At 37.3% G+C, this 137,371-nt stretch overlaps 16 protein-coding genes, 1 long non-coding RNA gene and 2 pseudogenes across 23 annotated transcripts in view; 14 read left to right on the top strand and 5 right to left on the bottom strand.

Annotated features, from left to right (window-relative positions):
- The window catches only part of LOC149036006 (synaptonemal complex protein 2-like), a 7,548-nt gene extending 2,411 nt beyond the window's left edge, over window positions 1–5,137 (top strand). The window contains exons 5-14 of the mRNA XM_089189464.1: window positions 143–167; window positions 763–848; window positions 1,236–1,324; window positions 1,745–1,782; window positions 2,260–2,402; window positions 2,927–2,979; window positions 3,311–3,356; window positions 3,797–3,907; window positions 4,244–4,307; window positions 4,798–5,137. Coding sequence (XP_089045590.1) covers window positions 143–167; window positions 763–848; window positions 1,236–1,324; window positions 1,745–1,782; window positions 2,260–2,402; window positions 2,927–2,979; window positions 3,311–3,356; window positions 3,797–3,907; window positions 4,244–4,307; window positions 4,798–5,024 — 882 coding nt within the window. The 3' untranslated portion in view covers window positions 5,025–5,137. The remainder of the gene's footprint in view (window positions 1–142; window positions 168–762; window positions 849–1,235; window positions 1,325–1,744; window positions 1,783–2,259; window positions 2,403–2,926; window positions 2,980–3,310; window positions 3,357–3,796; window positions 3,908–4,243; window positions 4,308–4,797) is intronic.
- Window positions 5,138–5,181: 44 nt separating this feature from the next.
- On the top strand, window positions 5,182–16,457 carry LOC113680131 (uncharacterized). Of its 2 annotated transcripts, XM_089189462.1 has the most exons (25): window positions 5,183–5,370; window positions 5,707–5,904; window positions 6,095–6,298; window positions 6,515–6,581; window positions 6,714–6,814; window positions 7,848–8,028; window positions 8,539–8,661; window positions 9,172–9,327; window positions 9,466–9,716; window positions 9,993–10,079; window positions 10,438–10,614; window positions 10,907–10,982; window positions 11,223–11,342; window positions 11,690–11,715; window positions 12,327–12,374; window positions 12,582–12,657; window positions 13,107–13,178; window positions 13,535–13,649; window positions 13,859–13,916; window positions 14,332–14,426; window positions 15,037–15,145; window positions 15,346–15,404; window positions 15,497–15,575; window positions 15,842–15,907; window positions 16,005–16,457. In XM_089189462.1, exons 1-25 carry the CDS (start codon window positions 5,209–5,211, stop codon window positions 16,059–16,061), a joined length of 2,763 nt encoding a protein of 920 aa, XP_089045588.1. In that variant the 5' UTR covers window positions 5,183–5,208; the 3' UTR covers window positions 16,062–16,457. The 2 variants fall into 2 exon arrangements, 1 of the variants encoding a protein (XP_089045588.1); XR_016181692.1 differs by lacking the exons at window positions 15,842–15,907; window positions 16,005–16,457 and having other exon boundaries at window positions 5,182–5,370; window positions 15,298–15,404; window positions 15,497–15,523.
- A 3,583-nt stretch (window positions 16,458–20,040) lies between these two features.
- Window positions 20,041–21,800, top strand: LOC113680130 (QRFP-like peptide receptor). The gene is made up of 2 exons (XM_027197123.2): window positions 20,041–20,173; window positions 20,311–21,800. Exon 2 carries the CDS (start codon window positions 20,389–20,391, stop codon window positions 21,505–21,507), a length of 1,119 nt encoding a protein of 372 aa, XP_027052924.2. The 5' UTR covers window positions 20,041–20,173; window positions 20,311–20,388; the 3' UTR covers window positions 21,508–21,800.
- A 2,410-nt stretch (window positions 21,801–24,210) lies between these two features.
- Window positions 24,211–34,388, top strand: LOC113680135 (splicing factor, suppressor of white-apricot homolog). Of its 2 annotated transcripts, none has more exons than XM_027197129.2 (12): window positions 24,211–25,004; window positions 25,779–25,942; window positions 26,387–26,530; window positions 27,436–27,599; window positions 29,260–29,779; window positions 30,175–30,297; window positions 30,572–30,940; window positions 31,743–32,054; window positions 32,612–32,732; window positions 33,002–33,070; window positions 33,634–33,745; window positions 34,021–34,388. In XM_027197129.2, exons 1-12 carry the CDS (start codon window positions 24,796–24,798, stop codon window positions 34,060–34,062), a joined length of 2,349 nt encoding a protein of 782 aa, XP_027052930.2. In that variant the 5' UTR covers window positions 24,211–24,795; the 3' UTR covers window positions 34,063–34,388. The 2 variants fall into 2 exon arrangements, with proteins under 2 accessions (XP_027052930.2, XP_027052929.2); XM_027197128.2 differs by having other exon boundaries at window positions 30,172–30,297.
- Window positions 34,389–34,989: 601 nt separating this feature from the next.
- On the top strand, window positions 34,990–41,339 carry LOC113680171 (uncharacterized). The gene is made up of 5 exons (XM_089190290.1): window positions 34,990–35,211; window positions 36,209–36,639; window positions 38,989–39,181; window positions 39,502–39,714; window positions 40,220–41,339. Exons 2-5 carry the CDS (start codon window positions 36,224–36,226, stop codon window positions 40,631–40,633), a joined length of 1,236 nt encoding a protein of 411 aa, XP_089046416.1. The 5' UTR covers window positions 34,990–35,211; window positions 36,209–36,223; the 3' UTR covers window positions 40,634–41,339.
- LOC113680170 (serine beta-lactamase-like protein LACTB, mitochondrial) lies at window positions 40,898–46,093 on the bottom strand. Its single transcript, XM_089190289.1, has 8 exons — window positions 45,740–46,093; window positions 44,712–44,967; window positions 44,256–44,453; window positions 44,012–44,079; window positions 43,178–43,410; window positions 42,678–42,847; window positions 42,070–42,243; window positions 40,898–41,554 (listed from the first exon to the last, which is right to left on the bottom strand). The coding sequence occupies exons 1-8, from the start codon at window positions 46,022–46,024 to the stop codon at window positions 41,391–41,393; spliced, it is 1,548 nt and encodes a 515-aa protein (XP_089046415.1). The 5' UTR covers window positions 46,025–46,093; the 3' UTR covers window positions 40,898–41,390.
- Window positions 46,094–46,145: 52 nt separating this feature from the next.
- On the top strand, window positions 46,146–77,069 carry LOC113680166 (bridge-like lipid transfer protein family member 2). Its single transcript, XM_089190287.1, has 70 exons — window positions 46,146–46,318; window positions 46,748–46,871; window positions 47,501–47,550; window positions 47,742–47,863; window positions 48,365–48,414; window positions 48,849–48,970; window positions 49,096–49,165; window positions 49,362–49,463; window positions 49,857–49,902; window positions 50,369–50,496; window positions 50,674–50,729; window positions 50,808–50,917; window positions 51,033–51,100; window positions 51,418–51,590; window positions 51,692–51,864; window positions 52,408–52,441; window positions 52,933–53,110; window positions 53,356–53,539; window positions 53,902–53,961; window positions 54,573–54,697; window positions 54,922–55,008; window positions 55,382–55,490; window positions 55,729–55,855; window positions 55,988–56,099; window positions 56,598–56,689; window positions 56,906–56,975; window positions 57,434–57,532; window positions 57,695–57,754; window positions 58,450–58,546; window positions 59,077–59,147; window positions 59,784–59,923; window positions 60,382–60,457; window positions 60,564–60,660; window positions 60,830–60,928; window positions 61,205–61,276; window positions 61,413–61,468; window positions 61,698–61,836; window positions 62,042–62,138; window positions 62,424–62,520; window positions 62,602–62,682; window positions 62,894–62,965; window positions 63,139–63,233; window positions 63,630–63,900; window positions 64,428–64,480; window positions 65,050–65,122; window positions 65,746–65,847; window positions 65,928–65,993; window positions 66,327–66,443; window positions 66,718–66,808; window positions 67,039–67,205; window positions 67,298–67,591; window positions 68,188–68,283; window positions 68,554–68,619; window positions 68,754–68,851; window positions 69,260–69,343; window positions 69,823–69,915; window positions 70,299–70,348; window positions 70,736–70,850; window positions 71,289–71,385; window positions 71,518–71,605; window positions 71,744–71,902; window positions 72,035–72,078; window positions 72,882–73,046; window positions 73,373–73,435; window positions 73,902–73,973; window positions 74,308–74,448; window positions 74,646–74,716; window positions 75,295–75,331; window positions 75,629–75,710; window positions 76,328–77,069. Exons 1-70 carry the CDS (start codon window positions 46,254–46,256, stop codon window positions 76,465–76,467), a joined length of 7,080 nt encoding a protein of 2,359 aa, XP_089046413.1. The 5' UTR covers window positions 46,146–46,253; the 3' UTR covers window positions 76,468–77,069.
- Window positions 77,070–81,441: 4,372 nt separating this feature from the next.
- LOC113680174 (uncharacterized) lies at window positions 81,442–83,946 on the bottom strand. Its single transcript, XR_016181893.1, has 4 exons — window positions 83,692–83,946; window positions 83,284–83,579; window positions 82,261–82,342; window positions 81,442–81,869 (listed from the first exon to the last, which is right to left on the bottom strand). It is a non-coding gene; the product is annotated as an uncharacterized LOC113680174 (long non-coding RNA).
- Window positions 83,947–84,104: 158 nt separating this feature from the next.
- On the bottom strand, window positions 84,105–88,245 carry LOC113680173 (coiled-coil domain-containing protein 25). Its single transcript, XM_027197176.2, has 10 exons — window positions 88,173–88,245; window positions 88,048–88,095; window positions 87,640–87,679; window positions 87,424–87,475; window positions 87,220–87,295; window positions 86,679–86,782; window positions 86,095–86,244; window positions 85,906–85,958; window positions 85,142–85,187; window positions 84,105–84,456 (listed from the first exon to the last, which is right to left on the bottom strand). Exons 1-10 carry the CDS (start codon window positions 88,195–88,197, stop codon window positions 84,424–84,426), a joined length of 627 nt encoding a protein of 208 aa, XP_027052977.2. The 5' UTR covers window positions 88,198–88,245; the 3' UTR covers window positions 84,105–84,423.
- A 137-nt stretch (window positions 88,246–88,382) lies between these two features.
- On the top strand, window positions 88,383–91,451 carry LOC113680160 (tektin-2). Its single transcript, XM_027197162.2, has 5 exons — window positions 88,383–88,838; window positions 89,194–89,264; window positions 89,582–89,948; window positions 90,171–90,251; window positions 90,613–91,451. Exons 1-5 carry the CDS (start codon window positions 88,422–88,424, stop codon window positions 91,072–91,074), a joined length of 1,398 nt encoding a protein of 465 aa, XP_027052963.2. The 5' UTR covers window positions 88,383–88,421; the 3' UTR covers window positions 91,075–91,451.
- On the bottom strand, window positions 91,236–94,934 carry LOC113680161 (putative transmembrane protein 244). The gene is made up of 6 exons (XM_027197163.2): window positions 94,842–94,934; window positions 94,683–94,768; window positions 94,285–94,358; window positions 93,754–93,879; window positions 93,096–93,140; window positions 91,236–92,524 (listed from the first exon to the last, which is right to left on the bottom strand). Exons 1-6 carry the CDS (start codon window positions 94,857–94,859, stop codon window positions 92,415–92,417), a joined length of 459 nt encoding a protein of 152 aa, XP_027052964.2. The 5' UTR covers window positions 94,860–94,934; the 3' UTR covers window positions 91,236–92,414.
- A 1,014-nt stretch (window positions 94,935–95,948) lies between these two features.
- Window positions 95,949–100,312, top strand: LOC113680183 (neurexin 1). The gene is made up of 5 exons (XM_089188827.1): window positions 95,949–96,601; window positions 97,250–97,464; window positions 98,428–98,643; window positions 99,119–99,532; window positions 99,875–100,312. Exons 1-5 carry the CDS (start codon window positions 96,093–96,095, stop codon window positions 100,174–100,176), a joined length of 1,656 nt encoding a protein of 551 aa, XP_089044953.1. The 5' UTR covers window positions 95,949–96,092; the 3' UTR covers window positions 100,177–100,312.
- A 2,906-nt stretch (window positions 100,313–103,218) lies between these two features.
- LOC149036005 (uncharacterized) lies at window positions 103,219–106,035 on the top strand. The gene is made up of 2 exons (XM_089189046.1): window positions 103,219–103,856; window positions 104,193–106,035. Exons 1-2 carry the CDS (start codon window positions 103,345–103,347, stop codon window positions 104,890–104,892), a joined length of 1,212 nt encoding a protein of 403 aa, XP_089045172.1. The 5' UTR covers window positions 103,219–103,344; the 3' UTR covers window positions 104,893–106,035.
- A 218-nt stretch (window positions 106,036–106,253) lies between these two features.
- On the top strand, window positions 106,254–113,613 carry LOC113680137 (neurexin-3). The gene is made up of 5 exons (XM_089190285.1): window positions 106,254–106,992; window positions 109,140–109,363; window positions 110,160–110,679; window positions 111,357–111,586; window positions 112,319–113,613. The coding sequence occupies exons 1-5, from the start codon at window positions 106,388–106,390 to the stop codon at window positions 112,594–112,596; spliced, it is 1,857 nt and encodes a 618-aa protein (XP_089046411.1). The 5' UTR covers window positions 106,254–106,387; the 3' UTR covers window positions 112,597–113,613.
- A 679-nt stretch (window positions 113,614–114,292) lies between these two features.
- Window positions 114,293–116,290, top strand: LOC149036004 (uncharacterized; annotated as a pseudogene).
- Window positions 116,291–116,322: 32 nt separating this feature from the next.
- LOC113668719 (chromodomain Y-like protein 2) lies at window positions 116,323–118,132 on the bottom strand. Its single transcript, XM_089190286.1, has 3 exons — window positions 117,946–118,132; window positions 117,767–117,852; window positions 116,323–117,597 (listed from the first exon to the last, which is right to left on the bottom strand). The coding sequence occupies exons 1-3, from the start codon at window positions 118,075–118,077 to the stop codon at window positions 117,417–117,419; spliced, it is 399 nt and encodes a 132-aa protein (XP_089046412.1). The 5' UTR covers window positions 118,078–118,132; the 3' UTR covers window positions 116,323–117,416.
- Window positions 118,133–118,192: 60 nt separating this feature from the next.
- On the top strand, window positions 118,193–120,941 carry LOC149036003 (uncharacterized). The gene is made up of 2 exons (XM_089190284.1): window positions 118,193–118,760; window positions 119,097–120,941. The coding sequence occupies exons 1-2, from the start codon at window positions 118,240–118,242 to the stop codon at window positions 119,794–119,796; spliced, it is 1,221 nt and encodes a 406-aa protein (XP_089046410.1). The 5' UTR covers window positions 118,193–118,239; the 3' UTR covers window positions 119,797–120,941.
- Window positions 120,942–121,172: 231 nt separating this feature from the next.
- LOC149036002 (neurexin-3-like) lies at window positions 121,173–128,429 on the top strand (annotated as a pseudogene). Its single transcript, XR_016181892.1, has 5 exons — window positions 121,173–121,882; window positions 123,975–124,198; window positions 124,996–125,515; window positions 126,194–126,423; window positions 127,129–128,429. The product of XR_016181892.1 is annotated as a neurexin-3-like (transcript).
- A 3,004-nt stretch (window positions 128,430–131,433) lies between these two features.
- LOC149036001 (uncharacterized) lies at window positions 131,434–137,132 on the top strand. Of its 4 annotated transcripts, none has more exons than XM_089190281.1 (4): window positions 131,434–132,613; window positions 133,568–133,806; window positions 134,399–134,569; window positions 136,052–137,132. In XM_089190281.1, the coding sequence occupies exons 1-4, from the start codon at window positions 132,039–132,041 to the stop codon at window positions 136,354–136,356; spliced, it is 1,290 nt and encodes a 429-aa protein (XP_089046407.1). In that variant the 5' UTR covers window positions 131,434–132,038; the 3' UTR covers window positions 136,357–137,132. The 4 variants fall into 4 exon arrangements, with proteins under 4 accessions (XP_089046407.1, XP_089046409.1, XP_089046406.1 ...); XM_089190283.1 differs by having other exon boundaries at window positions 131,650–132,613; window positions 134,402–134,569; XM_089190280.1 differs by having other exon boundaries at window positions 131,659–132,613; window positions 134,402–134,569; window positions 136,055–137,132.
- Window positions 137,133–137,371: the final 239 nt, after the last annotated feature.

Here is a 137,371-nt window from a genome sequence, read left to right as displayed (position 1 = left end):
ATTTGAGATAATGGTTTGGATTAAGTTTGAAGAAAGTAATAATTTTGTGTGCAAACTTAAGAGCAATAGTAATGATAACAGTGATGATAATGCCAGCTGACCGGTGATGCCATATTTTCAAATATTATTGTTTTTATTCCAGGCAACATGTGAAAAGCTTCCTTCAGGTAAATTGATTTGCCATTCTTTTGGTCCATGTTCTTCATGAGGTATTAAAATTTTATTTGTAAAGGATACATAGAGGATAATACAGACCCCACAGAGATACAAAATTTCTTATTCAGTGTTGAAAATATTTCAGGAGTGAGCAAAGTGAACCAATAAAATATTTTTTAACAGGAGAAGAAAAATTTTGTATCTCCAAGCAGCCATGTAATATTTTATTTGTATTATATTACAACTAATTAAATACTTAATCATTCCAAAAGACACAATTTCTATATGTAACCATAGCAACAGTTATATTTTTATGTGTGAAGACATGTTATCCTCATGTGTGAAGATATCATGTTTTTGCACAAAAGCTCAATTGGTATTTTATTGGTGTTTCTATAATAATATGAAATAATAAACTTTCCTAAGAGCACCTATCTATAATGATGACTTTGTGTAAAACTTTTGGAACAGGAAGGTCCAATGTTCTCACAACAGCAAGGACCACTGTTGTGCACTATGAACATTTCTGTTATTAATTATTAGCATTAAACTTAGTTTTTGAAAATAGTTATCATGTTGTATTATTATTGATTTTTCTCATTAAAGGCAAGGCAAAGTTGGTTTCAGTTGTCCCACACTTAATTTGTGATATCATTGCAAAAGAGAAAAAAAGCATTGGTTTGAGTATTGAGGTAAATCTTCTCATTTGTATACCTGTCAAGTACCATAGAATGTTATGAACAATGTTCATATAGCACTCTTCATTTATATTCACCAGTAGAATAAAACAGGTAATGGCTAAACATTTTCACTCTCTGAATATAATTTCATCTGTATTTAAATGTCATTGTGATTAGTGTAAATAATAAAACTAAATTCTTAGTTCAATAATGTGGTAGAAGACTGACATAGCAAATGCCTTGGTGAATGAAATAGAATTACTGACTGACTGATTGGCTAGGTGCCTTAGACTGTTTGACTGCATTGCTTAATGACCCACTGGTTGATTAGATCTACTGACCAGTCAGCTGTTTGGCCAGGAGGCAGACAGTCTGACTCAATTAAGTTGTTTTTTTCAGGCTGTGAAGCTAACAAATATGATTCTTGGAGATGAAGCTAATCATGACTTGGATCCATCAGATGCTGTGTGTCTGGCTTCCAAAGAATTGTATGGCTGTTCAACATAATTGAATAACAAAAACTGATCAACAAGGATAGTGATCACTCTGTATCAAGTGTCACATGTATTAGGAATGAAGCAAATTGATCAAAAAATTGATGGTTAATGAAAAATTATGTAACTATATAGGCAAGTGGTAGCAAATGGCAAAAATTCACCTTTTAAAAGCAATGATTATCTTATATTAGGGCTAGAGCAGGTGATTTTGCTTTACTTTTCTACTGGTTCTCAGTGGATTAATGTAAGGAATATTAAGGAAGACACTTACAGGTATTATAGTGAGTGATTTTTTGGAAGATCACAAGAGATTGTTCTAAGAGCTGCTGCTCCTTTTCACATTGATTTCTCTTGATATTTGCTCAGTACTCAAGCAATTTTGTTGCATTCACTTTATTTTTCAATCTTCAGAGAGGATAATATGGAATTTCTGCTTGTTAGTGCTGGAGGTAATTGCATTTTTCTTTCTGTATTTTTGTAATGTTTGCAGAAATAACTGTTATAATAACACATTTGTCTTTTTACAAATGATATCTGACCTATCCTGGCAAGAACCCATCTATGTGAAAAAAAAACTGGAAACTAAAAACTGCCATTTATATACCACTTTTATGAGTGAATCTTACACATATCACTCAGAGGAAATACAAGTCTGACTGTTATTAGAGTAGACAGTGGCTGGAAAGTGGCACACAAGTGAACATATCAAAATTTTGGTTGCCAGTTAAAGAAATTAACAAATGAAATGGGCCAGTATATGAATTTAAGCGATTTCTAATTTTAATTTTCTATTAAAATTAGAAGAGTGAATAACGTTAATGTGAAATGTAGATAGAATATGATATAGCAAAGAATATGCAAAGGAGGATTAATACAAAAATTATAATCTGAGTCTTTCTGTGTTTTGATTCTTTTGAAATATTTAGATTTTGAACTACAAGCAGGAATGGTTGAGCTTATTGTTCGTCTCCTTCCATGTGCCAGCAGATTCACAAAGGCTCCACAATACTTCATAGATGAATTTGTTTCCCAGGCTTTCAGAGAAATCAGCATGGAAGACTTTGAAGCAGTAAGTCTAAGATTGATTTTTAGTTAGGTAAATGATTTAACTTTTGAAATTTGCACAAGCTTGTTCAAGATTCAAACTTGTTTCCAATTTGTTCCCTTTTTCTTCAGAGAAGAGAGGTTTAATTGTCATTGTGCAATTGCGCTAATTGCTGAAACTAAAGAAAATAAAATAAAAAAATGATATTAATTGTTTACACTAACATACTGGTATATTCAATACGTTTTAAATCCTTGGATGAGGGCCCCCCCTTCAAATTTGTGCTCTTTCATCAATCAACTTTGAAAATTTATGCCCCATTGTCATTTGATAAGTGCTTCATCCTCTTCCCTTAGTTTTATGAAAGAGTACAGATTCAAAAAAGTGTGTACATTGTATCATTTTGGCTGTATCAAACTTATGGGACATTTTTCAATTATTCTGTACTTGTTTTAGTTTGTGAAAATGTCATTTAGACTAATTTTGTAGCTTACCATCTCCATAATCCACATAATTAAGGTTAATTGCTAAATTTGTTTCTTTGGCAGGGTTGTAGGCACTTTCTCAACACTTTGAATGAAAGTCAAAAGGAAAAGCGAAGGTATCAGAAGTTTCCTTTGATTGTATTTACTGGTATGATATAATGCACATTAACGTCTTTGAAATATGTATGGGAAGCTCTTTTCAAATTGGATTGTGACCAATTCAAGTCATACTCATTCTCATCTTTTTTTTTGTTTTTTACTTATAATTACATAATAGGAAAAAACCCAGAATACAAAGGAAAATAAAATTGTGTTGTAAATTTTAACATTTTGGTTGGCTGAGTGAGTGTTCAAGAGAAGATGAGCAATAGATTATTCACATGCAGTGGTATGACTCAGGTGTCTTTGTTCACCTTTGGAAATAAATCTTATTGTTTCCTTTGGCAGTGTGACCTCAATTCCATGTTATTCAGCTCACTTTGGAACACTACAGGTTTGTTGGGATATTTTGCAATTATATTGTGTTCTGCTTATCATTACGGGAATTAGAAATGGATCATGTTGTCAGTGGTATTGAGCAAATAACTGGAAGTCATTTTGTACCAGAAAACTGGGTTTCAGTTAGTCTGTATAGATCAATTTAAATGGACAGGATTATTGTTTTGGTGACTTTTGTGATTAAAAGTTTTAAAAGGGTCAATAAAAGCATATTTCTAGCAAGTTGACGAAGCTCACTTACCTTTAAGTAAATCAAAATCAGTTATGACATGAGAACAGAGCAAGAAATAAATATATTGCAAAATTCAGTGTGCTGAAACTATAAGGGATTGGAGACTTTTAATACAATGATAATTCTTCTTTATTTGTGGTTTTCAGGAAAATATAACTTATTGATGTGATATCATGTTTGTTGTTCTTCTTTGGCAACCATAGGTTTACCAGCCAAGCTATGAGAAAATAAAGGATTTTTGGATAGATTTTAACTATGGTAGTGAGTCCATCACACTTTTTGTTGAGGAGAGAGACAGAGGTGGAAATTACAAGGTTTAAAGATGGTTTTTTTTATTATTTAATTATTCTGTATTCAACCTATTTCATTCAAAGTTCCATCCTTGTATGCTACCCTAGGTATTTGGATTGGTGGAAACCCAATATAATCAGCTCACGGTGGTTACCCTTTCATCTGGTTCCAAATATTCCATTGCATGAGCCAAGTACAGTATGGATAGAAGTACAATATTTTAGAATTTTAGTTAGTTGTATTGTTACATTGTTATAGTTGTAATCAGGCTGCCTAGTATGGAGGGCCTAGCCCATTCTACTTTGACTGGGCAAAAGTGCTGGTCTAATGTTGGATGTCTGTTTTCCACTGTTATCTAGGAAGGTAGCTCATGGGAGACAGTACTCATTAAAGCAGGAGATGTTGAGGACTATCGGATCAAAGGTAAATTATTATATAAATGCCAGACCTACAAGTAACCTACCTTTTGTTGTAATTGCACATTTTACACTACCCTTAATCACTATCATACAAGGGAGACCTAAATCATTTAAAAAATTTGTAGTAAGCTATAACTCACTCAAAATACATGTGAGTTTTGGGCCCTATTAAACATGCCACAATGTTAATAATGCAATGGACACCTAAAAACAGTGCTATAATTCTTTTATCTGATCAATGTTACTGAAGAGCCCACAGAAATTTTGCACTCAGCTTCAACTAAATATTTGGTCACAGGGGAGGTTGGTATTGACTGTTTGCATACTTGCATATGCTTCAGGTCTAGAATGAGAGCAAGGTGGTGTTTCAAATTAAAAAAATAATAACAGAAGGGAATCTTTTGGTGTTTCTTGAGTTTACTGTCATTGAATGTGACTTTAACTTTACATGATTCTATTTAATTAGATTGACAACAATTTCTTTCACTGCCCAGATTTAGAAACAAAGAAAGATGAGGTTGCCCTCCTTTTAAAACTAAAGCATGCTGCATCTGAACTTGTTTCCTTTGGACCTCAATTTGACAATCAGTTTGTCAAATTTTCTTTCAGTGGAATTTATATCCTTTCAGTTGAAAAAATTCCGACAAATGTAATTATTGTGTTTTTTCCTCTAGAGGATGCACTCATTATGCTTCTAGTTTTGTTTCGTTTAAGTTTTTGATGAGGGTCTGGTCCCAATGTGTAATCATCAGTTTGGATATGAGATTTCTCTACAAAACTTAAAGAGCTTTTAATTATGGTAAGTCACAAAAGTTTTTTCTTTCAATTGTTAAATGGTTGACAACTTTTGTTACCTTTCTTAACTCTCTCAACTCACTAACCTTCTCACATCTGTATTAAAAAAAATGATGGGAAGTCCAAAGTTTCCACCCAGTAGTGACTCAGATGTGAGCTTGACTCCTTCAACAAAAGCTTCAGTAGCCATGAATCCTGTCTGCATTAAAAGTACACAAGTAGAGGTGACATGTGTTTGGCCTGTCATGCCTACAGCTACCTTGATGTCGCAGGTGAGAGACTTGTTGAAATTAAATAACTGATAATTGTTTATTAAAGTTGGTTCAATGGGATCATATTAAGCTAAAATGTTGAAGGTTCTGAATGGATTATCCAGTAACTTAAACTGAGTTTATTCCAGTATGTCCTTATCAGAACCACATTTTTGCTCTGCTTATGCACTGCTTTGTATTCTAATCTGGACTTAGAACATTATTACTACACTGATCATGATCATACAGATACTTGTTGTAGTAATTAAATGATTTCAAAGTTCTAATACTATCACCTCAGATATCTATATAAAGGAGGACAGTGTAATTAAATTATACTCTTTTTTTACTGCTCAGGCCAAGAAGAAGGAGTACAGATTTAACTTGGATGAATCAAGAGTTAAAAATTCCCACCAAAGTGGTAGTAAACCAACACAATTATCTGTTAAAGCTGGGAATATGTTGCATGATTCAGACAACAGCAGTGCCCACACTGAAGAGGAAACCACAAGAAAGCCCATTAAACGAGCTTCTAAGCGTCTACAGGCCAAAGAGGCAAGTTTTTTAATTCACAACCAAATATGTATTTTCTTATTCTTTTTTTTAATTATTTTTTCATTTTTTTCCTTTTTAGAATGTGTAGATATTCTCTAAATGATGTCAAAGTTGGAAAACAAATATTTTCCTTGTCTTTTTGTGCCCCCTCTCTCTCTCACTGTCTGTTTACCTCCTGTTCTCATTTCAGGAACAAAGAAGAAGTGACAGTTCCACTGATATTGACATGAGTAAGAAAAACTTTTTAGAGAAATCCTTACCAACAGCTTTTAATGTAAGCAAGAGATTGAAAGCCAGCAAAAAAAAAGAAGAGTCGTTATCAAATGGTGCAAAGACCTACCAGGGTATTAGAGAGAAAGTTTTCTCTACCAGACATTCTTATCCATTGGTTGAGGTAAGTGTACACTCTTTAAGTTAATTTATACCTGATCAAGGAAGAACTGAGTGATGAATGTACCAGTAAATTCATCCCTATCCCTAGGGGTATCCCTTTCTTAGCCTGAAGAGTTATTAAGCCTGAGCTCTGTCTAGTAACATCAATTCATTATTCATGCATTTTGAATAATTTCTATTTTCTTTCTGGCACTTTTTATATCATTTCTCTCTATAGAGCCAAAGGAAAATCATTGGCACATTACCCATGGTGACTCCAGCAAGAAGGCGAGACCCAAGATCTGGTAAGAGGAGAATTAGGTCATGCACCCTTGTACAAGTAAAGGGTTATAGAAGCAGGAAAGCAGAAAACACAAAGCTATCATTCAGCTCCTCATCAAATGTATTTTCTGAAAGTGACATTTCTTCCAATCAAGGTGAAGCTCCAGGAGATGCAAATAAGAAGACAAATGACAAGAGGAAAGAAGAATCTCTGGACATTGTTCAAGACTCTTTACCACTTGCTGATAGCATGGAGGTGTGTTAAACTGTTTTCTTTTTGTGGTGTTTACCTTTTGATCAGAATGCTTGGATATACATTGTTGATAATGACTAAGTGAGAGGGCTGAATGGGAAAATAGCTGGCTCAAGGTCATGACATACAGACTGATTTCATCAGGCAGACAGTTGCTTAATTTTCCCTGCCCTGTTCACGCCATTGCATATAGGACTGCTCATGACGTTTTTCAAAATTTGCATGCAGTGGGTCAGAGGGATCCCTGATGGCCACCTTAACTAGTTGTCAGTGTTACAGTTAATGAAACAGAGTGGGACTAGCTACTAGCAATTCAGAGTAGAACTATGCAAGTCCAACTGAATTGGGTAAAAGCAACAGGAAGCTGTGGCATTTCTGTTCATAATGGTAATAGGACGTAGTGGAGTCCAATTTGTTCTGTAATCATATGAGTGATTAACAAAATTGGATGACCACAAAGCGGGAGTCCAATATGTCAATCATGAGTATGATTACCAACAGAATTGGATGACAAAAATCCTGTTACCAATTAATCATAATCATTACAATTTCTGAAAACAACAAATACAATTAGGTCAAATATCTCTGGTAGAGACAATGTCTAGAGTAAAAAATTCTCCATTTTGGAAATTCCTCAATTTTTTTTAAGGATAAGTGATTGTTGCTGTGGTTATTGTGATTAATTCTGTGATTGGTGGATTTGGCTGAGAGGGTTTAGTATAATTGGCTACCTCAACTGTCCACTTACAGATGTGTGATTACAGCCAATTGACTATACTGTCCGATTACAGCTTTATTAGTGAAAAAATAAAGCAGCTAATGCACCAATTGTATTTGAGGAAATTGTAATGGTTATGATTACCGGTAACCAACTAATTGTGTATGGAGCAATAAATTTACGAGCAGCAACCTGCAATCTATACCCCCACCAAATATTAAGCTATAGGAGTTGATGATTCAGGCAGCAGTGAACTATTCATTGGTGGTAATCAGTCCATCATTGCAAAGTACCTGTTCTGTTATTATGTATCCAAAGGATGAAAATGAATTTAATCATCAAGATAAGACAAATAAAGAGGGAAGTCTTAAGAAAAAAAAACTGGAAAAGAGGCAGAGTAAGTCAAAATCAATGGCTGGTAACACCCACAAGATAAAAGAACCAGCTGCATTGCAGCCACCTGAAGAAAGTAAAAGGAAGCAACGCACTAAGTCAGAAGGTGAATGCTAAACTGAATCTGTTTTATTTAGAAAGTCAATTTTGACCCGCTTAGTGGACCACAAGATCATTTTGATAGTTACCATCAGTGTACAGGCATCTGAGTTAATTGTTCTGGTCTCAAGCCCTGACCTGGTTAATGTTAATTAATGTTTTCGTCTTTTTCTTAAAAAAGAAACCCAACTTTCGTAGCTTCTCTTTCCACCCTTGAGAGATGGAAAGGGGAAACAAGACAAAATGCAAGGGTAACCAGTGATTTACTGGTTCCACGCTTCTAGTAGCTTAATGTTGAGAAAATCAGGATAATCTCTTGTGAAATGCCCCACTGGCTTATTACAACCGATAAATTTACTTTTCTACCGTTCTCGGCTTTCTTCATTTACAATTAGGTGCTTTTGGATTTAGGAACTTGATAATTTTAATAAAAGAGAGAAGTAAGACATGGTAGTGCTTTCGCCTGTTTGTCTTAACGTATCTGGAAGTCACGATTTCCACCCTTTTTGCTCTTCAGGATTAAAAAAGGATAGACCTGCAAGGAGTAAGGTTTTGGTGCCAGATCCAGCAAAGAAACATCAGAGAATTAGTGATGTTGTTTACGATGAAAACAGGATTGACATGGGCAAATATAAAACAGGTAATGATATCCCTAAAAATCAAGGTAAGTGTACGCCCTATACACAGGTCCACTAACAAGTGTGTAAATACTTTGCCATCCATGTCCTATCGGTTCGAGCCGTAAGTTGCGGACCAGCAACTAGGTGGATATTTTTTACCTCTCTACAACTGTCTGACATGTTTTAGAAATCGCATCTATTTGTATACTCCTGCTTCAAATGAAAGACGCACATTGAAAATGAAACAAGTTGATTTCAAAATCACGAAAAAACGAGAACGATTGGCGATAAGTAAGAAGAGAGTTTGGCGACGAAATCGCTATGAAGTTTTACCAGCCGTACATGCAGAGCAGAGTAACGCCCACTAAATTGACCAATAATAACTAGAGTAGTAACTGAAAGATAGGACAAAACATTTAACAATCTCAGTCAATTAAGTTTTCATTTACACGTTTTCAGTTTAAATATTCTCTGTAGTTGTTGTCACAAAATTGAGGACAGGCTTGTTCATATTTTGATATTTTGTATAGGGGCGAATGAAGACGCTACCAGTAGAAGACGTTCGCAAAGCACTAAAGTACAAAAGAAGCAAGCTACATCTCATGTTTTTGCCCTCAAATCCACAAAGGATGTTGATGATGAGGATGATTACCTTCAAGAAAATCAGTATGAGACGGTTTTGGATGGTACAGTAAATCTCAATTATTGTTTAATGCATGTTATTACCCCAAAGCATTCCAACTGAAATATTTCGAAAATGAAAAGCTGCCATAAACCAACAGTTTCCCATCTATTATTTACTTTATCTTCTTATTATGTTGTAGATTATGAACTTGAAAGCAGTGATTATACTACAGAATACTATCAAGAGGCTGAATATGGAACGTCTTCACCGGTTGTTAAAGTCGATAATGCATCTCAAAGCCATAAATCATTGGAGGAGGATTTACTCATCAGTCCTCACGATATGGATGATTATGCAAGATTCGACCATCAAAATACAAGAAAGCCAGTTACGAAGAAATTCAAGATAGAAAAGGACAGGATAGAAATTCTGAAAAAGAAAAACAGCAGGGTATGTATAGAGTTTGTGGTCACTCATTGTACTGTGTCATTTCACAATGATCCTTAAAAACAATTAGAAAGTGAAACCAAAACTGCGTTTGGATTTGATAACATTTTTACTCTGTACATAAACTTTGTGGCTTCTTGCTGTCGGTCATTCTCTATTGATTGAATCGCTAATTTCAAGTTTGGAAAATGCTTGCCATCATGGTATGTTCTACATACCAGGTTCCCGTTAAAATAAGGGACGAAGTTCTTTTTTACTGAGAGTGCTTTTTCGTTTTAGTTTTTGCCAACCCCGAAGTCATGTGAAGGGTCAGGTGACAATTGTAAGGGAGAAGAATCTCAACGCAGCCCAATGAACCTCTCTAAGGTAGAAAACCTTGGTTGCTTTCATCACATCTTCTAGCTACAAATAGTTTATTTCAATCCCAGGGAAGTTTGGCTCTGAAAAAGTTGTTAAAGTTCTGCCTTCCAAAGACATTGCTTGAATTCAGTTTTACCACAATGGAAATGTTGTCTTTACTTAAAGGCGCTTAATAGTCCACGACCAGCAGTCTTACCTGTATAAGTGGTAAATGAGTATTTCCTCCGAAAGCTTATTTTTTCATTCTCTTTTCATATTTTTTGCAATTAAAGAACGGCTATCCAGACTTCTGCCCATGATATATTCTTCAACTTGGCTGGTTGCTCTAACGTAAGAGATATTTTTAAACCTCTCCCTGTTCCAGATTACTCCCATAGGCGAGGCTTCAGAAGCAAGTGACTTTACTGAACAAGACGAAGATAAAGAGAAGGATGTTGAAGTTAAAGCTGACTCCGCTAATAGCGATATTGAAATAGATTATAACTTCGACATAAATATGACACCAATTTATAGACGTAAATATAGGAATGAGCAAAGATTGGTAAGCTGATGTACATCAAGGAACTTAAGTCACCAATGTGGCGCTTTATTGATTTCATTTTATCGTTGTTGTTGTCGTAGTTAAATTATGTCATCTACTTGGAACAATATGCGACAATTTAAAAATTTGTTTGAATTAGTCACATAATATCCCGGCTTCTCAGGACGGCCACCTTTCCAATCCTCTCCGTCCCTGACGGATGACATTTATTTATTTAAGTATAACTTCTTTAGAGTTTGAAAGTTAAAAGACTCTAAAGAGTTGTATCTATGTTCGGTTTTCATTTTTTAAGGCTGGAAACAATACGCAGCTTAGCTCCAGTGAGGGAAGGTTAGGTTTGAAGCGTGTTGTGTCTCGAGATGACTCAGGTATTTAAACCTCTGATTATGTTTCCTAGCTAGCTTTGATTAATATTCTTCTTAAAATGTCTCTGAATTGTAGAATCTAAGAATGGCGCCATCGGTTTTTGTTAACACCATGCCTTTTCCAGTTCTTGATAAACGAAACTGCATCAACACTGTGGGTTAGAAAAGTACAGAAAATATTTATGCAATATTTTATCTTTGAATGTAAAATGTGAGAATGATTTGTTTGTCTCCTACCTTTAGGAATTGGCGAAACACCTTTCCAAGGAAAGCAGACAAAAGTATCCAAGAAAAAGTCTTTGAGACAAAGGCCTCTTCAAGTCTCTGTTGTAAAGACACCGATCACGCCAAGATCAGAACTAGGTAAGACGTTGGCAAATTATGCAAAATTTTAAGATTATGGTTCATCTTATATCTTGCGATATGCAACCTAAGTGACAAAGTGGCATCTTAAGACAAAGTCTTAAGAAGAAAAGCCTTTCGACTACTAAAATGGTCACATTTACTGATGAAAGTTTTAAGTGCTTACTGGTGTACCAACTGATTTGAAAGATTTATTTCGATACGTGTTCTTTTCAGATGGAGCAAAAACTACAAATAAATAACTTAACACGCTCTTTTTCACCCGTTACATTATGACAACCCAACCTCCTTACTCTCGGTTTGCTATGTAGTTTGATTTATTTATTTTACCGCTATTGTTTCCACAGATAAGGATAACTGTGCAGATGTTGAGGTTCGTAACCTAACAAGTGCCTTTTTCAAAGTATTTTTGTATAAAAGTGAACCTTAGTGAATTATTTAACCCTTCCTCCTTTCCCTATGCTGACTCGGCAGACTCGATCATAACTTGGTTGCCGAATTTAAAGCTGGACCCTTCTCTTTGACCTCAAGTGTAGCTGCCAGTGGCACCGAAGAGTATGGTTTAGACTATTTGCATCTGAAATTTATAGTCTATACAATCTCATTGGCGATGCGCCCTTTATCCAAAATAACCTTTCTTTTCACTTCGAAGAAACTCCTATGTTGAGTTAGTCTTAATTGGGATATCGGAATCAAGACGTGCACCGAACAATGCCCCCTCCCTCCCTTTCGTAAAGCGGTTGGACTCATCGTGATTCGCTCTGTATTGGGTTAGACCATAATTACTATACAAGCAAAATCTGCGAGCATTCGTCGGAGTAAAGGATAACCTTGTAGTAAGAATGTGGTAGCAATGAAGCGACAGGTCAGTCAGAATTCCACTGTTGCGTGTTTTTGCATGCATCATGAGGAGCGAGTCAAGTTTTGAAAAACAGGGTTAATGTGTTACACTGAATTTTTCTATATGCTATTATTTGACTGTAGAGTGGAAAAGAGTCCGCCTCATCCCAAGAGTCAGGAAAGGAAATTATGGTTGGTGCATAAGGTTTTAAGAGCTCTTCAGCATATATAGTAATTGATATTGATAAACGTGCTACTTCTAAAGAAATGACGAAGTCTTTTACATGCTTTCCGTGGTTCCACGATTTGTTTGTTTGTTTTTGCAGTCCCACGTTTAGCACAGAACATCTTGAATTTCAGTTGGTTAGTAAAAGATTTCTGTTTTAATAATTTCCACAGGTTAGAAAGCGAAAGAGGAACTTCTTTGAGTGGTCACGATCAGGCCCCAGCTATCCTGGTGGCGCATCTCTTACAGGTATACATGCTCTGTAATGAGAACTGTCGCATCGAAAACTCCGGGGAAAGGTCTACGACATTTTGAGAGAGGTTTTAGATGGGCTTAGAGATAAGTCAAGGGGAGCTTGACGTATGACAGATGGAGGGCGAGTTGGGAGAGGGATTGAAAATCGATTCGAAACGAACTGATGAGAAATACACTCGATTTAATAGCGAAATATTTAAGTATCCACGGATGCAGTCTTCTGATATGTTGATGTCTGAGTGGATCGCTGAATATTTCGCCACCATATCATGAATAGGTACCCTCCAGTTTGTAAACAGTTTAAATTTACAGACCACACAGTTCAGCAGACAAGAGCACACATCTGACGGTGATAGTATCAAAGGACAAGTGTGTCTCATTATCCATGATATGATAGATATATTTTACAGCGTTTTATCCATGATATATTTTTTTACTCTCAGCGAAGAGTACTGAACATAGAGAAGGCTGGTATAGTCGAAGTTTTTACAGGCCAAGGAAACTTTCCTATGAAGGTAAATTTGTGGCATGAAACGGTAGCACTGATACTGGTAACAGAAATTACCGGTGTCTAATACAGCGCATTTCGATTAGCAGTCTCACAACCAGAGAGTCAAAGTTATCATAAAGTTCTTCTCGTGAATTAAAAGCATACAACCCATGTTTACTGTTTATTAATCAGATCCGTTTGACGAGCTAGTTCTGGCTATTCGGGAACAAGCTGGGAACCTTTCTTTTCGGAATGAACATTTTGCTGTACATTAATTAACCAATGAATCTCTCCTACGGTTATATTTATCGTTCAGTCATTACGTCAGACGAAAATCCCCTTTTTTCCATTTTTTGACTAACAGAAATAAAAATGTTTTAGCTTTATTAGAAAACAGAGAGGAGCCTGACGAAGAAGAAGATGATGGTGAAGAAGAAGAAGAAGAAGAAGAAGAAGAAGAAGAAGAAGAAGAAGAAGAAGAAGAAGAAACAACCAGGTTTGTGAACTGATTTAAGCTTTGTTTGTTTGTTTGTTTCAATTTGTTTATTTTTCGTGGTGAAGGTCGACCACTATTCTCACAGAAGAGCGAAACGATAGAAGGGGAAATAAGACAAAGTATAGATTCCCCATCAAGATTTATCTGGCAAGATTTCTGTAAACTTAGCAAAACACTCCGCAAAAAGTTTGATTTCTTTTCCTTTAAAGGAAAGAGGTACAGGGACTGATCAATTTTGCCGGACGAAAGATTATGAAAGCAGTTCGTGTAAGTAACGATTTCTTTGTCCAACTTTTTTTTTATTTGATCCCGATTCGCTTCTACTTTTCCCTGGACGACGTCAAGATGTCAGAAAAGGATAAAACAGGCAACTTAACTCCCAGGGAAAATGCAGGGTTGCGGTTTGAGAGTAGCGGTTGGTATTGCATACTACGAGTAATCTTACTTAAGATATCGCGCACATTACGAAATGGCGCATTTTTCATCATGATCAGATTAAAGGTTACCAGAGAGGAGAACTCCCAACGTAGCATGCGAATCTATCTCCAGGCACGTAAATGATGATATTTTTAAGGAGTAGTGGTTTCACTGTACTATTTTAAAAGTATCATTTGTTTGCCTCGTGATCTTCTCATTACGAAAAGGCTTTTGTTCTTTCAAGAAGGTGTACTCTTATTTTCAGAGAAAGCGTCTCATGATCCGGTCGTTTGTGAAGAAATCCAATGAGGTCATGTTTACCACCATTGACTCCCTATGGAGTCAAACACAGGCAGCCAGGTATATGTCATGCTTTGTTCACCTTGCAACCAAAATGTGTCGTAATTTTGTTTATCCTTGATTTTGATTTCATTTTTCGTTATCTTTGGAATAATCACAGAGTTTGAAACAAAGGAAAACCAAATTTGAACCATAGATTAAATCGAACTATAAAATATATACTCTACCTGTTAATGCTTGCGTTCAGATTGTTGCTCAGGTGAAAAGTACTATACGTTGGATGTGTTTTGGTGTGCAGGAACCGTTATCATGGGGAAATTGTTTCGGGAGTGGTGCTAAAGTTTAAGAGGCCACGTCATAGCTGATGGGTTTTTCAAACTCAAATAGCAGATAATAGAATTTCCGAGTTTGTCATTTGCGAACCCTTTACTGTGCTGTTTTCTACCTTATATGGCTACTATTTCAAAGTTTCCATTTAAGGCGTTTTTAACTTTGTGAAAATACTTCGAAATAACATTGCAGCAGCTCGGGTGAATGCTGTACAAGTTGTGTTTGCAGCAGTTTAATTAATTTTGGAGGAGTTGGTCAACAGCTCAGTGTAGTTTTGATTGTGCGGCTGATGTGTTTTGTTTCTTTATTTCTTCACTCTTTTACTATTGTGATCCTATAGTTACGACAAATTGAGGAGCTGCAAGAACCAATTCTCAGAACAAGTTCAAGTTCTGGAGAAGGAAATTGATAAAACATCTGCAGTCGTAAGAGGAATAGAGGAAACCTTCGTAAGTGTCAGTTTGTGGTGATTGATTTCAAGGTACAATTATGACAATAACCTTTTTTCGTATCTCAGTGTATGTGGAAGAGAGCCATCTTTCCAAAAGAACCATGGTTGGGCCGATGAACCTTTTTTTTTTTTTTTTTTTCAATATCGCAGTTGTGATGACCCCTTACTTATCTGGTTAGAACATTTCTTTGAAATTAGAATGGTTTGGAAAAACAATTCAAGATCCTCAAGAACCAAAGACAGGTGGAAAACAAGAGGTTAGTAGGTAGTTCTTACTGTTACTCTTAGTACCCTTTACGTTTTTCGTCATTTAAGACCTGATGGGTTCACACTCGATCTTCGTCTCAAGGTTCAAAGGCTTGGAACATCTTCAGGTTGTCATGGAAAGTGAACTCACAAAGTTTAAGCGGAAAAGAGAAGAACGAGAGGTATTTGCTGATCATTGTACGTTTTTACCACCCCTGTCACGTCTGAGGAGGTATACTTTCAACCTGCTTTGGGAATGGAAGTTGGTGTTTTTGTTTCATTATTTAAGGTGAAGTTTCTCTTTGGTTAGGCTTGCTCAGCTCAACGAATTGACCATATGTTGATCAAACGAATTAATGAGTATGACTTTCTTCATATTATCAATTTTATTGAAAGGATATAGATTAATTAAAATTGCTGCTTAAAGTCATATAAATACTTTTAACAGATAGCAGTGCGAACTGAGATGGAAAACGAAATGGAAAAACTACAGAATAAATTTCTTCAAGACGCTGTGAGTAGACGATCGGATTCTCCAACAATTGGTTTTAATTTCACGTGTGTGCGGTGTTGATTTTTCCGATAAAACTTCTTTATTTCTCTTTTATCAGCGCAAGCAGACAGAAGATTACCTTAAGATGACATTGAACACCTTACGCATCCTTTGACGTTACTACAATGAATTGTGCTTTTGGTCCAAGTGTGTTAAGAAAAGATGAGACTGTTCTCTTGGTGTCTTGCGCAAAGAAATGGCTGGTGTTTGACGATTTTCAGTATAGAGGTTCGAACAAATTATCGGGTCTTTTTGTATTACACATTGAAAGATACAAAATTGAAGCCAAAACAGAAAAATAAGCGAATGAAAAAAGGAAAACGTAGAACAAGTTAAACGGAGTAGTTTTATGAACCAGTTGTTAGTTTGGTTTTCTAATTTAAAGTTACTTCCTTCTCGAAATACGTATTGAAATGATTATTTAATTCTAGCTGAAACAGCTTCAAATATTTAATTGATTTATTTTATTTATACTTCAAAAAGAAAAAGTAAACTTATCTATTTTAAACACCTTTTCATATGGTTCTATAATCTCCTTCATTTAAGGGAATCACCGTCTCCAAACTTCTTACTGTGGGAGCTAGCTTGTGACTCTTAGTTGACACTCGCTGAGTCTCCTCAGGCAGCAGTTTCCTCAACCATCCAATAACCCCTGAAGTTAACTGCGACTGAGTACTCAGGAGGAATAGTGTCCTTTTATAATTTTGCCTGTCCCCGCCATATATTTGGTTTACTCAAAAAGCTGCAGTTTACCTTTTTCAGTCACGCATACTCCTCAAAACCTATACCTCGGCAGAGGCCTTGCAATCGTTGTTGGTGCTTTTTCGAGAAAATTGCAAAATTTTTTGAATGGCACAAATTAGATCATCATTAGATCATGCGTAAGTTATCCACCTGATTATGCGATGGTTCTATGTTTGACCTTACTGGAAAGACTTTAAGTCCTTTTTTTTTTTTTCAAATCCCTGCATATTACTTTCTCATTGCGTAGTTTATTCTTCTTGATCACGATAGACCATCATTTAAGAGATAAGTCCATCATTTAAGAGAAAATTCGTTTATTGAAATAACATCTGGCAGTCGTGAGACTAAATTACATGTTTTAAAACAATAACGGATAATCTTTATACATACGATACATATAATTATGAAAATTGAACTATCAAGTGGCCTCGGCTACATGGTGCATAACAAATGAGTTCTTAAATCTGTTAGTCTTGATTAATGGCAACGAGTAAACTCTTTTATGGCTCCGTTCATGATTACATGGTCCACGCTTAGCTGGTAATAGGTTCCAAACTTTGTGTCTCGTTGACATCTGTAGTCTCGATCTGACTAAATAGCAGTTGATACAGAGCTTCTCTTCTTTCAAACAAGGTTCCAAGTTTTGCTTTAGCAGTTGCTTCTTTGTAATTGAGGTCTGGAGAAATTATCCTAAGCCCTCTCTTCTGGATACGTTCCACCTCGTCTGATAAATACTGGGGCAAGCTTGAATGGAAAACTTGACAAGAATATTCTAAAACTGACCTGATACAAGCAGTGTTGAATTTAACAAGTGAACCAGGTTCCACGTCAGCTTTTTTCAGTTGCTTCAGGAGATAAACGGGCTTTGATGCTTTTTGGACGATATTTTCGATGTGAACATTCCTTCTAAGATCTTTTGTGATGGTTACACCTAGAACCTTTGCTTGAGGCACTCTTTCAAGGTGCTGGCTGTTTAGGCTAATAAATTCTTCCGCGTCTGGCTGCTTACTGAAGTTAATGATAAGTTCATTGCATTTACAGGATTCAATTGAAACTTATTTTCACTTGACCAATTGGCCACTTCGTGTATTGCCATTTCCTGTAGCATACTTGGGGATAACTTCAGATATTGAGGTGTCATCTGCAAATTTCCACATAGACATGGTTGGTTGTGAGATTCTTAAGTCATTAACCATGGCTCGAAAGAGCCATAGGCCAATTTTCGTACCCTTGGGGGATAGCGGCTGGGACAAGCTAAAAACTGGAGTAGTTTTCAGAACTGAAAACTTTATGAAATAAATTAATGAACTAAATTAAGGGGATGGAGCGTTGGAGTTCTGAACTTATTATCATCAAAATCAAAGTAGAGGAAAGATTTAGGAAAGATTTAGAATGAAAAATTACTAAATACAGCACAGACAGTGTTGATGTGTTATACAGAGCTCCCTTGATTTACCATCTGTTCAGAACAAAAGAGCATTCGAAAGGCACAAATCCATAATTTTATTGTGTAGATCTCTGTATCCGTTCTCCTTTGACTAAGAAATTTCAACGTTGATAAAATTACATTGTGGGATTTTAAGTCAAACAGATGCTGGCAGTTTCAAGTGTATAGACAAACGTTTTTTAAACGATTAAAACATCTGCAAAGTGCTCCCATGCCTTCATGCTAAGCTATGCGCAGGTGAATCATTTCATGAACTTTTAAAAGTGGCTTATAGCCGTCAGTGCAACAAAGTAATCCGCATTCGAAGTCCAAGAGAAAAACATTCCCAACTTGTGTTAGTACTGAGACAGTTATGGAAAATTGAGTGGAACTGAAAATCAACTGAGTGCTTATGTTGTATCAGGTGTGAACACTATTAGTGTGAGCGCAGTTGTTTGGTGTGGGCGTGTTTAACGATGCAGAAACGTCCTTCAGAGATAACAAAAAACGAAGCTTTTGTCAGTCATCAGTTTATTTGATGTCTCCCTAAAACATAGATTATTATAAGGTATTCGATATCATGACAGGGGTGCGACTCGCTAATTCTTTAATACTCATTATAGAGCTTAATCTACCAGACTATTTTTAACTTTCCTTGTTTGACTCCTATTGACGAGCGCTAAGTCACAAAACAAATCGAAACAAAAGGATCACGTAGCAATTAGCTGTAAAGTTCATCGCAGATTTCTGTTATTTTTAATTCTTTTCTTCTATTCAAATGTAAAGGTCAGCCAGATCATCAATATGTCGTTTTGATTACTGTAAACGTGTTTGTTCGTGCTTTGTAAACTTCAATTTAATTTTTTCTCTCTTTTTCAACAGCATGGGGGATACCCTTTCATTATTTTTCTTTGTTTTATTCACTTTATTTTTTGTTGCATTTACTAATTGACCTAAAAAGACGTCATAGACCTTAAGGCTATGTTGAATGTGACGGAAGTTCACAGCTTGAAGCAGCTTAAAATCGCTGATAGTAATTTTAGTCTGATAAATCTTTTTTAAATGCTATCGCAGATCTATCTATCGGATCTTTTGAAGTCTCTCTGTTTGACCTCAACTGTCCTAAATGGCTCCAAGCCCTCCAGCTCCTGTCGTACTGACTGTGAGGGGCTTTGATAAAAATCGTAACATTGTGAATAACAGTAATTAACCGCAGAATGGCTCTGGAACAAGTCGACGTGACTCAACAGTAGAGGATTGAAAACAGAAATTGGCGATATTTTCAATAAAAATTCTAGTCCAGTGTCTGGGGTGCCAGATTCGCATTCGCATGACAAAAAAGGCTCAGCTTAGTCTCTGCTCTGCTCTTGAACTTGAGCTTACAGAATCAATAGAAGGATTTCAAACATAACCGCAAATTAATCTGGTCGAGATTAGTCCATCTGTATCGCTATTTTTATTTACCATCTGTTCAAGACTAACTTAGAGAAGGGAGAGACAAAAAAGATTTCATGCTTTAACTCAATTAAGGATCTTCTCCCTTTGGGCTCTGAAAATGTTTGGAGCTGACAAAACCGTCAGTCTAAGAGTTTTCGATCAAACAGATGGTTTTAGTCACGAGTAAACAGTATCAACTTATGCTGAGAACAGCATCCCTACAAATGCAACAAAATTGTCAATAGACAACCAAACTGTGAAAAAAGTCAGTGACTCGCCATACTGACGTGAAAGGCCAGGGGAAAATGCAAAGATGGGATACTGCTTAAAAATGTCTGCTATAGTATCAATGTTAAAAATCCATTCATTATCTTGTCAATGAGATCTATGACAGTTGACTTTTTTTTTTTTTTAACCAGGAATCCAATAAAGGAATGATAATCATTGGAAAACAATTATGTAATAAAGCACGCGCGCGTAAATTATAAGGGACTGCCACATCACGCCAGGATATCAATTGTGCCTTCAGTCTTCGTAAGAATACGTATTTGACACAAAAGCAAATGCTGTGCTGAAACCAATTTATTTTACCTTTAACTGAATTTTGTTTAATTCAAAAGGTAAATTGGTGACTTTGATCGTGACGATCACTTCGTGTAACTGGTCTAGAACTTGGAGTTTAAGTACAGAGTCGGCTCCTCGGGGGTTGATTATTCGAAGAAAACCGTCTGACTGTGCATTTGGTTTCCCTCGGCAGGTATTCTACCGACACACATCTGAGAGCAGTGAGAACCCACTGAGATCTATCAACGTAGGATTTAAGCTTTCCACAGCAATGAACAACTCTTTAAATTCAACTGCAAGTTCAGCGATTCTGCCGAGGAAGTTTGTACCAGAGCCGTTTGCAATGACAGTTGTGAGGCTGTCTCTTTTTGGCATCATGTTCCTCGCTGCCGTCATCGGAAATTTCTTCGTGTTTACAGCTCTTTTTGATAATAGTCGCCTTCGAACATTCAGTTATTACCTGATCACGAATCTCGCAATAAGCGACTTTTTTAGTATCCTTTGGGTTCCTTTGATTCTTGTTAACGAACAGCTAAAGTCTGGCTGGATCTACGGTCCATTCCTCTGTAAGTTGATGAATCCAATCCAGGTCGTCTGCGGTTTGGTAGCCACGAATGTGCACGTTGCTATAGCAGCTGATCGATATTTCTCCATAGTTAGTCCATTTGGATATTCATCCAATCATTTTAAATACCGCCGTGCATTTTTAGTTGTGTCTGCCATTTGGATCGTGGCGGTCGTTTGCTCTCTCCCGTTGTTTATTTTTAGACGAGTATTGAGCGTAATCTTCAAATCTGGCAGGAAGATGGATTACTGCTTGGAAATATTTCCGCCCATGAATGCGGATTCAGAGCATGGTTATCGTCAGATTTACTCTGTGTTTCTTTTCCTAGTGAATTATATTATTCCCCTTTCTATTTCTACCGTGCTGTACGCAAGAATTATTCTTCACTTAAAGAAAACCAAGCTTGAGAGGAAAAAATTGGGTCGAAAATTCAGCCAAAGAAGCAAAGCGTCAACAAATGGTACCAAAGTGTATTGCAACGATTCAACTCAACTTGAGAGACGTTTTATTTCTATGGCTATCGTCATAATTTTGATATTTTTCTTCTGTTATTTGCCTTATCAAGTTGTCTTTCTTCTCGTTGAGTTCACAGACTACGCTGCGTCGTGGAAGTATGTTCGAATACTAATGAACATAGTTTATTTTCTGACGTGGGTGCCAAATGCATTGAACCCAATCTGTTTTGGTGCCATGGATCAGCGCTATTCGAAAGCTTTCAGAAAAATTTGTTTCGCATTTCAAGATATCTCTGATAAAGATTCCAAGACCAATCAAAGTGGATCTCTGTCGAGACAAGCGCGTAAAGTAACTGACACTGATGTATAGATGTCTCTTCAGGTGGATAAATTGTTTGATTTGGTTTGACCACAATAACGATATGCTAGGGGGGGAGAACTCTTAGAATTCTGGGTTAGGGAGTGTGAATGATCTCTTCAGTCTCTAACTATAACGCATCTCCATTCCTTATTTCAAGACAAGCAATTCTAGAGTCCGTTTTTTTTAATAACCCATAATGTGAGGTTCAAAGGGGTACTGTCTCCCTCCCCTCCCCCCGGTCTTTAAGGACCGTTGGATTAGAAGAGCATGCATATTCGTTCAATTAAATTCAGCTTATCTTTTATGATCTTTTTCTAATTGTTTTGGCTGACTCTGCAGACTGGTCAACGAAGATATCCTCTGAATATGAACTGATAAGATGAAAAAAGGTTGTAGATGAAATATTACGATTATATTCATTTGATAAAAACTCTTATCTTTATCTCCTAAGACCTGAGAAATCCAATTTTCAGTGTTTTTTCTATTTTTTTTTCTACTTAACCTCTTGCTGAAGTACTTAAGTTTCTTTGCATTGGTCCCTGGTAAAATCCCCGATCCAGTTGTTCTGGCAATGTTAAAGCAAGAGGAGGGTTGATAAATACTCTCTTCATGAAATTTGTTGCAGAATTCTCCACTGCGTTAAGGAAAATCTCTGCGGAGCGCTGCTTCGACAATCAATAGGACTGTATCTTTCCGGTTTCTTGCGTTTATTTACGATCTATACAATATCCGAACTCTTTACATTCAAACGATCTCGATCTTCTGTTACAAGATAGTGATTCTGTTTATCTGCTATTAAAACGGGAATACACGCCTAAGTTACGTAAATGCAAGACTGACACTACTTATTCGTGATTTACTAAAATCCTGAGCTTTTAATTTGATTTTAACAACAGTTTCCTATTATACGCCGACCAACACTTCTGTAATTTACACCCACACGCACGCACTATTTGCGACACGAAAGACAAATTACGCAATGTCACAGTATGTTCCAACTCAAACGCGAACGCACAATTTCCCTTGGCAATTCCTTATCTAATTATTTCAGACCATTATTGATTTTCTATATCACGAACATAACACAAAACACAAAATCTTACGTAACCCAACTGTCATCAAAACTTCAGCTTAATATAAAGTGTCACGCGATACGCTTACAAGATTATCACGACAGAATTTCAAACACTTTGCGGTATCTCACGATGTTATCTTTGCTAGTTGTCAGTTTGAAAAGCACTCCTTTATCAAATGTAGCAGTGATTTTTGTTCCAGTCTCATCTGGTAACTACAGATCAACGATAAACTTTCAATCATACATTTTCTACAAATGGTTGTAGCCAAATTCAATCAGTAATCAGCCCCAATAAAAGAAGACAGCTTCTATCCCAACGCCGGAGAGTGCGTTACGCCTCAGATGCGCTTTCACAAACCTTAAAGTTGCGGAGCATTGAGCCGCTTTTAACACATGTTCTGTTCAATGGAACCTGGCCAGAACGGTAAACGTAGAAAACAACCTACAAGAAATTTCATAAAAAATGATGGTTCCGTAACTAACTGGGATGATTAGAGGACGACAATTTATTGTAATTGTCGGTAAACATCTTCATCGAGGCCATCCCATAAAAGTTATGCAGTTGAATCGTTTGATTCGTTTTGTAGCAACCAATGGAAAGACTCAGGGGTCTCGTGAGGGTTTGAACAGATAATAATCGCTCATTAAAATACGATTTCTTTCAAGTTATACCTCTGTGATTGCGTCTTGATGATATCATTAGGTATCTAGAGAAATAACTCTGTGACTGTTATAGGTAAATGACCGCTTTAGGCTATGAAGTTTAATCAAATGAAGCATGTGTCAGAGAAAGGAGCGGAAGTGATTATAAACTTGGTTGAAATTCCTTGCGTGCGGGTGATGGTGGGTTTCAAAATTTACGGTATAGCCATAAAGGACGTCTCTTTGGTCAAGAGAAAGCATCAAATAATTATGATAGCAAAGATTATAATAATGATAATAATGCATGACAGGACGGATAATGCATGCACTGTAAGTACCTCCCGTTGTTCCATACAAAGCCTTAGAAAAGTTTTCTAAGGCTTTGTATGGGACAACGGTAGGTACTTACAGTCCACGCGTTTTTCCGTCCTGTCATGTAATAATGATAAAACGAGCTGGCGTAATATGTGGAAACCTGAGAACACAAGCCACACTGAGTCAGCTGTAGAATGTTATCGCCGAAATTAACTAAACATACACTTCCTTTAGAAACTCTTTTATTATCTTTCATTTGTTTTCTGAAGAGGCAAATTTGCTGAGGCGAAAACCCGAAAACACGCCCCACAATTTTCCCCTTTATTTTGTTTGGTATTCTTTAAACTCTACTGTCTGAAAATCTTGTTGCTCGTTAGAGGAATTGAGAAAACCTTCATTCACTGGCCCCGCCCCTAACGAAGTGGAGTGTTAACACTCTGTGCTCTAAATTTAGTCTCAGAGATCTTTCACTTTGAATATATATACATATTTGATTCATGTAATCATTATTTCTGTCATTCATTACCTTACTTGATGTTCCTAAAGCGTGATAATGAAACCATGATTTCGGTCTTATAACTTTACTGATAGGTCGGCAAGGGAACACCACAAACGCAGTATCTTGATTACAAGGTCAACTGTTTATTACAAGCTTAACATATGGTTTTTGAGATTGGCCGCCCCGGGCCCAGAAAGAAAATAAACGGCCTGAAAATTTGAAGTGAGATGGCTGTTGTGCAGAAGTGGCCACTTGGCCATTGTATTCAGTATTAACTGACTGATCCGTTATGTCCATGTTTACTTTACGATTCTGTCTTTTTTTATAAGTTACTTCAAATTACGAGCCATTGGTCAGATCACAGTTCGTATTTTCGACATTTTTGTAGTGTTCTACCTCTCCCAGGAATTTAAAATGGTTCTTTCCTCAATAGTTAATCAAACGAAAAGTGTCCGAAATCTAAGAGTACAGTCCCAAATCGGTCGGATAATATTGTCTAACGTTCGAAAACGGACGAAAGCGTCCGAAATCGGACGATGGCGTACGAAATAAGAAGGTCCAGTGCTTTCCTCTCCGGCAAAGACTTGTGGGATAATACAAGGGAAATCACTGTGACGTTACATGACGTCGTGAGCGGCGGCCATGTTGTTTGCTCTGTTCTCTGTAAATCGGTGAGTTTTTCCCAGTATGTCTAAAGGAATAATTACAAAACGAAGAAGGACAGTTGCGGAATGTCTTTTTGGACTTTCTTTATAAGACTGGGACAATGTCGGTGCTGTTCGATCCACATGAAGTCGGTATAAATGGTCAGTCGAATTTGCGAAAAGGTGCAAGACCGCCTCGAAGGAAAGAAGATGATTTGCTTGTGTTCGGTTATGCGTGCAAGTTGTTCGAGAACAATCAAACGGCTGCTTCTTTTGATGAAGAAAAGAGTCTGATACCGTGGATGGGCGACGAATCCCTTCTGATCGACAGGTCTGTTTGATATGAAACTTTGTTTGGTTAAGATTAATAAAACTTCGTTCTTGACTTTGAAATCACGTTTCATGATTATTTGTGAACGTTGTTATTGTGAGATGAGGAATATTCCTCGATTTATTTCAGAAGAAACTGTTCATCGAGGATTTGCACTTAAAGGGTAATGGAGGTAAATCAGTGATCTATTTTCCCAGATAAAAACTTTTCGATTTGAGCTTACCATTTTTGTGCTACAAATACAGAGTCTTGACAGAATCGAAGGGTATTGTATGAAAAATTCTTAGAAATGCAATTTTTTACGTTAACTGCGTCGATCAAAAAATTTAAACCCTTCGGATCATTGATAGCAAGTGATGAGGAACTTCAATGCATCACGGTAAGTTTTCTGTCAGAGGAGAAGTACAATGTAAGTAATAAATGGTGGTAAGTACTTTGGTGAATTTAAAAATATTGTAGTGTACATTGTTTATCATTGGTGATCTGAGAATTACACCTTGTGATAAAGATGTATGCAGGTTCTATGAATACCCAGTTGCTTGAGAATTTTGCTGGATTTGTATTCTGCAGATTGGCAAAACATTTTTGTGGTGTAGGAATGCAAGCTCTAGATGTTGGTCAAACTTGAAGGCTTCAGACCATTTCAGAGATCAAATATGAGAGACGGGACTTAGATTTATAAATTAAGCCATTGACACATCAATAAGCATACATGTTGCTGCATGGGTACAGTAATGGCTCTCCACTCATTAGTTTCCCATGGCTTAATTCCAGGTATGATGCACGTCTGTTGTTTACAGACAAGGCTCAGTTTGTCTCCAAACCATCTCAAACACCTCCTGTCCTTACACCAGAAGAAGAGGAGATGGAAAGACGTTTTGATGAAGAAAGGTATTTGGACCTCCATCATGACACACAGGAGTATGAATTACAACAAGGTAAGCTGTAATAGGAAGGTTATGTTTTGTATGAAACTGATTTTTCTTATTTGAAATAAATGATTTACTCCTAGATATTTTGCAGTATGTACATGGATATCAATGTATGAAATAGTTGTATGTCAACCCACTGAATCATTAATTAGGATATTTTTATCCTGACTTGAAAAAGTTTTTGTTAGACCTTTGATTTAGCATATGACAGATCTCATAGTTTGGGTTTTTTCCTAATCTTTCTTGGTGAGATGACTTCATAATGAAATAGTAAAATCCTGTCATTAACTATTAATATATGATAGATTAAAAGTAATGTGAAAAAGTGGTGAATTTTAGAATTAATCTTTTGTACTGTAGAAGTCATCTTACACATGATGATTTTTATCTTTACTTATAAATTAAATGTATCTTATAACTGATACACTCATTTTTTTCCTATTTCCAAAGAGGAGGAAATGAAACGTTTCCAGCAAGCCCTTAGTGAAGATGGTGCTTATAATTCAGTGGCTTTCAGTTATGACTATAGTGCACCAGAAAACAGCTTCCACTATCCACAAAGTGTTTCAAGTTATGAAACGACTTCAAGAGAAGGTTTGCACATAACTGAACGTTTTTTTGTATGCTGGTTATTTGCAGGGTATGATTGTAAATACAAAAGAACTTTTCAAAGCATCTTACTTTTATGTATGTATTTTCGTCACATGACTGGCATTTAACTCTTTAGACCTGAAGAGTGACTAGCATCAAAATTCTCCCTACAATATCCCCTCTGAATCACATGTTAAGGTCATGAGAAGAGAGGAAATGATCACAAACGAAAGAAGCTTTTGATTGGTATACAAATTCTCCTTGTCAGCATCTTAGGAAATGTATAAAGAGCAGTATGGAGAATATGCTTACTGGTTTTAGGGTGTAAAGGGTTAAAACATCTACAATATACAGAAATGCTCAGAGATGAGGGTTCCCAAGTGCAAGCAAAAAACTTTTCTAGATTTTCATTTTTCAGAACATGTATGGTGTACAATGCATTTAAAATTAATTTTAGTATCCAAATTGTTTCAAAATACCTCAGTCTGCTTTGTGTTTTGTGGTTGTAGATGTAACAAAGTCTCTAGAAATGAATAGATCATTGATTTACTACAACACTATTGCATAAGCTGAGCTAGAAACTTCTCCATATTCTGGAACATTCTATAGAGTTATTTTAAAGATATGTCATCATTAGCATCTAGAATGTTCCTGCTTCTAAAAATAGTGTTTCAGAAATGAGTATGATGTAATTGGCTACTATAAATAAGGTTTGAGATCATAAGGTTTTCAGAAGATTAAGACAAGTGTTTAAAAGGAAAACAAGAATCATCTCCTGGCTTTGTGACAGTGAAACAAAGGGGAAAAAATTCAAACTACTTACATAATCAGTTGATGAGCTTGTTTGAAAAAAAATGCCTGAAATCTGCCATTCATTGTTGATCACAGTTTATTTTGTTATTCTACAGGAACCCTTTTATACCAAGCAAGACAAGCTAACTCTTCTGTAGCACAGAGTGCACGGGAAGAAATGGTATCACCTTCTCCTAAACTACCTCAGCCACATCCAGTTCAACAACCAGAGCCTTTTGTTCCTCCAGAAGATCTGGAAATACCTTCAGATATGGAGATTGTAAGTGTCAAGGGCAAACAAGAGAAGGTTGTTATTTAATTGCCCTCATTATTCTTTTGTTGTTTTCTTATGATGTGTGTGATTTCTATTTCAGGAAGTTTTATTTGCAGCAGCTTTTGTTTTCCTTGATTTTCTAGTTTATAGAAAACCATGGTTAAATTCAGTGATGAGGTAGTCTTATACTTTCATGTAATACTCATTACAGCAAGTTTTTGGAGATAAGAAAAGAATCTCTGATGCACAATACATCTTTTAATGATAAATCACCAATTGAATATGGTAATGCAGTCTCTAGACTTATAATGTTGCAAGTCATTGTATAAGATTATGACAACAATGGAATGAAAACAATGGAACTGGCTGATTTGCGTAATCTTTTAATGGAAAGAGATATCCAGTGCAAATTAGGGAGTCATTCTAAATTGCACCAGACTGTACTACAAAATTTTATTTATTTAATGTGAGTCAACTACACTTGAGGTCAAATATTTTTAAAACAATCAGCCAAAAAAAGTATGATTTTTATAGGAGAGTACTTGCTGATTTTAGCAACACAATTTACAAACTTTTCAAGAATGTTGAAATTTTTAAAAGTATTTCTTGGTTCTCTTACTTTTTTTCATTAGGATTCTTTTTTTAAAATTAAATTATATACTTCATATGTGTTGAGTAGACAAACACAAACTGACAAACAACAGCATTGGTGTAAAATTCCTTGCAATTGTTGGCCAAAATTAAATGGATCTTAAAAAAAAACAAAAAAGGTACATACAGAGAAATTATTTTGTTCTCTTATCAGGGAAAGGTATGCTTGTATGTATCCACAGTGTACTCTGTAGCTCTGTAGTAAAAGGAAAAAAAAGTATACCTGGCTTTACTAACATGTCCAGACAGTTTGTTTCTTCAGTAGGAATTCATCTACAAACAGTAAGAGATGATCATGAATGGCAGAGACTTCAAATGCAAATGTAATCATATGGACAAGTGTTTTTTCCAATTTCTGTGTGGAATATGCAACAGCTTTACAATGATGTCTTTAATGGTTTTTGTCAGACTCAAATGAAATTTAATGGCAAATGGAAATGTTGTGGTTTAAATATGCTTTTTTGGTCAAGGGCTTTTTAACCAGTTGGATAGGGGAACAAGAAACATTGGGCATAGGAAGCGCACATTTCGACTAGAAGTTCCATTAATCTTATAATTGCATTGTACTTTGGTCTTAATACTGTGATTTTTTTAACCTGGGAAAAAAAAGAAAAAGTGCCAATCGGTTGAAAAAAAACTGAAATCAAGACTGATTAAACCAAAAAAGCCTTACTAGGCATATGTGCTGCTATTGCGAATGCTCTACAGGTTTGGTGAATTGTATAGTTACTTAGTGGAAAGATTCCTAGAGTGATCAATCTTATCACAAAAAATACAAACCATGTGAAGGTCAAGTTTCCACAAAGCCTGGTTATTGAGAATCCTATACTCAAATGGAGCTAAGCTCTAAAATCCCTGTAAACTCACATGTGAAATTGTATTTTCTGTTATCACAACATTGTTTTTTATTAACTTACTTTAATATGATCATGCAGCTTTTATTCTGTTCTCTTCTGAAGACTAAAATAATATCTGAGATGGGTTATAATTGGATTTTTATGTCCTCTCTTACTAGCCTGAGACAGCCAAAATGCAAGCCATTATTGAAAGGACTGCTGTGTTTGTTGCTAAACAAGGGAAACAAATGGAAATCTTGGTCAAAGCCAAGCAGTCTGGAAACCCTCAATTTGACTTTTTGCTCATTGACAACTGGTTGAACCCATACTATCAGCATGTTCTTAAGTATATCATGGAGGGAAAGTATAACCCAGTCATACCAAAGCAGCCATCGCCTGAACCTCAGCCAGAGGCTCAAGAAAGTGAGAGTGAGGATGAATCTGATGGAGAGTATGAACTGCATCCATTGTTAGCTGCGTCGCTTCACAAGAAGGTTACAAGACCAAGATCACAGCCATCATCAGCATCATCATCTCCATTGCCAGACACTCTTGGCAACAAGTTTAGTAGGACATTTGCTCCAGTGGCAATAAGTTTGTCATCAGTTTCTGCAACACAGGATAATGGCAGTACTCATGACTTGCAGAATTACAGTGAGACTGATGAGTCATATGATTACAGCATGTGGTATTCACAAGGTTTGTATATTAAAATTTTCATATAAATTCACTGTGTGGACATGAACTTTTAACCTTTTGACTCCCAGGGGTGACAAAATTGAATTCTCCTACCAATTTTTCCTAAGTGTCAGGCAGGCTGATTATGAGAATTTATAAAATTATCAACTACATTCTTTTGGGGTTTTTATCTTTATAAAATACCTAATTCACAGAAATATCCAACAACAAAAAAAAAATACCTGTCATCAGTTTGAGAATCTTAAGAGTGATCCTTACTTACTGAAGTAAGAACCAGTATTCCTTAGTGAGCTTTTTCAAGACAGCTGCTTTGGAGAGAAATTATGAAGTGAATTATAAAACGTTTTAGAGTGATATAAATTTCAAAATGGTTTAAAAAATTTTTATTTCAGAAGATATGTATGCACAGTATGGATCAACTAGTGGCTATACCTACCTTCCTCCTGTGACACCAGTCTTGTCTGTAGCAGATATGATTCCACCTCCTCCCCCACCCCCAGGGGAAGGTCCATTAGAGGGTATGTTACTTGTCTCTTGTGAAGTTCAGTGTTGTTTAAATGTAATACCAATGTAATACCAATGTAATACCAATATAATCAGCCATGCTACATGAAATTGATTCAGATGCTATACTTCACATTTAATTTTACTTAATAACTAATTGAATTCAATTCAGTCCGTGCAAAGTCAAAGGGCCTAAATGAACAAAACATATTATGCTTGTATGGATTGTTTTCCTATCCTTGACATAAATGTTTTTACCCTCTTTTTATGAACTGTTGTTACTTGCAGAAGAGTGGTTGGATTCTACATCTTCAGTACCTCCTTTACCTCCCCCTCCCCCACCTCCAGCCCCTCCAGGTATCTTTGTTCCCAACAGTGTTGAAATGTCCGGGCCAGTGGCACCTCCTCCCCCTCCTCCAGGAGTCTCCACAGTAGCTCTGGTCTCAGAGCAGATCATACCTCCACCTCCCGATCTTCAACCCATTGTGGATAAGCTGGCAAATTATGTTGCCAAGAATGGTCCAGATTTTGAAGAAATTATCAAAGCTAAGAATGATCCTCGCTTTGAGTTCTTGAACCCCTGGAACTCCCATTACAGTTATTTTCAGCTCAAAAAGCAACAGGCTGTCGAAGCTGCTCGACAACGAAGAGAAACAGGTTTGTGTCACCATGCTAAGTAAACAGAGGAACAAGTTAATTACCAAGTATGCATGTTTGGTAGCTGTTAAGAACACTGTTTGTTTGTTTTTTTTTCTTTTGTTAAACACTACACTCTCGCAATTCCTCTCTCTACCAAGGAGTACAAATGGATACCAGTAATCTTTCAGGGAAATCTTTTGAAATAATTATTCAAGTTTTAGTTGCATGAATTTCATCAGCTCTTCCTGAAAGTGTGGGGATACCTATTTACACTCCTGGTTAGATATAGGTAATGTGAGAGGAAAGTGTCGTAAAAACACAATACACCACCTCACTCAGGGCTTGAACCTGGACCTTTTAACCCTTTACACTTGAAATCAGTATTCATATTCTCCATACTCTTCTGTACTCATTTCCTGTGGAACGGACATGGAGAATTTGTTTAACAATCAAAGCTTTTTAGGTCGGCCATCATCGCATTTCTTGTCATGATCTTAATGAGTGATTCAGCTGGATAGATAAGGATAAGATGGATACTGATCACTCCTTGGGTGTAAGGGGTTAATACAGATTGAAGCACTAGTCCATGAGGTGAACATGTTGTCCATGAAAAACTCGATGAAATACTCAAGGATTATAATGGACAAATATCCTATTCAGGAGGTTAAGTGGTACTCCTAGTTGCTTTATACTTGAAAACCGGACAGCACCATAATAAACACCGAGCCAGAGTCTTGTGCTACATAATACATCTTAAATTGCTAGGTTAAAATCCTTTGAATTGATTCTTAATTAACACTGTTCTGTTTATCGATTGCAGAAAATGACAAAAGTCGAGTTGAGGTCCCTAAAGGGCCGATTAGTTTCTCAATCAAGGCCAAGGATGTGAAGAAACCCAAAATAGAGTACAGGACAAGTGTTATATACAAACAGAGCTATGAACAAGGACAGAGTGATGAGGATGCTGATGATGCAGAAACAGAGACCGACACTAAGGAGATATCACAAGCCAGCGGAGAAAAGGAGGATGTAAACAAACTGTCAGAGTCAAGCTTTAGTCAAGACACCAGTGAGCAATCTACAGAGGACTTGAACCAACAAATGGATTCTATTAAGGCGGCGGAGAGAATTGGTACGTATTTGCTAATTAATTTTATGGTGGATGAGGTTGATATTAGGGAATAGTCTACACAATTAAATACTTTAGTAGCTCTGCTTTGGTTTCAACAACTTTGGCAAGATCGTAATCTGGTGGACTTTTGCCTTCGATATGTGGCCCAAGCTCACAACACGTGGGTCGCTAATCGATTGAAAAAAAAAGGAGGCCATGTTCAGTAACGTACAGAGCGAACCAAGAAAACGAGTATAGTGAGGTACTTACTATATCTCTCTGATGGGTTTGGGAGACAATTTCTGGTCATGCCGAGCGCTTTCAAATGACTGACGCATGTCTGAAGCAAAGCAACTCAGTTCGAAATGGTTGTTCAGTCGTCAGCATGTTCCAACACATTCTGAGAAACAGGATTTATTCATTTACCCACGAAGGTTAAGAACAATGGGCGATTAATAGCAAGAGATTTTGGCAAAGGAAGGAGCTTTGGATTTAAGTATGCAGCAGGGTATAACCCACTAAATTGATCAAGCAGGTACGTAATAATAGAAGGATATAACAATTTGCTCTCGTTACAGCTCAGCATTTGGAATCCGAATCACGTGACAAACAGCTTCAACTTGAGAGAAGACGAAAGGCATCACTTTTCATCAGCATGCTGAAGAAGACAAATCCCGGTGATGAACTGGAAGCAAACGAGTAAGTGTCCTCGTCGCCGTTAACCTCTGGACTTCAGTGATTCATTAATTCGAGGCGTGATACGTGTGTTTACATCAAAATGTTGAGTAATGTGTCCTTGGACATTCAACCTCGGGACAGTTATCCGAAGCTTTGGGCATCAAGGTGGTTGGATTGTATTTGCTTCCACACCCTTTCCATGGCTATAAATAGGGCTCACAGAGTTGATTAACTTCCATTCATCCTGTTGGGCATTCATTAAAGGTTTTTGTTGTTTTTCTTTTAATCAGGTCTGCTCCTGAAAGCCAAGTGCACACTGGAAAAACCAGAAAGTTTGTTGAATCAAAAGGAGAGAAAAGGTAGTTAGTTTGATTAATTATTGTTTTGAATTACTTGCATTGCCCTACTTATAAACAACAGAGAGTGAAACTTTTATCAAGGTTTGTGTAAATGCTAGGTGTCCTGTGCACTAGGCCCAGTCTGCGCCGAGGTGTTGTCATTCGACACTAGGTCAAACCTCGGCATACATGTGCTTTGTCGCTTGTTATTTTCGCCTTTATTTCTCGGATAAGGATCGTTTAACTAGTCTCACATCGAAGGAATAGAACATTACGGAAGCATTACGGATATTTCAGCAGTTTTCAAGGTTACGGATAGAGACACTTGCTTGTTTGTAAGGATTTCTTGTACGGTATTGTTTTCGAACGGTGTGCTGAGCGTAGTTGATCGGATCGAATAAAACGTGGAATTGACATCGAATTGACGGCTGTTACAGTTTGCTTTGAAACATAACATGATACTAGGAGTGGATGCAGTTATAGCCTATTTTTACAATTCCTTAGAGTAGTGTGGTCCATTGGCTCGGCAGGTTTTGTTAAAATTTCATACTGTTTATGATTTATTACCCTAAATAAAATTTTAGGTCGGACTCCCCTACAGCGAAGAGAAGCCGTGTTGATGACGACAGTGATGATGAATCAATCAGTCGAGGTGGACTGGGGATGCCACCCCCTGACAGCATTCGTGTTACTCAGGTGAGTATGAGGGGGCTTGGGGGAAATGTTTAGCACTTTGATTTTGTGTAGTGTACCCAATACCGAACCAACTAACAGATGCTAGGTAATTTAGTGTTAACAACTGAGTTGAAAACGTAAATTAACTACTGTAAAGGGTAAAAAAGCTGACGTTTCGAGCGTTAGCCCTTCGTCAGAAGAGAAACGTACCCCTTTATAAAACAGATGCTACCTTTATTAAGTCCTGTAAATGGTGTAAGTGAAATAAATTTTTAAAAATGTGATATTTATTACAGGATTTGATGGCGAAAGTACTGGCTGCTTCCAGAAACAAGTGACACAAAGCCCTTGTGATGTGACAGGGTCGTGTTCCACTCTGTTGATGGACCGGAGATTCAAGTCACATCGAAACCATGTGACCCATGACTTCACATCATGTCCTCTCGCGTTCCAGTCCTTTGCCGGAGAAGTTTAAAAAGGAAAGCATCGAAACGTCAACTGAGAAAGCATTACGCTAAGCGTTAGTACTGCGAAGAAGTGAAAAGATAGGTCTGATGTAGGATTGAGAAATTTGGTCTATGTTTTTGTAAATAGCAAACAACTTTTTTGTAAAGTACTTTAAATCTGAATGTTTTCTAAATAAATGTAGAGAATCTGATGTTTACATCATGCGTCTTTGTCATCAATAGCGTCGGTGGCGTTTAGGTCATCTTGGAACAATTTTCAAATGTGTGTTTAAAGTGTTAGTTATAATTTTGATTTTAAGTCCGAAGCTATTTGGTTTTTAGTTGTAATGATGAGTTGCATGATTCTGACTTTCTCTTCTAACTTCCGTAAGTGGACATACCTTCTTTATCTATTGACTTTGATTTGGACCCACGCTGAAGTTCCTGTTGTCAAAGATTGATAGATTGATCGGAAGCATTAAGTAAGTTGTTGTTCATTCATTACATCCTTGCGATATTGTTTGGGTTGGTAGTTTGATAAGCGATTAATCTTCCAAGGTCATGTTCAGTCATGCCTCGCGCTAGTATATTTAGTTGTAATGATGAGTTGCCTGATTCTGACTTTCTCGTCTAACTTCCGTAAGTGGACGTACCTTCTTTATCTATAGACTTTGATTTGGACCCACGCTGAAGGTCCTGTTGTCAAAGATTGATAGTTTGATCGAAAGCATTAAGTACGTTGTTGTTCATTCATTATATCCTTGCAAAATTGTTTGGGTTGGTAGTTTGATAAGTGTTTAATCTTCCAAGGTCATGTTCACTCATGCCTCACGCCAGTATATGTATACGTGTGCACAAACAAGTTAGTAAGAGAATCAGGGTCAGAGTCGGTGAGAATGGTCAAGAAGTGAGGTGAAAGAATTTGCCGTGAGTAGAAGGCAGCAAAAATTGTAGCAGAACTGGTTGAGACAACAAAAAGGAGACTGAAAGGGACAGAAATAGAGTACGCGCTTTACATGAAATTTTTGCCCTGAACGCTAGGTGAGAGCACAATTGACCAAGAAGACTATCCCTAGTCGTTATGGTTGACAGAAGAAATTACTTATTTAAGCGTTTGTTCGAACTTGAACTGAAGCTACAACCTTAGCGTAGACTTATAACTAGGTACAAGGCTGATAGAACTGCCGAGGTGATTTTGAGAGTTGAATGTCCTCAATACAACGGCTGAGCCCTTCGTCAGAGCGATCGATCGCTCTGACGAAGGGCTAACGCTCGAAACGTCAGCTTTTTTAGCCTTTACGGTGGCTAATTTACGTTTTGAACTCATTTTTTAACACTAAATTACATGTGATAATGTAGTCTGATCGACTGGGTGAGTGTAGTGGTGACTGACCTTTCGTCAACCTGAGCTGAAGTTATCATCAGAGTCAAGAGATGACATCCGCTCAGGTTGTCGAAGGAAGAATGAATCGGTCACTTCGTCTGAGCTCTGATCTCCTGCATTGCTGCCGCTTTCTTGCAGAAATAATACAGTTCTTTTTTTTTTTCCTTTGTCGCCATCACCCTTCTGAATGTCTCTCTCCCGCAAATAACTTTTACACACCCCCCACATTGAATTTCGAAATATTTCCGCTTTCACTAGCACGACACTTTATAAAATAGTTCAAATAGTACGCGCGCTCTGATTGGCCACAAAACCATTTTACATGAGCGTATGTAAACACGGTTTTCGTTCCTCTTTCATTAGTTATTTAATAAAAGAAATGTAAAATGGTTTCCGTGTTTACATAGCCTGATGTAAATACTTGGGAGGTTGGGAGAACACTCGATAAGCTGGAAACCACGACGCGAAGCGGAGTGGTTTCCAGCTTATCTCGTGTTCTCCCAACCTCCCGCGTGTTTACATCAGGCTATGTAAACACGGAAACCATTTTACGTGCACGTAGCCTCGTTCTCACGCCGTACAGCGAGAACTTGGAGACAAAAGGAAACAAGGTAACGAAGTGGTAGTGTTAACTAAAACTTTGTGAAATTCCAGTTTGATCACTTAGAGATGCTTGGGTTAACTTTCCAAAGGAACATAACAAAAATCAAAACCTGCTCTTCCATGGTCTCGACCTGCTGGCAATGGCATGATCGTACTGTGTGGGGGCAAAGTTGGTTTAAGTGTCGCTTCTCTACAGAGAAAGGATCACATGTTGAAATTAAGAAGAGTACATCTCACTTTGCTCCTCTTCCCCTTCAAGAATTAGCTCTTGAGTATAAACCTCGAATTAAAGGGCGATCATATCTACCTGGATCAACCTCTGAACGATTTCCAGAATTTCTTCGTGGACCTGAAGAGGGTAGTTCATTTCCAAAAGCCTATCGAGTGAATAACTCTCAGCGGTACGATGTCAAAGGCTGGTCACTTGTATGCCGTCAACTTATTGATGAAGAGCTTGCCATTCATGGGGCAATTCTTATAAGGTACTATCCTGATCATCAGTGCAAAATGTGATGTGTGTTTTGCGGTAATTAGAAAACGGCGTAATAGGACCTGAAAAAAATTCAGGCCCGTACGGGATTTGAACCCATGACCTCTGCGATACCGGTGCAGCGCTTTACCAATTGAGCTAACAAGCCAATGAATTGGGTCCAAATAAACATCCAAGTGAAATCCATTCACACCGGTATCGCAGAGGGCATGGGTTCAAATCCCGTACGGGCCTGAATTTTTTTCAGGTCCTATTTACAACTACTCGTTTCAGTAGTGTTGTTAGCTGCGAGGATCTCTTAATTTCAACTTTATAAGATTTTAAGCCGTTAACTTACGGTGTAAAATCTAATAGTATGTTTATTACCAACTAGAAGAAATTATGGGCAACCCTAAAAGCTGGAACGGTGGAATGGTGGAATGGTGGAATGGCGGAAAATGACCTCAAATCCTAAAACATGGAACGGCGGAAAATGACCCCAAATCTTAAAACATGGAACGGATGCCAGGGCATGTTGCACAAATTTTGTACAAAGACACCAAGCGCTTGGCTCATTTACTTCACTGAATCAAAACATTTTACCTAACGTTTCCAAAAGAAACAATTTTTAAACCTCCAAAAGCACCCGAGTCATTTGGAAAAACGTATTTTCAAATGAAAGTTAATAAATTAGGAAGATGTCTCGTACCTGGACGAATCCCCTTGGGAGGAATTTTCGCGGCAACAGCTCGTCTTGGGGCACGTCTTTCATGTTATTTGCATATTTTGTGTACATCGCACACTTGACAAAATTCACACGTGGGGGCTCTACGCTTATGAAAAAACCTTTGCTCATGGAAAAATCATAAGCAAAAGAAAGTCTTTGTCAAAAAACAGGCCCAAATGATGGTATTTGATGTCGCCCTGTCGCTCGTTTACTAACACTCATATCGCCAATTAGTTTGGGGACAAAAGTTACTGTCGCTTTTTCGCTTTGATAAAAATGTTGCTGTTTTGCAAAATTTGGCAATACAGTAATTTCTGACGAACATACATATTGTAGGATGAAATTAGAAGATCCTCGCAGCTAAGAACACTACTGAAACTAGTAGTTGTAAATAGGACCTGAAAAAAATTCAGGCCCGTACGGGATATGAACCCATGACCTCTGCGATACCGGTGCAGCGCTGTACCAATTGAGCTAACAAGCCAACTGGGAGCTGGTCAATGAATTGGGTACAAATAAACATCCAAGTGAATGAAGAAATTAGATATATGAAAATTCACATATTTGCACTGCGGTGGAGAGATGAAATTAGAAGATCCTCGCAGCTAAGAACACTACTGGAACTAGTAGTTGTAAATAGGACCTGAAAAAAATTCAGGCCCGTACGGGATTTGAACCCATGACCTCTGCGATACCGGTACAGCGCTCTACCAATTGAGCTAACAAGCCAACTGGGAGCTGGTCAATGAATTGGGTACAAATAAACATCCAAGTGAATGAAGAAATTAGATATATGAAAATTCACATATTTGCACTGCGGTGGAGAGATGAAATTAGAAGATCCTCACAGCTAAGAACACTACTGAAACTAGTAGTTGTAAATAGGACCTGAAAAAAATTCAGGCCCGTACGGGATATGAACATTTTACTGTAGGATTTCCAGTCGGCACTAGACATACTGTAGGATTTTACGCCGTTAACCAACGGCGTAATTTTCTCCAGACGGAAATATATATACTGTAAAATTTTACCCCGTTAATATACTTTTACTATATATTAATTTATTTAATTATTATAATGACTCAGATGGTGGTGTAAAATCGTACAGTCTACAGAATGTGTTAGTCACATATTACGCAGTTATCCATATTCATGCCTGCCACTTTCCCCCATCCCTTGACTTTGGAAGGTCGAGAAACTGGGGTTTTCAAAATAGAGCTATAAATATAACAATTTATTAGCACCTTAGTCTTTCTTTTTTCTGGGGTAATTAAGTATTATCAACTAAGTTGATAGCGTAAATTGAACTCGGTAAAGATTTGAAAGCTGAAGTTTCGAGCGTTAGCCCTTCGTCCATCGCTCTGACGAAGGGCTGACGCCCGAAACGTCAGCTTATAAACTCTTTACGGCGGCCAATTTACGTTCCCAACTTAGTTGATAAAACTATATTACCTTGTTATAGTCTCCCACTGACGCAGCACCACAGTTTGTTTAGAAACTTACCCCTTTTATTTCTTTATTCCACCAGATCATTGAATCATTTAAATGAAATGAAATGAACAGTACTTGATACCATTCTTTTTGTCAGGTTTGGTTGGGGCCTAAATTTCTACTCTCTACCTTTCATTTTTCTAGGAATCTTCCACTTTGTAGCATGGAAGATTTCCAAGATTTTCTTCAGAACCTGGACTTCAAGTTCTTTGAACATGGTGTTACAGGTTATAGGACCCCACTGGGAAGGCATGTGTACACAGCCTCGGATGACCCTCCTGAGGTTACAATGGAACCTCATAATGAGTGTTCATATTCACCATTTTTTCCAAAGAAGGTTTGTTTAAATAGTCACTTTTTGTGTGGTAGCAGTAATATAGTATTTATGTGTGATACATGTACACATTATGTGTTAATTAAAGTTGGTCAGTGTTATGTGTTCTTAAGCACGACACTTCATTTTCACAGAGCCCCTCTCCACCCAAGGGAATCAGTGGATAGTAGCAAACTGTTTAGGCAATCTGAAAAAAAAATCAGGGGGTAACTTAGTGGCACACTACTTTTTTGTCCAGAAAAGGGTTAACACTCCTAATAACTTCAAGCTACTGAAATGGTACAAAGATGAACTTAAGTTTAAAGACTTTCCTTTTTTTACAGTTAGTTATGTTCTGTTTAAAAGAACCTGACCCATCTTGTGGTGGTGAAACTGTTCTCCTGAAAAGCCAAGATTTGACTGCCCTCTTGGATCCTGAAGTGATTCAGAAGTTTGAGACAAAGAAGATTCGCTATCAAGCATTTCTGCCAAATAAGAACACAGGAGCTGGACTTCAGAAGAGCTGGCAAGACAGATTCTGGATGGATGATCCCAAGGTTTGCTAAAAATTCTTTTTTCAGATGTTTATCCAAGGTGCTTGGTTTTGTTGAATTTGTAATTTGGTTTTGAAGCAGCACTTCTGGTCCAATAATGCAGGTAGATACAACTGGCGTAATGAAATTTTGGTTTACAGTAAACTTCTAGGATTACCTTTACCCATATAATAAGATTACACCAGGAAATTGTTTCTCCTGAAGTAAGAAAATACTTAAAGAAATATTTTGAATCTTTGTCACAAGAAGGGGACTCAGAGAAGCCTGATAATTTAACACCAGTTGGTTAGTTGGGTGCTTTATGAGCTGGGATACAGAAAACTCCTTGGCAGGCTACACAATATAGGTTACATCATCATTTGTTTTTTGTTTGTTTGTTTGTTTTTTAATGTTAATAGAGACTGATCAATTGAAAAAGTAGGTCTTTAGGTATCGTTTCCACAATGTAGACGCATGCAATGGAGTGTCATCAATTTAATCCTTTCAATGACTTGTTTGTATCAAATAGGAAGTGGAAACAATTCTTGAATCAAATGGATGGAGCTTCTCTTGGGACAAGGGAAAAAATCTTCGATTCTGGTACCTTAACTCACCTGTTATTGAACACCCCATGACTGGGGAGAAGATATGGTTTAATCAGATAACAAGCTACAATGCAAGCTACTTCAGAGCTCTTCCTCTATATGAAAATACTGGTGATAGTATTGAAGATGATCAATTTCCTTTTCACTGCTACTATGGTGATGGATCTCACATTGAGCCTGAGGTCCTTCAGCATATTCGTGAAGTGATGTGGTCCTGTGCAGTGGGATTTCGGTGGCGAACATTTGACGTTGCTGTACTGGATAATCAACAGGTTTTACATGGAAGGATGGGATGGACTGGAGACAGGAAACTTGTGACTTCACTAATAGATGAATAAAGCTGCGAATCCTTTTTAAGGCCAGGATACACTTTGGTATTCATAGGTGTGAAGGTGCATGGACAGATCATAGCAAAAATTGGCTTTGGGCGACATGAAGAATAATTTTTGTGAAAATATTTGTCTCTGTAACAAAAATTTTAATGTGAGAGGGTTTTATGTCAATATTTTACAATATGTTTCCTATATCAATTTCAATGTATTTGATTGTTTTTTTTTTAATATTTGATTATTTTATTTTCAAAACAGCAAAACATGACAATATTTTTGATGTATCAATTTATTTTATTTAGTGAAGAACACAAGTTTCAACTCCACATGTGTACAATAATGATCTCTTAAAACTTATCAAATACCTAAAGTACAGGGTCAAATATTTTTAGTGATTTCCTTACCTTTTGGTTAAAAATATTAAAATGTTAAAAAATTGGAAGATTTATTAGTGGTGTGAAAATACATTTTCGGTTATTATCTTAATGGTTATTATCTTAATGTGAGGAGAAAGGACAGGATGCAGTTATTACAAAGGCTACCATTCAAAAGATTTACACCTCAGTTATTTCAATTTTTTTCATTTTCGATCAATAACATCATTTTCACAAAATAAATTATGTCATAATAGTTGTAACAAAGTATAATTATTATGCATATATTTCATCATTCTTATACTCTTTGTTGTCAATAAAATCTTAAGGACAAACTGCAACATCATATGTCATCAGCCATTACCAAGCAATAGAATTTACTGCAGTGACAATTACTGCTGAGTTCTCTCAAAGCATTGGGCTACAGCCACTGCAGTTTTTTGAAGATTTACTCCTTGAAGGTTCACCAGTATTGCAATGACCACTCCTTTCGGAGGTTTTGTGTGAGCTTGTTGCGGTCTTATCATCAATATGCTGCTTGCTCCAACTGCTCCCCCTGGAAAGAAAATATCAGATTTGATGAAAATGTAAGTTTGGGTATTCTGTGGTCATCAAGTTTTCTCTGGTAACCTCACACTCAGTATGCTTGGATGTAAGCCAAGAAATAGCACTGAGTAATTTTCATAAAATGTGGTCAAGAGGTTAACTACCCAAGAAAAATATATCACAAAAGCATGTAGATTTTCTTCTTGACTCAAATTCTACTCTACCAGGGAAGCTTAAAAGTGTCTGATTGAACTTTGTATAACTGAGGGTTAAAAAGGGTGAATTTTCTTAGCAAGTATTTCGGTAAGCCTCATCTGCCTGAGACAGAGTCAGTTTCCCTAGCTTGCAAGCAAATACATCAAACCCGAAATGAAAAAGTGAAAGAGTTGGATTGGAAACTTAAGTAGTATAAAAAAACTGTTGAAATTATTCATAGATGAGGGGAGGGGGGGGGGGGTCTCTTCAAGGTATTCAAGGTATTTAGGATTAGTGGTGATAAATTTCAGGGTTTACTTAAAATCTTACCATCATGAAATACACATTCTGATTGATGTGAGCAGCATCCAAACTCCTGTTTTTCTGCAATGACCTCCCACCCAAGTCCATAGCCACCATCTCTGTCACCTTGACCTTCTGTGTTAGCCACAATTTTCCAGAGTTCAGTTACAGTATGAGGTTTAAGAAATCCAGGAAGATAGCCTGTTATTAAATTGAGTGTTATTAGATTTGTTTTCATCATCTTCCCCCTAGTTGCTACTGCTTTTTCTCGGTTTATTATCAGCTCTACCTTCTTAACTTTAATTATATTTGTAGCATCCTTCAAGTTGAGGGTAGTTTTCCACAGTACAAAAAAAGATTTAATCCTTTCATTGCCAGTGGTAATCAGTGCCTACACTCTCCTCTCAGTTTTACACTATCACACTATCAACAGACAGGTGATGAGAGTTAAGATAATAATCAAATTTGAGATGTGCAGATTTAGCTCTAAAAATCTCAGGACTGGTGCATTCAGAGGTGTGAGATCATGAGTTTGGAAATCAGCTTTCAGGTTTTTTTTTTTAGTGAAAACTACTATTGCACAGGTGAAGGCAGTTTACCCTGATCTACTGTAGTTCTAAAATAACCTGCCATACCAGATGCTTCCTTTCTGTCCACCTCTCCTATCTGTTTGGCATAAAGCAAAGAATTCCCAAATTGGATCAGATCTTTCACAGTAGACAGGAAACCTCCGCCTGCCCACTTGTATGAGTTGTCTACATACGGTGCATTCATAAGACGTCCTTTACAATTGCGTTGATAAAATCTGCATTGAGTGAGAGAGATCATTGCCATTAAAAATTCATAATTCAGGAGCACTTGTAGGTTAATCTAACTAGGAGACATTGGACAAAAGGAGTAAGGAACAGGGGTTAAAACACTAACATGCACATGAATACAAGAGGAACAAATCAATAGTATTTAATACTGTGAACATTTTTATCATCCATTTAGGGTCATTTCATTACTTTTTTCCCATTTTCATAAAGTTTGAATTAAAAGTGAGTGTTGTGAACAGATATAATGATTTGTATTAATATCCAAAAATATCTGATAGATCCATATTGATTGCTTACACCATGTAACATAACTTAACCTTGCTCTGTTCAGAATAATTGTATCATTGAATTCAGCGCGTGTGTTTTCCATGCCCAGATGTTTAAACAGTTTTTTCATATACAGAAGAAAGTCTTGTCCAGATATGCTCTCAACAACAGCACTTATTAAGGTCCAACCATGGGTGGTGTATAAATAACTTGCACCAGGACTGGATAGGAGTGGGTCATATTTAAACATGGCTATTGCCTCAGAAACTGATTTGTAATGGTCCTAAAAAAATGAGTAAGTTTTAAATTACACACTGCTGAATGCATCTATCTTTGAAACAATTACTTAGAGGAAATGTAGCATTACAACTAGTTAACATCATTCTACCTATAATAATGTGACCAGGAAGAGTATTACAGAAGCAAGAAGTTTGTTGAAAATGGGCACCTGGGACATTTATTACAGTATATGGCAACAAAATATATTTAAGAGGAAAGGCAAGTCTAATTAACCACTCTCTCAATAAAAGCGTTTTCTCAGTAGAGTTTTAGAGCTAGATTATATAGAAAATAAGGTGAGACCTCAAGGTTATGGAATTGGGACCTTAATGAAGGATTGCTTGAACTGGACATATTACTTCTAAAATAATGTGAATGATATATTGTTCTCATCACTGTAGAACAAATATCATGCTGTTAATTGCTGGCATTTTGTGCATCATACATGTCAATTTGTTCATTGAGTAGAAGTAAGAGTATCAAAAAGTATTGGGAAGGGGGGGAGGATGATGAAAGAGTGCTTTAAACAAACAACAAGGACAGAAGTTACCAGTATGTTAAAAAATGCCATGGAGAGGGATTTTATTCAAGTGTTATTTCCCTACCTTACTGTAGAATTCTTCAAACTGTGAATCACCTTGTTGTCTATAAGTGCAACCACCACTCACTGTAACTGGAACAAATAAGCAAACACTTTCTAGAGTTGGTGAAAATTTGATGTACGAACTCAAACACCAAAAAATTCTTTAATTTAAGTTTAAAATTTTGAGCATTCTTTAGAAATTAGGCACCAAAACTTTACAACACTGAATATCATAGTGCATGCACTTTGGCAACCAACCCACCTACCTTTCTTCTCTTTCTCTGTCTTGTTTTCTTCGCTGGATGTTGTGGGTTTTTGGTAATGTCTTATTCCACCAAGGTGAGACAATAAGTGTCTGGTTGTAAGTGTGACTGGGGAGCCTCTAAAAGATTTCTCAGGAAATGATGCAACATATTTTTGGACTGGTGCATCAAGGTCTAACTTGCCTTCTTCCCACAGCTTGGCTGACAAATCATAGATAGAAAATGTTGAACATGATAAGAGATCATGGTTAAAATCCTACATGCATTTGTACAATCTCTTAACATCCTTTACCCTTTACACCCTGACATCAGTATGTATATTCTCAATACTGTTCTCTATACATTTTCCAAGGTTCTGAAAAGGAGAATTTGTATAACAACATCACTTGCACCTAACTGAATCAAGCACTTCCTACACAAGCTAATTTTCATTCCTTTTAATTTCAGAGAATCACCCACCTACAGCTGTTGCAGTAATAGGCTTACTGATACTTGCAATTCGCATGACAGTTTTACTGGTACACAACACTCTATTCTCTACATCTGCAAAGCCAAATCCTTCACTCCAAACAGTTTTTCCATCCAGGCTAACAGCTATACAAACTCCAGGGCAACCAATTTCTTCCTTCATACATTTTATGATATATCGTGATTCCTCTATGGCAGATTGAATGGTCCAAGATGAGTGGTCATAGATATTTTCTTCACTTTTGGTCTGATGTAATTGTTCAGGGGAAAAACTTAAAAGTCTTTGATATGTAAACTTTCAAGACTTCAATACTTTTCAGTCTTGAACAACAAACTGCTTTAAATTGCACTGTATCCATACTCTCAGAATTTTTTATTCAGAATAATACTAAACTTAGCAATGCATTTAAATTGTAAATGAAAAGCATTGGCGCATTGATCATACTGTGTTTGAGAGTGAAAGATATTTAATGCACCACTCCCTTCATATTTCCCTTAAGATGGTCATTTTGCCAACATGTCAATTTTCCAAGGACCAGTTTGCCAACATATGAAGTAAGTTTGCCAATGTCATGGTTCAGTTCTTCTGTCAATGCTGGTATGTCAGTTCGCCAAGTTACCTATTTGGAGACAATTATTTTCAACTAAAAGCTTTATTTTGGACATTGGCGAACTGACATGTAGGTGTTGGCGCCACCTCATATGTTGGCGAACTAGTCGTTAGCAAAAAGACCCGTTGGCGAAACGACCAGCATTCCTTCAAATTAAGGGGTACTTCCTGGCAATGATATGTGTAATAGGTAAGGTACCCCTACGTCATAAGTATGTGTCAGTGAAAGTAATTTGTTGATGGAAAAAAAAGAGAACGTCAAACAATCCACTAGTCTAATTCACACAGATTATTCGACCATGTATGCCAGGTCTTGGGATGACGTCCATCTTTTAAACCCAGTCCGTAGCTCATGTCTACATAATCTCATATTGACCCCACTGAAACGATCATTGCATCTTAAGGATACGGATATTTGAAGTGGAGAGTTATTTTCCTTTTCTTCGCTTTTCTTTTCGACGAACGATGCCTCAATTCGCGATGTCTTTCTTTGTTTCTTTCCATACAAAATTCCGGAAAATCCCAATAAACCAGCAAGTCCAAAACCAAGAAAAAAGGCAGTTTTGGGCGATCTCCTCCCTGTTTCTGCGGGATTTAACTGATGCTTGGTAGAGCAATTTAGATCTCTCACAGTTCCTAAAAATCTACTGCTTGGTAAAGACTGAAAAAATCTTTTGATAAATGGAGCTGCCATTCTGGAATGATTATCCCCTAGTCCTTCTGGGACAGGGAGATCCAGCTAGTTCATGCTCCCTTGGGCTCTGGGAATGAGATGGTTGAGACGGCCATCCATTCAGCGGGAATTTTATTTTTCAAATGCGTAGTGGAAGTACGAGCATGAAAACAAAATGGCAACCAAATTGACCATCGTTGAAAGTCTGAATAAATGGAAATGAAATGCAGCTGATACGCAACCCTTCATTATGATATTAGCTTATATTGTTGGAATAGTTTTCCTTTTTCTGCTGGCAGCCATCTTTTTAGGAAGGTATGTAATGTGTGGTTGACCTCACTATATGAGCGCGTTGAAGCTTTTTTTTCTCGAAGTGTCTTACAATGCATTTGAAGGGTTACCTAAGTTAGTTTGATAGGAATGTAACCTATTGTATCAAATATTGAAAATAGCATCTAAGGTGAAATTCTTGATTTATTTTTGAGAAGGAAATGCAAGTGCATTTTGGTGATTATCTGTGCTTGTTTAACAACAACAAAAACAACAACAACAACAACAACAACGATAACAACAACGTTTCGTTCGCTCAACATAAATTCGTAAAATAAGCGAATAGTTTTTAATCATACAATTATACAACTGACTGAAGACGAAATTAGATCTTTAAATGTACTCTAGATGTAAATATATTTGAATGTCTGAAATCCACTGGCCATAACCTAGCGTGGCTTTTTTTTTTCCAAGGTTCTTTGCTTGGCTTCTGGAGATCTTTGCTCAGTATGTTCTTCAGCTGGATCTAAAACTTGGCACACTTGGCTTATTTGGTGCAAATGGTATTGAAATTAAATTCAACAATGGGTTGAAAATTGTAAGTGGAAATTGTAAGCTGCATGAATTCAGTAGCTTGTATGTTGGACTCTGATGTGAGAGGTTAAGGGTTTGATCTTCGGCCAGGGACCTTTTTTCAAAGGTTCTGGTAACTTACAGTGACAGGCTGTTAAAGCTGTTCTGTTTTCTTGAAGATGGGGTTTTTTACCTAAATGAAACTATCTGCCAAAGAAACAAAATGAATCAGTTCGGGTACCAGAACTTTCTTCTCTAACCTTCATTTTTTATTTCAAAATACGGCTTACAGACTGTGAGTTACCAGGACTTTTGACAAACAGGTCCCTTTTTTCGAGGCTTAATGTCATGTGGGCAAGTTGGAAACCAAATCATTGGAAGGGTTTTGATTTGGTGTTGTTGTGGTAATGGGTGCCTTAAGGTGGGCTGTGGCTCAATAGCTCTCTGCAAAAGTGACCTAATTAGGATTGGAACTCAGATTGCTTTATCTAGAGGTTAGCACACAACCTCTTGGAAAAGTTGCCAAATGAGATTCAAGACATGTGAGTTAAAAGAGTCCTTCTAATGCGTGATTACAATTTAGGATAAATTAGCCTATACCTTTTAAACCTTTTTACAGCAACATGTATGTTGTTTCTACTTTGTTTCTTGTAGGGAATAGAAAATATAGGTCTTCACTGCAAGTGGACTCTAACTGACTCCAAGTAAGAGTGATATTATTCAGAAAACAGTTAATCATGTATTGATTTAATTTGTAGTTGTGAAAAACAAGCATTAATTTTATTTTTGAATACTCACCCACTAGTGCTCTAGAAGAAATGAGATATGCTACTTGGGTGGATAAGAGTTGAAAAGTTTTCAGGCTACTAATCAGGAATTTAAAACCATTTTGTAGGAGGCTTTTTACAGTGTTCTTTAGAAGGGTTGTTATAGAGGTAATAAAGATTGAGGTTGATGGCAATGGTACCCATCATCTGGATCAGGCATCAAGCCATGGCAGTTCATCAAAAAACTTTGGTATGCGTTACATTCTGTATTTTTTTTGTAGGGAGTCAATGATAAAATAAAATTGTTTAATTTCTCTTATAGAGACTAAATTGTGTCCACATTCAGCTTGGCATTCTCATTTTAACATCATATTTTTAGCTCCTGTTTGGGGTTGCTGAAAGGATCTTGTGTATCCCTCTCAGTCTCTCATATCCTCTGTGGTCTTCCTCCTTCTCTTTTCCCATTTATCCTTTCTTTAAGATACATTTCTCATCCACCTCTCTTTTCAAATGATAAGATTACTTCTGGATCATACCTTTTTCTCCTCTCAAAGCTCTCTTAGTACAAGAGTGGTGTTTTAATTTCAAACAGAATGAAATGAAAATGAAAACTTATTGGTATAATTTTATGTATTAATAGTAACTATGCAGTATAATGTACACATTAGTCCTATGCATGATCAGGAAGAAAAATAAGATATTGAAACAGTTACTTCATAAAACATAACATTTGATTTTTGTACTCCTGCAGTTGGAAAACACAAGAAAACAATCAAACGAGTTTTAAGAAAGTGTTGTCAGGTATGTTATTTACTTGAAATCTCTTAATTCCAGCAAAAGTTTTGATTATGTCTGACATTAAATTTTGTTTGTCAGAAATAATGAATTACTTAAATTTTTTCTATTGTCATTGTAGTTATTTATTAGTAAGTTTATAGGGTGGCATAAATACTCCAACTTGCTGGCAAAAGATGATAGGGATATGTGTTTGCTATCTGATCAACTATTCCTTCACCTTGTAACAGACAAGAACCTGTTACATCTTTCTGACACTTAGAATTTCTCAAAACAAGTTATATGTATGCCTGGATAAGTTTCAAATTAATTGTGTAGTTATAAGAAGGTGATAAAGTCAGTCTTTATCTTAGTCAACTATTATGTTATGATCATGAAGTTTAGTACCATTCTGCTTCTATCACACATCTAAATAAACTTTCTCTTGATTTATGAAATAGTATGTAGGTATTCACATTTCCAGTGTAGATGTCAACCTTGGTAACAAACAATTACCTGGTACATTTTTCCAATGTACTCTACCCAATGGCATGCAGTTTTGTGCAAGATCTGATCATGATTGGTGAGGTTTAGTTCATTTATGAGTACAAATACCTGTCAATTGGACGGTGGAACTGCAAATTCATGATTAGCTCTTACACCAGGTTTCAAATGATTCATTGTCTTGTAAAATGTGTTGTCTTTCAGTCTATGTTCAACCTTAGAAATAAGCAAGATTGGGACACGATTATTCCAAGCAGATAATGAAAGTGTGCAGGTAAAATTCTGTCTGTTTTTAGAGATTTAGAAGATTTTAAGTGGCATTTCCATATCATCTAATAACAATAGCAAACTTATATCTATTTCCCACAAGTATTACACACAATGATATCATTTTACCAGCATGTTTTTCAATGTTAGGAACCATTAACTTTAGTATTGAAAAATTAACTCAACCAAATTCATTCTCACAGGGCACAACCACTGTTGCAGAGTCATCCAACCCTTTTGCAGAGATTTCGTGTTCAGTCCTTGCAGAAATTTCCGTTGTGCCATTCGAAAGAATTCAATTGATGGTAAGTTGCTACCCCTCACCTTCCTTCTAGAAATCTACACCTTATTTTGAATAAAATTATTCAAATGGATAACATGAGATCCTAAGATAGAAGAGTTAAGAATTTTGTCTCCTTTTGTGCATCTTGAAAAAACTAGCCTTATGTAAGGCATAAATGTTTGTTAGCCTGAACCCCTCCCACGCCCTTTTGTTCTACTCTGATCTATTCTGCACCCCCCCCCCCCAAAAAAAAATGTGATGTTCATGATAAATTTTGATGACTGTTCCCAATCTAAAAGCATTTCTTTAAACATTAAAAGTCACATAACTTTATACAGTTTCACAATTCTTTAAAAGTGAAAACATCAATTCTGATCCTCACTGAGCAAGTTGATTAATTTACCCTTCATTACAGACAGCATCTGTGAATGTGAAAAATACAGATATTTTACTTTCAGAGGGTAAGTGCATGATAGTGTTCCTTTTTCTGTCAGGTACACTTGAGGCTACCCACAGTGATTTTATATTGTTTTTATTAGTGATGTGCAACATATACTTAATGGACAAACCTCTACATATCAATTACCAACTCAACAGTCTAAGTATATTACTTGTTTTGGCTGCATTCTTCTCCAATAACCAGGGTGCACATGCATGGCATGGCAGAGTCCAACCCAAAGGAGCAGAACCCCAATGCACAGATCACAAACCCCCTTTGGCTTCACTAAAAATTAATTGAGACAGTGGCATACGAAGCAAATTTTTGCTAAATTCAAAGTAAAATTGCTTAAAATCAGGAAGGTCTTCAGAAGCTTAAACATGCAGTACCTAAATAATTACTTTTTAAATGGGATATATGTGGTTTATGGAGAATGCCTCTCCTTTAACCATTAACAATTTTTTTTTATCACAAATCATTCTTTAAAGGATTGCTTGGAGTTAGAAAATCTCAAGATGGTAGCACTCTGGAAGATACTCAGACTCATGACCTATCCTCCCCACCTAGACCTTTGACACTGATGGAAGTCCAAGAGAATATCTCAAGGTTGCCAAAGGTAAAGAACCTGGATTTAACCAGCTGTTTTTAGATTATTGTTATTTTTATTGATAAGGACTGTATGTTCTCTAATTGGTTTGTTAAAATATTTAAGCATATGGGTAGTTTGATTTTCTTTATTTGATATATTTAATATTTTGAAAATTGACAGTAGGATGTTCTCTTCTTTATTCAGGATGTCAATGTTGCCATGGAGAGCGTAACTGTTACTTTTCTAAACAAAGATAAAAGGTATTGTTGTTTTTGTTGTTGTTGTTTTAATTTCAAGGTTTATAAGGCCTACAATCCAAGTCTTTTTTTGTTTTTCAGAAAATTTGTGTTGGAGGTAAACCGAGTAGACAGCCATCTTCATTCTCAGGAAGAGTTAGATACAAATTCATCAGATACCACTCAGTGTGGTTTGAGTTTACAGATATCAGGTAGTGTTAGTAACAGTAATCAATCAGCTTTTGGTTTGGAGTCACCTTAAACATGTTGTCTGTGATTATTGTAATTGCATATTTTACATTTGATTTTCTCCTTCATCAATCCCAGGAGCAACTGCTAGAAGTACACAATCTCACAAGATTTTTGAATGGACCAGGCTTAGAATTACCTCAAAGGTACTTATAGAAAACGAAGACATGCACTCAAGAAAACATCCTCCTGAAATTATGATATTACTCCACTGGTTCCAATCATGTGGCAGACTGGTGCAGTAAACTGGGAACAAACAACAGTCATGTTTAAAGTTTCTTTTCAGTATGGTTCCTGTCAAACCATGTCTTTATCCATCATTCAATATAAATTTTTGACAGTTTTCTTTATGTAAGGGAGCTTATCTCCACACATCTGGAGGAGGGAGGGGAGAAGGGGAATCAGTTTTCCTGTTATACACACTTCCCATCAATTTGCATTTTTTTTTTTTTGTCATTCACAGCTTTCTTGCCCCTATGATACCATGGCACTAACTTCTACGTTACACGTGGAATCTGTTCACTACACACATGTCCAGGAGGAATTTGTTTATTGGTTGGAATACTTCAAGTCTAGAAGAAAACATATGTCACTGAAAAAAATAACTGCTCCAGAACTTACAAAAATTGATCAACAGTAAGTTGTTCATTCTGAAAAGTAACTGACTTTTCTCTTTTTGCTGATCTAATCATTGTTGTTAATTTGATATATGCTTGTTCTCCTCTTGTTCCTTGAAGGTCAAAGATAAGTATTTTGTCCAGACTTCCTGCAGAGTTGGAGGTGACAACCTCCATAGATATGACAGATTGCTCCACAAGTATGTTCATTTCCCTTCCTCATCAAAATGCTCAGCCCTTGAGTCAAGCTGTGTTTACATCGCTCACTGGGGATGTCAAAATGTCAGCACAAGGTAAATTGGGATAACTTACTTTGACTGGACTTGCATGTAAGTTTTGTGGACAAAAAAATCATGCAAATAAGTTATCATACATATGAGTCTTGTGCACAAAATTTCTTACTGCTGGTACCACTGGCCCACAAGAGGGTGACAGAGGGTCTTGATGCAAAGTTCAATGAAGGCCAACATTGATATGTGACAAAAAGACAGGTATGATGGGTGAGTTTAGTAACAAGTACAAAGGAATCATTTGCCTCCTTAAGTGTCAGTGACATGTAAATTTTTTCATATTTTTCTCAAGATTTCCTTGAAACCTTGTACACAAGAGAAGAGATTTGAAGTTTTTCCCTTTTATATGACACATGACTTTTTTTTAACATTTATGCATGAAACATGAGAGGGATCGCCTGCCCCCCTCCATTCCACCTCACCCCACCTTCCTACTCTCACATGAGATAGGGTTTTTTATTGTTTGAGCTTTCAAAGTCAAACCAAACAGACTGCAAATGGTGAATTAATGATTGTCTCAATTTTTTTTGTCTGTTATCTAAACAGATTTGCATCATGTTACCACTGGAAGGGAGCTGAGGTAAATAATAGTGTAGTGTGTTTTAATTTTCCTTAAATGTGCACAGTATTGTAGTAGAGGAGCAGGATATACTGGGACTATGTTTCACCTCTCCTTGGGTATCATGGAAGTTGGTTCTGATTCATTTGATTCCAATTCATTCTTAACCTGTTTCTAGACAAATATTTTAAAATACTTCACTATTATTCACCAAAGTGGAGCTGAAGAGTGGTGGATATTTACAAAGCAACCAAGTTACAAGGGAAATATCCACCTCTTTCACCAACTCTGAGGATAATAATTGATAGTATATGCCACACGGAAACCAAAAAGTCATTTTTGTTTTTGTTAATACACTGAAAAATGGTCAGAAATACATCTTGATGTGTGATTTTGTCTCTTTGGCTGCTGAGAGGTGAAGAGTACTTGCTAATCAATCAGTGCCCGCAATGAGCACTATTCACCCGTATGAAAAATACTAACACTTTTCATGTGGTGTTCCTGCCAACCAGTATCAACCTACAACTGGAAAACTGTTATCTATATATGGATACAAGTCAAACAGCTTTTGTTGAAGTTTCTAAGAATAGTGTTTCATTAAACACTTTACAAGACTATCAGTCCCTTCTTCCAAGTTCTTCTAAACATGTCTGGGGCAGAGTGCTAGCTCTTGGAGGCTGCAGTGTTAAGGTAATCTTGAGTGCTATTGCATTAACATTATATAACACTTCACTGATACCTGCTCCCTATTTATGATTCTGTGTAATGAGAGGTGAGGCGTAAATGATCTGTTTTGCCTAAGAACACAACAGATGAATCCGGTCTGGACTCATACCTGAACCTGCCCATGTAGTTATTGTATTTTTCTCTTTTCAAAATGATATCCACTTTCAATTTTAATAATGGCTGTAAGTTTCCATTTGTGTCTATTCTAGGTGACAACTGAACTCATGGAAGGTATTGAGATACCAGCCAGTGTTAGAGTGACTGGCGAAGTGAGTTCATTGTTCCTTGAGTGGTCACATGATGTATGCAGATTGTTGCTTGAGTGGTTGAAGCTGAGTTCTTTTAAATCTCAAAACACTACAGAGGAAACAAATTCCACAAGCAGACACATAGGTATAAATCACTGAAAAAAAAGAAGTGACTATTACACCATTCTTAAGACGTGTGCTGGTACTTAAATGATTTCAGATGAAAGTTAGAAAAAAGCAAGTCATTTTTCAAGCTGCATAGGCCTATGGCATGAGTGCAAGTACTAATCTTTAGAAAAATTTTCAAGTGCTAACTTTTACCTAAAAAGCATAAGAAATAACTGGGTTACTTGTTTTAAGATGATAACGTGGTATTTGATATTAATATTTTTTCCTTAACTTTTTTGCACTTTTTTCAATGAAAAAATATGTAATGCATCAGTGTAACTCTTATGTTCAACCTCATGTGCAATTTATATAGTGTAATGAATTTTTTTTTCTTGACAGTGCTTGATTTGGATTTTAGAGTTTCTGCAGTTAACTTGTTTTATCTTGGAGGACTAGAAGGTTAGAATGTCATTTTATCACCCAAGATGGGATCATTTTTACCAGATGGGTGTATATGTTCATTGTGGATATAATGGTCAATGAATACTGAATTAATCACATCATAAAACAAAGTCTCTAACAATTGTACATCATGAGGTCTTTTCAGCTATTGTTTGTCTAGTCTTTTTCTGGCAATAATGTTAAATGATGTTAGCATGATTTTTAGGGACTAATGGTAGGTCTAAGTCTGCTTTATAGCTTTTGTGTGGATGCGTGGTGGTCTCATGGTTAGTGCGCTCAACTCCGGATCAAGTGGTCCGGGTTCGAGCCCTAGCCATGGTTATTGTGTTGTGTTCTTAGGCAAGACACTTTACTTTCACAGTGCTTCTCTTCACCCAGGTGTACAAATGGGTACCAGCAAATATGCTGGGGGTAACCCTCTGATGGACCAGCATCCCATCTAGGGGGGAGTAGCAATACTCCTAGCCACTTCAAGCTAAAGGAAACTGGAGTTAAGCGCTGGCCCCATGGGCCACTTGGGCCTGTATAAAGGCTTTACTTTTTACTTTCACAGCTTGATCATCACCTTACCAAGTGTACACTAAAATTTGTCACTTTGTATTGCACAGGAGGAGTGGATTCCTTTATGATGAGAGTTGATATGGTAGTAATGAATGCAACATCAATTCCTGAATGGTCAATTAACAATGAAATCTTTGGAATGAAACTATGTCGTCTGATTGGATTAGAAAAGGTATGAGGTGTTTCTCTGAGATAAGCATGGCCTTCTTTCTCCCTCTTCTTCTTTACTGCTTCATAGTTTCAGTCCCAATAAGAAAGACTGCCTGTTGGTAAAGTTGGACAGTGAAGCTCCTTAAGTATATATTTTCTTTAAGAAGAATTACCAGACTAAACTCTCTATAATTACCCTCTCTATTTTCTGAAGTATTTGGGACTTTTTTTTTTGTTTGCTCACAGGTGCCATACAAATGTGTCGTCTCTGTGGAAATAGATAGTGACCTTCTCAGCATCCCTTTTGCTACTGTTTCAATTTCAGGAGAAAAGGTGAGATTGATATCACATCTTCAACAATTATTGCTGAGGGAAAGGATAGCTTGCTGGATAATGCTGAGTGATTATGCCAAAATGTGCTCTAATGCTCAACCACTTAGAGTACACACAGCATTTCTTTATTCATTTAAGCAATTATTTCTGATTTTTTAATTCCTCAAAACAGATTCTGTTTGCCCCCTTTCCCAAAAGTGCATGCTTAGTGGCCTTCTTGTCCTTGTGAAAGTCTTGTTTTTATTATTTTGTACTGGCCAGAAAAGCTAATGTACTTGAAAGTAAAAGAAAGGTTACCAGGGTGGCTATTTTAAAAAAGGTTTGTACTCATATTAGTAAAACAAATAGTTTTTGTTTACATTTCATCTTACAGACTTGTTTGATGTCTATTAAAGAAATATTGATAAGTTGGGATTCCACTTTACACATGGCCATTCATGAAAGAATGAAAGAACTAACTGATGATGGTGCTGAACTGAGAGGTAGGCAGATGTTTATATGGGACAAACTAGAGCACATGAGGTAAGGACAACAAAGTAGGACCAATTACATCTGTGTGATTTGGAAACTTTGAGTCTGAACACACAGATTCAAACCTGTTATGGGAGTGAGAGGCTTAAAATACACAGCATGTAACGTCCCCTCAACTTTTTATTCTTTCTTCAGTTGATGCTTCTTGAATCTCACAGATCATTTATGTACTGCTTTGCTTTCTTACAGCTTTACTACAAGCATCTGTGAAAGATACTGAGAATTGTTCTCCACCAGAAAAAGAAAGCACACCCCTTCATCTTGTCTGCAACATTACATGGGTTAAATTTCAGATGCAAACTTCACCAAAGACCAGGTATGTCTCTGTCCTACCTAATTAATTAAAACACAATAATTTTCCAGCAAGCAGATCACGTGCTGTCTGTATTTACTATATCAAGAAATTGTTAGAAATGTAATAGTTTCTGTTTTCTTGATTTTGCTACAGCTTTGGTGTTGAATGCAAGATTTGTTCATTGTCATTGGAAAATGGTGCACTGGATATGAAATCTGACTATACTGGTTTACTCTTTGATAATCAAAGCATATTTAAATTTGAGGTGGGTTTTGTTTCAATTTCAAATTTAAGATGATCACGTTGTCTGTTTCTTGTTTTTCTGGTGTGTAAACTTTTTCTGTAATGGTATTGACTGCTACTATTTAAAGGTATGCACTTGATTGGGAACTGAAAGGTTTGCATTCAAGTGCTGAGTGGGAGTTTGGATAAAAGCTGTCTTCAGGCAGTCTACTGCTGCCCATAAGACCTCTAACCACTGTCTGTTTAGCATACTTCCAGAATCTCCTTCAGTGGAGAAAGTGGCATTAAATTTCTGGGCACAGCCACTTCTTACACAATCAGCAGCCTCTTATGGAAAAAGTTATTTAAGCCCCTGACTGATCGGCATGTTGGAGTTGTTGTTGCGGGTAACACTCTCTTCTCACACAGTGTCTTGTTCACTCAGGGGTGTGAATGGATACCACTCAATGGTCTTTTCATTAAAATGCTACATGCTTAGTAAATTTGCAACAACCTTAATGTAATGTTTGTTTTCACTCAGACAATTTCTATTAAGAGACTTCAGCAAGTCGAGGAGGTTCTGAAAGTGAGACAACAATTCAGGGAGCTGAAAACACACAACAACACAACATGGTTTGTATAAATATTTAGAGTGATAATTTGTACAAATGTATTTGTATTAACTCAATCACTGAGCCTGTGTTCATCACAAAAAACGTAGGTAAACCACTACTCAGTAACTTTGGTTGCAAGATAAGTTGTTGTATCCTTGCCCTACTGGAATGGCTTAATTTTATCACCAACAAACTAGGTTTTTATTAATGCACTGAATCATCAATTTTTCCATAGGATTATTCAGGCAGAAATGACACAAGTCTGTTTTCCTTTCATGTTTAATTTTGCTGCTTCAAGAGATGAGGTTTGCCCCTTTCTTAATTCCCCACATTGTACATGAATTCTCCACAGGGCAAAGCCTGTGAAAAAATGTGTCAATTTTTTAAGTGTTTGTGTTATTCAGGAGAGTAGACACAGCGATGTGGGGTGATTGCCAGGAATTTATGAAGGCTCAGATGCACTTGCTTTACACTTGCAACAGCTTGCTTGAAAAATTAAAAAAAGAGAAATTGATATTGTGAAGGTTGCACTCAGCCACTCAGCTGGATTTGTTTCTTAGCAGTCTCAAGTTAATCACCTCTGCTTGTACATAGACAAATGCTTTGCCTTCAGCCAGGGTGAATATTTGGATTTGAACTGTTTCATTTTTTTATACTCAGTGTCCCCACTTAGAAAAGAGCCATACACTTCCATAACATTATTAGTAAATTCAAAGATAGTATTAGTGTTGTTTTTCACAGGCTTACCACTGCCTCTTTTCAGCTTGTTAATGTGTTTAAGATGCTAAAGTCACTTCACGGTAAACCCAAGGATGAGTCCCACGTTGAACAACTTCCTCCAGATTTATGGCTTAATTTTGAGGTAAATGCATTTGGTCATTTTAATTTTAGATGTATTGAACGTTAGAAAAATACAAAATATATGGTTGAAACTTTTATTTATTGTATAACTTTAATTACCAATACGTTTTATTTTGTTCTTATCCTTTTTTCCTTAACCCCAAATAATTTTTTCAATTTAAAGAGAATAACCTTTGAGATTGAAGATGATCCATTCGAAGTCAAGTTGAGGGACAACTATGCTGTATGTACACTTTTCAAACAGTTTCTTTCAGTAATAGTGTAGTTTGAACGTCTGGGTGAGTGTAGTCCTGAGAAGGACTGTTATTGGTAGTGGTGACTGACGTTTCGACAACCTGAGCGGAAGTGGCATTTGGTATAATCAACTGAGTTGATAACGTAAATTGGCCACTGTTCAGAGTTTGACAGCTGACGTTTCGAGTGTTAGCCCTTCGCCATTCGCTCTCAGCTGACGAACGACTAACAATCGAAACGTCAGCTTTCAAACTCTTAACCCTTTAACTCTTAAGATCTGATTGTTAATTCTCTCCTCTAGCTGCTATACATTTCCTTGTAAATTAGCTATGAGAACTTGGTGCTAGATCAGATAGCAGCTTCTACCTGATAAGTTCGAATATTCTCAGTATCTGTTTGCAGAATAATGTATGGATATTATAGGGAGAAGTTTCATGTCAATCACTTCTGGGAATTAAAGGGTTAATGGTGGCCAATTTACGTTATCAGCTCAGTTGATAATACCAAATGACCTTGCTATACTCTCCCACCGAGGCAGCACCAAAATTTTTTTAAAAACTACTCCCCTTATTCGGTAGTGTAATGATGTTTCTAAAGACGGGGTTTGTTCAGGCCTGGATGGCCCTCTGGATTGTATGCGGATATTATTTTGGTACAATTGTATTTTTTCCTCTTTTTCCTCAGTTACTGCTTGATGAGATGGAACAGTGGGACGAGAGACAGCAGCTACTGGCAGCTAAGTTAGATGAGATCCGAAAGAAGCCTGGAAACTTACTAACAGGTTAGGTTACCTGAAGAGGCGGTTATGGGAGTCCAGTGGCACAGGGGGGTTTTGCTTCGTTAAATAACAAATGAGATGATCTGTAATACAAATGATCATAATCATGAAAAGAATATGGCATAATCCTGAGAGTCAATATTACCAGGAGCCAAATCAGAACTTAATATAAACATGCGTGGATGATCGTAGGAGTGAGGACACGAAGTTAGCAAGTTGAGAATGGTTTTCGTTTTGCATATGATGAGGATACAGCAAAGCTTTCCCAGACGAGTGGCAGCGCGCAGTGACGTTAACGGATCATTACAAATACACACTTTCAAAGCTCCCTTGAAACCTGCTTTATCCTTATTTTGACTTCCTATGAATATCTTGGCCTCAAAAGGATTGAGGGATACTGTATTTAAGTTCTGAAACAACTGAAAAACATAACAACATTTAGAAACTACAAGTTTTGCTGTGCCAACCAAATTCGTCAGGGAATGAAATGTTTACAGGGGAGATTCTGATTTGTTTTGAATTTGTTATGATAGTGAAAAAAGAAGAAGAACTGAAGCGGTCTTTAGAGGAAAAAAATTCTCAGATCTACATTCGAAGGTCCCAGGTAAGTCACACGTGAAGGTTCACATCACGTCTCACACGTATCTTACCTTGTAATTCGTATCACGAAAGAAAGATTTTAGATATTCCTTTAGACAGATTTCGTGAGAATTCTTCCGATCAGGTGACATGCATGTACTTGTGTTACCCTGTAACAAAGCGCCAACCTGGGAAGCCATGGATTATCACTCTCTCATTATCTTCTTTACCAGTTCTTCTACAAGTATCGCGTGATAGTAAGGTTATTTTAAAGTTGACCAAGAAGACGATCCTTAGAAGGTTTTATTGACCGAAGGAATAAAAGTGTCCCTGAGGTTACAACCTTAGCTTATCCGCCCCGTCCATCCCCTCCCTCCCCCCCCTCTCACTGGGACAAGAAATAGAAAGAGTTGAATGATTCACTTGGTTTAAAGTCCTAACTGAAACAGTTAACCCAATCTTCTGTTCACGTGCAGTTCTGAACTAAACAAATCAAACCGTGGCACTGGTCTCGACATCCTTGTTTACCAGGGGAAGTCTTCTTAAATTTTAATTACCATTAGCACCACCTTTTGATATGCCTACCATCATCTAACTTTTGGTAAGCCCGTTATTAAGGTTTTGATGCAAGGTGACATTTTTTCTTGATGTGCTACAACAGACTCTGTATGAGCAGACTCCGATGAGAACTGCTCTGCTGACGTGGGAGTTTCACGGCTTGGATCTCATTGTTTTGGCTGATGAGTCTTACCATGGACAGGAAAAGGCCATGAAGATCATGAAACAACTCAACAGTGATAGGTACATGCATGCTCTTTCTTAATCTATTATGTAGTTTTGAGTGTCGTAACTTACTTCATTCCTTTTTGCCTCCGTTTGTACCTTTGTCAGCGTTTTCACATTACCTGTAATAACAATGAGTTTTAACAGTACGAAAAAGGTGTAAAAACTCGTATTTCCAAACCATCCGCTCTGTGATTACGTACGGGTAGTATGCATAAAAGAACACTTTTTTATGGGGGGGGGTGGGGGTGGGGGAGAGGTTTAGGGGAGTGGAGGCAGGTGCAAGTGGAGTGAAGGAATGTAGAGTGTGGGAGCGAAGAGCGAGAGTCACGTAAGTTACTCCGGTGGGGCGCTGTGCTTGCCTTGCTATCATCCTCACTAGCATAAAAATGCAATTGAATAAAGTAACCGTCCAAATAAGGTAGGTGTTATGACTTCTGTTGATCAGATAAACTAATATCGTCCTCCCACTTTAGCCCATACCCAGCTTCAGGACTTAAGTTTACAACACTGTGGTGCCGGACAATTCAAGGACAACTTCAGTCACACAAGGTTTGTCAGTGAGCCGTTTTATCAAATGCTACTCCACGGCTCGAAATATTTACTCTTTTGCAAAAGTAAATACTGATTGATACGATTTTCTATGCCCGCATTGCAGTGTTGTCTGAGAGATTTTCCTCAGCCAATTTTTACCTCAAAGTCAGTTGAATTACAAGGAACGCTTCTTGGTGCGGAACAAAAACCAGCAGACCGAGGTATGTTTTTGATGAGTTATTGTGCTGTTTTGCAGGGCCACGTTGATGTTTCATTTTACTTAAGCGTTTAATTGTGGTTTCCTCGTCGATCTATAAAGGTTCTACTGAATGAGGCTAATATTACAGTACTGCAGCTTTTACAGACTAATTATTTAAAATTATGTTTCAGCCAAACGAGAAGCCGTGGTGCAAATTGGCAAGCCTTGGGACAATATAACGATATCTCGAAGTCTAAGTTCCTTGAAGTTCTTTTATGATCTGAAGTTTGGTATGTCAAGTTCATGGTGCTTAATGTTGCACTGCACACCTTTAAGGCGCATAATCTAATGTGTTGTTAGAGCACATACAATTGAAAGGTGGTTCTTTTTTTCACTCTGGTCCGAGCTCTTTAAAAAGGGAAATCGTTGATATGTCGTCAACGAGTGTGGTAAACTATCTGTTTTATCGATTCGTCGTTATTGAGAAACCACTTTAAAACGGATGAATTTATAATACTCTTATTGTGGCTCAATGTGTATGGTTTACTTTATTTTTTGTACTTCAGATGCAGAAATTGTTGAGATGGCGTGGGGTGTGGACATTGAACCTGTCTTAGCTATGGTGTCTTTCACATTTGGTATTATTAATTTTTACAATTTTTTTTCTCCATTGGTAACTGCAAAATTATAGTAGACTTATGTTGGTTATGATCCAATTTTTCCTGTGGAGCAAGTTTCTCTCTGTTAACACTGTGCCAAATATTATTCTTGCAGAAAAGTTGAGTTCTCCAAGTCGTGACGCAAGCAAGCCTCTTCCTTTCTTTGACAAAGTATGTTTTAAACGAACGTTTGATTGTAATTTTTTTGATAACTAAAGGGGCCCGCTGACTCCAGCCAAGAAAACGCAAACGTAGCTTGAGGTATTATAAAGTGTGAAATAGCAGATAGATGACTGAAAAAAGGCTATTCATGAAAAATGGTGATAAGTTTTAGATAACGTGAAAAAGAAGGGTTTTTTTGCCTTAATTTGTGGTGATTGTTTAAATGTTCATCCCACAGATGCGCCTGCTGTATCATGGCCATCTCCACCTAGCCATGCGCGAATGGTACCTGTACTTTAGTGCATCCAGGAATCCTTATGATACTACAGAGAGGATGCAGTGGGAGTGGAAACAGGCTAAATTTGATTGGACCAATGGTATGTGAATGAAACAATTCCCTGTTTCCGTAAGCGTTTTCGAAGAGACTCTATCCTCTTTGATACCCCTGTGCTGAATGGACATTATTTTTTCGTGGAGTTAAACTGTAGCTCCAAGTATCTTGCTTGATTATCTTAGACTTTCAAACGAGGAGCCATTCTTTAGCATTACGAGTCTGAGCAATCTATTCTGGTTGCTTTCCAGGTCGAATTGTTGTTGAAGGTGATTTTGACCTGCATACCAGGGCAGCATCTAAGTATGATGATCGACAGGTTCTCCATTTGCCTGCATTTAAATTATGGTGAGTTAAACGTCGACGAGAAATCAGGATGAAAATCAGGATAGATAAAGGGTACATAAAGAATGCATTGCTGGGGAGAACTCAATTTAAACGCGTGTACACTTCCTTGAGCGCGGAAAAATACAAATGGCAAAGTCATAGTTGGTTTTACTTTTGCATCTGATTGGTGGAGAGGTTTGTGCGAATTTCCAGGCAAATGAAAGAGCAAAGTTAAGCAAAACCAGTGAAATCCTGAATTATTTTCAACACCTGAAAATTGCTAAAAATGTCTGATCCTGATTCCAGCACAAGCATGAAGTGGCATTGTCAGGGTGATCCAAATGATCATCACTCAGTGATTCAGTGTGCTCCAGACAAAATACCACAACTGGCTCCTAACCAGGTATGTAGGAATGCAGCAAGAAACAAAAGGGATGGTTAGTAATTATCTGCTAATGATTTTGAGTTGTTGTTTTTTTTTTAGGTTCATGACTCATATGCAGCTTTCAGATCTCAAAACCTTACTCTAGACGTTTCCCTAGAAACAGGACTGACCAATAAAAAGGTTTGTTCAATGAAAGAGTTCACTTCATGGTATCAATGATATTCATCCCAAGTGCATAATATAATGAACATGAATTTTAAATCTTTTAAATCCAGCTATTTTAATATATTTACCAGCTTGATAAAACATGAAACTATCCTTACTAATTTATAATAAAATCTACAGCTGTCAGAAGGGAGAGTTTGTTGACTTTGTTTAATTAACTTGACAGGACTACTCCCAGAGCGACCCACCCAAGCTGTTCATGTTTGCCAGCACATTTAGATGGTTCCAGAAATATCAGGTAAGCTTCCAAAAGTATTCAGAATATTTCTGGTGAACAGCATTTGGACTTAGATTGATGACCATAAGAAAAAAACGCGATTAGATATTTGTGCACGGTGAGGAAATTGTAGTTAGGTTTAAGTTTAGACATTAACGCGATTGGAGAGCTTCATTTGTGTCATTTGGTTATAGGCTGTGGTGTTGTGGTATGTGTCACGGCCAATCAAGAGAGGAACTTATTTTAAACGGAACCGGGTGAAGAAGCGTCCTCTTGGACGACATTATAGGTTAGCACATTGTTCATAGTTTCTTTTGTTTTTGTTCGTTATTTTATTAAAACAGCTTTAAAAAGAGAGACGTAACAAATTCACAGACATCAAATTTAAGATAAGACAACGAAATTAAAGCTGATTTTGGCGGAAATAAAATCTCTCTCTCAGAAATGGTGACTGGAATTTTGGTTTTTTTTTTCACAATAGACTTTACTAGTAATTTACTTAGCCTCAACTAAACACGAGTGGTGTTGGGTGAATTTTGGGAGGTATGCCAACCCTCGAATGCGTCTCAGGTTTACCTAACTTTCGATCATTCTCTCAACCTCCTTCAAAAATACCCGCGAGTCCAAAAGCTGAATGTTACGTGAGAAATCTATGCTGTACTAAACTAAATGTCACCTTCCACAGGGAGGTCAACTTATCGCTGCATTTTCCTGAATTTTCTTGGTGGTACTGGGGCTCATTTACACAACAAAGAGGGTTTGAGCTGTCACTAGGGAACGGTTTTCTAGAGACCACCTACCGCCTGGCGCTCAGAGAGCATCGTGATGGCCTGGTGCGGAGACCAGCTGCTGACTGGAGTGCAGCTAAACTTCGAAGTGAAGTGTTGAATGTTACGTGTCATTTGTACGGTTTGGAAGAAGTGGACGGAAAGGAAAGCAGTGATGAGTATGCGGAGGTGTGTTGGTGTCTCTTAACCTTTTACATCCTTATATCAGTATGCATATTCTCTATACTGTTCTCTATTGCGGAGAAAAAATTGTGTAAATCGAGAGTTTCTTTAATTGGGGATTGTTTCCTTTATTCTTTTTACCTTAACTTTTGATTCAGGGTTGTTATTGCAAGAAGAAATTAGATGTTAGTCTTACTCAGGGGTCAAAGGGTGAACCTTTTTACTGCTGAGGTCCTAACAACGACGATTACTTAGCTTTGTAAATGACAACTTCGTATACTGACTGAGGTGTGCTTAAAATATATGCACATCACTATTCAGCTTCATTAAGACGCAACTCTGTGAACTGGTGTGTGTTTCGTTGGATTTTTTCTCATAGTAAAGTCTTACGATACTTTCAAGAACTTAAAATTGATGAAGCTTTTGAATCAAAACATGAATTATAACCCAGTGAGTACTTGGAAAAACAAACTGTTTTTGTGGTTTAACGAAAACGATTTTGCTTTATTTAAAATCATTCTATTGTTTTTCAGGTTAGTTCTATAGACTTGGAACCCACAAAGTACTATCTTCTTGCAGCATCAAGGCGAGTTTTGTGTTGTGAATACTCAAAAAAATTAAATTTTCAAAAGTTCAAGATTCAAGTTTCGCAAAACAAATCATGGCCGAGATTTACCGTCGTTTGTTCCTAGCTAGTGCAAGACAATTTGCTCATTTGCTTGTATGTGCTAACAGAAAATGCGTGACATTGTCCTTTTATTGCATTCGGGGACTCTGCGCACTGGGAATGAATGGGGTGCTTTCCATTCATCAAGTCTGGCTGAACTTGAAGTGCTTCTTGCCAGCGTAAGTGGGAAACAGTAGACAGTTCCTTGTGATTACGAATACCTGTTCTCTTGGGCGCGTTTCTTTACGAGAAGGACCTTGAAATATTTTAGTTAATGAGCATGTAGGGGGCGTCAAAACGAACTGGCTGAACTCAAACGACAGGGCTAATTACAACACAACCAGATGAGTTAGTTCTCAGAACTGACCCGTTTCATTCATGGACAGGACCATTTGACAAATAAAAAGCGACCTTAGGTTTGCTTACATGTGAATATGCGACTGTTTTGCTATTAATGCATCAGCGCTTTTCTTCTTCTTTGTGAGCAGGTTGGAGTACTCTCGTCAAGAAACGTCGAAGAAACAAGAATCATGTATAGACGGCCCTCCACCAGAGCTTCAGGTAAGTTGTATTTATATGGGTAAAAATTCCGCTTGTGGCAGTTGCCTGCTGCACTCGGAAGAGGTAATCCCAGTTTCTGCAGCAGAGAACAGTCAATAGTATCACCTATCCTGTCCCAGTTGGCTCATTAGTTCACCGCCGGCTCCCCCTCCCTCCCCTTTCACTGCTTCATAGATCTCTGTGGAAGGCACTGTAAGAATGACGTGTCATAAACTGCATTTACATGTGTATTTATCCTGGTCAAGCCAAGAGGGAATGTATGACTACTAGGCTTCTTGATCAAAACTTGTCGTGCCGGTCCTTGGACATGGAAACTTTCGGAGGAGATTGTAAAGTGTTTGATGGTAATTTGTATTTAGAAAGTTTAGCTCTCGACACGTTTCCTTGGTTCGTTTTATTTGCTAATGATTATGTCGATCAGGATATGCTTGCTAGGGAAACAAGCCAGTGTAAATGCTGCCTTATCCAAGAGCATAACATCACTGAAATCCTAGTTAAGAATTGAACCTAGAGTTCTCCTTATCTGGTGTTATCATGTCATCATCATTTCGTCTTCACTCAAGGCGGAGGACATCCCACGGTTAAGCTAATTTGTTTTTATCAATATTTCTCCGACATAACAGAACTACAGTCATCGCGTTGTGTGCCATGACTTGAAGGGAGCCTGGACACTAACCAACCGTCGTATAGCATTTGGTCTGTTTGAAGCTTACACCAATGCTCAGGTCAGATGCACTGTGATCACTGTTTATGGATCATATGAAGTTTTGGTAAAATTATAACGGTCCCCTTTGTTTACCATCAGGTTTTGAAGAAAAACCTCTCCGCTGATGCTCTAAAATTTACAATTGTGGAAAAGAAGGATAAACAGGTATGGTTGGTGCCATCACCAAACGGCACAACACTATTGAAGGTTTAAAAGGTGTATTGAACAATTCCCATCAAGTGATAAGTATTCTGAACGAAGTGGCTCCATGATCGAAGGAAGACGATTGTAATGATAACTTCTGAAGTAGTTCCTGTTTTGGTTTTCCTTAATACATTTACTTTTCTTTTGCTGTATTGCACACTGTTGAAATTCTATGGCGTGTCACTCGCCGGCTTTTTTGTGAGTTAGCTGGTAATCATTTTTTACTCGAGGGTGGAAAGAGCACTGAAAGAGTTAATCGTAACTGTAAACTCAAAGGCACACTTTGCCCACCAGGATGAGTATAAAGGATCACTGGATGCTTCAGCCAAGGCTCGATCAGTGTCAGCAACAAACATGCTGGAAAAACTTGTTATGGAAAAGGAGTTGAAGTTCGTAGCGTTTGCTGAAGAGGTACAGTAACACGACGCCATGTTCGTCATTTCATAGAATCCATAGAGGTAGTCACGTTCGAAATGGTTCTAAGAATAGTCTGTTAAGTTGCAAACTCCTGTGGGTGTCATTTCTAAGAACCGGCATACTAAATACTCTATTCCTATGATTTAGATAACTCTATTTGTTGAGAAGACTACAAAGACCGTCAGAGAAAGTGAAAAAGGCATACTCAACATCTTTTCCTCTTCATCGAAGGCTAAACTGTAAATAACAGTTATTTTAACTCCTTCAGGGTACCGCTGAACACGAGCAAGTTACAGAAGCGCAACTTCATGGAGTGGCTTTGAGTACAACAAATGATGTCGTCGAATATAACTGGCATAGTAAGTAGTAGGCCTCATTTGAAAAGGTGTACTTTGTTGACTGACAGACAGTATCGGTCTCAGGTAGAACATCACTAGTAAGAGCAAGGGAAAACGGGCTCTCTTTATAGCATACGGTGTGGCTATCCCCTGGTAAATTATTACAGAAAACTGCACTGAAATCTGACGCTACCAGATAATACACAGAGTTAAGTCATGAAGGTTATATCACCATTTGTTTTTTTTGCTAGTTGCACTGGTGAACTCACAGATCGTTCTCAAAGGAATTGAGTCTGAAGGATGTGTACTGGTTGCAGCTGGTAATGCCAAGATATTGAACAGACTTCACACTCCAGTGTGGAGCAAAGGAGAGCTCTTTAACAAGAAGACATGGGTGGGAAATGTGGAAAATCTACAGGTATTTACCGAAGAAAAAAACACAGGCTTCTAACAAAACAAGATCTTTATCTTTGGTGATCATTTACAGGTAATCATTTCCTTTTTCTCCAGTACTTTGCCACAGTAGGTGCCGAGGACAATATTGGTTTAGACAGCACTCCTTGGTTAAATACCTCAGTGATCACGGGCCGGCAAAACAAGAACTCGTTCGATATAGCTGACCTGGCCAACATCGTGGGGTCAGGAGAGGCTGTTGGCGGAATGGTAGATGCAGATGTTGGGAATACAGGGCAGGAGCCCACGCAGTTACAGCGGATTGTGGCTCGTTGCGGCTGTGAATTTCATTTTGTGAGCTTCAGTCCTGATTTGGATCCTGTTGCTGAAGAACATGCGCATGAAGTCGTGGTGAGTAAAGTCTAATGGAACTTCTTCATCTATTGTTACTTTCTTGCATGACAGAGCAATTTCGGTTGATTGTCGATGGCAGTCTGGTTTTGTCCGAGATCCTATGGGTTCTTCTTTACGTCGGCCATTGATTGGCTGCCGAAAAAATGCGCCTCCCCCTGATTAGAAACAAGTTTCAATCCTTCTGGGCGACTCGGTAACTTGTGTTTTTCCACTCTCCAGTTCCTTCTCAGAGTCTACTACTGCCTCCCTCCTTCTTTCTATTTCGCCGTTGTGATTTCTTTGTGTTTGGCTTTTCCACCTTTATACTAAATAAAAAGCTATCAAACAACTAGGTACATTGAAGTAGAAAAAAATTGAATTTGGTTGCCGTGAGCGCAGATCATAGTGAAAGCCTCTTATGAGTGAAAAGAGGAAAGGAGGATGGAAACTTTCTGTCTAGCTCAACGGGCACTTTCAAAACATTAAACCGAGTTGTTGAAAGTTTGTTGCTTAAATGCAAAACATTGCTGAAAACTTGAGTGATATGACTGTATGATAATGCTGGTAGTTTTAATTCAATTTGTCCAACATTTATTTGTTGTCACTCATTTTAGCCTCCATCGCATTCCAGTCATCTCCGAGAGGACAGACACGTGGCAGTAAACACTTTCACCATCAGACACAAGTTGCTGGAGATCTCCACTAACTCTGTAAGTTCTGTGTAAAGAAATTCTCGATTCAACTGCAACTTAATTGCATGTGACACTTCCCTACCCCACCCCTGTTGTCAAGAGAAACTGGCAATTTATGATGGTAAACTAGCTCGAACCTGGTGTCGAATGCCTGCACAACGCTTGTGAAGTAAAGACCCTCCGCTTTTCCCCTCACAAAGGAAATTTTTCCCCAGCCATCTATCCTTCGTGTATCCCTAAACAGAAGTCCGCCAGTTTTGCTGATGTTATTGTTTTTCTTTCCTGCAGGCTCAGTTCGCCATGCTCATTGACATTGCCCATAATGTTGTGTTGTACACAGAACCTAAAAAGAAGGTGGGTAGTAGTTTCCATTTACTCAACAGCAGGAACTCAACTTTACTGCAACTTCTTTAAAGCAAACACCATACGATCCACGTTACCGTCCGCTCAATAAAGATACCCTTACATAGTGATCATTATGTCAACAGGAAGCGTTTGACAGACTCCAGAGAATGAGGTTTCAGTTACGTCTTTCCACTTCAGAAGATCAACGAGCTCAAATTCTTAGACTGCAGAACACTGTCAGGTAAGGATGTTATAAGCCTGCAAATAAATTGTATCAATGATTGAGCCAAAAAATTGCTACAACATTGATAGTAATGCGCAAGACACCAAAGTTCAATGGAACCCTACCATGAAGCATAGTAATTTTACAGGTTTAGGTTTTATAAGTGTATTGTGGATTGAGGAGAATTTCCTTAGTCTGCAAAAATAAGTTCCCGCAGTAAAAAAATCCGGAAACTAAAACGCCGCAAAATGTGCCCCCTTTTGTCCAAACAAAGATAGGGATAAGGTAAGATTTTTGTTTGATTTTGTCGGTGTGTTAGTCCTGTTAAGAGTTCAGTTTAGACTTCAGTGAAGTACCCTAACATGAGACGTCAGCAGTTCTATTTCGCTGTGGTCTTTTTTACAGTTGAGTTGTTTTTGTTTGTAGATCTCTTCAGACGGAAATGCGGAGGTTAGAGAGAGAGCTGTATGAAGTGAACACGTTAAGAAAGGAAGCCATCAATGATCAAGAGTAAGACTTTTTAAGTGCAACAGTTAGGGCGTATTTCGTTTGCTTGTTGTAAAGGTCAGAACCGAAGTAATAAAGATGGTCAGAACTATGATGAATACTTCAAGGAGTAAATGGGAACCCAAACTAAACTCACCCTAAACCACCCTAAGCGCGGGAAAGCGCAAATTTCCAAATGGTCGCCGATTGCCTTTTACTTAAGCCCAGATTGGGTGAGTTGGCGCCTGTTTCTGTTGACCAAGCACAGAGCTGTTTCCGTCGTGTGTGTCTGCCACCATAAAAAACTGCCTGATGTAAATAGTGCAAACTGATTGTTTGATCAGGTGAACAATTTTCTGCGATCAGCGTATAAAATATATTGCCTATCGTCTCTGGTTTTATCGATCACAATCAAATGACTCCAGTTTTCTCCTTTACTCCGGGATGAAAACGAAGCGAAAGAAAATATAATGATTCCTCACCCTGAATTTTATCTTGTTCAGGCTCACTGATGCTGTTATCCATATCGAGAGAGAAATCATACAGCTAAAGGAGAAGCTGAGTTCTTCAAGCACTGAACTGAAAATTATGATAAGGTGATTAGTCGTTAATTTTTTAAAGCATGATAGATACCCCTCTTTCTTCAAAACTTGGACTAACGATCCTCTAAGCCCACTGGCTGTTAAAGCTGGTGGAGCTAAGAGTGCTGCTGTGGCTCCAGGTTGGGAGCCATGGGTTTTCCTCGATATCTTTGGGACGAGTTCCCTAACATTTTGGCTTTTACATATGTCTCTACAAGAAACATACTGATGGCGCTTTCCATCGTTCAGGTTTGGCCAAATTAATAGAACTGTATAACAGGATTGATACTGTGAAGAGAAGTTGGAGAGTTAAACAGTCCTCCATGTATTATACAGAAACAGCTGTTTTGTCCCGCTGAATATTAATAAATGTTTTTTTTTCCTTCTATATTTGGCAGTGCGTACAAGGACTTTCTGATGAATTTGGACACGCCTACGCCTGAGAAAGGTGAGACTGTTCTTCAAAGGTCTTACTGCAATGATCGAGTGGGTAACCATTTGAATGGTCCTTCGTTCATTGGTCAAAAGAGAGTCGAGTTGAAGGGAATCATACGCGCTAGATGATTGGTAGTTTCTTGGGATTTTTCTCAGTCCGCAGCACTCGTTATGCCTTTTTCGTCTTATGTGTAGCACATTTTGAGAATATTTGCGTGAATAAAAAAACAACAAATAATTAAATGACAAAGGTGATAGGATGGAAAAAATAGATCAGGTGAACGTCGAGTGCACGACTCTTATCTTCCTGTCCTGTCCCTGTTCCATCCTGTAGCGATATATATACAGGCCACATACGATATTTTCATAATTTTTTCTGTTTCTCTGCTTCCCTTTTCAGTTACCACTGCGGAGGTGATTAAACTGGCTGAAGTTTACTTCAATCATGCTTCATGGCAGCTGAATCAAGAAGACGGACAGTTAGCCATAGCCGATGCAAAATTAACTGACTTCAGGTAAATAACCTGCTCTTGAAAAGCAGCTTAGGCCTAGAGTGGAATTCAAGCAAAACAACAGGGTTATAGAATTAAAATCTTGATGATGTGTATTTGTGTTGTTGATGTTATTGTTTATTTATTTTTTTGTTTTTGTTTTGGTTGTTGTAGAGGTGCCCTTACGTTCTAGAAACAAAAATGTTATCTCCGGTTGACCACGATATATATTACTGGCCATTCATAACTCGTCAGATTACTCAGCAACATAAAGGATATATTTCCTGTTGAATAACTCGGATCAATATCAGTATCTGGGCAACTGCCCACCTACCCCTCCCCTAACTCAACAAGAGTCAATTGACAACAAGTTAAGGTTAATTTTGGGTTAGGGGAGGGGTAGGTGGGCAGTTGCTCAGATACTGATATTGATCCAATAACTCTTTCAAATGACTTTGTTAGTTACAGGAAAACTACTCTCAGGGGCTCCACTGTAGAACATCGGTTGGAATTGGGAAAGTTTCACGTCAGAAATCTGTTACCCAACAGCATTTATAAGGTGAGCTGACTATACTGAGAATTTCCTTGATTTCTATTAGAGCTTGAAAGACGTAGTGGTTTAGTGGTAAGCGAACTGGACTCAGGAGTGACGCTTTTATTCATCTGTTTCTTTCTTGTATATCTGATTTAGGATGCTATGAGCCCTCTAGACGTCAGCGGTAAGGGTCACGTGGACAGAGCCGTGGCTGTACGGATATTCAGTAGAGTGAGGCCGCCAGGTTTGTGAACAAAACTTCTCGATTCTAGAATTAGTATTAGTGATTGAGGATACCGTTTAGTGCAGATTTCAGGGCATTATATTCATTATTCTTAGGCATGACCATGGAGAAAAAATGTGTGTTCATTTCTTTCTACAGTTGGAGGAATTGGAGTGAAGGAGCATTTTGAAGTGAACGTATGTCCGCTGGCCGTTCGCTTGACGCACCGCTTGTTCAAGAAAGTCATGGTGTTTTTCTTTCCCCAGCGAGAGCATGAATATGAGGGTGAAGTGGGAGAAGTAGAGCTTGGATTCAGAGGTTAGTAGTGTGTTCTCTCCCCAATACTTTTACGTGTCCTTCTTCAATGTAGGCAAAGCCCTTCTCATAAAATCAGTTCATTTTAGGAAGGTGTATATAAATAATGAAACAATTGTGTCTTAATTTTGCCAGGAATGGAATTTGAGGAAAAGGAGATGTTCATTTACGAAGATGAGGTAAAATAGGCGGAACATTTTTCAGGCCATGGCAGTTTGACTCCAACACATTCTTAAATTGTAGAGAATACGATTCAACTAGCTACCACAGCCCTTCTTTACAAAACCTTTTTTCATCTTTGTGTAAACGCATGCTAACAGATATAAAATGTAAACATTTGATTACTGAGAAGAACACTTTTTGGTTGAGTGTCGAACATGATCCCTGGTTGTTTAGGGTTCGCTTTACTTCCGTCCTTGATTGGTCAAGAAAACTTGCGCCATCCTTTCAACCAATCAAATGCCGGTTGGAAACCAGTCGCCGTTTCTTTACTTTCGTTTTCCCGCGCCGTGGGGGGCATACTTGAACGTATTTGCATGGAGTTCTCAGTCGCTCCTTGTGTCGTTTTCCTTTGGTATAGTTTGCTCTCCCTCTTTTTTTTTCCTTTGGTTTCACGTCACTGAATAATATATATTTTTTGCCAAGCCTAAAAGCGGAGCTCGCATTTTTTTCCCCGCACGCCCTAAGTGCACAACGCTTTGCCCCGGCCAGGACTAGAACCCGGGTCGGCCAGGACTAGAACCCGGGTCGTCCGACTCGGAGCCCAGTGCACTGACCAATGGACTCCTGGACAAAGCCGTGGCTTTGGCGTGCCCGCGGTACAGTTGACCACGCATGTTAAAAGTAGCACCTTGTACGGTCGTACGGTCGAAAGTCCAAATTTTCTCGGCTTGATGGGTTACTACTACCATTTTGTATAATTATGGGGCTACGCTCTGCGAGCTCCGCTAGAAACGCACTCTGTCCTTTTATATTTTATCAGGATTTCTTAGGTCCTCCTACAGGTGGTAAAGCGACATCTTTGAAGCGATCTCCGAGTTCTCTGTCTGCAGTATCAGGAAGTTCCATAGAATCCTTCAGACATAAGAAAAGTAACACAACACTGACAGACTATCCTCCTACGTCGCCATCAAACAAGGATAAAGGGGTAAGAGAATCAAATTTGGCGAATGTGTAAACACCAAATTTCCTAAAGGGCTTTTCAACGAGATGTATAGCAGTCACGAGTGCGATTTACGAACTAGATCTCTGGGTTGAATTTTTGATAACTCAAGCGCGAATGAACCATTCCTATAGTCGGCATTTGAAGTTTACAATAAATGTTTGTGGCATAACTCAGATAAATACAACACAAAAGAGCAAAACACAAAGGAGGGGACGGGTAACATTAGTTGTGCGCAACCGGTTTTTGGTCTTATCACGCAGATATCAAATGCTTTTTTTTATTATCATTCGTATCCATTTGAACCACAGACAAAGAAGAAAAGTACGTTTTACAAACGAATCAGCGATTACGACGACCTTGACAAAATGAAGGTAAGCTGTGTACTCATTGTGTTACGTGATCTCCACGAGTATTTAGCAATATAAGAAAGTTTTCCTACTTGTTGGTGAAGTTGGAAGGGGGGGGGGGGTGGGGTGGTTGATTGGATGATGCGCTGCGCCCAAATTTGCAAAATTTCCCCGGGGTACTTTGGACAGTATCGTACGATTTTGGACACCAGAGTCTGATTTTGTACAGTTGTGTCCGATTTTGGACACTAGTGCTTGATTTTGGACACTAGTGTTTGATTGTGGAGGTTAATGTCTGATTTACGACACTACACCAGTGTCTGATTTGGACACTAGTGTGATAATAGTTTGCGGATAATGAAGCACGACGCACTGATAGGGAATTACTTTAACTACTTTAAGTTTTTATATGCAGCTGAAATGAAGTGTTTTGTTCTGTGTTTACTTTTAAAAATTACTCACCTAATGGCAATACATTTGCTTTTTCCAGGAGAGGGCCTCTAAGAATAACTCTTTTATTTATGTAAAGATCCCTGAAGTGTCCTTACTTGTCAGCTACAAGGTTTGTTATTAACTTATGTTCGTGAATTTTCAATTATTCCCCTAAAGCAATATTCAGAGAAAAGATCAACGATACTTTTCAAGTTTCGTAGGTGTTAAGTGAACGTTGTCGTAATGTAAGGTTGATTAACAATCGTCTTATTTGACATATAAAGCGGAGCAAGGAAGAAGGTAAGTTAGTTGGGGGTAAAAAGACGATTTAAAACTTTCCACAAGTCGATCCATGTTCGCTTTCTCCACCCTTTCCCACCATTTTTTTAGCCATGTTAGCCTCTCCTCTTCTAAGGTAAGTATATTCTTTCTTCTAATCAGCATTATGTCGCTTATTTCTTTAGGGCGAAAAAGACAGGAACATTATGGATGTTCATGACTTCAGCCTGCTCATTCCCACCTTAGAGTATCACAATCGTACATGGACGTGGCATGATCTGTTGATGGCCATGAAGAAAGACTGTGTCAATGTGCTTGTATCACAAGTAAGTTCTTCACAATAGACCTCTCCTTTACCCTTAGACGACCAGTTTGCATTTATTCGTTTTTATTATGCATTTCTCGGTCGGAAGACAAGTAGAGACTTGGAGATATTGTATCATAACTTTCAGGTCTCCTTCTTTAAGTACTCGGTTTTTCTGTTTGTTTACCGGTTAAAACTTGATTGCTCTTTTTTTTGTAGGCTATAAAGGAAAAGCTACATCTTGTAGGAGGACATGGCACAGAAACCAAGGAGTCCAAATCACAAGCCAAGTGAGTTTCTTTTTCGCAGCTGTTACTAAGAATATAAAGAAGCGCAACACCTCTCGTTAGTTTTTAATTTTGATTGTCACGTAACGCAACTTCACTGTGGCGGCAGTGATGGGTGGCAGCTGCGAAGTAGGCTGGTGAATTATGAATTGGAGATAAAGAAGAGGAGTTGTACCAGGTTGTGACCACTTACAAGTGTGTGTTTGTAAACAAAACCATAAGATTTGATGTCCGTTGGTCTTATCCACCCTTTTTCATAGTTTCGCCTATCATCAAACTCTTATGCGCATAAGAAGCTAATGGAAACGAAAACTTTCGAACATCGTTTCTCAAATGTTTTGAAAACACTCCTTCTCAAGCGCGAACAGGTGAAAACGGAAGCCCTACAAGACCGTGACGCATACGGCGTCACATATATTTGCTTATGTAAACATTTCGGACAGGGAAAAAAATGATCGAAATTTAAACGAAAATGTTTAGTCTGGTGTAGCTGTGAGGGCATGGGACTCGTTAAAAATGCAATTGTGTAATCGGGGCTCAAGTGATCTACTCTTGTTTTTTTTTTTTTTCCTTTCTCTCAGGGAAGAAGATAAAGCACGAATGCTTTTAGGAGGCTTTGTAAGTTGATAAGATGTTTCGGGGTTTATTCTAGAAATTTGTCAAAGAAGACCCAGTTGGCCCCCTTATATAATTTTAGGGAGAGCCCTTCGCTTAAAAAGGGCGCCCAAAATATTTAAATGTGGTGCCCCTGGAGGTATTGACATAAATTTATGCTGCAATTTCCTTCTCTTAGCTAAGATCTAGGATAAATATTGTGTTATAAGGCTTAACTTAAAGATCAATGTGATTTCTTTTCTCTCTGTTTTATCCGTTGGGCGCGACCTTCCGGTTATGTTCTTTTTCCTTTTATTTCAGCAACAGAAAGATCAGCATAAGAAGTCAAAGAAAAAGTTGTTTGGCAAATTGGCGAAGGTCGCTCGAGGCTCGAAACGAAAAGGTTCGTGTGACGGACCTGTCACCAACAAGACAACGATATTTCAGCAAGAGAATATTAACAGTTTATATTTCTTGATTTTACTTACTGTCTTAAAGAATTTTTTATGGTCCTCTTCAATATCAAATTAATTTTTCTTTGCATACGATATAAAGCTGGGTCTTAATTATATACCAAACAAGCCTTTTGTAAGTTTATGGCGAACCGATTTTTAATCGAGTCTTGGAACTAATCAAGATCTGATTGGTTTTGTTTAAGTACGCTCTGTAAATGCTCAAAAACTTTTGCGCCATTCTCTCAGCCAATCAGGTGTAGAATAAAAAAAACAATTGAGACTTGCACCGTGAACATGTGTTTACTCTGAGTTCTCATTGGTTCCTTGTTAATGTAAAACCTTGTTCTTATAGGCTATGGAGAATACTTTGATTTTAGTTAAACGATACTCCGTTGAAATGCGACGTCTAACAAAATAAGCGGGAACCGTATCTAGTCTTACTACAAATCCGTATAAACATGTAAACTTCAAGCCTTACCTTGTTATAGTCTAAGATAGATCACTTGATATGTCAAGTCTCACTATCACTGAACAACCGTACTAAACACAACTTTATTCTCCCCAGGTCTCTTGCAGCCTGACGGAGCAGGCCCTGAGCCTGTTGACCTACAAGAAGATCAAGATTTTGAGGAATTCGGTACCTTTGAGATCGATGATCAACCACGGACAGAAGATGACGATGAAGATAAAGATGATACCGGTTAAATTAGCTGATGGAGTTACAACTTCTGTGCTTAAATTACAACTTCTGTGCAAAATGAGGGGAAATCAAGAATAGATTAGATGGAGAATTCCCATAAAAAATGAACAATCAGCCTTGCGAATTTTATTTTTATGAATGGGATAAAAATATGAATGTAGAAGTCACTCTTTGTCCTAGAACAAAAATTTCCAACCTACATTATTTGAAACACATACCGTTCTTGAGGATTACGTATTAGGTGGTTTTCAACTTGCTTTCTCTAACGTAGATTTTAAGGTGCAACTTAAAAGAGGATGGGGAATTGACACTTTTGAACGGTTCGATTTTTTTGACAGAACAACTTACGTGACCAGTGAAAGATGAATATTGTGATACCATTGGTTACGTAGAGAAATTATTTAAAATTACGTTTTCAAAATGAGATGTACAATTATAGTAATTAAGTGCGAGCTGGAGGTATTATTTAACCTTAGAGGCTTAGCTGTGAATTTTGTTTAGGATTATTTGCAATCAAATGTAAAGACGAGTTCATAAATATTGTGGATACCCTAGGATTTGAATTAAGGGATCCCAATTTTCCAAATATTATTAAATCGAATCAGGTCGTCAAGATTCAATAGTGTTTAATATCTCTGTATGCTGCCCTCTTCTAGCGTTAAACGTTACCCAGTGCGTAACTTCCCTTTATTGCGTTCCCTAATGCTACCACTTCGTATGAGTGCATGTAAATCCTCAGTCGCGATGAATTTTGAACTGAAAGTGATTTTTGATTCAGGGTGAACATCTATAGTTCAGTAGCGACAACGTCTTAGAGGTGTGGCAGAGAACACAACTTGAACCCTGAATGTATTATTCCTTTAAACTCGTATCTTTTTCACGTCGCTGAGCCTCCTTTGGCTACAGATGATAAATGTTTATTGTTATTATTTACAAATATATTCTATTCGTCAATCGAGAATTTTACAGACCTGATAACATGTTGAACTTTACGGTGTAAAATTGGTCATCCTAAAAAGAAACAGCAAACCTAGGTAGACAGAGTTTTTCCTTACTAATTGAGTCAAGAGAGTGACTATTCTAAGACGAGGCATTAGTTCCATTGTTTATTTTTTTTCAATAAGTGTATGCATAATGTAGTATGGAGTTATACGGAATTTTTTTCAAAATTAGTTCAAACAAATTGAGTCTCGCAACGCTTACTAGCGATTTTATCCAATGCCTCTTTTCATTCCAGAGTTTTTTCCTCGTTACAAAATAGTCCCTACAGTCCAGTTACTGCTGGTTTTTTTCTCTTCTCACGTGCCAATTATTCTCATAAGATGTGTCTCGTTCCTCTTGATTCCTAGTTGGCTCAAAAACGTGCAAACTAAACTCTGCACCGAATCAGTGACGTATCAGTCAATTATTGGCTGCAGCTACTAATCCATATTCATCAGTAATATTGTGGAAGTTTCAACAAACCACGCTGTCTGTCAAAGAGTGAACAGGTGCCTTTCGAGCACTGAAAATGAAGTTGCACTCCGGAAAGAAGACGTTGGATCATTTCAGAAGAGTAACGTGAGCTCTCTGATGTTATTAACAACACGAAGTGAGTGCAAAATATTGTTTCCGATTCCTTATAGAGCTAAACTTACCTTATGATTTCGGTTGAACGACCAAATGCGAGTCAATTGCTTTGTCCCGGAGTGTCTCACCAACTCGAAGCTGAGTTTGATTGAATTAGGGTGTTGACTTCGATAAAAACCAGAGCCCATGATTGTAAAATATTTGAAGGGAAATTCATAGCTATCTTTCGTCGAAACAATGAAATGAAGATTTCAAAGAGGATTTTTTTGCAGTTGAATATGGCCACGAGATATGTCACGACTCTTCTACAAATAACTTGGTGACCTTTGCCCCATTTAACATTACTTTTCGAAATATTTTCGCGTTTTCCCTTTCTTCTATATTAGTGCTTTTGTGGCAACGAATTAGAGAGAAATTAAATTTGAAGGTCCTAAAATTGTCCGCGTTCGTTCTGAGACAGTAAGCATTCCCTGATTAAATCAATCATTTCTATTTTCAGGAAAAGTAAAGTTGTCAGAAGAATGGAAGAACAAAGATTCTGGTCAAGAGGAGACACTGAATTATTGGGGGTTACTGCAAAGATAAGAAGTTTGAGACTATCGAGTAAAAGTAGCAAAATGGTGGCACTTATATGTAGAATTATTGCACGAAGACCTCATTCTTCAACGAAGAGTATTGGAATGGATAAATCTGGTTACCTGGTCAGTGAATGGTTTTCAATTTGCCATCATTTTTGGAATAGTTCGTCATGATGCGGATTGTTATGCAAACCTTGAGCTATCGCATAATTCATTTGAACTACAAGCTGTAATTTAGTGCAATTTATCTCAGATGATCTCATTCCATCGAAATAAGCAAAGCAATAACTAGAAATTGATTTAAACCTGGTGACAGAAAGCTGAAACTGGAAATCTTTGATTTCGAAGCTTTACTGGCCTTCTTGGTTTGCATAACAGTTTTTATCACCATTACACCCCAGTTGACGCTGCACAAAGTTGAGGTGGCACTCGAACAAAAGACCTCCGAAAAAGACCAAATGAAATCTAAAATTTAAATGTACACTGTTTTATTTATTTCAAAAATAGCACTTCTGAACAATGCCGACTTTCAAACCACACTATTGTTCAGGCTACATGTCACTATTTTCAGTGACTGACTTTGAAAAGCTTGTTAACAAACCAAGAAAAAACTGCTGCTACCAGCAACTTACAAACGACTTAAGAGTCAACGGTATAACCAGCAGACTGAACAGAACAAACTAAGTTCACAACCGATAAAATGACAAAACGCCAGTTTAGCCATTTACCTTCTCACTTAAAAAATGAGCAAACACTTTTGCTGGCCAAAAGATGACAAATTCCGCTCAGGCCAATCAACTAATTTGGACAACAGGCCTTTTAGGCTCAACACTCGTGCAGACGATTGCACTACAGGGAGCTACCAAGAGAAAACGATGAGGAAAAACACTGATTTGCTTGAAAATTCATCCTCAGCATGACATGATATAAGCTGGAAATTTTAATATTTTCGTTGAAAAAAAGAAACATCAGTTCGCCATACATAAAAGGAAAAACCAGTGCAGTGCCATCTGAGAACTTGTATCTACTACTTTGTGCAATCAACTGTGGTTAGTTTTAGTGAAAATGTTACTTTTAAAACTTTAATGCCTGGTCAAGAGCCTTTTCTGAAGACTGCTGAGATCGAAATCTACCGTTAAAGAAACCAGTAAAAATTGACGAATGAGTATAGGTTACCATATTTCGGGTAGCTTTTATTCGATAGAGTAGAAAATCATTTCCTAAATCGTTGAAATCTATTTTACACTTTAAACGAAAGTCCATGCAAACATTTGAACCAACCTTTTGGCTTATAAAAGATTATTAAACTATTCGCAATAAATCTTTAGTTGTTGTGAAGGAGCATAATTGTCCCATGGTATTCCCCGAAGAACAAGAACATTTAAGAAACCATTCTGAATTGTTCTCTACAATTTGAAATTTTGGCAAGGCACGTCTATTTTAACGATAAACGTGAGAATAAAAAATGCAAATAAAAAAAAATTTCATTCAATAGTTGCCAAACCAAATAAGTTTGTAAGATTTTCCTGTTGAATGTTCTCACATATTGCTATTGATGACGAATTACATACAAAAAGGTTTTACGAACAAATAACCTATATTCTTTTGGTAATATTACTGAACTGAAATCACGTTGATTTTACCAACAAAGTGAGAACCAAAATTTCAACGAGCTATATCCAAATTAAAGGTGAGTTTTATTGTGCCCTCAAGTTGAAAAGCGAGCGACTTGACGGTTTGCTGGTTTATATACAGTTGTTTCTTCAATGCGAACTTTTTAGTGAATCCAGTTAGCCTTGTATATTAAGTCGCACACGCGTTGCTCTTCATACCAGGCATTTAGTTTTAAAATAATCGACTTATTTATTCCTTATTCTAAGTGGACGGAGGATCTTATGCGCAGTAATTCGATGTAACACAGGAATACAGAAACAAAAAAGCTTGCCAAAAATTTTTAATTTATTTTAAATTCAGTTTTTACGAGATAATATATACTCTTGGTTCATAATTACAATAACACAAACGTTTGTTGCACGAATTAATCGAATTCAACACAGAGCCTAATTGTTATTTGTCTTAGCTTTTGTGGCTAGAACAACAGTTGATATTATTTTATTTTTGTTACTTCGCGAATTTAGTCAGTTTACTCTTATAAACCGGCAGCCTAATTATGGTATGAGTTCTTGTTGCTAAATTCAAATTCGAAGAGTGTGCTCCGACTGTTGAAGCAATTTTATTTTTGAAATCGCTTCGTCAATTTAAGTTCAAGGCTCTTTGAGCCGAAATTTCTTTTTTCCTTCAATTTTCTTAAATAACTAGGTGCTTTTTCAACCTGTACCTGTGTTACGATCGAAAACTGATGGATTTAAAGATCTGCAACAAAAAACACAGTGGAAAGCTATAGGCTTAAAAAAGCAAATTGATCACTGTTTTTCTAGCTGGCCATGACGCTTTTTCGTATACAACTTCCACACATCTCGTGCTAAGAATTGAAGTTCAAAAATCAGTTAAGGGATAAAAATATTCTAGTCAAAATTTCTTTTAAAGAAACGAAGTCGAATTTTTCAAACTGGTTAATTTTTTTTTTCCTGAGAGAGGATAAATTGGCGTTTACTTCAGTTCTTTTTACACGAGATGTTGTTTAATTTTATTTTGGCGGGAAATTTATGAGGAAGCCTTACTAAAATTTTTGCCCAAAATGTTGCTAGGGGAAACTCTGTGCAAATTGGTCCAGATTTTCCCGCCAAAAGTCTTTCTTTAATCTTTAAAGATTTAATTGGAAATTACTTAATCAATTAACTTGTGATTATAGAGAATTCAAAACCAATAAAATACTTTGTTAAATATGGAACTTTTGTGGTTTTATTAAGTGAACATTGAAAGACAATAAAACTTTGTTTGATTTATTTGTTACTAATAACAAGAGGACAAGAGCCTTTTCTTATCAACAACATATAACTTAATTCAAAAAAAAAAAAAATTGGCGCATACGTAAAGTTTTTTGGCGGGAAAATTGTAAACTTTTAAATGGCCCATGCCATGAATAATAAGCCGACAAAAAAAAAATCAAAGTCCTATAAAATTTCGAATTTACATTTGCTTACGTTTGCTTTTAAGTCGTCGATTTACAGCGAATGACTCTTTGCTCTCCCTCATAGTATTCTTGATAGAAATGCACTACATCTGTTTCATCCGTCTGAAGAGATTTTGTTTTTCACTTGGATCACAACCTTTCTTGTTTGATTCGTGCATCAATCAGTCTGTAAGAAGATGAAAAGAACGATAAATCAACAACTGCAAAAGATCTTAAACCGTGATCATTGAGAGTGGTTCGCTAACAGTAACACTAATGTTAAAACTATTTCACGATGTAAAATAATTGTGAATTGGTATTTACATCCTACAGTGTCGAGTCGCTCTTTAAGGGGACTTGAACGTAAAGAGAGATTCACCGGAAATAAAACACTAAAGAAAACAATAATTTCCTTGTTTGCAGTTTTCCTTCCATTTGACTTTGACAAGTTTTGTTGTAAACATTCTTTAAATCCAAGTTGATACGTTCAATACAGACCAGCAGATCAGACTCATACGCGCAGTTGGCCGATTCGTAAAAAATAAACAAGTAAACAGACAAACGAGAAAGCAACTCGCCTCTATGAAAGTTTTATGTGTTCCTTTCTTCCCTTGAAATTCCTTGATTTCGTGATAACCTCATCCTATGGCTGACGCTGTCCTGATGAGGAAAAACGAGGAAATTTATATCGTAAAAACAATCATACTTAAATCATGGTAGTTACTTTCTATTGTGACTGATGAACATCATACCAGGGAAATTAAGCAAGGCAAAGTGTATTTCTATGATACCACTGTCAACTGACAGTGAGGTAGCATTGGATTCCAGTGATATCAATAATATATCTTGACTGAATGCAGATAGTTTTCTACAAAAACTTGATAATTCAGTCAGTTACGTTCAACATTTTTACATGGGCTACTAGTCCATTGCATGTCAGCACCCTCCCCCGTAATGCGTAATGTACTGCCCGTAATGCATTTCGTTTTCCTCAAAATTTCGAATTAGAGGTATTATACGGCACTACTTCAATACAAAGGAACACTAAGCTGTACTTTGCAACTTTCCCATCAGAAAAAAAAAAGATATAAAGGCACGAAGACATTTCATAATGATGATAACTATCTACTGTAAGATGATCAAAATAATAATAATAATAGAGTAGATCAGGAAACAAAATTGGAAAAAACTCTGGGATTTGGATGGAAATTAGCCACTACAATGGATTATTGATTTTTATACCTCGTTACAAGCCTGCACATAGCTACCCTTCCCCTTCCCCCAACATACACCCAAACCCAGATCACATTGCACATTGATAAGATATCTATACTTTGTGCTCCTAAAAATTTTTCTTGTTTTCTTTTTTTTCACCGTTTTTTGGTAAAACAATCCTATATTAAGGACATACAGTCTAAGTTAACAGTCTCAAAAAAGTCTTCATTGACCCATTTCCCACAAAAATTAATTGAGTTTCATTGACATCTGTATATTTAGAAGCAAGTGTGCCATACCTACTGATATCTCTTAAAGTCCTTCTTAAGTTAACTTCTTTTTTATTACAAACATCCAGTCAGTTGGAATAAACTTTGAAATTTTACCTTTTGTGTTCATGACTTGAGCACTTTAATTTTTCCATCACCTCGCCACTCTCATCCAAGATCTAGGATTCCCAGCTGTCCATGAGGACTTCTCCACAGGCCACCCCAACGCTTGCCCACAAGCAGCTCAACCAGGCTTGTCCACAGGTCACCCAAAGGCTTGTCAACAGGCCACAGACTAAGGCTTGTCCACAGAACACCCAAGGCTTGCCCACAGGCCTCACACTAAGGCTTGTCCACATATCAATTTCCAAAACTTGTACACAGGGTTCATACCAAGGTTTGTCAAAGATTACCTTTAGTTAGCAGGCCACAATCAAATTTTTTTTTTAATTTCCAGATGTTTGAAAGCAAAAGTAATAGCTAATTGTGCAATATGATCTTCCAGAAAAGATTTTTAAGGACTACCTTACTGTTTGCTTCTTTTCTGCTGCTTGAAAGTAAATGGAACTTGGCTTATCACCTCCATAATCAGCATGTGGTATTTACTGATGGTCAATAGTCAGTTTAGAATAACACTACCTTAAAAAAAACCTGCTGAAACAAACAAATACAATAAACAAATTACCAAAACAGACAAAAGATATAAATAGAGAGATCAGATAATAATAAAAAAAAGTAAAAAAAACAACAACAAATTTTGAATTTCCACCAGATGAATTACTCAGCATTGAGGAGTTAGCTACCCACACATGCTAAATTTCTTTGCACTCCCCCCCCCCCCCCCCCCACTTCCAATCCACTCCATCATCTTCAGCATTTGTAGCAGGTGTGACCAGATGATTTGCTGTAGTCCTGGGTTTCTCCTCTTAACCAAACAATTATTTATATCATTTCTTTTATTTCCATTTTACCATGAACTGACACAAATTCTAGTGAAGATCTCTTAAACCATGATGGAATGTTTATGGTCTTCTGTAGAGTTCAGTTTACTCTTTTGGTGATCTGTTTTGTCACTTGGCCTTGTGTTCTTTGCAAATTAATTATAGAGTACCACTGTACTTAACATTCCTCAGGGCTCTTTAAAAACTCTCCTTTCAGGGTATAAATTTAATAAAGAAGCAGGTGCAGTTCATTCATCTTGTTGGAGAATTGTATATTCTTGTCCAAAATACTGACAAAATAAGTATTCCAGTTTCTTCACATAAAATCATCTTCATCTGATTCATCATCCTGGAAATAAGAAAAGAAATGAAAAAGAATGTGACCTCTGCTCAGGTGAAACATTAGTATTGGATTGTCCATCCTAACATCACATAATTTCATCAGTGATTATTACACTCCGATTAAAAAATGTGAGGTTTTCCTTCATAATTGGAGCTCACCACTTAAGTGAAATAACACTTTTTTTCTTAAAAAGTATAGTAAACAATCATGTTTTCTTGTTGCACTTTCTTAAAAATGAACTTCGACTTTCCAACATATACAAGTATGCTGTGCAGTGTATTTAAAAACCACCTCAGGTTAAATAATTGCTAACTTATTTTATTTACACATTCCTTTGCCCATAGGATAAAAGAATCGAAAAGGGCTTTTAAAAAATAGTTTTACTGGAGATTCCTCACTTAAGCCCCAATTATAATAGCTTCTGATACCTGATAAATTTCATAGAAGTGTGACTGTGTGAAAAGCAGTGTTGTTCAACATGGTATTTCCATAGAAATAGTAGAGATGGTAAGTTTTGAGCTCAGAGAAGAATTAAGAAAGATGTTTTTTCGTCTTGTTGCAAGCATGGGACAAAGAAAAAATTCTGAGTCCTTGTGAGGAATTGAACCTCAGACCTTCGGATCTGCACTCCAGTTTACCTCAATCTGTGAAGAGGTGTATTAAATCAAACAATGTAAAATTACCAACTGACCTTATTGGATTTCATTTTTCTTGAGTCCATTAAAGAGTCATAGCTCCTACAAAATATCAAGTTTACAGCCATTGAAAATTTCACATGCAGTATACAAATGAATATACAGTCAATTGTGAGAGACTTGATCATGTTTAAAAGTGTATAGAACAGTAACAAACATGTATGGTACATGTGAGATCAATATAAAAAAACTTAGAGCCTGCTGAAGCTGCTTATCCATGTTTCCAGAAAAATTCTGTAATCAAACCAAGTGGCCCATACAGCCAATGCTTGTCCTGGTTTCCATTACATGAAGTGACTAGGAGTATTACTCTCATACTACCTTCCCCTGGATGAGATGCCACTTCATTGGAAGGTTACCCCTAGTATTTCATCCCTAAAAATTTGCTGATACCCATTTAGACTCCTGGGTGGAGAGCAACACGGTGAAAGTTAAGTTTTTTGCCAAAGAACACAACATAATGTCCCACCCTGCACCTCTTCATTAAGCCACAGGGTCTCCCACTCCCTCTTTCCAAAAGCATAACTCAATGTAGTACTGTCACTTGTCCAGGAGGAGATCTAAGTCTGTAACAGGTTACTTACCACCTCCCTGATACATGTAGTTTTGATGGTAACTATTTAAACTCCTGCTTGGAAAGAGTGGAGTCTTAATCACCAACAAAACACAATGACTGGCAGTCCATGACTCCATCCAGACCTGTAATCAATTATGTAAGAAGCTTCAAATCTTGGCCATAGTGGTTAAAGGAAAAAATTACCTCAATGCAGCTTCTTCTTTTCTTCTTTTCTCTTCTTCTTTTTCCTTCTGTCTCTAATTTGTGAAGATAACAAAATATTATGAGACACCTCTTGTATCTCAAGAATGAACAGAATTGAAAAAAAACTGCAGTGTTCATCAAGATGACAATGCACTGAACATATCAGTTGATCATGAAATAATGTTTTACTTGTTCTCTTAATTTCTGTTTGCCATCTTCTCTTTCCAGTCTATCTCTCTCCTCCCTTTCCTCTCGTAGGTTTGGAAACTTTTCTTCTTTTGTCTTATTCAATCTGTTCACTATTTCATTTACTCTTTTTTCAACTTTGATGATCCGCACCTGGATATAGCAATATGAAAGAAGAGTTAGGTTTAATGTTTGTGTTGTAAGATATTAAAGAATTGTACCTACAGTATATTTACAGTGTAAGATCATGTGTAGTATTTGATAAAAATAATTAAAATGACAGTACTGGAAATGAAGAGTCATCAGGTATTCTGGAAAGTTATAAAATTCAACTTATACTCTCTTATGGAAAGAGGCATTGTGAGGGAAAGTTGAATGAAATGGCCTTGGTTACAACTCAAATACATTCTTCTTGATTTGGAATCTGGTATGCTAACTACTACACCACAACAAAACTTGTGTAGATTAGACAGCATTGAAACTCTTTACAGTGGCCACTTTATATTATCAGCTCAGTTGATGAAACCAAATTATCCTTAATAAAACATACAAATGCTACTTGGGGTCTACTATTGCATTATAAATACCTCTTTATTACTGTGAAAACCCACTTGTCCAACCTCCATGTCGGCTGTCTTTTTCAAGTTACCCCAGAGTGTATACACAACAGCAATATTGTTCATCTTATTTCCTGCAGAAAAAAACAATTTGAAGCACTTCTCAAGAAGGGATCAATGGCTAAAACACAACAAAGAAAATATTTCCACCATAAATGACAATGTTTCAGTGTCTTAATGACTCTCTTTCAAGTTCAAATTAACACTTAATCAATAAAAGTTTCCTAAAGATCATCCAGGTTGGCATGCAAAATCAGGCAAATAGTTTTGCTCAAATTGACAACAATTTCAAATTATAGCAGCATTAAGATCACTCTAAAAGTATATAAGGAATTTCATGTACATTATTCTCTAATACTAGCACTGACAGTTTACTAGTACCAATTCCTAGTCCAAGAGTAAAATGTCCTGCACAAGAACACCACACAATAATGCCACCCTGGGGACAAAGATAATTGCATCCCACATAATGAATAAGTTAGTCCTGTCAAATTAACAGTCATATATGTACCTTGAATACTGTTGGCTTTTACAAGCTGTGCACAGTCGGTTAAAACTGTCATAGGAATGTCATCTAGAGTTTCACCCTAACCAAAAAAGAAAAATATAAGGTTTTCCTTACATTTTTTTAATTGTAAGGATACATTGAGCTTCAAAAATTACAAGGGACAAATAGCTTTCTCAATCAAGAGATCAAAAGCAACCTTGATTTTACCTTTTGTAATCTAAGATATACATGGGCTGATGATAACTTATCAACATGAAACCTGAAAAAGGCAATACATGCATGTAAATTAGTACAGTCATCTTTCATCAAGAAACTCATTGTAAGTAAAGGTTGAATTTCTGTGTCTGTGACCAACAATCTCCCTTAATATGGTTTAAAATGTACATATGCAATTTAAGATTAGCTAGATATTTTTATACTAACCAAACATCCTCTGGAAATCCCCATTTTATCAACTCCTCGTCTGTGCAATGATTAAAACACACTCCATAAATTAAATTACAACTTAGTTAAAATACTATAGGTAGATGGGACTTAGCTTTTAAAATACCAGACATGTTTTACATTTGAATTCTCCTTACGAAATCAGAACAACATTTAGAAAACAGGTAATGAGAAAATTAATAGTCATAAGCTCTAGAGGACTATGCTATCTCGTGAGAAACCCTTGCTGGAGGAGTGTAGAGAATTCGAATTTTCTTGAATGAGTTGAGAGAAAATGTAGAGCAGCTATAAGGGAGAATTTCTCTTAGATCTTGGGAGTTTAAACGTTTACCGATTAAAAAGATTCAATCATATGTTAGAGTGTTTGTGGCACACGATCACACTCACTTTCGTGTTTATCTGCGCCCATGTAAATGGTGTACGGCGGTGAGACAACTAAGGAAAGAAAAATTAATTAATTAGGTTTGGCCTTGAGTAGCAAAGAATTTCTATCTTTTCAGTGTTTCACTCACCGTTGCTTTGAAAGTACAAAACCATGGTGAGAGATTTAGTTCGCTTTACAAAAATAGCCAGGCGAATATATTTGCGAATAGACCTCCAAGGACCTGGGTCTAGCTAAACCCAGTCTCCTCTCGGTTGTAGTTGCTATAGAAACATAAAACGCCAGCTGTAAAAATGCTATGGTTACTGTGTAAACTCATTCATTTCTCTTCTTCTCCGCGGAAACAATTTGCAGAAATTTTTGTGTAAAAACCGGATAAATGGCTTTGACGGACCCTAAAATTCCTCCACGCTTTGCAGTGTCGGATTGGCACACATCAAACACAATAATACGAACAAATGCTGAGCGCCAGCGAGATGCTTCGCATCGCGTTCGTCAAGAGAGTCGATTTCTGCGAAACGAGACCGACAATCATACTCGATGGACTCAACATGACAGCAACACAAAACTTGAAAAGAGAATACACGACATCAATAACTGGAAGAAGAGTTTAGAGAGATGCCTGGCCGAAACAGACGCCGAGATTGCTTTATTACAACAAGAAAAAGAACGAACAGAACGGGCACTGGAAGCAAAGAAAGTTCCCCTCGACATCACCCTAGAATGTTTGATGTTGAGAGAAAACAGACAAAACATTGATCTTGTACGAGACGAAGTTGAAGCACAGCTTCATAAGGTAATGACCAAATGATATTTTTTAACCAAATTGTTAGCGAAAGACTTGAAACTCCTAATTTTTCGATCACATTGAATGTTAACTTAGAAGTAAACAATAAAAATTTCAATGATCTTCTAATACTGGTAAAACCTCTCAAAATTTAAAACGTCTCACATCCTTTAGATTTTTATTAAACAGAAAAACTTTGATAACTGAGGAAACATATAGAAAATAGGTTCCCAAGTTTTGCTCATGGTATTTAAAATTCTGATGATGTTACATGTAACTTCTCATCACATACTTCAATATTTAAATTCTAAACATTATTCATTGTTGATAGGATAACTTTTGGCTTTCTTTTTCTTTTCCTCAGGAGGTAGAAGTGATTGAGGGAGCAAAAGCTCTTCTTCAACAGAAAGTCAGTGAAGCTTTTGAACAACTCTGGTTAGTTTTGATGGTTATTTTCTTGTATATATCTATCAACTTGTCTTTATAATGTCCAGTATCACTCCTGAATCAATCGTACAAAATTGAAACGAAGTTCAAGATTGAAGGTAGAATCATTCAGCTAGGGAGGGGAAGGTCACTCTAGAGTCTCCTTAGCCTGAAGTTGTTTTATTATTATAAATCCTTATCTTGAGAACATCTTGAAAAAGAGAGACAGAGGTCTAGTAAATTTGAAAAAGCCCACAAATAGCTTAATACTTTGGGGATGATAGATGATTTATGATAAATTTTTATTTTTTCCCCATATTTTGTAGTCTCCTCCAAGAAGCTCGTCATCAACTGCATCTTGACATCACAGACAAGTACACCACCCTGGAGCTGGATGGTGAATGTTGGAGGCTAAACAACAACTCTGCCAACATTGGCTTTCAAGTGAATCCCACACGCACTGTCAAGGGAAGTGTTACACCTGAGACTTGGGACTCCTTCTCAAACTACAACAAACTGCGAGCAGAGGCTGAGATGAAGGCATCAAAGCACCTCAGAGAAGCAATTTTTGCCACCTTGCAGCAGACAGCTAATGATCTTGAGGCTCAGAGACAGGCCACTGAATATGCATTTCGCAAGAGGATTCATGAAACTAATCAGGCCAAGTCAGAGTTGGAGTGGCAACAGAAAAATGTAATTTTTAAAGTCACTATTAACTAATTAATGCATCTTGTCTGGAAAAAAAATACAGATCTAAGTGTTATGAGTATGTTAATTTTGTGTACAGGTAGTTCCAAATGAAACGGACTAATTAAAAAAAAAACCATACAGTCAATTGAATTTTACTATTTCTGTACTACTTGCCTTAACGTGTAGAACAAACTAAATATCTTAAATATTACTTTTCTTCCTTAGACCCAACAAGAAATTTCCACATTGGAAAATGACATCAAAGGAATCAAGGAGGCAATTGATGCCAAGAATGCACCAATGATGGTAGGTCACTAGTCCCTATTTCTTTCTTTTTTTTTTGTTACTGAATCTTTCTTTAAAATTTCATCACTTTCAGTATCTATGCGACCCTATTAGAGCCCAATAACTCAATGTTGGTAATTCATTTCTTAACAATTTAATCACATCCATTTTCCCTTGGTAATCATGATCATAGTCAAAGGTCACACTTTTTTAAATTCAAAATCCAAGTACTTATGGCAATCTGTTGGTGGCTGCATTTCCAGTTGAAATTCAAATGTTAAAGTTGGTTTCAGTATGATAAGTTATCAAGTAGGTGCAATGTTTACACTAGATTGATTATAATTATTCTTTGACGATAAGTTGATTTTATTTGTATTTCCAGGTTGCACAAACACGCTTAGAGAACAGAACCTACAGGCCAAATGTTGAGCTGTGTCGCGATCAACCTCAGTACCAGTTATGCCATGAAGTTGCTGAAATTGGTGGATCAATCAGATCACTGAACGAGAAACTCCGTGAAGCAGAGAATGCACTTCAGGCCCTGCGCAGTAACTTGGAAAGGATCAATGAGGATCTAGCAGTCAAGAACAACTCACTTGCTTTAGAGAGCAGAAGCACGGAAGTGCGACAAAAGATGAAGGAAGTTCCCCACAGCATGATGAACACAGGAACAACGTTTCGTACCATTAAGAATTCATCTCACACTCCTGTTGTGGAGAATTCTCCCTTTGATACTGCTATGCAAAGTGCTGGTTCCCCTGTGCCTGTGACATCACCTCGCATGGCTAATACCTACACGCCACCAGCAAGTGGAAGGAGGCTGGAAACACAACTAGTTGACTGAACTATATGTGAAGAGTAATTTCTCAGATTAAGCTGTTCAGTGAAACAAATATGGTATGATTTTGTGAAAGTACTTGGTAAAAAGTCAACTCACAGATGAAATTTTAATAAAAGAATGGAATAAACTTTTTGCTTATCAAACAATGAAATGTCAATGGAAGCTACACTTTGTAAAATTTTTATTTTTTTTTTCAAAACAACCTTTTTTCATCAAAGTGTCCTTTTAGACTTACTTAAGAAGTATGACAATACCATTAATAATAAACTTGTTTCTCCTATGACCTTTACTTTAATTATTATTATTTAATTATTCATGTCTGAGATCATTTTATTGTACATAATTAGTACTGATAATAAAAATCACTTGCTGATAATCAATTTGCCTGATAAAGGTACTCTCTTGAATTGCCTGGTTTTAATCTTATCTTTACCTTTTCCTGGATTTAAAACAAAATATACTTTTTCAAAGAACTTAAATATTACAATAAAACCTTTCCTACAACCTCAGCATCTACATACTGGTTGCTGTATGCAACTAAAATCTGTTCCTCTCACATTTTGTTGATGAAGGAAAACAACAAACAATTAATATTGCTTGCTACCTTTGTCAGCTAACATTTCTGGTTTAAGTTTCCAGATCAACAAAATCTAAGAGATCTCGACTACCCTTATCCTACTAAGACAATTTCCGTACATCAAATATGCAAGGAACACAAGTAAGGATAACAAAGAGGAACCACACAAATCCCTTTATCTTATACCTTGAAACTAATTGTCATAACCACTAGTCACTTCTTGCAACAAAAAACATGAGAGGCATATGGTGTAATGAACCACAGAAGCTACTGGTACTTTTGAGGCAACCTGTATAAGAAGGGCTGAAACCAAACCTCTTTGTGTGAGAAGTACTGATATTTTCTGACACAAGATTTCCCTACAAATGGTTCACGAAGCTTCTTTGCAATAATATTCAATCTCAACCTAATGCCCTGTTCCTAATCTATTATCTTTATGTAACAAAACAAATTTTCTGTAAACAACAGTTCTCTGAACAATGAAATCACTCAGCAGTAGTACAATAGAGGTCAGTGACAACTAAAATACAACCAAGCCATGTCACCTTGTTATTACTGATTGTAAGTTAAGTTAAGACATAAAGTAAACATAGTTCCTTTCATTAAAAGCTTGTCAAAAGTGGTCCTATATACAAATAGCTACTTCTTCATTGTTATAAAATGTAGCACTTTTCAACTTCCTATAAAAATATTCACTGCCTTGTCAAGGTATGTTATTTAATTCTACAATAAATTATCTTTAAACATTTAACAGTTTATAGGACTATTATGTGATCACATTTTCTTGAGGACTGATACTTGCTGACTGTGTTTTCTTTTTCAGGAAACATCTGACAGCTACTTCACCAAATAAAGCCATGAACAGCACAGAAGACACTGCAATACACATAAGGGTTACATTAAACATCTTATTATGTATGAACTTGCTGTGTGATAATTATAAGTTACTCAATATCATTTACTTTCCATTCTATAATTTTTGGTCTTTTAAGTAACTGCAAATTAGCATTAGCTGAATTCTACCATCTTTAATTCTATTTACACAACTGGTGCTTTCAACATTGTTGATCCTGATAGTCTGCTGAACAGTTGTCACATATGAACCTCTTTAACCTCTGTGACCCAGTGGTAAAGTCTGAGGTTTGATTCATCATGGGAACTCATATTGTTTTCTTTGCCTCATACTCATGACAAGATGAAAAAATCTTTCTCTATGAATACTCATGCTTGCAGTTAACACAGTAGTTTTAAAGAGGAAAAGTTTTTCAATCATTAGATTTATCTTGTGGTCAATCAACCTCTTTTGAGAAACCAGCTACCCATCAATAATTTCTTGTAATACATTAATAACTCCACAATTCCCTTTATTTTTGTCACTATCCCTGTACCATGTTAACTGAAAAAGCCTATGAAGTATAAAATGCATCAGTTATTATTTCAAACTTACAAAAGGCAATCCACCATTCCCAATTTGTCGGGAAAGCCTGCATGACTGAAATCAATAATAATCATCTTAACAAAGAAAATGTATATCTAACTGTCCAACTAAATCATGGTTCATTCGATACATTTACAAATGTTACTTGCATATTCAATTTAATTTCCTAAATTTTAGAAATCAAGCCTCTTGAATTGTATAAGATTCTGAATTGCATTTAAGTGTGTTCATGGCTAGAAGTATAATCCATGACCTTTCCCTTCCTGATATGTTATGAGATTTGAATAGTTAATTGAACTTCACAATAGCTTGATATATCTAGTATGCATATCTAGCATACAACACTTTCTTTGAAAGCTTGTATCTATTTCATTACTGACTGTTGGGACAAAAAAAAAATTCAAATCTTTACCATTGTCACTGTTTTGTTGTTGTTGTTTTTTTTAAACCATTATGATATCTAAGTCCAATGGAAAGCACTACCTTTGGATTTTCAAATGTTTAGGACTTCTTTTTTGCTGTTGCATCCAAATTCTTCATGTCCTTCTCAGCTTTGCCTTATGCAAAATTTTAATTTATTTTTCAATCTTAATCAAATGCATGCATTTGTTTTCTATGAAACCACTCTCATCAGTGTCTAAACCCTCTTTATAGAAACAATTCTTACCAGCACAGGACAAAATAAGATGAACAAATCCTATTGTAATGGCATAATCCCAAATTCTCTTTCTCAAGAAGATGATAAAGATTAATGCAGTGAGGGTGTATGTCAGTAACAAAGAGAGCAGAGTTGCTGGAAAGACAAAAGATCAAATGTAAGCTTTAAATGCCTGGGCCCAGTTGTATAAGGGTGGATAATGCTATCAAACGGATAAATCACTATCCAGCAGATAAGTGATTGCAAAACATATAGCATTATCCACCAGATAGAGTTTTATCCAGTGGATAGCCCTATCCAACCTTTGAACAACTGGAGCCTGAAGAACGAAGACACAAGGTAGATTACAATTTATTTTTAACTTGAAGAGGGAAAATTTTGACAAACCTTTCTACAAAATACTGCAGAAAATGAAGGCTAGAAACTGCACTGCCCAGGATATTCATACCATTACACAAATGAAGATAACTTGTTGCGGTGTTTGCTATTCAAAATTTAAAATTGGGAATTTAAAGGAAAAAAATAAACTACTCCACTTACCAACATCTTTGTCATCTTTAACATTGCAACAGTTCTGGAAATCAAAGGGCATCTTGCCATCGAAGTCACTAATTCTGTGGTACAGAGAAATTTTTTCCATACAAATGTGTCGATTGACCCATTAATCGTTTAAACTATTTTCAAGAGGAAGTAAGAAGTGACCTTCACATAGCGACGACACCCGAGGTGAACGTAAACAGTCAAAACTGGACCCTAATTGAACGCCAACGAGAAATCATTTCTGGTACTTCGTAATTTTTTGGAGTCTAGACTAATTCAAAATCTTACAGAAACACCAGTTGTCCAGTCCAAAGGCAACAGCGATAAATAAAGCGAGAGAAATGCGAGGGAAAGTGTTAATTTACAACAGTCAAAGCTCTTTACAAACAGTCACTTACTTGAATGCTCCACTTAGCAACGAAGCTACCATGTAATATGCCACAAAAAACAAGGGTACGGCAATGCAGAGATTTAGGCAAATAACCTGAAGAGAAAAAAAAATGTTCAGTTACAGCACTAATTGCTATGAGATGGCGAACAAACGCATGGTTTTATACCCGCGTATCCTCCGCCATGTTTGCGCTCTAGGCCTCACTTGCAGGACAGAATGATCGCAGAGCATTGTGGTAAGAAATTTCAGCATTTTGTTAATTAAAGGGGCGGGGCGGTGTCAACTCTGGAGGAAAACGGCGAGTAAATTAAGAATATTTAACCTAAAAGATCAAAGGGGCTTTTGCTTGTGCAATTCACAAAAGGAGAAAATACGTTTCTATGAAATATTGACTAATTTTATAATGTATAGATACTTAGTTTTTTCGAGGGGGAAAAAGTTAATGTTGACCAGTGCTAAGAGGGTTTGAAAAATTCTTATCAGTCAGGTTGTTCTTTCACTCACACTTGCTGCGTTGTTTATGTCTGTGTAGTTTTGTTTGATAAATAAAACGTCCATTATGAATTGGTTCATGATCTCTTGCGTCTGACATACTTGGAATTTAATATATTCTCTCAGGTGTCAAGCTTGAGAGCGAAACCTTGACGCTGTTGATTTTCAATTCTTACCTATCATAAAAATTTTAGTAATCTACAACCAGCTAATGGAATTTTGGAACTAAATTCTTGGATAAGAAACATTCAGTCTCATCTAAACATGAAAAACTTGTTGCATACCAAGCTTTCAAGCTGAAAATTTAAAATGATTTTGCTGTTGCACAAAACCTTCTTGTTTACTTCGCAAAGTATTACGAAAGCAGCCTGTTTTAGTTTTTATTTTATCTCACTCACAGTGATACTGGTTTAGTTCTGATAATCAACACAAAGAAATCGGCACGAAACTTTTACATTCATGTAAAAGTACGATAAAGCACATTAAAAACAGAGCGGGGGAAAGAAAGCAAAAACAGAAGAAATTTGTAAGGAATGTCACACCAAATGAAACTTGCACTAAAGCGTGCGTAAAAATTTTGCCAATGGTAAAGTGACGTCACTGAGAAGCCTGGTACTCATTCAATAGATTCTACAACCAGCGGCTCACTGAACACAACTCCCGCCGCAACAAAGCGAAGATAAGTAAAGAAGTGGATAAGATCATTCTATCAGCCAATCACAAACATGATAAGCAATGCTGGCTCGCGGTGACGCACTGCCAATTTGGAATTTCGGTTTTGTTAACTTGGCTTCTCTCACGTCTGGTCAGGCATGTAGTGTAGCGTTAATCTCTTTTCAAGTTCCGGTGGAAGCCACGCATTTTTGCCTCCTTCTCTGCGTTGTACAGTTAATATGGATCTTGTCTTGAGCGGGACATAAGTGAGATGCTTGGAGGGGTGGTGATTTTCCAGCTCAGTTTCATTGCCAGCGCTCTGGCTAGTATAGGTCTTCGATTCTCAGAAGAACCGGCCTACGCTATTTTCAAAAGATGGAACGCGAGAAGAACAGGGAACTTGACTTTTCATTTCAAAACGGAAAGCAAAAACGGTTTTCTCATTTACCAAGACGACAAAGGACAATGCCAATATATTTACCTTTCTATGGCAGACGGGCAACTTAGATTGCGCCTTAAAATGGGAAACTGCGAGGAAACACAAACTCTACATATCGGAAACAAACTCAATGATGGACGATGGCATAAAGTGACTGTCCAGCGAGACTCAGCAATGACAAGTCTTACAGTTGACAATTTAAGTAATAACACGATTTATAATGGAGAAGTAAAGAATCTTATTGTTAAAAGTGACTTGATCGTTGGTGGAATCCCGTGGTCTACTCCGTTGAATGATCTCTCTTTCCTCCTATATTCTACGAAAGCAATCATTACGGGTAAGTACAGAGCATGCTTTCTCTCTCTCTTTCGTAAACAAAGGATGCTTTTATACATTCCTTTAAAATCTATGTAATCAACTATTCTTTGCTGTTATTTTTTATTATGCGCCACACAAGTGAGCTGATCCATTTTGATCATTTGCAGCGTTTTATAAACTGAAGGATGAAGAGAGCAGCTTTATAAAGAAAGCTATGAATTAAGGGATGGTTAACGCAAAAAACAGATGCACCAAAACATTCCATAACTGCGAACATACTCAGGGAATCAATTATTATCATTACAACTTTTCTCTACGTATGCTTTTTCGAAGGAAAATTTTCGCAATTTGTTATTCGTTAATATTGTTAATCGCCCCGCCCAAGAATTTCTATTGATTCCTTACGCTCGCGCGAACTAAATTCAATAAACTTGAGTATTTTTCGACTTTAACGCAGAATTTATCATTTTATTCGTTAGAAAAGAATTAATAAGTTTATTCCGCAGAAAAATACCATAAATAATTTAATATTGGATCCGAAATTCAGCTCCTATGATGAATAATACATTGTTTTTCTGCGGAATTTCATTATTGCATAAAATTAACTGACGGGCGCACAGTTGTATTAAAAGAATCTCTTACGCTTCATTTGTAATATATTTGTTTTTCAGATTCAATGGCTGCATTAGCAGCATAACCTATAGTGTCAACGGAAGGCCTACGAGAGAGGCGTATCTGAAACACGCCAAAGGAACAAAACTAGGATGTTCAGACCCTTGCTCCAAGACTGGAAAATGTAAAAACGGTGCAGTATGTCGTTATACTTCCACTGGGGTACGTTGCGACTGCAAAGGGACAAGATTTGAAGGAACTAACTGCAGCGAAGGTAGGAATGAAAACGGGAATATCACATTTTGAGGATTTTTTTTTTCAGTTTTCGATGTTTTTAATTTAATCCCTTTCGAGTGATACCTTCATTACAAATTGCCCTTCAAAAGTAAAATTTGGTTCAACAGCCTTCGCTTTCCACCTCTGTAAACAGGTCTATATTTGATGATGGCTTTTCAAACATTATTTGTTTTATAGGAAAGTAGCAGAAAACAATGACAATTTCCATGGGCGTCTTGTTCGTAAAATTGAAGTATTTCTTCTAAAATTTATATAAACTAAATTTATTTGTTTTACCTAAAAAAATGTAAAACCGTGAGCAAAAATTATTTCAGATATCTACACTGTCATCATGTACTGATCACCAAATGTACAAAGTAGAAGACGAAATGTAGTCAGTGTGATCTCGTATTTCAGAAAAGTATCGAAAACATTTTACTTCACTCCACGTGTCTTTTTCCGTAGCATTAAGTTCCTAGTCAAGAAAACATTGTTTGCAACCTCCGCCAAAGACTCTTTGTCAAAAACTCAGTTGTCGACGGTTGTAGAAATCAACGTAGTAATTTTTCATTTGAATATTGTAGTGATTTTACTCCACATTTGTTTATTAGCTGTTATCAGTCTGTGTGGGAGAATTTTTCTTTTGAATAAAAAGAGGCGTTTTCTCAGGCAGATGGTTAACCACAAACCGCACGGCTGTCTCATCACCAAATTGATCAAAATCAATTCTCTCCTAAGGCTGAGGTCAATCGTTGCGTAACACACGTTTGAATCTCCCTTCCTCTTAACCGCTCAGTGGTTTTTTCTTTAAGAGGCTATCTTCTATTTATGGCGCCAACGAAACACTTCTTCTTTTTCGTGATTTAAAGGAGACACATTCTTGGCTTTAGCAATAAATAGAAATCGTTGAGAAAATACAATTATGACCTTTAAATTAATTAATATTCTTTTGTTTTACCAGAAACTTCATCTATCCGGCTTAATGGAAGTGGTTACGTTGAATTTAGTGCGAGACAAGAAGCAGAAGATGTTGATCCGAATGAAGACGATTTCGGGTTTCATTTGAAGACCTCCTATGACCGTGGTGTAATCTTCACTCTTCTTTCGCATCCTAACTACCTCTTGATCGAAATGGTGCATGGAAAGCTAAAAGTGAAGTTATACCTTGGACAAGAAGGTAACCATGAAATAATAATGTGGCAAGATTATCATAAAAAAGAATGGGAAAGGTTAAGGATGAAGAAGATTGACACAAATTGTGAACGGCCACCAAACTAAATAACAAGCAAGGTTGCTTATTCTTGTGGTCTCATACAAATGAATTTTCAATTGAAGGTGGAAAGTAAGATGGAAATATGTTCAGTTTCCTTGCTTTGCAGTGTGAGTTGTTTTAATGCATTACTTCCTCAGCCAATCATATCCAAAACAAGAACTTATCTTATCCTGGTTACTCGTCTTTTTCTCGCGCGTCAGACAGTTTGCTTGTTGCAGTTTTCAACCGGTTCCCGTGACATTTCCTTTGTTCTGATTGGCCAATGTGAAAACGAATGTTTTGATTTTACGACACCCAGTCAAAACGCACATGGGTGAAATATCCTCGTCCATTGCAATGTCATTTAGCTTCAAATTCCTCTCTTCTTCATCTATTCTAGATCCCGTAGTTCTCGTGGATGAGCGTAAAGTAAATGATGGCAAGTGGCACTGGGTCGAGTTCTATCGGCGGCTCGATGTTTTCACGTTTAAGATAGACCATAATAAAATCAGTGCTAAAATGCCTTTTAAACCTAAAATTGTCTACGTCGCTGGAGGTCCCAGAAATGTCCTCAAAAAGTCTGAATCAAAACAGAACTATACTGGATACCTACAAGAGTTTTACTTTGGTAAAAAGAAGATATTTGACAGTATTGTACCCACAATAACAGACAGAAGATTTGCTAAAATTGGAACTGTGATCGATGGATCCATAACATCCGAAGAGAGTAGTGGGTCGGGGTGTTTACTAATCAGTGATGACGAAGATGAAGAATGCCCAACAACTGATAATTCCAAAGGGAATGTGTCCAAAGGTGTGTCCATACTCCATAGTCCATAGTCCATAGTTAAAATATAAAGTTAAAAAAAGCGTAAGTGAAGGTCAGTCCTGAGAGTGGTGGGGCGGGGGGGCGTTAATGGCGTGACAACCATTTCCCGGGCCAGATTTTTCTCCAATCCCATTTCTATTTCCCAATCTATCAATGTCTACTTATTTTTTAGTGACAGTCCAATATCCATTTGTCTTGTTGTTTATGATCCCAGTTCCAGCGACACAACGCTATCTTCAAGAGTAAGCTTAATTTTAAGTTTGCGTTTTTAAGTTCACGTGAATACTCAGTTAGAATGAAGCATTTTTTCCCCTTTATCTTATGCAGTTGAACTGAACTCGACAACGATGCAGCCTACCACTGAGCTAGTTCTCGAGTCTGTGCCGACAGGCGTCGCAGTGCAGAAGTCCCTTCCACAAGTAGTGCCATTCTGGGTGATCTCGGCGATAGTGGTTGTAGCAGCCATTGCTATTTCAGTGACATTATTTTTCTTGTATCGCTGGAACTCTCGTTACAGTGGATCATTTAAGCCCGAGTCTTCTTCGTCAAGTTGTATGAACTCACCAAAACATGGCGCTTTCGTCATCAATCCGCGTATTCAGGTCACAGTGCACGATGACAGGATGTAAGAGAGTTCTTAAGCTTTGTCCCTGAGGAAAAAGTCTTACGCTCTGAATGGCAATCACAGAGCAAGGCATAAGATTAGCACAAATGACATAGAAGAAAGATTGTTTGATTTTACAGTCGGCGTTGTATTGAAAAAGCTCTTTAATCAAGAGGAATACGTGTGAGAGATAAAGCGGAGACGGCGATCCTTTAGCCCGTGGAGAGTAAATTAATTAAGCGAGTTGCTGTGCAGCTTTACGGTACTTTTTATTAGAATACGGCAAAATAAACTAACCAAGTAAGTGGACTAGACTAGGCTACGTGGTATGTGGATCAACGCCATTGAGGTTTGCTATGACAAGCTTTAGGCGACCACTTACGACGTTTCAAAGAATGTCCTAGTCAGATTTACATCGTTGAGAACCAGTACACATTACACTGGAAACGCTAAATATCAAAGATTTCTCCTAGTTTCCGCTTAAAACTTGAATAAGAGTATGACTGGTTATTGCGTCGAGGAAAGCCTGTACAATACGTGATGTGAGCCTTCCATTGGCTGACGTTTATTCCGTTGGCTACGTTGTTGGTAGGTTAAGTGATGTTTACGGCTAACTTGCGTGTAGTGTCTATAAAAGTACAAGGTAGAACGTGTTACAATTTTCCAAATTGGAGAAGCATGACCTCTACAGATTTGCATTTATTTGTATAAAAGTTTCATAAAATGATTGGTAAAATGAACTGAGTTGTGAACATTTCGATACAAAAAGTTTCAATCTCAAAGCTAGAAATCTATTGTTCTTTAATTTCGATGTGGTGCAATCAATTCATTTTTGCTATGAGAAACAGCTTGCTGTAAGCTCGCTTTTATAATTAAGCTGAAGAATGTTATTAGGTTGTAAATTGAATTCATGACGAGATTTTGAGAACTTTGACAATTTATCAGGTATTAAATTTTACAGTGTACAAACATGAAATGGTAACAAGTTAATTATCGAATGAGCTTCCAAGCACCACCAATCAATCCCGTTTTCAATAAGTCCACCATTATGATGCTAAGAGAACGAGAAGTCCGTTTTGCAGCTTTCGTTTTAAATCTCCATCACTGCAAGTTTTTTTGTGAACTAGTGCTAAAAACTGGTAATGCGTTAGCCGCTGCTAATAAACATGACACATCCCGCATAAGACTTTCTCTGCTAATGCGCTCAAGCTTTGCTCTGATTGGACAAACTGAAAACTCCGATGACGTGGTGATTTGATGCTCATAGACTTGATCATAGGTAGAAACTTGAGGAAATATTAAAAAAGGACAGCGCGCATGTTAGTGGACGTTATAATAGGCAATCAATAATCAAATATTCGATACCATTAGTAACCGCACAAACGGTAACCTGTCCCTTTTTGGGGCGTGGGGAGGGAGAACTGAGTCAAAATTATATACGTCACCGTGGTGGTTGATGAACATTTAGGATCGGGTCCCCTTGGTAAAATCCCCGCTACACCCCTGAGAGGGATGAGTTGTATTGTCTTACGGGTCGTAGTCATTGAAATCCCACGATGAGGAGAGGACGGCGAGATAGTTTCAAACTGAATGTAACTAATGAGAACCTAGAGTCATTCATGTACCCCCTTGATACTCCAAAAATAATCACTTTTCTCTCTTAGTTGAAGATCTTCCATATCGTCAGACCCATGTCTGCACCTGTGGCGACGCATAAGCAACCATATCTGACCACAGCTGATAGAAAATACTTGGGGAACATAGACTTACTAATAAAAACAAAATACCGGTAACCGTCCAATTGAGACAACCTGACATTGCGACCTGAAACTTTCTTCACACAAGACACACAGTAAGCCCCGATCGTGGCCGCAAGAATATGTTATGATCATTCCATACACAGTGGCTCTAGTGACACCTCAAAACGAGCCTGTTTCTGCGAAAACTATCAGCCATGAAATCAAATTTATGTTCATTAATTGATATTCCCAATAAGGCCAGTTCTCAGTCGAACAATTTGCTGTAATGCGAATTGATTAGATCTACAAGCCCCCTTTAGCTGTACAGAGGTGCTCAAAAATGAATAACCCTTAACCCTTCGACAAGTAATCACCAGCCAAAATCCAACCAGTGGTCACCTGTTTCTCAAGGGCAAATAGATTCACAACGTTCTCCTCCCTCAACCCACCAATGAAATTTAAGTCTGTTTCTTTTGATTCTAATGTGCAGTAAATCATTTGAAAAGAACTATTTTTCATATACCTATGTGTCTACTTTTTGGATAAATAATGAGAAACTAAACAAGAAGTAAAAACCATAAGCATGCATATGACCATGCAACCATTCAGGGGGGTTTTCATTAGCTAAATTAATGACATATTTACTCCTTGATCACAATCAAAAATACATTCTGGTGTAGTGTTATTGCAGAGCGCTCAGCCAACAACACAGGAGGCTATTAGCATGAAAAATCGTTGATAAAAAAAATCGAAGCGCGTACGTTTTGTCGATCTACGATTTTTATTCATTCGTGTACATCACCATCGCGTTCAAGTGACTTTTAATTTTTTAGCCAATGTGATATAAAATAGTTCAAGTTTTCATCAAAGGAGCGCATTCTATTATTAAAAAGGACCACTTTTAATTTTAAGACGAGACAGAAATTTGAACTGATATCAGAATATTTTTGGACAATTTTTGTTCTAAACCACAGTGAATGAACAGTCATAAATATGTATAACTGAATTTAAAAAACTGGAATTAACACAATTTGTAAAACTATACTCAGTTTGTACTCAGGTAGAGACATATTTTCTGGACCAAATCTTCAGTACTTTAAAATCGTCCCAAGGATTGAAAGAAATTAAATCAGACACTTTCCATTTTAAGTCTTTGATACATTTTTCACGTTTCCGTGTGGTGCAACTTTCAATGAGTGTGTACACGTGTTTTTCAGTCAAAAATGTTAATGAGTTCGTATGTTAAATAATTACACTGATCTTATCGCACTTTAAGCGAATATCTTTGATTTATGACATCCTTTAAAAGATAAAAACATCGTCCTGCTGCATTTCAGCAGTTACGGGTTACAACTATTGAACGTACAGCGTGGCATTCACGCGCAGGAACGCAGCAAAGCTGAGCACGTGCGCTTTGCGAAAACTGCGACAGCGTTTCATTATAGAACTGAACGATGTACTCGTGTGTCTTCCTAATACTTTTCGGTCTTTTCGCACAAGAAATCAAGGGAGAAATTCCTTCGGAAAACACCAGTGAAGGTGCCTTCTTTGCCTACAATACAGAGTCTCCTTATGCAGCATTTGAGGCATGGCGAATACTTGGAGAGCTATCATTCCTTTTCAAAACTAACAAGCCCACTGCCATTCTCGCTTACCAAGGTGACGGCAACTACAAATTCTTCGATTTTTTCCTTGTCCAAGGAAAGCTCCGTGCGCGGGTAAGATTTAACACCTGCGGACTAACAGAACTGATAGTTAATGGAAACTTCTCTGATTCTCTTTGGCATAGAGTTCGCTTGACAAGAGGGAATGAAGAAGTCACCCTAACTGTGGATGGATGTAAAACAGAATCTTTTCCCTGCCAATTTACCGCTTCTGATTCACAAAAATGGAAAATTCTCCACGTGGGTAATATTCCATCGAATACCAATCTGGCAAATCCACAAAGCGGCTCCGAATTTACTGAGTAAGTAGAAAAATGGTTTCTTTATTACTATCATTCTATATGAGGCAGACATCTAACACACCCTACAGACGCACATCTATTTCAAATCGCATGAAAACATTTCTTTTTATTCAAGATAGCAGAATGAAAAGAAAACTTTTGCAAGAAAAAAATGAGATGAGATGTCAAAATGCTAATGAAAAATGCATAACTTGAGAGTATTAAAACTTTACCAAGTGGTTTACAAGGCGAAAAAATTATCATTAAATACTGAAAAATACGTCATATTTATTACGTTTAAGGTTGTAGTTCAGTTTATAAACCTTTTATGCCTGTTGACAACTTTGATTTACGCAGATTCCAGGGTTGCATTGGTCATGTGACTCAAACTACACCTGAACACAGTCCCAAGCCATTAGCACTGCTTCATAGCAATTTGACTGGTGCCAACTGTCAGAGTGAATGCAGTTCTGGCGGGAAATGTGATCCAGTTGCTAACGTTACCATAAAAGAATGCGAATGTCCCGGATATGGAAATAGAGCAGTGACCTGCAGGCGTTACTTAGCCCTTCCCAAAGCGAATTTCAGTGATTCAGCCAAAGTTAGCGCTTCGCCTTTATCTCCCTCAACATCTCTGGGCTTCTCTAGCAAAATCACGCCTACCGTTTTATCCAAGGGCGAGATGATTGTGAGAGCCACGTCTTCATCTAAAATAAGTTGGAGGTCAAGCATAACCCGTTTCCAGTCAGCGACGACGCATGCACGAGAAACTCCTAAAGTGGAAGGGCAACATGCCGACAAAGCAGTTGTGGGTCATTCGCACTCGGTTCCAGGTCTCTTCAACCGTTCACAACATCTTGTCACAACTCACACGAGCTCGCTTCCGTCAACAATACTGTTCCCCAGCTCAGCAGGAGTCCCTCTTGGCAGTTCTGTCAATGATAATACCTCGGCTGTGATGGCAAAAAAGAACAGTGCTTTACGAAGTCTCGGATCATGGGTCTTGGTTTACTTTGCAGTGACTATGTCAATTGCCAACACCCTTATAAATCTGTAAATACTTCAATATTTGTGTGGTAGTTCTGCTCGTCTGATAGGTTTTAAACAATGGATTTAGTAACTAAATAACTTTTCAGCAAGATGTACTGAAGCCGAAAATTTTGAAGGTGATTAAATTCATGGGAAGCATAATTCAAGTGAGGATATTGTCTTCGTATCCGAATGAGCCCAAACACCAAAGACATTCTGATACTCATGGCCCAATCATGGATGAGATGAATCAGTTTCAAACATATCTTTCTTTTGCTTGTCGATATGGTGGTAATTCAATAATGTAAAAAAAACTGGAGCATTTGTTTTGATCCTCGAAAAAACTTGCTGAAATGTCGCTGGTTTTAATGTCGCTCAGCAAGAGAAGAAGTTGTCTGACGACCTCTTATGGCCCAGATGTGAATGAACGAAATTTGACATTGTAAGATCAGAAGTTAGGACGGGCATTAACATGAACAAGAATTCTTCGAGGAAAAGAGAACGTCAATAATTAAAAATCCTTTCGGTTGATGCGGTCTGATATAATTTTTTTAGAAATAGCTTCTTCAGCCCCACAAATCTTGCTTGATAACAGATACTGGACTTCTACCATGAGAATTCTCGAAGAATAGAAACTGCTAGTTTAGAATATTGCATCATGTCTTGTATCGCAAGAAAAGTCAATGATTTCAGCACTCACCTAAGGAGGTCGATTTCAACAACATTTTTGAAAGTTTTTATAATATCTTTAAACACTTTACAAAACGCTCTTTTAGCGAAATTAGGCTGTTTTAGCTAATGTACTTCAGTTTAAGAGCGAAAGAGACCAACCAATTCATAATATGATTAAGAGTACTTTTGAACTTATCATTTCTCACCTCTTAATAGCAAGTTTGGCATGGTTCATTTCTGCAATTTAAACCAATATCTGTTAGATTCTATGAATGCAAACAGCGTTTTTCAGATGAATTGAAGGACAATCTGGATTTCAATGTAATTTCTCATTATCCTGAGCCACTCGTAAAGAGTTAATAACAAATATATGTACGAAAGTGCTCAACAGAACTTCTTGAGTGCAAATGGATACAGATTTTATTAAAAGAGCTTGAGCCGATGATGTCATAAAAATAACTCGAAACATACGACGTTTCAAAATTAAATGGTTTAAATGACATATACGTTTGAAATCACGTCCATTTTTTTTTTAATTATCAAAGGATAATTTTCTGTTCGACCAAACATTAACTTTAGGTTAAACTACGGATTTTTAAAAAAGAAACTAAGGCAATGATCAGGGTAATTATTTTCAAATCAATGTCAATCAATTGTGGGATTACGTCTTCCCTCAGTTGTCAATACACGGGAATATGAGAGGTCATTTAAATTCACAATTCATCCCTAACCGCAATGTTATCGCTTTTTAGAAGAGCTGCAAACATCTGGTTGCGGGAATTTTAATTTCAGTACCTTTACAGAGCTTAGATCGCATAAAAAGCGCGAAAATTTTGCTCCGTGTTCGGTAAATGATATATTTTGCGAGGGGAACAGTTTGTAGCCCAAATCGAATCTTACTTGAAATGTTAAAAGTGTGGCTAACTGTTCAGATTTGTTTGGCGATTACCATCTGCCAGCGATCCATCCATGGCGGACTTTCGCAGCGAAGAAATTCAAAAAACAACACCTGGAAGTATGGCAACTTTGCTTACTCTGCTTACAGATCAGTACAATTTACAGATAATTCCACAATCGTCATCCGCTTCAAAACAACAAAAACACATGGAATGCTGTTTTACATGGATGATGGCAGCGTTCAAGAGTTCATGGATGCATTCCTGTTAAACGGGCTATTAAGAGTTCGTATTTCTATGGGCAAATGCACGGGAAATCAGAGGTTTATAAACGGCTCGTTTGCCGACCTCAAATGGCACAAACTCACTTTACAACGAATGTCCGAATCAGTGATTGTAGAGGTGGACAGCTTGGAATTAATCTATCTCTGTCGCGGACTTAAAAGAACTGACTTCAACAAATATGGGCCTTTTTTTGTGAGCTTCTTCCCGCTCCAAGAGTGGGGCAAAATCAAGTGGAATTTTCGCGATTCTTTTTCGACTGCTTTAGCATTTGGCGGGTAAGTTAGTCAACCAATAAGGACCCAGACAGGCAAATACTATTAGAGGATTTTATTTAAACCAGAGGCCTAATGGAAACTGGCTGCTGTTCATCGTTAAGATCATATTCTAGTGAAATCATAACCAGTTTAAGAGGACCATGTTGCAAAATTTACTGTCGGTTGCCTAGTGCGCCAATGTATTAAAAATTCGCATGGTATAATGCGCTGACCTTTACTGACATTCGTAAGTATATTTAAGGATTTTCGTAAATGTTTTAACCACAACTGAACCTATTCCCATCATCTGTGAAAGAAAAAACCCCAAGCTTATTTGAAAATAATGAAGAACAAAACATTTCAATCACCGTGGAAAAAATAATATAAGGTACTACTGATGTAAGTGTATATAGGCGGCTGGCTTTCCCTGAATGACCACAGTGTGCATTTCGAATAGAACAAGAAGATAGACCTGCCTTGTACAGGAAAATAGACCCACTTAGTTGCTTTCATTTGGAAAGTTATTATCGTGGTACTACTTCTCTGAGGCTTTCATATGATTGGTCAAATCACGCAATGAAGATGCGTTGATGCGTTTACAAACTTTAAGTTAGAATCATCTCTTACAGCAAACCATTGGTAATTTATGATGTGAGTGCGCGTCAGACATGACATGATCCTAGTTGGTTATGTAACGATCTTATCAATCAAGAGCGAGAGCTATAATTGTTGTTTTTCGACACCTGCGAAATATTCAATCATCTCACTGATCATGAATTCTCGAAATTCATTTTTTGTTCGTTTGTCACTTGTATTTATGTTGGCTCGTTGATTAGGGATTTACCATCCTTGCACTTAGTGAATCTTTAATCCGGCTGCATACTTGAAACTCCTGGTATCGTTTAAGTTTCTCTCGACATGGTTACTCAGCCAGTAGAGGATGCGTGAAAATGATTCCAGTCTGGTGGGCGAAAAGTCAACCAATTCATTAGTTGTGAAATAAGATTCTCCTTTGGTGCAAGTCGCTGACGCAAACCTAGAGCACAAAGATACATTTTGAAAAACTCTTACCAGGGTGAACCTTTCTTTTTACCCAGGATAAAAACATGTTTTTATCCCGAGTTCTCGTTGGCTTCTTACAGTGTTTTGCTTTGTTCTGATTGGTTTTCTTGATTCATGACGTAACTCCGGGCAAATCCTTTTCTTCAGTAATATTTTAAAATCGATTAAGGAAAAGTTGCGAGCATGCGCATTGTGATCAGTCTGTGGTTGCGCGACCAATCAGAATTAATCGCTTAGCTAAGTTAAGAGCGCTTTTGGATTGAGTGTCGTATAACATAAACTAAAGTGATCAAAACAATCAGGATAATATCTCAAGGTGCAAATGAAACCTCAAAGCAAAAAGATACATACTCCCTGAAGCGGACCGATCACAGAGCAAAGTAAGGCACGGACGCAATTACTACGCATTTCTTTCGATGTGTATTTGAATATTGGTCTGATGGAAAAGCGTCAATAAAACAAATGCAAGCATTTTGTTGCGCCCGGTGAAGACAAATCGGAATATCACCTACTTTCTGTTAATTTTTAATCTTTGTTCACAGCCATTATTTAGAATTTTCAAGAACTGAGAATTGTAAGCGTGTCATTAAAAGGTCTGAGTGGGATCTCCTTCAATCAAATAAGTTAATAAATTTATCGATGTAACAAAAAGAACAGCTTTAAGTGTTTAACAGGCCGAAATATTTTTCAGGAGTAAATTTACCATATTTATCCTTAAAGACGGTCAGTTTCCTGCGTACTTAGGTTAGAGGCTAAGCGCACAGATAAAAAGAACTGAGATCGAGAAAATCACTCAGTTTGAGTGGAGATTTTGACCCTGAAACCAAACTTTAAGGAGAGATCAATAAAACGCATTTTTTAAAAAAATAATAATTAAGTTATGCCTATAATTTTTAGCGCTTTCTTTAAGAAGATAAGATAAAAAACAATCAAACTACCCAAAAGACAACATCGTGACACACACCTCTCTCTGATAGTTAACACTGATCGCGGGATGTACAAAGAACTCCAGTTGTGGATAACTTGATCAAAACAACATCTGACCCATCAAAGATAAATAATAAAAAGCACATGGCACAAACTTGAATTGTTTTCTTCCTTCCTAGATTTGAGGGGTGTATAAAAACACCAAAGTTTGCTGTAGGCGACCAAAAGTTACGCCGCGCCTCTCTTTGGAAAAGTGAGCGTGCCGTGGAGGGTTGCCGTGACGCATGCAAAGATCCCAGTTTTGGAGGAAAATGTTACAATGGTGGGAAATGTGTGAACAAGATCGTGAGGAGAGAATGTGATTGCAGCAAGACTCGATTCAATGGTCCAAACTGCTCCCGAGGTAACAGATATAAGCTTCAATTGTTAACTTGAGTGATATATTCATAAATGTTTTATAACTAAATAAATCATTGTCAGTACAGGAAAGTTCACCTTCATTGACGAGGCCTTCCTCGATTTCCTTCAATCTATTTTAATCTGTTTAAGGTCGAAGCAGTTTTCTCCTTTGCTGAGTTTGAAGGTCTGTTCAGGCAACATCGCTTTTTGTTTTCAGTTGTTTGGTTCTCTAGTGTGAGTTGTCTAAGAGCAGATTAGAAAACAAGACATAAGTGAGATAAATTCAGAACTATTCCGGCTGACAGCAGAGAAACAGCCTAGATTTTTTGAACCATAGAAAGGAAATAATCCAAACCAGACTTATTCAGATTTTTCTTACGCTGACATCTTGAATTGCGCTCAACTATGCGAAATTAATGCTTTTGGTTAACCGATTTGCGTTTGAAATGTGAGTAAGTATGAAGACTCGATAACCATCTGGCGGAGTAACCGCTTGGTAACCCATTAATAAAGGAAAGTAAATTTAATTGTGATTTATCGACGGATTAAATTTCTGTTTATTAATATTTCATTTCATCTGGTTTTGAATAAACTGTATTTTCTCCGTAAATGTCTGGAAAGACTGAGTTCTTACAGACCATTTGATCTCGCCACTTAGTAAAGACATTCAAGTTTGATCCAGAAGTTTCTCCATAAATCTCGAGAGTGAAGCAAGTCGGGCGTTTCATTAAATTTTTAACTACCAATTAATGATCTTTGAATCATAGCCATGGAGGTATTTGCTCTATTTTGCTCGTTAGTTGCTCTCCTCGACTCCGTAGCGGGGCTGCATTTCCACGAAGGTGCCGATTGGTCTTTCGCAGAGTTCAGAGGTTGGGCCATGTCCAGAAGAAGTGAGCTGCAGTTCTACTTTAAAACAGGTGCAAGTAGATCTGCTTTACTCCTCTATCAGGATAACAAAATGAAGAACACTGATAACGATTTCCTTGAAATGTCCTTGAACAGTGATGGCTACGTTCAGCTTTACGTCCGGGGAAATCGGTGCTTCCCTGAGAAACGCACGATTCGTCAAAACTTTACCGACGATACCTGGCATCTGGTGACAATTGCAAGAAATAGTTTTCTTCTCAATTTCAGCGTCGATGATATTACAGCTGAAACGATCTCTTGCGTGGCACCTCCACAGTTATCTGGATTCGATGGCAAAGCAATAAACTCTCTTTACATCGGGGGAATTCCGTTCCTTGATTCCCAGGGAGATCCAACCCTCAAAGCATGGTCCCTGACCGGTCTGTTCCAAAAAGTAGGCCAAGAATACAGGTGAGAAACGAGAAAGAGAGTGGCGTGACATAGCGAGATGTGCGAAATAACGAGATAGGTAAAAAAGTCAATTGTAATTTCTTTTCAGACATCGTTTGCAATACAAGTCTGATTGAAAATTTGTTGTAATTAACTGTTTTGATTCAATTCCTGGGTAAAGTAAGTAACTTAGTTATACTATTGCGAGTGATTTTCATTTCAATGCCTTATGATTATTCAAAATCAAAATTGATAACATTTTGGTTGAAGTAGTAGATGAGTTGTGTGTCTGCCCTATTCAACATCATAAAACTGATTTTCAGCTTTGAGTCGCTGACGTCAAAAGTGAAAAGCTTATTGGATTAATTTTAAGGCTTATTTGATTTTCATGGTAGCCAGTCAAAATTGGCTGATTTTTTGCGCTGTAGAATAGTTTTCCCATAATTTTTATTGATATTTAAAACAAAAAAATTTCCCGATGTCGTTTTAAGCAGAAAATGTCACGATGTTATAAATATATGTGATAGAGAAAAGCCGCAACTCGCTTTTAACCCAAGATTACAGAAAAAATCTACTGAATTTTTTTCTCTCCTAAAGCAATCATATATATCTACTTCTTTTAAATAAATTTTTCCTGCTCCTCTAGGTAAATGAAGAAACAAACTGGAGATATCAATTTCTTTTTCTCTGATTTTCAGCTGGTTTCAAGGATGTATTGCTCTCGTGAGATACAGCACCGATGCGAAGCGATTTCGGAATGCTAGGCTCGTGCGGTATGATGGTATTTCTAAAAACTGCAGTGGTGAGGCGTGTTCAAGTGCGGAACAGAACAAGTGTCAAAATGGAGGACGCTGTGTTGATCTGGTGGTCAGGGCCGAATGTGATTGTGAGAAAACTGGGTATTACGGTCGCTTTTGTGAACAAAAAGGTATAATTCACTCACTAGACATAATGTTTTCTATTTGATTACATTATCCTTTTGAAATGCCTTGTTTTTTTTTATTCATTATGTTTTTCGACAAAGTGATAAATTTTTTAACCATAAAATCTTTCAAATCTGTTGCCACCTTTTGGGGAGCTATGCCCTACTAGCTCTGCATACGACATTTGAGTTAGCCAAAATACCTTAAACCTGCAATTTAACTCCAGGTATTTGTTGCCTTTCTTGTTAATTAAAGTGAATCCCTAATACAAAGTAGGTCACACATCCTGTCTAGGCAGTTCTGTGCAGAAAGGCGACTGCACGTGGCTGAAACCTGCAAGAAAGTGGTCTGCTATCAAAGACCCCTTGAGGAGGAAAAATTGGTCTCTTTCTTGACTTCATTACTTTGTACTTTGTATGACTTTGTGTAAATTTCGTATTGATTTAACTTTTCACCTTCATCATCATCATTGGGAGAAGGGTGTGCCTAATGTAGAGGTTGCTGAAACGAATTCGTCTCTAATAAATGTTGAAAATACATTTAGCTAATTGCTTTTCCCTAAGCAGCAAAAAGATAATCGCTTATATCAAATTAACCAATTTTGCTTTACACTACCCCACCACGATCTTCAAAATCAACTTTTTTAATAACACAATCATCATACTAATAGAGCATCAAAAGTTAATGGGTATAAAAAATTTTCACCGCAGCAGTAAAGAAGTATATCAATTCAACAGAATCTTCACATGTGAACAGAATAGTTTCCAATGGAACAGATGTCACCGCACAAAAAAACAACACCAAAGACGACGACAATAACGTCAGTAGCGGTGGAGATGTAAATGCAGGCAATGGGGATGGCGACGATGTAAATGATCCGGGTAAAAGCACCAAAGGTGTAGCAGTGAGCGAAAGCAAGAAGGCCCATAATGGAGTTTCACCTCTGGTCGTTTCGCCGCCGGTTTGCTTTTTTCTTTACATGACAGCTTTACTCATCGACATTGATGTAGCCTGATAGTGTCCTGGTCCTCTGAAAGCTGGAGTCTCGGAAGAATCTCAAGCCTCAATAGTGTAGATAAAATTGCGCTTAATGGAGGGGTAGGTTCGAGAGTCGATCAACAGGCTGTTAGGTGACAGAATAACCGTATTAATACTTCATACTATCTATCTTTCAGAGGTTTAGACAGTAAGAATCTTTCAGCGTGGTAACCGCTTCAGAAATTCTCACCAGTTCCTGTTATTCTGCAAACAGTAAACTACATAGGTTCTATAAGATATCAACACCAAAAATTTCATAACTGATTTTGTCCAACGGTTTATTAAGTGCGCAATCTGCACCATGTTGTCACTTTTCATTCGTTCTCTGCAGAAAAGTATGATTGAATTTAAGCAGTGAATGACTCACGTTATTAGTTTTATTTAAAGAGTATTTCTCTCATCTGTATTTAAAATAACCAATGGATTTACGCAGGAAATGTGAAACTGTGTACATTAAGTAATTATTAATATGTATCTACACGCATCTTTTATACAATAATAATCACGTTAAAGAAGAAGAATGTAACTATAAGATATTTAAAAAATGTACTTCCTGCCTTAAAGAACGTTTTCAGTGAGTTTTTAGTGTAGCTAAAGAGTGGCGTATTACCACAGCTCGTCAGATCAAGAAAAATATAACAACTTAATGAGAACTTAAAGCGAAAAAAGTAAACGACCTTAGGCGCAGGGAAACGTAAGTGGCCAAAGCGCGATTGGTAAAAGTTTTGCCTCTAATTGGCTGGAACGATGGCGCAAGCTTTTAAAAGCTTTTAAAATTTCTCTCAGCACTTGATCGTGGTTTGTTTTCAAAGTAGTAGTGCTGCTGCTGTATGTAGCATGTCAATCAATCATGGGCAGAAATGAAGGATATCATGGCGGCCAAGCATGCGCAGAGTTTTCCTAATGCCCTCTAAAAATGTCCGAAGCTTCTAAGGATTTGTATGGCAAAGTTCTAATATTAAAAAATTTTGAAAAAATTAAAATAATTATCGTACTTGCGAGCATCGGTGTGCTATCGTGTTAGTGAGTTGCTGCTTTGGACGAAATTTCGAGGTTCACACTCGTTTCGTCTTTGATCCCAAACAAATTACGCAAATCCCATATAAGAGTCATATTGCACTTCCATACAAACACAGTAAATTGGCTGAAATAGCCAAACTTCGACCCTGCACATCCGCGAAAGAAGACAATATTGGTAGGTTGCGAGCATCGCGCTGCGAACAGGGGTCTCTTATCTCTCATTTTGTGCCGCTTTTTTGGATGAATGTGGCATTCTCTTTGATCCCCGTAAAGTTGAAGATTTGCAGTATTCATCGCGAACAGAACTTTCGCCTTTAGTCACGCAGAAAGGATATCGCAGAAGTTGGATCGACGGTTCTTCCCGAACAAATGGTTTCCGACGCCATTTGTTCATTCAAAGGCTTCGTGTCTTAGCTTGTTTACATAGGTCAGATGATATAAATAAAGAAAACTGATTGGTTCAAGGGTGATATTAAAAAATAACCGTGCTTTGCCGTAACGCTATCCATTCCGTGACATGGTTGCGTGACTTTCAATTTAGGCATAAACGTGACGCAAGTTTCTCATTTCTTTCCGGTCTCAATCTGTTATTTTGCAATAAAGTAATAAAACATCTTACCTCTCCAGTTTCGTAATCACTTGAAACATTTACAATGACGGACGCACCTCCTCCCAACTATATATTTAATACGAAATTGGCACCACAACCTCCTTCACTGAAATATGTCTCACAGTCCATGGCGGAAAATGTTGCATTTACCTTTGACATACCTTTCCCTATGCTTAAAGCTTGGAATGAATTCCTTGATAAACCAGAAAATGAAGGGACAGAGGAAGAAGAACACGTGGATGGTGAACTGACGCAAGGTCCGATCACGCTGGAAGTATTTCAGAAACGTATGAGGAAAAAATATAAAACTTACATAGACTTGTTTGAACTTATTATTCCTAGCAATCTGTTTTCTATCAGAAAATCGGAAGAAGTGAGAGAAGAGTTGAATGAATCTCTGCGAAAATTAGCTTCTTCTGTGAAGTCTCAATACAAGCAGATCAGGGGGAGAAAGGGCCTTGCCCTAAACTCGAAAATAAAAAAGTTCCATGTGTTTGAGAGACATGTTCAGTCAGCAGCAGAGCTGGAGAGGGAAAATGAACAACTAAAGGAGTTGAACTCTTCCCTGCATGAAGAAATTGAAGAGTGGAAATCAAACTATGCAAATTTGGAGGAAGAAAAGAGAAAAATGCTTCATGAAATGCAAGCTGAAATAAGAACACTTCAAGATGATGTTGAAAAAGCTGAGACTACAAATAAAAATTAATTGATTATATTGAACGCCTGCAGACAGCTCAGCAAGACTACAAGGGGAAAGACATTTCTCAAGTAAAGAAAAAGTCGAGGACTTTGAAGACTTTCATGACAAGAGCTCAGACAGCACTGTGGTTTGCCAAGTCCTTTGGACTAGAAATTGAGTCAGTTGCCATGAAAGAAGTTTAGACTGGAAGCAAGCATAATGTAAAAATGGCCAGTGATGACCAGCAAGAAAACACTGCCACAGGGTTTGACTCCCTTTCAGAAGAGGAAAAAGAAAAAGTAGATAAAATTTTATTTCTATTAGACAAATTTTGTGTGGGGGACTCATTTTATCATGAGTTCTCAATGTATAATGATCTTCCTAAATCATATATAATCAAGCAACGGCGAACACAACTAAATGACATGTGCCATATTGTATCTACACCTGGGAGGGCTGAGGGGGTAGAAGTTTCATTCAAGGAACTTCTGAAGGAAAGGGTGCAAGATTTAATCGACCAAAATCCAGAATTTGATTTTGAAAATGAAATTGTTAAAGTTAAAATATCGGGGGATGGGGCAAGGATGACTCGCAATACAACCTTTATCATTCTTTCTTTGCTTTGTTGCAAAATAACAGTCATTTAATGTCAGCAAGGGGAAATGACACAATCGCCATTGTGAAGGGCTCAGAAAATTAAGAAACACTCAAGGAGTCATTTGCTAATGTTTTTTCAGACATAAATGATCTAAATTCAATGACCAAAATCACAATGAATGGGAAAGAAATAAAACTTGAATTCTTTTTGGGGGGAGATTATAAATTCATTTTAATCATGTTGGGTCTCAAAGGTGCCACCTCATTCTATGCTTGTGCCTGGTGCAAAGTTCACAAAGATAAAAGATGGGATATGAACCATGAGGAAGATTTTTACAATAAGCCACCATTGCAAAGAACACTAAAAGAATTAAAAGAATTATCAAAAAAGGGCAGAGAAAATTTTTGCTGTGAACATGAGCCTCTATTAAACATTGAGTTAGATCATGTAATTTTAGACGAATTGCACCTTTTGCTTAGAGTAGTTGATGTGTTACTAAATAATTTACTGGAGGATGTATTACAGTGGGACAAAAAAGATGATTTAAATAAGAAAAGGGGAGAAAAGAAAGGTGTTCATCGAGAGAGGCTGCAGGCTGCAGGCTGCAGTGCGCTCATGTGGGGTTAGTTTTGATATCTGGGAAAAAACCAATGCTGATGGAAAGGGATCAGGCACCTATGATTTTACAAGTTTGCTTGGGAATGACAAAAAGCAACTCCTGAGAGAGCTCCCAGGCAAAATTTTAAGTGTTGTTCAGACTTCAACTTCAAATACTGTCAAGAAAATATGGGAAGACTTTAGGGAACTATATACATTTATTGGAAGTGGTCAAAATTCAGATAAGCAAATTACAGATTTTTTTGAAAAGGCTAAAAGCTGGGTAAACCTTTTCATTTCTCTAAGAGACAAAAGAAAGGGCTATGAATGTGCACGAATAACACCATATATCCATGCTATGGTGTTCCATATCCCCAAGTTCTTCAGGACCCACAAGTCTGTAAAAATTTTCACAGGGCAGGGTGTGGAGAAAAACAATGATTATGCTAGAAACATTGTATTACATATATCAAATAAATGGGATGCTGCCTCAGATGTCCTAAAAGTTGAGGCCAGACAGTGGGCACTACGTAAATCAGAAAGGGAGAAAAGGCCATATAATAAATCAAATACAGAATACTGGGAAAAAGATCTCCTTGAGGCAAGGAGCAAGAAAAGGAAAACAACATTTGATCCTGAAGAACCTGAGTAACGCTTAGTTTACCATGAGGGTAACATATATATCTAGGGTAGTCTCAGTAGACCACCACTGCACTGAACAATGGAGAGAACTCAGTATTGAAAAATAGAACAATAACAACAATGATTGGGATAGCAATCTCAAATACTACAAAACTATTGATTTTTTTGTTCTTTGGATTGTAAAAATGTTCTCTGGCATTCAATGAAGTGGAGGTCTACTCTTGTGTTCTTTATACTTTCTTAACAAATTGTAAAACAGCCTGCACACCGCATGTACTTCTAGGTTGTAAATATGAAAAATTTGACTCAATATAAGAATATGTGATGAACTACTACAAAAATATAGATTTTCTATTTTGTAATAAATACACAATGCCAAATAGAATCAAATCGAGTCTTGGTTTCTTTAATTTGTCTCATGTCAGGCTACATGCTGCTTTACAAAAAGAAATACTCAATTTTTCTGGCCTATATCATGGGCAAGGTGTAATTGACTCCCCTGTCAAGCTTTGAGTCTTTGGACTCCATGACAAAAACAATCTGACCTTCACAGGAAAGTCAATTTGCACCCCATCCCCTATACTATCTATTAGCCTGTGCCATCCATTAGGAATTCAAAGTGGCATCTTATAAAATCCTGTTTCTCAAGGATTATCCACTGTCATTACTTTTCCGTCCCTTATCTTTAAACAAAAAGTTAAAATAAGTGTGGTTAAAAGCAATGACAGTGGGTAATTGGGACTTTGATTTTAATTGCTCTAAAATACCAATGTGGAGACCCTCACTGGCATCAGCAATCTCTTGCTGTGTGAGCCTTGGGTTGTTGAATGACCTAAGGGCAAGGAAAAAACATTCATCTTAAAAAATAGCATTACAATTTTTACATTGAATAGGAAATTATTACATACAAGCACAGAATATCAACAGAGAAAACCAATGTAACGGATTTCTCCTGTTTTTTTGTGTAATTATAAAGCTGTTAATCACACATGATATCTCACCTCAAAGCAAAGGCGTTTAAATTCTCTTCTGGCTCCCAGGAGTTTTGTAGGCTCGAGTAGCCCTTCCACTTGATGAAATATTCAATCTAGACCAACGATTGAGTAAGGTTTAACGAGTATTCGTTATGAAAGAGAGATTCATTTCAGTCAAACACTCGGAGCAAAGCAGATTCGCTTACCTTTTTCTTACTGACTCTTTTTGAAACGACTCTTTCGATCTCGTAGAATCTAGATTTTTTTCTCTTTCTCTCTGTGTAAAAATCCGCGGTACTGAGATCATTCAGCGATTTGTAAAACAAAATTCTTGGCATTTCGCTCACTGATAGCTTTCCGATTGCTTCACAACCAAGCTACGCAGACTCAGCAGCGTCGAAATGTACAGAATAGAGCCCGCGTCACGAACCACTGACTGTCCTAAATTTCTGCGTGCGCTTTGCGAAAACTGCGACAGCGTTTCGTTATAGAACTGAACGATGTACTCGTGTGTCTCCCTAATACTTTTCGGTCTTTTCGCACAAGAAATCAAGGGAGAAATTCTTTCGGAAAACACCAGTGAAGGTGCCTTCTTTGCCTACAATACAGAGTCTCCTTATGCAGCATTTGAGGCATGGCGAATACTTGGAGAGCTATCATTCCTTTTCAAAACTAACAAGCCCACTGCCATTCTCGCTTACCAAGGTGACGGCAACTACAAATTCTTCGATTTGTTCCTTGTCCAAGGAAAGCTCCGCGCGCGGGTAAGATTTAACACCTGCAGAGAAAGAGAACTGATAGTTAATGGAAACTTCTCTGATTCTCTTTGGCATAGAGTTCGCTTGACAAGAGGGAATGAAGAAGTCACCCTAACTGTGGATGGATGTAAAACAGAATCTTTTCCCTGCCAATTTACCGCTTCTGATTCACAAGACTGGAAAATTCTCCACGTGGGTAATATTCCATTGCATATCAATTCTCTGGATCTGGCAAATTCACAAAGCGGCTCCGAATTTACTGAGTAAGTAGAAAAATGGTTTCTTTATTACTATCATTCTATATGAGGCAGACATCTAACACACCCTACAGACGCACATCTATTTCAAATCGCATGAAAACATTTCTTTTTATTCAAGATAGCAGAATGAAAAGAAAACTTTTGCAAGAAAAAAATGAGATGAGATGTCAAAATGCTTATGAAAAATGCATAACTTGAGAGTATTAAAACTTTACCAAGTGATTTACAAGGCGAAAAAATTATCATTAAATACTGAAAAATACGTCATATTTATTACGTTTAAGGTTGTAGTTCAGTTTATAAACCTTTTATGCCTGTTGACAACTTTGATTTACGCAGATTCCAGGGTTGCATTGGTCATGTGACTCAAACTACACCTGAACACAGTCCCAAGCCATTAGCACTGCTTCATAGCAATTTGACTGGTGCCAACTGTCAGAGTGAATGCAGTTCTGGCGGGAAATGTGATCCAATTGCTGACGTTACCATGAAAGAATGCGAATGTCCCGGATACGGAAATAGAGCAGTGACCTGCAGGCGTTACTTAGCCCTTCCCAAAGCGAATTTCAGTGATTCAGCCAAAGTTAGCGCTTCGCCTTTATCTCCCTCAACATCTCTGGGCTTCTCTAGCAAAATCACGCCTACCGTTTTATCCAAGGGCGAGATGATTGTGAAAGCCACGTCTTCATCTAAAATAAGTTGGAGGTCAAGCATAACCCGTTTCCAGTCAGCGACGACGCATGCACGAGAAACTCCTAAAGTGGAAGGGCAACATGCCGACAAAGCAGTTGTGCGTCATTCGCACTCGGTTCCAGGTCTCTTCAACCGTTCACAACATCTTGTTACAACTCACACGAGCTCGCTTCCGCCAACAGTACTGTTCCCCAGCTCAGCAGGAGTTCCTCTTGGCAGTTCTGTCAATTATAATACCTCGGCTGTGATGGCAAAAAAGAACAGTGCTTTACGAAGTCTCGGATCATGGGTCTTCGTTTACTTTGAAGTGACTATGTCAATTGCCAACACCCTTATAAATCTGTAAATACTTCAATATTTGTGTGGTAGCTCTGCTCGTCTGATAGGTTTTAAACAATGGATTTAGTAACTAAATAACTTTTCAGCAAGATGTACTGAAGCCGAAAATTTTGAAGGTGATTGAATTCATGGGAAGCATAATTCAAGTGAGGATATTGTCTTCGTATCCGAATGAGCCCAAACACCAAAGACATTCTGATACTCATGGCCCAATCATGGATGAGATGAATCAGTTTCAAACATATCTTTCTTTTGCTTGTCGATATGGTGGTAATTCAATAATGTAAAAAAAAACTGGAGTATTTGTCTTGATCCTCGAGAAAACTTGCTGAAATGTCGCTGAGCAAGAGAAGAAGTTGTCTGACGACCTCTTATGGCCCTGATGTGAATGAACGAAATTTGACATTGTAAGATCAGAAGTTAGGACGGGCATTAACATGAACAAGAATTCTTCAAGGAAAAGAGAACGTCAATAATTAAAAATCCTTTCGGTTGATGCGGTCTGATATAATTTTTTTAGAAATAGCTTCTTCAGCCCCACAAATCTTGCTTGATAACAGATACTGGACTTCTACCATGAGAATTCTCGAAGAATAGAAACTGCTAGTTTAGAATATTGCATCATGTCTAGTATCGCAAGAAAAGTCAATGATTTCAGCACTCACCTAAGGAGGTCGATTTCGACAACATTTTTGAAAATTTTTACAATATCTTTAAACACTTTACAAAACGCTCTTTTAGCGAAATTAGGCTGTTTTAGCTAATGTACTTCAGTTTAAGCGCGAAAGAGACCAACCAATTCATAATATGATTAAGAGTACTTTTGAACTTATCATTTCTCACCTCTTAAAAGCAAGTTTGGCATGGTTCATTTCTGCAATTTAAACCAATATCTGTTAGATTCTATGAATGCAAACAGCGTTTTTCAGATGAATTGAAGGACAATCTGGATTTCAATGTAATTTCTCATTATCCTGAGCCACTCGTAAAGAGTTAAGAACAAATATATGTACGAAAGTGGTCAACAGAACTTCTTGAGTGCAAATGAATACAGATTTTATTAAAAGAGCTTCAGCCGATGATGTCATAAAAATAACTCGAAACATACGACGTTTCAAAATTAAATGGTTTAAATGACATATACGTTTGAAATCACGTCCATTTTTTTTTTAATTATCAAAGAATAATTTTCTGTTCGACCAAACATTAACTTTAGGTTAAACAACGGATTTTTAAAAAAGAAACTAAGGCAATGATCAGGGTAATTATTTTCAAATCAATGTCAATCAATTGTGGGATTACGTCTCCCCTCAGTTGTCAATACACAGGAATATGAGAGGTCATTTAAATTCACAATTCATCCCTAACTGCAATGTTATCGCTTTTTAGAAGAGCTGCAAACATCTGGTTGCGGGAATTTTAATTTCAGTACCTTTACAGAGCTTAGATCGCATAAAAAGCGCGAAAATTTTTGCTCCGTGTTCGGTAAATGATATATTTTGCGAGGGGAACAGTTTGTAGCCCAAATCGAATCTTACTTAAAATGTTAAAAGTGTGGCTAACTGTTCAGATTTGTTTGGCGATTACCATCTGCCAGCGATCCATCCATGGCGGACTTTCACAGCGAAGAAATTCAAAAGACAACACCTGGAAGTATGGCAACTTTGCTTACTCTGCTTACAGATCAGTACAGTTTACAGATAATTCCACAATCGTCATCCGCTTCAAAACAACAAAAACACATGGAATGCTGTTTTACATGGATGATGGCAGCGTTCAAGAGTTCATGGATGCATTCCTGTTAAACGGGCTATTAAGACTCGTATTTCTATGGGCAAATGCACGGGAAATCAGAGGTTTATAAACGGCTCGTTTGCCGACCTCAAATGGCACAAACTCACTTTACAACGAATGTCCGAATCAGTGATTGTAGAGGTGGACAGCTTGGAATTAATCTATCTCTGTCGCGGACTTAAAAGAACTGACTTCAACAAATATGGGCCTTTTTTTGTGAGCTTCTTCCCGCTCCAAGAGTGGGGCAAAATCAAGTGGAATTTTCGCGATTCTTTTTCGACTGCTTTAGCATTTGGCGGGTAAGTTAGTCAACCAATAAGAATAAACAAGGACCCAGACAGGCAAATACTATTACAGGATTTTATTTAAACCAGAGGCCTAATGGAAACTGGCTGCTGTTCATCGCTAAGATCATATTCTAGTGAAATCATAGCCAGTTTAAGAGGACCATGTTGCAAAATTTACTGTCGGTTGCCTAGTGCGCCAATGTATTAAAAATTCGCATGGTATAATGTGCTGACCTTTAGTGACATTCGTAAGTATATTTAAGGATTTTCGTAAATGTTTTAACCACAACTGAACCTATTCCCATCATCTGTGAAAGAAAAAACCCCAAGCTTATTTGAAAATAATGAAGAACAAAACATTTCAATCACCGTGGAAAAAATAATATAAGGTACTACTGATGTAAGTGTATATAGGCGGCTGGCTTTCCCTAAATGACCACAGTGTGCATTTCGAATAGAACAAAAAGATAGACCTGCCTTGTACAGGAAAATAGACCCACTTAGTTGCTTTCATTTGGAAAGTTATTATCGTGGTACTACTTCTCTGAGGCTTTCATATGATTGGTCAAATCACGCAATAAAGATGCGTTGATGCGTTTACAAACTTTAAGTTAGAATCACCTCTTACAGCAAACCATTGGTAATTTATGATGTGAGTGCGCGTCAGATATGACATGATCCTAGTTGGTTATGTAACGATCTTATCAATCAAGAGCGAGAGCTATAATTGTTGTTTTTTGACACCTGCGAAATATTCAATCATCTCACTGATCATGAATTCTCGAAATTCATTTTTTGTTCGTTTGTCACTTGTATTTATGTTGGCTCGTTGATTAGGGATTTACCATCCTTGCACTTAGTGAATCTTTAATCCGGCTGCATACTTGAAACTCCTGGTATCGTTTAAGTTTCTCTCAACATGGTTACTCAGCCAGTAGAGGATGCGTGAAAATGATTCCAGTCCGGTGGGCGAAAAGTCAACCAATTCATCAGTTGTGAAATAAGATTCTCCTTTGGTGCAAGTCGCTGACGCAAACCCAGAGCACAAAGATACATTTTGAAAAACTCTTACCAGGGTGAACCTTTCTGTTTACCCAGGATAAAAACATGTTTTTATCCCGAGTTCTCGTTGGCTTCTTACAGTGTTTTGCTTTGTTCTGATTGGTTTTCGTGATTCATGACGTAACTCCGGGCAAATCCTCTTCTTCAGTAATATTTTAAAATCGATCAAGGAAAAGTTGCGAGCATGCGCATTGTGATCAGTCTGTGGTTGCGCGACCAATCAGAATTAATCGCTTAGCTAAGTTAAGAGCGCTTTTGGATTGAGTGTCGTATAACATAAACTAAAGTGATCAAAACAATCGGGATAATATCTCAAGGTGCAAATGAAACCTCAAAGCAAAAAGATACATACTCCCTGAAGCGGACCGATCACAGAGCAAAGTAAGGCACGGACGCAATTACTACGCATTTCTTTCGATGTGTATTTGAATATTGGTCTGATGGAAAAGCGTCAATAAAACAAATGCAAGCAGTTTGTTGCGCCCGGTGAAGACAAATCGGAATATCACCTACTTTCTGTTGATTTTTGATCTTTGTTCACAGCCATTATTTAGAATTTTCAAGAACTGAGAATTACACGCGTGTCATTAAAAGGTCTGAGTGGGATCTCCTTCAATCAAATAAGTTAATAAATTTATCGATGTAACAAAAAGAACAGCTTTAAGTGTTTAAGCGTACTTAGGTTAGAGGCTAAGCGCACAGATAAAAAGAACTGAGATCAAGAAAATCACTCAGTTTGAGTGGAGATTTTGACCCTGAAACCAAACTTTAAGGAGAGATCAATAATAACGCTTTTTTTTTAAAAAATAATAAATTAGTTATGCCTAAGTTATGCCTTTCTTTAAGAAGATAAGATAAAAAACAATCAAACTACCCAAAAGACAACATCGTGACACACACCTCTATCTGATAGTTAACACTGATCGCGGGATGTACAAAGAACTTCAGTTGTGGATAACTTGATCAAAACAACATCTGACCCATCAAAGATAAATAATAAAAAGCACATGGCACAAACTTGAATTGTTTTCTTCCTTCCTAGATTTGAGGGGTGTATAAAAACACCAAAGTTCGCTGTAGGCGACCAAAAGTTACGCCGCGCCTCTCTTTGGAAAAGTGAGCGTGCCGTGGAGGGTTGCCGTGACGCATGCAAAGATCCCAGTTTTGGAGGAAAATGTTACAATGGTGGGAAATGTGTGAACAAGATCGTGAGGAGAGAATGTGATTGCAGCAAGACTCGATTCAATGGTCCAAACTGCTCCCGAGGTAACAGATATAAGCTTCAATTGTTAACTTGAGTGATATATTCATAAATGTTTTATAACTAAATAAATCATTGTTAGTACAGGAAAGTTCACCTTCATTGACGAGGTCTTTCCTCGATTTCCTTCAATCTATTTTAATCTGTTTAAGGTCGAAGCAGTTTTCTCCTTTGCTTAGTTTGAAGGTCTGTTCAGGCAACATCGCTTTTTGTTTTCAGTTGTTTGGTTCTCTAGTGTGAGTTGTCTAAGAGCAGATTAGAAAACAAGACATAAGTGAGATAAATTCAGAACTATTCCGGCTGACAGCAGAGAAACAGCCTAGATTTTTTGAACCATAGAAAGGAAATAATCCAAACCAGACTTATTCAGATTTTTCTTACGCTGACATCTTGAATTGCGCTCAACTATGCGAAATTAATGCTTTTGGTTAACCGATTTGCGTTTGAAATGTGAGTAAGTATGAAGACTCGATAACCATCTGGCGGAGTAACCGCTTGGTAACCCATTAATAAAGGAAAGTAAATTTAATTGTGATTTATCGACGGATTAAATTTCTGTTTATTAATATTTCATTTCATCTGGTTTTGAATAAACTGTATTTTCTCCGTAAATGTCTGGAAAGACTGAGTTCTTACAGACCATTTGATCTCGCCACTTAGTAAAGACATTCAAGTTTGATCCAGAAGTTTCTCCATAAATCTCGAGAGTGAAGCAAGTCGGGCGTTTCATTAAATTTTTAACTACCAATTAATGATCTTTGAATCATAGCCATGGAGGTATTTGCTCTATTTTGCTCGTTAGTTGCTCTCCTCGACTCCGTAGCGGGGCTGCATTTCCACGAAGGTGCCGATTGGTCTTTCGCAGAGTTCAGAGGTTGGGCCATGTCCAGAAGAAGTGAGCTGCAGTTCTACTTTAAAACAGGTGCAAGTAGATCTGCTTTACTCCTGTATCAGGATAACAAAATAAAGAACACTGATAACGATTTCCTTGAAATGTCCTTGAACAGTGATGGCTACGTTCAGCTTTACGTCCGGGGAAATCGGTGCTTTCCTGAGAAACGCACGATTCGTCAAAACTTTACCGACGATACCTAGCATCTGGTGACAATTGCAAGAAATAGTTTTCTTCTCAATTTCAGCGTCGATGATATTACAGCTGAAACGATCTCTTGCGTGGCACCCCCACAGTTATCTGGATTCGATGGCAAAGCAATAAACTCTCTTTACATTGGGGGAATTCCGTTCCTTGATTCCCAGGGAGATCCAACCCTCAAAGTATGGTCCCTGACCGGTCTGTTCCAAAAAGTAGGCCAAGAATACAGGTGAGAAACGAGAAAGAGAGTGGCGTGATATAGCGAGATGAACGAAATAACGAGATAGGTAAAAAAGTCAATTGTAATTTCTTTTCAGACATCGTTTGCAATACAAGTCTGATTGAAAATTTGTTGTAATTAACTGTTTTGATTCAATTCCTGAGTAAAGTAACTAACTTAGTTATACTATTGCGAGTGATTTTCATTTCAATGCCTTATGATTATTCAAAATCAAAATTGATAACATTTTGGTTGAAGTAGTAGATGAGTCGTGTGTCTGCCCTATTCAACATCATAAAACTGATTTTCAGCTTTGAGCCGCTGACGTCAAAAGTGAAAAGCTTATTGGATTAATTTTAAGGCTTATTTGATTTTCATGGTAGCCAATTAAAATTGGCTGATTTTTTGCGCTGTAGAATAGTTTTCCCATAATTTTTATTGATATTTAAAACAAAAAAAATTACCCGATGTCGTTTTAAGTAGAAAATGTCACGATGTTATAAATATATGAGATAGAGAAAAGCCGCAACTCGCTTTTAACCCAAGATTACAGAAAAAATCTACTGAATTTTTTTCTCTCCTAAAGCAATCATATATATCTACTTCTTTTAAATAAATTTTTCCTGCTCCTCTAGGTAAATGAAGAAACAAACTGGAGATATCAATTTCTTTTTCTCTGATTTTCAGCTGGTTTCAAGGATGTGTTGCTCTCGTGAGATACAGCACCGATTCGAAGCGATTTCGGAATGCTAGGCTCGTGCGGTATGATGGTATTTCTAAAAACTGCAGTGGTGAGGCGTGTTCAAGTGCGGAACAGAACAAGTGTCAAAATGGAGGACGCTGTGTTGATCTGGTGGTCAGGGCCGAATGTGATTGTGAGAAAACTGGGTATTACGGTCGCTTTTGTGAACAAAAAGGTATAATTCACTCACTAGACATAATGTTTTCTATTTGATTACATTATCCTTTTGAAATGCCTTGTTTTTTTTTATTCATTATGTTTTTCGACAAAGTGATAAATTTTTTAACCATAAAATCTTTCAAATCTGTTGCCACCTTTTGGGGAGCTATGCCCTACTAGCTCTGCATACGACATTTGAGTTAGCCAAAATACCTTAAACCTGCAATTTAACTCCAGGTATTTGTTGCCTTTCTTGTTAATTAAAGTGAATCTCTAATACAAAGTAGGTCACACATCCTGTCTAGGCAGTTCTGTGCAGAAAGGCGACTGCACGTGGCTGAAACCTGCAAGAAAGTGGTCTGCTATCAAAGACCCCTTGAGGAGGAAAAATTGGTCTCTTTCTTGACTTCATTACTTTGTACTTTGTATGACTTTGTGTAAATTTCGTATTGATTTAACTTTTCACCTTCATCATCATCATTGAGAGAAGGGTGTGCCTAATGTAGAGGTTGCTGAGACGAATTCGTCTCTAATAAATGTTGAAAATACATTTAGCTAATTGCTTTTCCCTAAGCAGCAAAAAGATAATCGCTTATATGAAATTAACCAATTTTGCTTTACACCACCCCACCACGATCTTCAAAATCAACTTTTTTAATAACACAATCATCATACTAATAGAGCATCAAAAGTTAATGGGTATAAAAAATTTTCACCGCAGCAGTAAAGAAGTATATCAACTCAACAGGATCTTCACATGTGAACAGAATAGTTTCCAATGGAACAGATGTCACCGCACAAAAAAACAACACCAAAGACGACGACAATAACGTCAGTAGCGGTGGAGATGTAAATGCAGGCAATGGGGATGGCGACGATGTAAATGATCCGGGTAAAAGCACCAAAGGTGTAGCAGTGAGCGAAAGCAAGAAGGCCCATAATGGAGTTTCACCTCTGGTCGTTTCGCCGCCGGTTTGCTTTTTTCTTTACATGACAGCTTTACTCATCGACATTGATGTAGCCTGATAGTGTCCTGGTCCTCTGAAAGCTGGAGTCTCGGAAGAATCTCAAGCCTCAATAGTGTAGATAAAGTTGCGCTTAATGGAGGGGTGGGTTCGAGAGTCGATCAACAGGCTGTTAGGTGACAGAATAACCGTATTAATACTTCATACTATCTATCTTTCAGAGGTTTAGACAGTAAGAATCTTTCAGCGTGGTAACCGCTTCAGAAATTCTCACCAGTTCCTGTTATTCTGCAAACAGTAAACTACATAGGTTCTATAAGATATCAACACCAAAAATTTCATAACTGATTTTGTCCAACGGTTTATTAAGTGCGCAATCTGCACCATGTTGTCACTTTTCATTCGTTCTCTGCAGAAAAGTATGATTGAATTTAAGCAGTGAATGACTCACGTTATTAGTTTTATTTAAAGAGTATTTCTCTCATCTGTATTTAAAATAACCAATGGATTTACGCAGGAAATGTGAAACTGTGTAGATTAAGTAATTATTAATATGTATCTACACGCATCTTTTATGCAATAATAATCACGTTAAAGAAGAAGAATGTAACTATAAGATATTTAAAAAATGTACTTCCTGTCTTAAAGAACGTTTTCAGTGAGTTTTTAGTGTAGCAAAAGAGTGGCGTATTACCACAGCTCGTCAGATCAAGAAATATATAACAACTTAAATGAGAACTTAAAGCGAAAAAACCAAACGACCTTAGGCGCGGGGAAACGTAAGTGGCCAAGGCGCGATTGGTAAAAGTTTTGCCTCTAATTGGCTGGAACGATGGCGCAAGCTTTTAAAATTTCTCTCAGCACTTGATCGTGGTTTGTTTTCAAATACATATCAATCGTTGACAAGAAGGCTGAGACAACAATAGTAGTACTGCTGCTGTATGTAGCATGTCAATCAATAATTTTGAGTGAAATTTAACATGTAGTGCAAGTCAGGAGCCCATTACTTAATGCGAGTGATACACAGATTTACTTAAATAAAAATTGAAAACTTCCATCTCTTGACTCATTGTGTTTTTACTGCTCCGTAACCTCGCAGTTAAATTTTTTTACGAATGATAATAATAATAGTAATAATATTGATAATAAAGCATTTCTCTTTCACACAAAATGGAAGTTCGTCTTGTTTTCAGCAGTCATCTCTTTTTCAAAAAATGCCACAACACCTGCGATGTACAAAGTCCTCTCTCTACTTATAAAACTATGGGCGCGCAAAAGGGGAAGGGTTCACATATTCTTTGTCTTCCCACGCTCCTTCATGCTTCGCTCTTGTTACCAGTCTCTCGCAAGTTATTGCGTGCTCAGTCGTTAAGGATGATCAAGAAACGCCCTTCAAACTGATTAGATGAGTTTTGGAACTCGATATATCTGAATATGAATATAATAGATAACAGATAACATTCAAACCCCAGAAAAAACAGAGTCTGGACTGCCAGTGAGGTAAGAAGTTGTTAGTTTTTTTCATTCATAACGTGAAACAATTAGTCGTACCATTCAGTCTGGTATTATTGGGTTTGGTGACATATCGACAATATCAGGTTAGTCACGAGCATCTATTTCAACAAAAAATTAAGCTGACACAGGGTAAATAAATGCAATTAGCTTTCCCATAAGTAGCCAATTAGAGACAAAAGTTTTAACGATGGTTTCATATTCAGTGGACAAAAATGATCGAATGCCCCCCTTAAAACCTAAAAATGGTCAAATTAATCAAAGCTCTAATTTCTTTTGGTAATTATTTTTTGTGTAGTTTTGTTCTCAGGCAGTTGGGTATAGAACATAAGAACTAGACATTTTGATTTCTTGTTAATTTGCTTTTAAATTTTTATTTTCAGAAACCTTCATGCGGTGATTAGCGATGAGACAAGAAGACCACAATTTAAAACTTTCAAAAATCGATAAATAATGGGTGCCGTTGCAAGTGGAAAAGAAAAAACGAAAACAAGGCCAAACAACTGTCTTCGCGTAAGCATGATAACTGCAACCTTCGTTGTCAAGGAATTAAACGTATGGGGGAAAAGGAGCAATGTGAATGTAGTGATGTGAAACTTTGAGGATTATTTAATATTTAAACCAAGACTCTTCAGAGAGACTAGGGTGAAAAATTTATTCTAATGGAGAAATCTTAATTTAATTTACCAGGTGTCACAGTGGATCCCTTTGGGAGATACTCTCATTCTCGTTAACAACCAAGTGATACCTTTCAATATTCAGTAGTGGAGTTCAGACACTTTCTCTACACCCTTGACAGTGGATAAAATTGATGAGAATTATAACGTCAAGCAAAATTCTGAAAGGCATATCAGTTATTACTCGTTGTGAGCAAAGAAAAAGGAAACTGCAAAAAGTTGCGTCAAATCCATGCCTCGATGTGCACCTAAAATCATCCAAGCTATCCAGAGAACACTGAGCCAATGAAAGTAGGTGATAAATAATGTTAATTGAACTGAGTGGAGTGCAATTTGGGCTAAAATCATACGCGTGATTTGAAATCATAAGTATGATTTTAGACCAAAATTTCACAACACAAGGTTCAATTACCACTTTATTACATCCATTTTGAAATCGCCCAAGTACAAGACTTGGTCAGTTCAATGCAGTACCGAGTCGGTTTAAATTAAATTCATCCATTCTTTGGGGGGAAAAAATAAGAGTTTTGGAACAGCAGAATTTGCTTCGTGATACTCATTGTATTTCATTTTCCTGCAATTTGATTGATTATTTTCAGTAAACCTTGAAATCTGATTGGTTGTGTGGTTTTTAGTGTAGCCTTCTCATTGGCTGGGAAAAAGATGCGATTTAAAGCAAAAAATGGTGCGATTCAAGAATAAATCGCACCAATTAGAGCCAATCAGATTACAGGGACCACCAGTGATTTCAAAATGGGTGTGATAAAACTTTAAAACAGACTTCACAAATAGTCACAAACATAAAATATTTTAATGAGAATCGTTTCCGTTAATTTGAATGGCAAGTCTCAATGTACACATTTAGGAACTGATACTACAAATCGAATGATATATTTCTTTCTAGTTGGGCATCTTAAGATGGTCTCTTTAATAGGAGATCAGCGCCGGCTCGAAAAGGATATACTTTTGCCATATCATAATTACAATCATTATCGTTATTATAAGTATTCAAGGTCATCAGAGCTTATAGCTTTAAAATCGTTCTCAAATAACTAGCTATTGTATTGGTTTACCAGTTTGTCAAAAAACTCAAATATATCAATTGAAGACTCCTCTAAACAGGGTTAAACTGTGTTTGATTAAATATTTCGCTTATACAATGAAACACGTGTTATAAGCGATATAACAATAAAATATTATAATAAATGGTTCACAAAGTGATAACAAACGCAGAAAATAGAAAATCGAGGAGATCACACATGAAAAGCAGAGCTAAAAGAGATAACATCATCTTGTTTTAAGTTACCATGGCAGTATCTCCCTTTAACGCGAATATATTGAAAATAATTTACGTTTGTTTGGTTTTGTGTGGTATTTTGGTACAAGCCATGATTTGCGTGCGCGTCAATTCGCCGGAAAGAAACCCTAAAGAGAACTTGAAATGACCAACATCAATCGAAACCACTCTCTGAAATGTGAAAAAAAAACTCCTCACCGCAAAAGCATTAAGAATGATTGTCGCGTGAGAACACTCATGTTTATTTTACAAGACCAACTTTTAGAGAAAAACAGAAGGAAAACTGTGAATAATTATTTGACGGGCGGTCTTTCCTGCATTTTCTTTTACCATAATTCCGTTTTATGTTGCTTTTTATTAAAATGTGAGCACCCAACGTGATCGCAGTAAAAACGGTTTTGCCGTGGGGTGGAAACAAAACCAAACGAGACGCTCGCATTTTGGCGTCAAATAATATCAAGTTGTAAATTTTTAATGGAGTGACTCAAAAAATGCATAGATAAATACTCCATATTTTGTAAACAATTAAAGGCCAGGCTAAAATCTCAGCCAAGCGAATGGGGTTAATTTTTATCGCTGAGGATATTGTTTTAAAATAGTAGAGGATGAAAATAACGAGCTTTAATACGAAATCTTTATACACGGTGCTACTGAGTTGCATTTCAAGAAATATGAAAAAACCAATCTTGCCTGTGAATGGCCAAAGAGAAAATTACATCTAAATAGAACGCATCTTATCTCTTTAAACTTTGTCGAATAACCCAAGGTAATGAGACTTCAATGTGGAAAACAGGTGAATTGGCAATAGCGCTCATTTATTACGCTTGCTACAAGGGTTCGGAGCGATATGGCTTTTAACAGCTGGTTATATTTCCAACAGTTAACTCAATCTGTTGACGTTTGCCTTGGTGGAGAGCTGTTATTATTTTGTTCTTCTTCTTGAGTTTCACGCGATAAACTCAGAATTCGTGTTTGCCAATGAGCTCGTCTCATCTTGCGATAGTGACTATGCGGTCGGCGGCCGATGGGAACCTGCGAATCATTTTATTTGTGCGTGCGATTAAAACACAGCGCACGTTTGCCCGCTGTTTTAAAGCTTCATAATGTAAAGAGAAGCTAGCTTCAACCCTCTGGACATAAAAAAGACAGCCATTTTGACGTTGCAGGTTAGGTTGCAGCCATGTTAGCGCGAGGTATTTTCTTCAGCCTTACCTATGTGTTGAGTTCAATGTCTCCCTCAATAAGCCAGGTAGCAGGAGAAAGCGGAGGATATTATTTCCTCGGCAAACTAATGTCGCATGCTGAATATGAACCATGGAATTGGCGTGCCAATACCACTCTGCAATTCTATTTCAAAACTTGGAGCAAATCTAAAATGATGATGTTTTATCAAGAGGAGAAAAGACACGGCCAGCACATGGATTTATTCCTGATAAAGGGGAAACTTCGACTCCGCGTTAAGATGGGACAAAACATGGTTTCTATCCAAAAGCGGTTTATTGAGGATAAAGTGGATTTCGCCGACTCGGGGTGGCATGAAGTTAAAATTGAGTTGTTTGGGAGCGAAATACGTTTTTTTGTTAATTCAACTGACGGAAACGTATACAGCGCAGATCCAATTCCATACACAGAGTATATTCCGTCCTTCGTTAGCCGCCAAAACATCGAGTCTCTCCAAGTCGCTGGTCTTGTGATTGGAGGGGGATTTAAATTGACTGAATTGTCCTATCCAAGTATTTTCGAGGAATTCTACGGGTAATGTATCTACTAATTATTGTTGAGATATGACTTTGTCATCGTAGAAATGCGTCAACTAATGGCTTCTATATACGCACTCGAGTTTGCTGACGGTTACAACTAGAACAAGGTCAGGGTCGAGGGTTGACAAAATGACGTGCCCTCAAACGCTCAGTGAAAAGATCAGCTTAAAACACAGTTGCTTCTCAAAGAATCGTTGCAATACTTCATTTATTCACCCACTACTTTCCTTTCGTAAGCTTCTTTTCTGAGTGGAAGGAAGGGAGACTGTGTCATGTATTTTTCAGTTGCATAGTTTATTTACTATTTCACTGTCATGTTTCAGTCGTAAATCGTTTAAACGTTATAAAACTTTCATTTGTTTAACCTTCATAAATGAATGATTATGGCGTCCGCGCTTTGTTTTTTTTAATTCACGCTCATATGAATTATTAATCCGTGCACACGACTCTCCCAGTCAACTCAGCGAGAGATCATTTCCAATCATAGCTTTTAAATCATAGAAAGATGTCAAATGATTGTAACGAAATAAAAAACCATCTCCGAGAAAATTTGAGTCTCAGATCTATAGAATTGACAATTGGACACAAAATATCTTCTACTAATCGACGAACGAGAACAAAATACTCCTGAGTTCTTTCTCCGTCTATCTACAAACGGGACGCTTTCCACATTGTTGATCCTTCTAATATACAGGGTACTTGTCCCATTTGAACCTTTCATTACACAGTTCACCTACGAGATCTCTGTATCTGATTTGGGAGGGCATAGTAGGATCTTAGGTTCCTTTTTGTTGGGGAAATAAAGTTTTGTCCTTGTTTAATAATGAGACGAAGGTTGATATCTTTCTTTATTGGACGACCCAGCGAAAAGTTCACCATACTTTTCATTCCATCTTCAACTATGCTTTGTAAAACTTTTTTTAACGACTGGATTCATGTCTTAACACAGTAAGAAGCCCATAAGCTTCCAAGAATGTATTGGCAATATCAGATTCAACCGAATTCCAAATGGTCGCTTAGAGCAAGCGAGACTTCGAACTCCTCCAAGAGGGGCGGTGGACAACTGCACTGGAGCATGCGCAGAACGGACTCAAAGATGTTCCAATGGAGGTCGATGCGTTGATCATATCAAATACTCCGAGTGTGACTGCACAGGGATTGGGTACGAAGGAGGGAGCTGCGAAATACGTAAGACACTTAAATCATACTACACCCATTCTTTTTCTTAATAGTTCTCTACCTTTTATGGTAACAGAAAGAGTCATGGCTACAGAATATTGAAATTCTGACGACGACTCAGAAATCTGTTCGTCGCCAACATCAACATCTACCGGTAAGGACTATTTAACAAAGACTTCTTTTTGACACTAATCTGTTCAACTCACTCACATGCCCTCGCAGACAAATTATAAAAGGCTGCTTTTCTGGTTTTCGCTAACGTCAAGATTGCCTTCTGTGAAAGTTCTAATTTTTCAAACCTATCGCCGAGAGATAAAAAGAGAACAACTTTGCTATGTCACTTATCTTTACTATCGTCATTGAGAGAAGGGTGTGGTTAATGTACAGGTTGCTGGGACGTATTCATCTCTGATAAATGTTGAAAATACATTTAGCTAATTGCCTTGTCCTAAGCAGCTAAAAGATAATCGCTTGTATGAAATAAACCAATTTTGCTTTTCACTACCCCACTATGATCTTCAAAATCAACTTTTTTAATAACACAATCACCATATTAACAGCGCATCAAAAGTTAATGGGTATAAAAAATTTTCCACCGCAGCAGTAAAGAAGTATATCAACTCAACGGTATCTCCACATGTGAACAGAACAGTTTCCAATGGAACAGATGTCACCGCACAGAAAAACAACACCAGAGACGACGACAATAACGTCAGTAGCGGTGGAGATGTAGGAGCAGGCAATGGGAGCGACGACATTGTAAATGATCCAGGTAAAAGCACCAAATGAGTAGCAGGAAGCAAAAGCAAGAAGGCCCATAATGGAGTTTCACCTCCAGTCGTTTCGCCGCCGGTTTGCCCTTCTTAAGTTACTTAAAAAAATAAATAAATAACTCTTTGTTAGCGTATAGAGTGGTATGTTGCTAGCATTAATCAGATCGTTTAGGGTATGTATCTCGCATCAATCAGAGCGTCGGTTTTTTGGTTCTTTGGTTTGAGAGGTGTTCAAATTTCAATGAATTAACCCGGGTTCGTAGACTAGAATCATCATTTAGAATGTGAAATGTTGGCTTTTCTGTGTTTTTAACGCGTATTTTACCACGCTTTGAGAGAAATACGATACTATTAGGCAGATGAACGACATCAGATAACCTATAGTAAACATGTTACTCGTGCTGTGAAAATGGTTGAGAGTTGTTCGAGAGGAAGTGGAGTTCTGTGCACCGTAGCACAATCCTTGTTATTGTTCCTTCACGACGAGAGTGATTGGAAAAATTTTGAATCAAATGTTGCTTGAGGTGTTGATGAGCTGCACCAAACATGTTGATTTGAGCAATTCTTTAACGGCAAGCTGTGTTGCAAGATTGATGATTTGTTGAGTGGGCCGATTATATTTTTCTGGATTGGTTTGCTCGGTGCTATCTCTAGATGAGTGTCTGATTGAAATTAACTATAGTTGATTTTGTGTGGTTCTCAGGAAGCTTTGTCGCCTCGTGTGACATTGTGTTTAATTGATGTGCAATGTTAAGCGGTGTTTTTATTGAACAATGATTTTTCTACGAAAGGTGGCCGAGTTTTCTCTTTGGTGGTTTAGTTGCAGTCATTTCATTGTAAACATCGTTGTGCGTTACTCTTGAAGGGGGTCTTTCGATGCTAGTAGGTTGAGCAGTTGCAAGTGTGCTGCAAAGTGGGTTTTGTGTCATTTTTGGCCGTGGAGGAAAATTGTTTGGCTGTTTCGAGGGTAATTTTGAGAACACTGGACGAATGGAAATGTTTTCGATACCTGGAGAAAGTGATCTTGTGGAGTCGTTTATGTTTGGCCAAGGATGAATTCAAATACCATCGTAAACATGTTTATTTTATTCAAAAAATGTGCTTCCTACCTCAAAGAAAGTGGCCCGCTATCAAAGACCCCTTGAGGAGGAAAAATTGGACTTTTTCTTGACTTTATTATCTTACATTTTGTTTGATTTTGAGTAAATTTAACTTTCACTTTCATCGTCATCATTGAGAGAAGGGTGTGCCTAATGTAGAGGTTGCTGAGACAAATTCATCTCCGATAAATGTTGAAAATACATCATGATTTAGCTAATTGCCTTATTCTAGGCAGCTAAAAGATAATCGCTTATATTTGAATAAACCAATTTTGCTTTACACCACCCCACTATGATCTTCAAAATCAACTTTTTTAATAATACAATCATCATATTAACAGCGCATCAAAAGTTAATGAGTATTAAAAATTTCCACCGCAGCAGTAAAGAAGCATATCAACTCAACGGAATCTTCACATGTGAACAGAACAGTTTCCAATGGAACAGATGTCACCGCGCAGAAAAACAACACCAGAGACGACGACAATAACGTCAGTAGCGGTGGAGATGTTGGTGCAGGCAATGGGGATGGCGACAATGTAAATGATCCAGGTAAAAGCACCAAAGGTGTAGCAGTGAGCGAAAGCAAGAAGGCCCATAATGGAGTTTCACTTCTGGTCGATTCGCTGCCGCTTTGCCTTTTTCTTTACATGACAGCTTTACTCATCGGCATCGATGTAGCCTGATAGTGACTTGGTCTACTCCTCTGAAAGCTGGAGTCTCGGAAGAATCTTAAGCCTCAACAGTGTAGATAAAATTGCGCTTTATGAAGGACTGGGTTCGAGAGTAGATCAACAGGCTGTTAAATGACAGAACAACCGTAGCAATACTTCATATTATCTATCTTTTAGAGGTTTAGGTAATGGGAATCTTTCAGCGTTGTAACCGCTTCAGAAATTCTTACCAGTTCCCGTTATTCTCTGCAAGTAACAAACTATGTAGGTACTATAAGATATCAACACCAAAAAATTTCATAACTGATTTTTGTCCAACGGTTTATTAAGTACATAATCTGCGTTATGTTGTCATTTTTCATTCGTTCTCTGCAGAAAAGTTTGATTGAATTTAAGTAGTAAATGACTCACGTTATTAGTAGTATTTCTTTCATCTGTATTTAAACTAACCAATGGATTTACGCAGGAAACGTGAAACTGTGGTGATTAAGTAATAATAAGTATGTATTTACACGCCGCATTTTTTATGCAATAATAATCACGTAAAAGAAGAAGAATGTAACTATAAGATATTTAAAAAATGTACTTCCTGTCTTAAAGAACGTTTTCAGTGAGTTTTTAGTGTAGCAAAAGAGTGGTGTATTACCACAGCTCGTTAGATCAAAGAAAAATATAACAATTTAATGAGAACTTAAAGTGAAAAAAGCGGTAATGTAGGAAAAGTCAGGAGCCCATTACTTAGTGCGAGTGAAATACAAATTTACTTAAATAAAAATTGAAAACTTCCATCTCTGGACTCAATGTGTTTTTACTGCTCCGTAACCTCGCAGTTCAACTCTTTTACGAATGATGATGATAATAATAATAATAATAATAATAATAATAATACCAATAGTATTACTAATAAGGCATTCCTCTTTCACATAAAATGGAGGTTCGTCTTGTTTTTCAGCAGTCATCTCTTTTTCAAAAAATTGCCACAACACCTGCGATGTGCAAAGTCCTCTCTCTGCTTATAAAACTATGG

This window comes from Pocillopora damicornis, chromosome 12 (genome assembly GCF_964200805.1).
Source record: "Pocillopora damicornis chromosome 12, jaPocDami1.2, whole genome shotgun sequence".
NCBI classification, from domain to species: domain Eukaryota; kingdom Metazoa; phylum Cnidaria; class Anthozoa; order Scleractinia; family Pocilloporidae; genus Pocillopora; species Pocillopora damicornis.
The sequence above is the reverse complement of the archived record's forward strand: the minus strand, read 5'-3'. Positions and strand labels throughout refer to the sequence as shown.

What these genes read in the sequence shown, in the direction of transcription:
- LOC113680131 (XM_089189462.1), top strand. Translation starts at nt 5,209, where the DNA reads ATGATGGGAAGTCCAAAGTTTCCACCCAGTAGTGACTCAGATGTGAGC. An exon ending in AGTCAGGAAAGGAAATTATG is followed by an intron (nt 12,375 to 12,581) that starts GTTGGTGCATAA and finishes TAATTTCCACAG; the next exon opens with GTTAGAAAGCGAAAGAGGAA. An exon ending in AGATTATGAAAGCAGTTCGT is followed by an intron (nt 13,917 to 14,331) that starts GTAAGTAACGAT and finishes TCTTATTTTCAG; the next exon opens with AGAAAGCGTCTCATGATCCG.
- LOC113680130 (XM_027197123.2), top strand. Translation starts at nt 20,389, where the DNA reads ATGAACAACTCTTTAAATTCAACTGCAAGTTCAGCGATTCTGCCGAGG.
- LOC113680135 (XM_027197128.2), top strand. Translation starts at nt 24,796, where the DNA reads ATGTCGGTGCTGTTCGATCCACATGAAGTCGGTATAAATGGTCAGTCG. An exon ending in TACCTTCAGATATGGAGATT is followed by an intron (nt 27,600 to 29,259) that starts GTAAGTGTCAAG and finishes CTCTCTTACTAG; the next exon opens with CCTGAGACAGCCAAAATGCA. An exon ending in GATGAACTGGAAGCAAACGA is followed by an intron (nt 32,733 to 33,001) that starts GTAAGTGTCCTC and finishes TCTTTTAATCAG; the next exon opens with GTCTGCTCCTGAAAGCCAAG.
- LOC113680171 (XM_089190290.1), top strand. Translation starts at nt 36,224, where the DNA reads ATGCTTGGGTTAACTTTCCAAAGGAACATAACAAAAATCAAAACCTGC. An exon ending in CATGGGGCAATTCTTATAAG is followed by an intron (nt 36,640 to 38,988) that starts GTACTATCCTGA and finishes TCATTTTTCTAG; the next exon opens with GAATCTTCCACTTTGTAGCA. An exon ending in CACCATTTTTTCCAAAGAAG is followed by an intron (nt 39,182 to 39,501) that starts GTTTGTTTAAAT and finishes CTTTTTTTACAG; the next exon opens with TTAGTTATGTTCTGTTTAAA.
- LOC113680170 (XM_089190289.1), bottom strand. Translation starts at nt 46,024, where the DNA reads ATGGCAGCTCCATTTATCAAAAGATTTTTTCAGTCTTTACCAAGCAGT. An exon ending in GGACAGAAAGGAAGCATCTG is followed by an intron (nt 42,244 to 42,677) that starts GTATGGCAGGTT and finishes ATTTAATAACAG; the next exon opens with GCTATCTTCCTGGATTTCTT. An exon ending in AGAATGTGTATTTCATGATG is followed by an intron (nt 41,555 to 42,069) that starts GTAAGATTTTAA and finishes TTTTCTTTCCAG; the next exon opens with GGGGAGCAGTTGGAGCAAGC.
- LOC113680166 (XM_089190287.1), top strand. Translation starts at nt 46,254, where the DNA reads ATGATATTAGCTTATATTGTTGGAATAGTTTTCCTTTTTCTGCTGGCA. An exon ending in GGCTTAGAATTACCTCAAAG is followed by an intron (nt 51,101 to 51,417) that starts GTACTTATAGAA and finishes TGTCATTCACAG; the next exon opens with CTTTCTTGCCCCTATGATAC. An exon ending in GAAATGTGGAAAATCTACAG is followed by an intron (nt 67,206 to 67,297) that starts GTATTTACCGAA and finishes CTTTTTCTCCAG; the next exon opens with TACTTTGCCACAGTAGGTGC.
- LOC113680173 (XM_027197176.2), bottom strand. Translation starts at nt 88,197, where the DNA reads ATGGTTTTGTACTTTCAAAGCAACG. An exon ending in GGGCGCAGATAAACACGAAA is followed by an intron (nt 87,680 to 88,047) that starts GTGAGTGTGATC and finishes ATCATTGCACAG; the next exon opens with ACGAGGAGTTGATAAAATGG. An exon ending in AACAGAAATTAAGAGAACAA is followed by an intron (nt 85,959 to 86,094) that starts GTAAAACATTAT and finishes TTCACAAATTAG; the next exon opens with AGACAGAAGGAAAAAGAAGA.
- LOC113680160 (XM_027197162.2), top strand. Translation starts at nt 88,422, where the DNA reads ATGGCTTTGACGGACCCTAAAATTCCTCCACGCTTTGCAGTGTCGGAT. An exon ending in TTGAAGCACAGCTTCATAAG is followed by an intron (nt 88,839 to 89,193) that starts GTAATGACCAAA and finishes TCTTTTCCTCAG; the next exon opens with GAGGTAGAAGTGATTGAGGG. An exon ending in TGGAGTGGCAACAGAAAAAT is followed by an intron (nt 89,949 to 90,170) that starts GTAATTTTTAAA and finishes TTTCTTCCTTAG; the next exon opens with ACCCAACAAGAAATTTCCAC.
- LOC113680161 (XM_027197163.2), bottom strand. An exon ending in TTGCTAAGTGGAGCATTCAA is followed by an intron (nt 94,359 to 94,682) that starts GTAAGTGACTGT and finishes TCTGTACCACAG; the next exon opens with AATTAGTGACTTCGATGGCA. An exon ending in TAAAGATGACAAAGATGTTG is followed by an intron (nt 93,880 to 94,284) that starts GTAAGTGGAGTA and finishes TTGTCTTTCCAG; the next exon opens with CAACTCTGCTCTCTTTGTTA.
- LOC113680183 (XM_089188827.1), top strand. Translation starts at nt 96,093, where the DNA reads ATGCTTGGAGGGGTGGTGATTTTCCAGCTCAGTTTCATTGCCAGCGCT. An exon ending in AGGAACTAACTGCAGCGAAG is followed by an intron (nt 97,465 to 98,427) that starts GTAGGAATGAAA and finishes TTGTTTTACCAG; the next exon opens with AAACTTCATCTATCCGGCTT. An exon ending in CAAAGGGAATGTGTCCAAAG is followed by an intron (nt 99,533 to 99,874) that starts GTGTGTCCATAC and finishes TATCTTATGCAG; the next exon opens with TTGAACTGAACTCGACAACG.
- LOC149036005 (XM_089189046.1), top strand. Translation starts at nt 103,345, where the DNA reads ATGTACTCGTGTGTCTTCCTAATACTTTTCGGTCTTTTCGCACAAGAA. An exon ending in AGCGGCTCCGAATTTACTGA is followed by an intron (nt 103,857 to 104,192) that starts GTAAGTAGAAAA and finishes TGATTTACGCAG; the next exon opens with ATTCCAGGGTTGCATTGGTC.
- LOC113680137 (XM_089190285.1), top strand. Translation starts at nt 106,388, where the DNA reads ATGATATATTTTGCGAGGGGAACAGTTTGTAGCCCAAATCGAATCTTA. An exon ending in ACTGCTTTAGCATTTGGCGG is followed by an intron (nt 106,993 to 109,139) that starts GTAAGTTAGTCA and finishes CTTCCTTCCTAG; the next exon opens with ATTTGAGGGGTGTATAAAAA. An exon ending in TCGCTTTTGTGAACAAAAAG is followed by an intron (nt 111,587 to 112,318) that starts GTATAATTCACT and finishes TCAATTCAACAG; the next exon opens with AATCTTCACATGTGAACAGA.
- LOC113668719 (XM_089190286.1), bottom strand. Translation starts at nt 118,077, where the DNA reads ATGCCAAGAATTTTGTTTTACAAATCGCTGAATGATCTCAGTACCGCG. An exon ending in AAAGAGTCAGTAAGAAAAAG is followed by an intron (nt 117,853 to 117,945) that starts GTAAGCGAATCT and finishes TCGTTGGTCTAG; the next exon opens with ATTGAATATTTCATCAAGTG. An exon ending in TTAAACGCCTTTGCTTTGAG is followed by an intron (nt 117,598 to 117,766) that starts GTGAGATATCAT and finishes CCTTGCCCTTAG; the next exon opens with GTCATTCAACAACCCAAGGC.
- LOC149036003 (XM_089190284.1), top strand. Translation starts at nt 118,240, where the DNA reads ATGTACTCGTGTGTCTCCCTAATACTTTTCGGTCTTTTCGCACAAGAA. An exon ending in AGCGGCTCCGAATTTACTGA is followed by an intron (nt 118,761 to 119,096) that starts GTAAGTAGAAAA and finishes TGATTTACGCAG; the next exon opens with ATTCCAGGGTTGCATTGGTC.
- LOC149036001 (XM_089190281.1), top strand. Translation starts at nt 132,039, where the DNA reads ATGTTAGCGCGAGGTATTTTCTTCAGCCTTACCTATGTGTTGAGTTCA. An exon ending in AGGAGGGAGCTGCGAAATAC is followed by an intron (nt 133,807 to 134,398) that starts GTAAGACACTTA and finishes TTTCCACCGCAG; the next exon opens with CAGTAAAGAAGTATATCAAC. An exon ending in CGACATTGTAAATGATCCAG is followed by an intron (nt 134,570 to 136,051) that starts GTAAAAGCACCA and finishes TTTCCACCGCAG; the next exon opens with CAGTAAAGAAGCATATCAAC.